The sequence below is a fragment of the Pyrgilauda ruficollis genome, unplaced genomic scaffold (assembly GCF_017590135.1).
Source record: "Pyrgilauda ruficollis isolate IOZ18807 unplaced genomic scaffold, ASM1759013v1 scaffold36, whole genome shotgun sequence".
NCBI lineage: Eukaryota > Metazoa > Chordata > Aves > Passeriformes > Passeridae > Pyrgilauda > Pyrgilauda ruficollis.
In genome coordinates this window covers 2,648,033-2,781,561 of record NW_024525045.1, presented here as the reverse complement: position 1 = coordinate 2,781,561, position 133,529 = coordinate 2,648,033, and the positions used below count along the sequence as shown (strand labels likewise).

At 41.5% G+C, this 133,529-nt stretch overlaps 3 protein-coding genes across 10 annotated transcripts; 2 read left to right on the top strand and 1 right to left on the bottom strand.

Moving 5' to 3' along the window:
* Nucleotides 1-13,597: 13,597 nt before the first annotated feature.
* PAQR9 (progestin and adipoQ receptor family member 9) lies at nucleotides 13,598-28,468 on the bottom strand. Of its 3 annotated transcripts, none has more exons than XR_005955811.1 (2): nucleotides 26,902-28,468; nucleotides 13,598-13,676 (listed from the first exon to the last, which is right to left on the bottom strand). XR_005955811.1 is itself a non-coding variant. In XM_041475769.1 (1 exon), the coding sequence occupies exon 1, from the start codon at nucleotides 28,373-28,375 to the stop codon at nucleotides 27,161-27,163; it is 1,215 nt and encodes a 404-aa protein (XP_041331703.1). In that variant the 5' UTR covers nucleotides 28,376-28,468; the 3' UTR covers nucleotides 20,889-27,160. The 3 variants fall into 3 exon arrangements, 1 of the variants encoding a protein (XP_041331703.1); XR_005955810.1 differs by lacking the exon at nucleotides 13,598-13,676 and adding an exon at nucleotides 20,094-20,185; XM_041475769.1 differs by lacking the exon at nucleotides 13,598-13,676 and having other exon boundaries at nucleotides 20,889-28,468.
* A 5,914-nt stretch (nucleotides 28,469-34,382) lies between these two features.
* Nucleotides 34,383-75,687, top strand: LOC121357908 (U2 snRNP associated SURP domain containing). 6 transcript variants are annotated; one of them, XM_041475616.1, is made up of 27 exons: nucleotides 34,402-35,833; nucleotides 43,559-43,606; nucleotides 46,338-46,436; nucleotides 47,520-47,634; nucleotides 48,028-48,161; nucleotides 50,138-50,205; nucleotides 51,528-51,622; nucleotides 51,706-51,741; nucleotides 51,842-51,924; nucleotides 52,310-52,475; nucleotides 52,894-53,105; nucleotides 54,046-54,089; nucleotides 57,349-57,453; nucleotides 58,657-58,723; nucleotides 58,815-58,978; nucleotides 60,054-60,216; nucleotides 60,708-60,787; nucleotides 61,819-61,906; nucleotides 63,463-63,585; nucleotides 64,495-64,651; nucleotides 64,974-65,069; nucleotides 65,674-65,740; nucleotides 66,687-66,849; nucleotides 70,186-70,296; nucleotides 72,812-72,930; nucleotides 73,728-73,904; nucleotides 75,173-75,687. In XM_041475616.1, exons 3-27 carry the CDS (start codon nucleotides 46,344-46,346, stop codon nucleotides 75,309-75,311), a joined length of 2,865 nt encoding a protein of 954 aa, XP_041331550.1. In that variant the 5' UTR covers nucleotides 34,402-35,833; nucleotides 43,559-43,606; nucleotides 46,338-46,343; the 3' UTR covers nucleotides 75,312-75,687. The 6 variants fall into 6 exon arrangements, with proteins under 6 accessions (XP_041331552.1, XP_041331551.1, XP_041331550.1 ...); XM_041475615.1 differs by lacking the exon at nucleotides 34,402-35,833 and adding an exon at nucleotides 36,313-36,514 and having other exon boundaries at nucleotides 51,706-51,738; XM_041475614.1 differs by lacking the exon at nucleotides 34,402-35,833 and adding an exon at nucleotides 36,313-36,514.
* A 10,342-nt stretch (nucleotides 75,688-86,029) lies between these two features.
* CHST2 (carbohydrate sulfotransferase 2) lies at nucleotides 86,030-90,638 on the top strand. The gene has a single exon (XM_041475633.1). The coding sequence runs from the start codon at nucleotides 86,030-86,032 to the stop codon at nucleotides 87,404-87,406; it is 1,377 nt and encodes a 458-aa protein (XP_041331567.1). The 3' UTR covers nucleotides 87,407-90,638.
* Nucleotides 90,639-133,529: the final 42,891 nt, after the last annotated feature.

Below are 133,529 nucleotides of genomic sequence, written 5' to 3'. Positions count from 1 at the left end.
GGCCCGGGGCGCCCCCGGCCCCGCGCACTTTGCGCCCCCCCGTCCGCCGGCCCGCCCCGAGCCCGCAGCCCCCCGCGACGCCCCGCTGCCGTCCTCAGGTGGCACAGTGCGGGTGTTTGTCCCGGGCGTGAATGAACTCAGTGTTACCGGCTGTGCGATCGTCTGCAGCTCCGCCAAAGCTTGAAAAATAGTAATGCTGCTTTGAAATTTCTTCTTTATTTAAATTCTAAAGTAAACTTGAAATGCTTCGTTTTGTTTACCAATGGGTAATCCTGACCCATTTAGTAGCCTTTTCACTCTGGCTGTGAAGGATACTCTTTAAAAGACTGTGGCAGAGCAGGCAGTGATGAGCTCAATACTTGGGTGTTTTACAGAATTTGGGCCAAAGTTGTTTGACTGAGAAAAAAAACCGAAAAAATAAGTCAGTATTCTTATTTTGAACACAGTATTCTTATTGAACATGACATTTGAAAAACACCACATTGTTAGTGCTATTGAACAATGACATAGAGATTATCACATCGATAAGTGATAATTTATGTTCTGAATCTTGCTTTAAAAAGAACCTGTTCCTCTTACTGTTTTTAAGTACTTCTTCCCATATGTGCCTCTTGCAGGAGGAGTGTTCAGGCACAGCCAATTGAACAAAGACTTGAGGAACTAAACAGAAATTTTCCTGCATATATGGCAGAATATAAACCTATTCTCTTATTTTTAGCTAATTTATTGAGCACCTAACATTCCTATTCCTGCAAAATACAAAGAATTCTCACTACCAAAACTTCAAAGTGCTTTTGATTAGAGAGGATGTTCTGAGGATTAAACAGAAAGTGGATGGTACAATCCAACAGTCATGTACTCTGCTTTCTGCAGTGCTGGGTGAAGGAGGCAGTAGACTAGCCTGGATTCGTGCTTGCTACATTTCCAAGAGGAATTTTGTGGGAGAGAAGGTGCAGCTGCCGTTGGAACATCCCAGATCTTTGGAGGCAGCCTGCAAGATGGCTGGCAAGTAAGAGGTGCCAGCAGTGTTCCTGTGTGCACAGAGGCACTGCCAGACAAGAAACAGCAGAGGCTGGGGCGTGTGTGGCGGTGGTGAGGCCCAGGCTTTCAGGAGTGCAGGTGTGTTGGCAGCCAGGTGTGAGGGCCTGGTCTGCAGCCCTGAGGAGAGGCTGCCACATCCCCCCAGTGGGACTGGAGGAAGGAGCATCTAGGACACATCTAGGCAAGATTTGGCAGAGGGTTGGGGCAGGGAGTCCAGCTCACAAGAAGGGGGCTGTGGAAACAGAGATCATAACATTGTGAGAACAGAAACTAAGTTTGCAGCTGGGTTTTGAACTGATTTTAAGTGGCAGAAATGGGAAGTAAGAAGGCTAAAAAGGAGACATTTACTCACACCATGACCAATGAGATGCTGGTTAGCAGCTAGAAGTTTAACTGCTGCCACTAGGTATATTGGGTGTAGTCATGAAGGTATAATAATAGTATAATATATTATATTATATTAGGTATAATATAATGATAATAAAAATCAGTATATCTGAAGTCAATGTGTATGACAGAAAGTTATGTAATCCTTACAGCACAGACACATGAGTTCCTTGCTGCTCCTTTCTGTCAATGTTTTTTAGTCTAGAGAAGATCCTCTATTTTATAAGAAAAATATTTCAGGCCTAATATCCACTGAAGAGCGGTGCTCTAGGCAAACCACCCACAAAGGCGGTTAGATCCCATGGATTGCATGTTCAAGGACTCCTTTTATATGTGGTTGCTGCAGATTTTGCCTCATCTAAAGGTAGTTTTAAACTTCTGAACAGTTAACACCTTAACAGGTTCTGCATTGCCACCCAAGCATATCTACAGATTTGTGCAGCAACAGTGCAGTTCAGGCCTGTTGAGCAAATTGAGGTGATGAACAGGCTGCTGGGAAAGCTCCCAGCCCATGCACAGCCCGTGCAGCCAAATTCCTGCACCTTTGCCAGTCAGGAAAACAGCAGCATCACTCCCTGGCACTGCCTGTCTGGGAACACACCCTAAATGTGTATTCCCTAAACACCCTCAATCTAGTGTGCTCAAGTACTTGTTTAGTCCCCACTATTAAAGAGATTACGAATACCACAAGTAGTAAATGACAGACTATAAACAAGTCTCTCAAATTAAACTGCATTTACCAAATATAAATGATGTTGCTAGAGAGAATTCACCCACGAACTAACCCAGAGATGTCTGGCTGGTTTCCATCAATGGCTGCAGAAGGAACAGAAAAGTAAAAGGCCACTAAGTAGTTATCCATAAATAAACGTGTTAGCATTGACATTAATCTTCAGCTAAATTATGATCTGTTAGGAACACAGAAACAGGAGTGACCTTTCTTCTTCACCAAGCCCAGTCCTCTACTCTTGCAGGGAACCAAATAAAATAAACCCTTTCATATACTGATGATATTTCATTTTTGAAGTCAGGAAGCTGCTCAATCAGTATCTGTTAGAGTCCCTGTCTTTTTGGGATAAAACCATGGAATGCACAGTTAGGAATTGTTTGTAGGTAGTGGATATAAATTCAGCTAGAAAGGTTTTAAGCTCAAACCCAAAAGATGGCAGATCTACAATCTCATGCAATCTTAATTATGCTGCCTTGTGTATGTATTCTTTACATAAATGATGCATAGGTTATGTGACAAAAATAGTATGGAGTTGCATAAGCAGTGTCTTTCTTACTGTGGACAAAAGGTGTCTAACTTTTGACAGTTGACATTGCAGCAGAAGTTTTCTACAGTAGTTTCTTTTTGAAGGTAGGACAAAAACTATTTTCTGTTATGTGTCCCTGAGGTGACAGATCTTCAGGCTTGGAATGATGAATCTTTAGTGACAGACATTTAACGTATGAACTACAGAGCTAGTGCCATAGTAATTATAAAAAATGCCTGGTGTCACAGGGTATCATTGCCTCCTGCAGCAGTCTGGCAGAAAAGCCAGCCTGAGGGACCCCTCTTCCCCCACCAGCTGCTGCCAGCAATCCTGGGCTCAGCTAGTGATGCTGGTGATCCAGGGGTGAGGGCTTCTCCCTATCACTCACTGAAGAAAGATATTTTGTACACAGACCTGACAAGAGACAAATTTCCTAATGAATGTCTGGCAAGTGGGACCTTGTCTGCCTGAAAATGAGACAGCTACTGAAGTGGAAAGTGGAAACCTCTTCCTGAAATGTAACCCTGTGTGACAGATAGTCCCTGAGAATTTTCTTTGAAAAGACTGTGTAAATGTTGGTGCAAACCTCCTGTGCCTCATGTATCCCATATCTGTATTCCCCCTGACATCTTCCCTGGGACAAAGTTAATCATAATGTTGCTGTGCAGCGACCAAAGTGGGCTGATGACTTGACTGAACACGAAGCTTAGCTTGTGCTGCAGCTTTCAGGTTTCTCACCAAGTCTTCTTTTCTCTCTGGACAGTCACCTGGACAAAATACCTTGGCATTTTGTACCATGGCAAAAGAGCTTTCAGTACTCTCTTGGTGTTTCTGTACAGGTCCTGTTCAGCTGACACTGTGAAATTAATTTAAATTTGCATAAATACTATCAATAAACACTTTTTATTTCATTTGAATCATATAATGGTTTGAGTTAGGAGGGACCTTTAAAGGTCATCTAATCCAACACCCCTGCAATGAGCAGGAACTAGATCAGGTTGTTCAGAGCCACATCCAATCTGGCCTCAAATGTTTCCAGGAATCAGGTATCCACCACTTCTCTTGGTGTTGCCACCCTCATAATAAAAAAAAAAATCTTTCCTCATATCTTATCTAAGTTTACACTCTTTTAGTTTAAAATCATTACTTCTTGTCCTATTGCTACAGGCCCTATTAAAAAGTTTTCCCCCATCTTTCTCGTTAAGTCCCCTTCACTTATTGAAAGGCTGCAATAAGGCTGCTCTTGAGCCTTCTCCAGGCTAAACAACCCCAACTCTTTCAGTGTAGTCTTAAGTGCCAAGATCTTGATACTTTCACTTCCAAAAGAACTTTGGTATTTCCTGCAATTGCAAGCTGTCCCTTTTCGTAATAGCATTGGAAAGCATGTGATAGAGAGGATTTATCCCTATTTTCATGAAAATCCAAGCACCTAAAATGACTCTTGCAAACGGATATGCCCAGCCAGTTCCTAGGATTCCCAAATTTGCTTAGATTTGTAAGACAAAGAGTTATCCATATTGCACTTCATACTTCATACTGCTACTTCATAGAAATAAAAATCCACACATGAATTGTCACTGGAAAACTTGCAGAGCCTCCAGGCTGAAAAATTCACTCTTCTCTCTTTTTGTCTGTCAAGTTTTGCTCTTGGCTCATTTTTCAAATGACAATATGGTTTCTGGCTTTATATAAAAAATGTCTGTTATGAGCCATAGACCTCCCCTCCCCTGGTTCTTCTGACACTGAGATACCAAATGTACATGTAGTATTGACAGTATTCCCACACCTTAGGAATTTAGGAAATTATTAGGAACTAAGCTTACATTCTTTAATTAACTTTTTTTTTTTTTTTTTTTTGTCTCTTTGCTAGTTTTACCTCAAGTAATGTCATATCTAATACAGGTCAAAACTTCATATTTCATTTTAGCATTTAGCAGAGGCCGGACATGCTGCATTAATCATAAAAGCAGTAGAGTTTTTCAGTATGGCTTTTCTAAATTACGTTTCCATTTGTCAGTTTGGGTAAGTCTAATATCAGTTTCTACTGGCCTCTTCTCTTTATAGGAATACAAACTGATATCCAATAATTTTTTTTTTAATATTTTACCTTCTATTGTTCGAAGTCAATTGCTTATTTGCCAGCATAAGAAAATATTAAGGAGAATGGTGCTGATTTATCATTACTTAAACTGTTTTGGATCATAATATAAAAGTTATAAATTAGATAACTACTGCTAAATTGCATACATTCCTGTAACCAAAGAGATCTAATAAATATCAAGCAGGATGCTTGAAATATTGATAATGTGAGCAGATACTCCTTCATAGTACAAGACTCCTAAAAGATGGTTTCAACACTTCCAGTGAAGCATCCCAGGGTCTATTGACCAAGAGCAGGCACTTACAATGACCACACAGCATTCACACAGCAGGTGTAGAAATGGCTAAAGTACCAATCAGAAGAATGGATTCTAAAAAAAACCCATTTTTAAGCAAGTGCTATGTCCCTAATAGTGCATTTTAAACATAACAGTCCGAGTCAAATACTCAACACGTAAAAGCAACAGAAGCATAAAGTATGGAGTAGAGGACCCTAAAATAGAAAAAGGCAGAGGCCCTGAAGTACCAGAAGGTACCTGTGAATCAGGCAGTCCCATGGCCAAATCTTCCAGCAGCAGACAGAGAAGAGAGGAGAGGAGCAAGGTACCTCAATCTCTGCAGGTCAGCTTCTGAGCTCCAGCACGGGGCAGGGCATCAGCAAGGGTCACAGGGTGCTATTCTTATCTAGATAGCTGGAAAAGCTGACAGATCAGCTAGCCAGTCTTGATGTAATCTAAATCAGCAAATCTTCAAGTGGATAATATTATGAAACAAAAATACAAAGCAGATTCCCTTAGCTTTGGTGGACATGAGAAATAAACCTGAGATCATTAATTGTGTTGTCCTTATGAAGGAAATAGGAGAGCAGCTAGAAAATTGTGTCACTGAAATGAGAAAAATAGACTTTCTGTTTCTTGGTGCAAAATATAATTACTTTAATGAGGGATATATATGTATATAAATCATCCTGGAAGCCATTGTTCTTATTTAATGACAAGACTCATATCTGTATGTGAATAAATTTCTGGAGATTTAGATCAGAGTCTGGTTTATAGATTGAGACATGAAAAGAGCTGATATTTTGAACAATCTACTGTACAATAGCATCCTTTCCCTTCCAAAAGCACCACCTCCACTAGACACTTAAACTCAGCTCTGACCTGAATGAAGAAAGTGAGGGTGTGGAGCCAGTGCTGTTACATGACACAACTGATGCTAACAAACTGGTGATGGTCACAGCCACCTTCCCTTTGAGCTGGCTGCAAGTGACACTGGAGGCACAGGGTAAAGGCACATGGGAATGCCCTCAGGAGTGTGTGCAGTGAGAGGCTGTCAGGTACTCTTAGGACCAAAGTAGGGAAAGAAAAGTTGCAAAAGGCATCAAGGGTGCTCCAGAGAAGTCTCTTCCAGGACGGGAGTGTGCTTTCAGCAAGAATGCTGTCAAAAATAAAACTGGAACCTCAAGCAAAGAAGGAAACTGTATTTTGTGTGTGTGCTTTAATTCTCCGGCGTTCAAGAAAGACTTTTACATCATCTATAAATAAGTAGGTTTGTATTAAGGCATTTAGCTTCTAGTTCCCTCCTCCCCATTTTTGTTCTTTCCTGTCTTCTGAATGCTGTAGTTGCAGGATAGAGATATTTCTAAAGAGAATCAGATGTGTAATGGTGTCATACTCTGTTGCACAGGTGATACCTGGGACCTGAGTTTCACAGTGCAGTTTCACAAGCAATTAGTTTGCTGTTACTGGCAACACAGATTTGAAATCAGAACTAAGCCCTGTGAGAAACTGTTTCCTGCCAATGCTCTCATTACTTTTCCTGAATTTCCCTCTACATTATTTATAGAGCTAGACATAAAAAGGAAAACAGTTGGACCTAATTTATTTACTGCAAATGCTCTTAAGAAGAAAAGTGTTGTTCAGCCAACAAAAATCCTGGTTTCTTACTTTTACTGTTAAGAAAACTCACTATCTGCTTCCAAATGATCATAAAGGGGCCAATGAGGAAAAAGCAGTCTACAAAATGTGCAAATGATATGACAGTCTGTGCAACAAGAGATGGGAGAATACAATCAAATTTCCATCAGCTGTAATAATTCTTGCACTTGTTTTCTTGGCTTGAAAAGGAGTCCCTAACTTAAATGAGCAGCTCAACAGCTACATCTGAATGATAAACTGGGGGAGCCTACACCTGAAGGACTTCCTTCCTCAAAGATGAAAATTCAGAACAGGGAGAATGCCCTTTCTTTAACAGGCAGATTAGGCCAAGCCAAGAGAGCTGAAGTAATTGTGAGGGAATATCTTGATATGGTCATTCTCTGCCAGGTACAGCATCATATTGATGGTACAGAAAGACTTCCTGGGTTCCCCCTGCTGTTCATGCTATGTCCTATAAGGACAATAAGTTGTCCTTATTCAGCACAGAGTCCCTGGCAAGAAAGTGGGTGTTGCATCACTGATGTTCCTGTGCAACAATAAATTGTACCAGGGCAGTTCTGACTACAGGAATTACAGTCAGTCCCTATGGCCTACTTCCCATCAGAGTACAGGGGTCATGGAATGCAAAACTGGGGCCAAATTATTTCACTGGTGGCTGGAACTCAGCTATTTGCCATGTGCATTACAATAGTGAGTTTACTTTTTCTAAGTGCTGAATTACTGCCCTGGGAGATGCACACATGCGTTCCAGACCAGAATTCAGAGTTTAGCCTAATATTATGTTTTTTAAACACATCTGTGATCTATTATGTTGCTGGGTAATGATTTTCACAGAATCCTTGTTTTTTAATATGAAAAGAAGTGTCACTGTCAATATCAGTCTCAGCATGGTGCTGCAAAGAACACATCTGAGCGCTAGATAAGTGCTTCTTGCTATGGAAAAAATATTACAGGTCATTAAAATGTTAAAGCATTAGGGGGAAAAGTTATAAAAAAATGGAAGGAACCTACATGGAAATTTTAGGAGCTGAGACCAGAGACTTCTAGATAGTATTAATTTTAGTTACAAAATGTATCAGAAAAGTAAGCGAAACACTGGAAAAGAATTATGGAAACAGCATTATATGCCTAAATTAGATATATACTTGGTATAAAAATGCTTGAAACTTGTATTCAGTTCTAACTCCACAGCAGTCATTTAGTACATTAGGAATCAAAAGTGCAGTGCCAGAATCAAGCAGCAGTTTATCCTTTCTGTATTCCAGGAGTTGCTTGTTTTAATCCTTTCAAGAGCCTCAGACAGTTTTTGTTTTAACAGTCTCTGAGGAAATTTCTCATATCCACCAAACAAAATAAAGGCCAGGCTGAGTAAGTAATATTGTAATTTAATTTCAGTGTTCCTAAACTATACTTCAGTTTGGACATGGACACTTGAGCACAGGCAACTGTTTTGAAAGAGTCTTTATCTTTAAATCCTTCTACTCACTTACTGAAAGGTACTTTGAGATGAGAAAAGTCTTTCCAGAATCTAAGCCTGGTCTTTGGGCTTATTCTTGAAATAACAGCCAAATTTCATTTTAATCCCAGCAGAAAAGGAATGAAGACTGCCTGCCTCTACCACAAAACATTTTCTGGTGGATTTGAAGCATCTTTGAATAGGGAATCAGAGAATTTGCAAGGATTGGTGAGTATTTATTTAAATTTCTGTTGTTACCTGTTCTGCAGTTGGAGACCTGTACTGCTGTAACTCTTCCACTTCAAAGCAATTATGCCTGGTTTTCAGTGTGCATGAAAGGCTGATGCAGCTCTTGTGCTGTTTTATGTAATCCATCCTTCTTTAAGAGGTGCAGTGCTTTGCCTGAGGTATGCTGAGCCAGCATTCCTTCATCTTTCCAGATGTATTGCAGTGCACTGATAATAATTATCCTGTGCAGTGTCTAATAGCAAGGAATTCCTGCTGTAAGTAGGAGCAGATGTAGATATGTGATGCAAGGTATATAGATTCTTGAAAGGGCATGAGAAGAACTCATTCATATGTAGCCTAAGTGCAACCAATAGGTCATGATTGTTGTACTGTCTATCCAGTACATCATCTCTGTATTCAGCTTTCCAGCTAAGTTTTCAAAGCTCTGGGCTCTTAGGAGCTTAGACCCTGCTGACACTTCTCTCTGCCTTGACACCACTCTAAAATGTTTGCTGGCCTGTCTCTTGGTTATCACCCACCTCATGGTTACAGGTTTTACCCAGGTAAAAGTGTGACTCTATGGATTCCTTAATAATTTTCTGTCATTATTAACAGTGGAGTCTCCTCTTAAGTATCCTTATTCAATTATCTCCTATTAATGTAAGTCCTACACCTAATTCAATTAAGTAGTTTCTGAAGTCAGTGTACTGTGACTCTGATCTGCCCTTGATTGTTATTTTCTGAATTTTTACCTCTTGTGTCACTTTTACATTTTCTGTAATGCAGAAGACTCCAGCATCTATTTCCAGTCGAAGTCTAATGCAAGACTTAGACCCAAGAGGTTTTCACTGTAAAAAAGTGATCAGAGGTGTGATCCAAACACAACAGGACTTATGATTTTACTGCATCCTTGTGTTCAAAGATTATTGTGACAATTTTGACTCCATTTCCAAATTCTTCAGCTACTTTGTATTAATATAAGAATCAGGGGTTTTATCTGCCATTTGATTTTGGATAGTTAAGTAGTCTGTTCCACTCCTAATCCCATTTTATCTGTTTTGGTTTAGGTTGGTATTTGAACTACCCTTAAAATATAAGTCTATTTATTAAACTGAAAGTTTTTCAGTTAAGGAAAACAAAATCTTTCCTGGCTGTGGATTCCCAAGTTACCCTTCCTTTCACAGAAACCCTTCACTCTATGACAACAAGGTATGCTTCATAAAATTTGCAGTTTTTAAAGCAGAAAGCAGAAATTATCTATCTGACCTTTGATTAGACTAAGATAACAGGCATATAATTGGTGGAGCCCATACTGGTAAATAAGATATTATTAGAAGACTTTCTAAATTAGGATGAGCTAATAATTGACTGAATACTTGGACAAGAAAGAAAATCTCAGTACACAGGAGTTGAATATGATTTTTCATATTTCTAAATGAAATTAAGTTTCCAAATTGAATTTAATTTGGTGCAAACCATTCCATTTAATGCTAAAGAAGGATTTTTAATGGAAGTCGTTGTCAAAACAATGAACAAATTGATGTGTAAATCTCACAGAGAAAGTTAGGATTGCATTAGTGCTCCTGAAGAAGTCAGTGCATGCCTTACAAAATCTAACTCCTACAGGGGTTTGAGAGGAATTCTCCTCTGCTCTGCAAATTCAGGTTTCTGCTTCACAGCAGTGACCTGACCATCAGCCCCTTTCACTGGAACAGTCCCACTTTGTAAAAAATACTTAAATATTCATGGAGCCAGCTGGTGAGGGAAAAACAATGCTCTAGTCTGATGGTTCAGTAACCCTCCTGGGGAGGGTGGAGGTGTTAGTCCCAGTCCCAGTGAATGTGTAATTATTTATACAAAGTAGAACAGTGTCAACAGGAGAAATGACAAGTCCCATCTCCCAAAAAGTTTCCTTGCAGGAATGGAGAAGTCTAAAGGAACAATAGTGCATTTGCCAGAAATCTGCCAGGTATAGTTAACAACACTTAAATAAACTCTAAAAATAATTTACAGATTACTCCTGAAATAGCTAAGCTTTTGGATGAATAGATGTTCTTCCACATCTCTGAGAAAGACCTTGTTCCTCATATTAAGTGAACAGGCCTTTCATCCCCCAAAGCAAAACAGCTCTTAAAAATAGAAATAATTCAGAACATATTTTAAGAACTTAGCATCTCATAACATCATACCTCCATCCTTGCTCCTATTGACATCAATGGAAGGAAAACCAGTATTTATATGTCCCACAAGCAGATCTGTCTCTTGGAGAATGCTGCTCTATAATGGTTTGTGTCTGACAGAATAAAGAACTCTTGAGACCTGCCTGCCAGTTGAATAGCCAGGGCTATATGGAGCTCCAGCAGTAATGTTTGTGCAGAGTCCTGCTGGAAGCATCATGTGAGGCGAGGCTCTTCAGCACAGATGAGTTTTCATTGCACCAGCTAAAAGACAGAAAATGTTTCAGGCAACAAATTCCCGGTTAGGGCTAAGGCAGAAGGAGCAAGCTTTAAGCTATGTGCAGGCTGAGGAGAACTGCTCTCACTTTATCTCAGTTTGTGAATTAGACAGTGTGTCACAATTTTCTAACATCTTACAGTTTTATGAGTTTCTTTTAGAGAACTCAAAAAAGCATAGATTGTTCTAGTGCATATGCCTGAACTACAGACACCCAGCTTGACAAAAATGGCATCAGGAATTAGAAATTCACCACCTCTGGCTTTAAAAGAATGAATAAAAAACCCTAAGAGGTTTAAGCTGTAGTCATCAAAACCAGAGCTGCCTGAACATTGCTTTTAAAGCTCAGCTGTAAACAGTGTTGTAATAATTCATATTACAGTAAGCATAGAGTCATAGCCCTTTTGTTAGTCATATGTTTTGCCAATAAAATGACTTTCATAAAACAAAAAAAAAATTAATAGTATGAAAGGCCTTTCAGAGGAATGTATAATTAAAGCACAGAAGTTTCTGACATCTGGTAAGAAATTCTGGACTGCAGAGTGATAAATGACCTGTAACCTTTAAAACATACATTTTCAGATGAAAGATTTTCAAAGAAAATTTGAATGTTAGGTGCTGCAAAAGCAGAGAAGACTGTCTTGAAACTCAGAGATGGATGGGAAACAGCAGATTTCTGCATCTACACATCTTATGTAAAACCTGTAAACAGGCAGCTGTCAGCAAGAGGTAAGAATCTACCAAGTGATATTGCGATGAATGCTCAAAAGTTAAGGAGTTAAATATTACATAGGCTCTAGCAGATGAAAAGAGAGTGATCAAGCAGCAAGTATTGCATCAAATCTAGTATATGTAGCTGATGCTTGTAAAGTACAGCATTATGTCCATCCAGATTTTGCGTTAAAGATGAACAAACTTAGATTATTACAACAAATTTAAAAGTTTTGGTACATCTAAAGCCATAGCAAGGAAATGTAGAATTTTTTAATCTGCTGGCATTTTCCCATGTGGTTCAAGTCAGCATTTCAAGCCTTTTTCTTTAGGAAGAAATCAAATTCTGTGAAAGAGAGAGTGAGGCAGTGGCAGTGGTTATAAAGCTGGATGCTAACATCACATTCCTATTGAAATTCAGTGTGAAACTGGTATATAACTCTAATTGGTGTCTTTCAAATATGCTCCAATGCCTCTCCACTCAATTCCTTGAGGCAGGGACACACAATTTTCCCAATGTTACAGGGAAAAAAGGGAGGCACAATTGTGTACATGTATTCTGAATATAGTGCACATTTGGCATGTGGACAAAACTAAGTGCAGACTTTGCAATATGTACAGAAACACTATGAGCAAGTGCCATGGATGTGTGTATTTTTGGAGGAAGCAGCATTTCTCTGTTCCACTCATTGATCTGCTGCATTCACCACAGCACCATCCACAAAAAAAAATCCAGCCCAGCCCAGGAACCAGACTTTGGGTTAGTGGGATGAGTGCCCCTGGCCTTGGGAAATGAGTGCAGTGAGCCACTGCCTAGCTGAGGCTGAGGTGTCCTTCAGACTGGGGTGTCCTGCAGGCTGTCCCTGGCCACGTACTCACAGGAAACAAGCTGTTCTCCTGGCCCAGGATGTGCAGGCAGTGCAGATGCAAAGCTCTCTGCAGGTTTAGTTTATAGCTGCCTGTCCTTGGGTGTCTGATCTGAGTTTTCAGTCATGACTTCATAACTTAGCCCTGCTCCTGCCTGTGGGCTGTGGCTGTGGCATGCTGAGTGTAACCTGTCTCCTTGCCTCAGCTTTCTCTGGTGGTGGCCGAGGGTGTAAGGCTGGGATGGTGGCACTGCACAGCAGGGAGCATGAGCCTGGGATCCCTGGGGAGCTGTGGCTGTGCAGATGCAGGATATGAGTCCATGAAGGTTTCGCATTGCAGCTCAGAGACCCCTGAAGCCTGGCACCTCTGCATCATTTTTGTCCTTCCTGTTAAGTCTGTGGGTGCCACATGAATCCTCTGTAGGCTTAAGATTACTCTTAACTGAGCGTTGTTGAGAACACTGCACTGTAACCAGCTGGACCAGAGAATTACTGCCCCCAGTAGTCAAAGCTGGGAAACAGCTTACAATTATGTTATTTTATTTTGTTGACAGCTAGTCCCAAAGCAACTGATACTTTTACAACTTGATCTCTTCATGGAAGTAATTAAGGGAATGTGAGAATTTTCAAGAAAATTCTTTCAGTTAAGGGATAATGTGGAAAGTTTTATTTCCTCCATTACATTTCTATTTCTTCTGTTATGTTCCCATCATAAAATAAAAATCTTTAAATATACAATTATAAGTGAAGTCTGAAATGAAAGATTTGGCATCTGTATATCCTGTAGATGGTTGTCCTTCACACCTATAAAGAGCCATATGAAACTCCCAGAGTTCTGTTGTAATTTGTGTAAGAGGAATTGTAAACATGTCACTGAAACCCCCCCCTGCTGAAACCTTTGGAAAGAGTGTTGTAGATGAGAAAACTCCCTGTCATGTGAAGCCTTTCTATTTTTACCATGTCACTAGGAAGAGTCACTGTTTACTGTATTAGCTATAACCTAAGGAGATATGTCCCATGGCAAATCCAGGACTGGAATTGCTAGACAGGTTGTGGTGGTTCTTTTATTAGAAACCTGTTACATTTGACATTGAGCATAAAAGATGAGGCTTGTACTGCAGAACATTTCTTTTATTCCTGAGAGTAAATCCCAGCAGTTATTACCAGAAAAGATGCTGAAGCCTCTGAGTTCTCCTTGATTGGACTTCCAAGTCATCAGTCATGTTGAGATACGTAAAATCTGTTGACAAAGAAATGATGACTGATATCCTAAGAATAAAATCTAATGACAAAACCAGTAAATCTTGCTATTACCGGAGCAAACTCCTCAGAGACCAGAATTTCACTCTCAAAGGGTATTTTGCATCTAGACAAGTTGTGTTGACTTAGTTTATATAATGTGTCTGAAACATCCAGAAAAGTTTTACCTATACCTGGGCTGTGTGAGGAAATAAATGCATTCAGTTTTCAATGGCATAATAAAATGCCATGAATAAAATATGTTATTACTGGATTTAATTGAATGTACAAGCATGATTGCATGTTGCCACATTTCAACCATATTTCAAGTGGGAGGTAGAGTTATTTACTCTTTAGTGCTAATACAACCAACTGTATAAGACAGGAAGAGAAGACTACTGAAAGGCCAAAGGCGTAGGGAAGTCACTTGCATGTCCTGCCTGTGTGGCAGCAGCACATGTAGCTACACAGAGCTACACAAGCCTCAGTCAGGGCACCAGTGTGGCACTGACACAGGCAGCAGTGCCCTGTGTGCAGCCTCACTGGCTGCTCCACCTTGGTTCTTCTCAGAGAGTTTCCACCCACATTCAAAGCAGTTGTCAGTGTTCCGCTTGCATAGAAGGAGTCAGATCTGAAGAAATTTGGCTTCAGGCCTGAAATTTGTAAAGGGAAACAGATGAGATAGTGAAGTTGGGTCAGAAAGTGGGAAGAAATAAATGAAAGGAAGAAAGTAGTAAAGAGAGTTGGAAACACTTTGATGAGATGCTACATCTGCATCCATACAGTACGGCTGATGACTTTCACAGCTTATGCCAACACAAGAAGTAGGGATCCCTGGGCAGCTTGCACAGGATGTCATAATACTGTAAAAAATTTTTTCCATATGCTGGTGTTAAATAAGAAAGGAATGGACCAGGCTTGATTATATCCCAACTTTGACAAGGGCAGTGGAGATCATCTGACAGCCTCAGGGCAGCTCTGGATTGTGGCTGTGCCCAGAAGAGACTTATTTGAAAGATGAACAGTGGACAGGAAAGCACAGCTGTCTGGAAGGTGCTGTAGGATCTTTGGCATAGGTTGGGAATGAAGTGTCACTGGCCAAAATGAATGGGAGTTCCCCAGGAGAGGTTGAAGGTCATGGCAAGGCAGGAGCTGGTGTCTGTGTCTGTCACTGAGACTGTGACAGCACTGTTACAATACTCCAGTTAACACTGCAGTGTTAGAGCAGGAAGGGGACTGCAGCATTTTGGAAAGTACATTTTAATGCCTAAGGTGTTGAAAAGTGTAGCATGAAATATATGTGCATTGTTCGACATCAGCTGGGAGTATGGTAGGCAGGTTCTATGAACATGGGTCAGTTTGAAACTTCAGAGTAAAAGACTTTTTCCCATTCAGTAGGCAACATGCTGGCTGTGGCAGGGTGGTCATGGCATTGTGCCAGCCAGGTGTGCCTCATGGCTAACTGGGGCTTTACCAGGGCTCGTCCATCTCACTGGGTCTGGGCCAGGAAGGAGCCATTTCTGAACTGATGACTTTCAACTTCTCAGCTTTGAAAGATGCAATCCTGCAAAGGAAGATACTTTCAGATTTTCTTTTTTACTGCTTGTCTGGTTTTTTTCCTTAGCTTGCTTGTCACACTGGCTTTAAACTGCTGTATAAGTCTAATAGGTATGTTAATATGCATTTGCTGTGATATGCATGTGACAAAGGAAACAGATCAAATGAACTTATTTTAGTCAATATGTTTAAATAAGATGTCAACATGGCAAAATGCATACTCCGACTGACTTATGTTCAGTTTAAGTTCCAGGAATGTCTAAGAGAGTGGCGTCATCCCTTTCAAAACAGGGTTTTTTTTCCTATTGGATTTTTCAGCAAGCAGCTGCCTCTAAGGCACTATTTTTGCCAGACGGCCAGATCTCTGTGCCAGCTTCTCCCTGAGAGTGTTCTATGGATGGGGCATCCCTCCCAAAGCAGCCCAGGGGACAGTAGCGGTGCCCAGCCGAGGTGCCGCAAAGGGCAGCGGCACTTCCACCAGCTGTGCAAGGGCAAGCGGGGCGCTGGGCGGAGGCGCCTGCCGGGGCTCCTGTGCTCCCTCCCGTGCGCTGCAGATGAGAAACGCAGCGCAGCTCCCACGGGGAAAACGTGGCCGTGCCGGAGCCGTCCGGCCGCGCTTTGCGGCTCCTCCCGGCCCCGCTGCACCCCCCGCAGCAGCTTCATCCCCGCACACACCGCTCTGCTCCTGTTCATCCCTGAGCCTGTGCTGGGGCAGATTAAAACAATCTGAATTACCCGATATTTTTTCAATATGTGTGAATAATTTGTTTTGCCTTCTTCATTTCAAGTTGAAATTGAGGATTCGGTCCGGCTCAGACCTCAGAGCACAGAAGATCCTGAAATGGGTTGGAATAAACTTTCTAACACATTTGAAGCATTAGAAAGCAAACATTCTTTATGTGTGCAGGACACAGAGAAGATTTTTTTTTTTTTAATTCTGTGTGTGTTGTGAGGCTTTACAACAAGGTATTTATCCATCGTAATCATACATATTCATTAAAACGTGGTTCTTATTAATACATAAACATTACTTTCCTAGAACTAATTTGTATGTATCCCTCTTTCACTGAGAGAAGATTTTTGGTCCTGGAGAGTCCTGGAGAGTCATAAAAGGGGTCTTTAGTGGTTGTATTCACTGAATGCTTTGATATTAAAGGTGACTTTTCCTTGAACTTTTTCTTTGGGCATGTGCTGTTACTTCTTTGTTACATGACTTGCAAAAAAACACTCTAGTCATTTTTATCTGTTTGTCCACTGGTTCCAGCCGCTTTTATCCTCCCGTGGTCATATTTTTACATCCATTTATCTTTTTTTTTGTCATTTAGTCTTTAAGCGCTATCCAGCAACTTCAGGGAAACTAAAAATTTCTATTCTCTATCATTTATCATTGATGGATGAGTTAGAAAATGAAGGTTTGTTTTCTAAAAACTGAGTAAGACCAAATCTTGTCTAGGAAACTCCTGCTGGTTGACCTCAGTGTCCTCCATGGGTCTGCTGGGCACAGAGTAATGTTGTAAAACTTTCTTCTGAACAGCAGGCCTGAGTCTCTTTATTCTGAGGTTCACTTGGCCCAGCAGGCAGACAGGGCTGTCACTGCCTGATTCTCAGGCTGCTTTGACTCGTGTGTGGGAGCTGCCCTGGTGGGATCATGCGGCTCCGTGCCACGGATGGACTGGTGCAGCACAGAGATGTGCTGTGCCACCCTGCATTCCTGCTGCCTCCTCTGTGCCAGTACTGCACACACGGATGTGACTGGGGAATAGGAGGGGAAAAGGGCTTTTCACAAGTCAGAATTATTCTCCAGCCTGTTTGAGCCTCCCGGGCAAAACGCCAAGGGAAGAGAACTGAGTCTGGTGCTTGTTTGTGAATTTAGCTCAGGAATCACTTGTGAAGGGATCTGCGCTGCTCCTGACCTATTATAGTGAACATGAGAAGTTGTCACCTTAGAGACTTCATTTACCAGCCTGTTTGCTGCAGATTGTTTCTTCATGAGCTAGTGGGGGACTGAAATGGCTTTTGGAACAAAGAGTGTTGAGTAATAAGTTGGAAGCCACTCACGTCTAGGACATACCTGGCAGTGTTGCCCTGACATTGAAATTAGAAATCATGACAGTTCCAGAGCCTGAAAATCATAATTATTTATTAGCTCTGTGTGCATATTTGGCTAATAAATAACATTCCTTGGGGTTATTTAAAAGCAGCAATGAAGTGTGTTGGAAACTGCTAGGTGAACATTTAGTACTTTCCACAGAGGACTTGCACTTCAAGCTACAACTGCTGTAAAGGGAGAGGGCCAGATCAGGTTCACTGTGGGTCTTCAGTAGCTCTGCTTGGAGAAAGTCACTGTGACTTTCAGAAGAGAAAGCAGTCATTACTTCACTTGGTAATATTTGTAAGTCCACCAGTTCATTTGCTTTGTGCAAACCCATGTAAGAATCTGCCAGCAAAGTCAAAATCAATACACCTTTTAAACTCTGTGAGGTTAATTTTACCTTTTTGTTTTTTTTTTTTTTTCCTTAAAAAGGAAGACTTCTAAAATGTCTTTTTGTCTTTTTTGTAACAGCTGGAGACCTCAACCAGAGTATGTAGAGCACCACCAGATTTTTCATGTGTGTAATTCTGCCTTATATCTGAATACAAGAATATACTCATCACAGATTAACTGCAATTGAGGTATCTACTATTTGCCATTCATTATATCAATTCACTATATTCTTTGGAATAATGGTATGTCAGTAGAAGCACATCTGAAGATACACTGTATATTCCCTCTGAGGTGATAGGGCTGCTGTGTGCTAAGCTAGCTGGGACTTCAAATAATATTCATTTAACCTGAATATTTCATTTTGAGCAGGTTTCCCACTCTTGTCTATGTTGTCAATCTATATCAGTTCTCTGTGTTACTGAACACAGTTAAGTCATATTACTTTTTTATTGTCCAAAGAATATCTGAATTTTAGAATAAAAGAGATGGCATGCTTCTGTTACGGCAGAATAGTTTTAGCTTGAAGGAACATGCTCTATTGCTAGGGACAAAGGTGTTCTTCACAGAATATTTGGCTTCTCTATTTGAGTCCATATTCTACAGACATAAATATTCTTTTTATTTATGAATATATTTTTCAGTGAATATATTTTTCAGTGCTCAGTGATTCTGGTTACTTAGTGTTCCAAACTGTTTCTCTTCAAGCTATGATTTTCTACTACACTACAAGAAACAATGTTTTGATATTGTAATTGGTACAAATGGAAACTCTGCAGCTTTATTTCATGACTAAGTTGATGCATTTCTGGCTATATATATACTTTGCTCTTTGTTTTGTATTAAAATTTTTCAGGCGATGTCCTGAGAGTGCTTTAAAGTGCTACAGCTGAGGAGGGAATGTGAGTCTTGGGTGTTGGAGTGTAGGACACTGCCTAGGGCTGGATGGCAGGATCTGCTGTGCCAGACTCTTGCTGGCAGCATTTCCCTGGCACTGTCTGCTCATTAGGGCTCTGCTTCTATAGCACACTTAAACACAAGGAAAAGTTCACCCCGCCAATGAACAAAGATAAACATGTAGTCCTATTAAAGTTAAGCATGTGCTTATGAGCTTGACTAAATTTTGGATAATGAGAGATGATGCCTGTGTGTACAAAGGTATCAGAGAAGCTGCCCCAGGCACCTGTTTACCTTTTGCTTGTTATTTGTATTATTTCTGAGGGCTACAGATACTGGTGCTTGTTATCCACCCCACTGACATTTCCTAGTTGTTCTTCCAAGTGCTGCTAAAAAGAAAAGCTGAGATTTTGGAACACTAGTGAGTGCCAGTGATTGAATTCCATAGTCCCAGGACTGTGGATGTGGAGAGACCAGCATATAAAGAGGGGGAAAAAAAAAACCCAAGGATTTTTTTCTTTTATATGTGGCATTGCCCAGTTTCTCAGGACAGCAAAGGAAAGTGAGAGAGAATAGACATTTTCTAGCAGAGTATAATATTGAAAAGTATGCTTAACACTGAAAATTAAAGAAAACTATATTTTCATGTTTCATCAGTGAGAAGGGACAGGAAAGACCTTGGAGGCAGGAGAATTTTCAAATTAAAAAACTCTATAAAATTGCTTACTCTCCAAAAAGATTGTGTGACATGGTTATTTTGCTTCTGTAAAGCATGCATCATGTACCCAAAGGCTGTGCTCCCTGGCAAGAGAAGTATTTCCAGCTCCCCACTAACAGAAGCGTACTGCCACTCCTGATAAGAAATCTGCCTTGTAGTAGTAGAGGGTTTCTGATGCAGACAGTGCATCTGTAGTGTCTGCCCCAAAGGCTCTTGTCACTGCAGCCAAGATTTAGCTTTAGCATTAATACTGATTTGTTCTACCATCAGTTTTTATTAGCTTTTAATTTTTAATGTGTTTCATCTCCACTCGCAGATCCTGCTAGCCTCACATGATCCTGTGATGAGAGAATAAAATCTGAATGTAATTGTTGTGTGTCAGATGTTTCTTTGTTCCTCCTCAAATACAGTTCTGACTTTTAGGGTCATTTGTCAGAGAAGTGATGTCATGGTAACAAAATATAGATTGCCGTCAGATTTCCAGTAGATTATCAGAGTAACTATGGATCCACCGCAGCTGAAGGCTGAGGCACTGACCTCAATAAATTACCTGTCCTAGCAGCTGTAACTTTTGTTGCTTACCATTCTGCTCACTGTTTTGCCATCTTCACTGGCTTCATCAGTTTTGTGAGGTTTTCCTCCAGCCTGTTCATGTCCAGCAGTCAGATCCAGAGTTTACTGATAACATTATGAAAACCCTTAAGTGTTAACAGGAGGATGCAGTCTTGTGAAGCATTTGTTTATTTGCAGGATGTAGTCTCTTGAAGCATCTGCTTCTGAGAGGGTAATGGAGGTTTTTGCTGGGATCATCAAATCCTTGAAGTCATTGCCACATTTCAAATAGGATGTACAAAGTCTGCAAATAAGAATCTCAAGAATTTTAGAATTTTGCAAGGAATTCTGCAGACCTCAACTGGAAGATCCTACAGTTTTCCATTGTGCTTGTATCAGGGGGAACCTGCAATTATGTTGGGATACATCCTGTCCTGCTGAATTTTGACAGAAAAGGCTTAAGGCAGATACTTTATGTAACTGCAGTTCACTGAGTGCTTTTTGGTGCCTGACTTGGACTGAAAATAGTATTTTGCCATCCTACTCTGCCAAATAGGAAACTTTACTTGATGCCAAATAGACCTCTTCATTTTGCAGTCAGTATTTTGCCGATTCTTTACACTGCTATTGCTACCAATTTCATGATTTTTCAGGGAGCACTATAGGTTGAACACTAATCTTCTAATACATATTAATGCATTAGATCTTAATGTAACAGGGATGTGTATCATTAATTAGTTAGCAGAGAACTAAAATGTTAAAGACTGCTATTTTATTGCTTTAAAATATAAAAGACAATGAAATGGCAATGATACTTTTGCTAGTATAATGTTTTCAGAAATACCAACACCCCTATACCTCATATATAAGAACTGAACGTTCTTGTACTCATGCTAACATCACCTGTTTGAAGAGAACTACATTCAACACATTTATGATCCTACAGGTGTCACAGTAAATTATACAAAGAAATGAGAAAAACCTTCATAAATGCATTTCTGCAAAAATGAACTCAGAATCAACTTTATTTATAGATCACACCCCTTTTTTTTTTTGCTAAAAATGCATAGTCATTACATATACAGTAGTCAGCATCCAAAAGTGTACAAAGAGTAAATTTTCAAACCCTCCCAACAGAACCACACAAAATTCACACTTTTTGTTCATTGCATGCACAGCCCCTTGAACACGATACCTCCTACTAAAGCGTGCTTGAACCTCTAGCAGACAGAATTGACTTGCTATAAACTGTTTCTCTGTACTATTAACCCCCAGCTACAACACAAATCCTATGGCATTCCCATGAAGTAGCGAAGCCCTACTTCAGAATCCTCTGAGTACGGCCCAGGAAGCAATTGCCCTGAAAGCAGAAGTCTGCTGGTGGTGTTTCCTTCCAGGCAATTTTAAGCAAAAGCCTGCTTCCTTTGTCTTGGTCAATAATTTATTACTGAATTTAGTGGAATGAAGCAGCATCTGTCTAAGCAAGATGTGAAAATTATTTAACTTAATTCCACACCCAGCTCCAAGACACTAAGTGTCTTGAATGGAGGTCTGTGTCTTTCAGTGCATGTGACACTACCATCTTGCATCTCATCTGAGGAGAAGAGAGTAAAGTTTCAGCTGTAACTTGGGTGTTGGTTATACAGCTCTGACTCAGAGGTGTCTAACAGAAGCTAGGAATATACTTGGATACTGGGAGAATTTCTAAAGGTACAAGCCTTGACTAACAAACCACTCAAACCCTTTGAGGTGGTCTTTTTTTTTTTTTTTTCCCTCAGCTACTGCTGCCAGTTACAAAAGCTTTTAAAAACATGGTCCTCTTCTCAGTGGTGCTTTTTGTATCACCCCTTTCACCTGATGGGCAGAGTGGGTTAGTAGAATTATTATTCAGGGCTTCTTGACAGAGTACACATATGTGGTCAAAAGATCCCAGTTCAGATTTCAACCATAAGATTAACTCCATGTTGTTGGTTTTGCAGAACAGGAAGGAAAAAGAGAAAGTTGTTTGATCAATATAATTTTATGTTCTCAAATGATTACATATTTTTTTTCTTAAAAGCTTCATTTACTTCAGGTCTTTTTACTCTGGTAAGAAGTTTGACGTAGTTCAAAATTCCCAATGGCAACTGAGACATAATCGTAATCTTACAGACACTGATGGGAAATCCTGCTCCATTGTTTCATAGTAACTGGAACACAATCCATGGCTAAATGAACAAGGAGGCCTCGTGGGTGTTACAGTGCTCCTCAGTACAAGTTACCAGTGAGAATTTCTGAAGAAAAGCATATGTAAGTCATGTATGTTTTCTCTTTACTCCTGACCCTTAAGCATTTAGTCAGCCTGTTTAATACTGTCTGGGTCTTGATTGCCCCTCACTTGAGCCAGTGGAAATTTTGCCATCAGCTCCAAAAGAGACAGGATGTGAACATCCTAGAGTATGGCAATGACAAGGGTTTGTCCCAAGAGTTCACAATCTGGAAACGTTCATGTTCCTCTCTCTGTGAGATGAGGGAAAATATAACATTCTCCCTGCTGGAGTTCAGTAATATTTCTTCTTAGCACCTGGGAGGGTCTTTGCATTTTTAAGTGCTTTACAAACATTTGCTAGTCTTCAGAGCAACCCTGCGAGGTAGGTAAGGTATATTCTCCCCATCTTACAGATGTGGAAACTGAGACACAAAGGGTCAAATTCAACCCTGGTACAATTCCAGTGTTTCACATGAATTAAAATTCATTCAAAATTAACACAGTTTAAACAACTTGCCCCAGATTACAGAACAGATAGTGGCAAAGCAAGGATAAGAACCCAGGAGTGCCTGACTCCTCAGCTTGTTACTGGCCACTTGGTCATTTTTACTCTCATAGGCAATGAAAAAACATTTTAATCTGGGCAATTACTACAGCTATGACTTGCTTCTGTAAGGCATGTGGATGGTAATCAACTGAGTTTAGTGCAATAATGCTCTATGAATGTGCTGCCTCAGAGTTTACTTAAACATGAAGTAAAACTCATACTGTCATTTTCTGCAGGTGCACTGTTGACAAAAACCTGACACAGTAGCTGGATTCAGCAAATAAATAATAAGCATAACACTTGGACAACTAAGCAGAATTATCATTTTAGCAAAAAAAACCCCGAACATACTTCTGCTTTTATGCTACATTTCTGTAAGTGCAGCATGCAGATGAGACCTTTCCCTTTGTTTCCAGACTATATAAATTCCAGTCTTACTAATGAAGCTGCTCAGAGCTTCGCAGATATCCTGGACAGTGGCATTCAAATGAACACACTGCAGAAAAAATACTGTATCACCACAGAAAACAGGGTAGTGATTACAGATGAGGTTTATTGATCTTACAGGAAGATGAGCTTGAAGCTCACAGGCTACTCAGAAGTGCCCAGAAGCCAGGCTCACTGAATATATGCCAGTGTAGACTGCAGTTCTAGGCACGTGCAAGGGGGGTGTCTACGGCACCAACACTCTGGGAAGTGGCCCCAGCAACAGTCACCTCACATCAGCACAGGTGTGTCAGTCTAGAGGTCATTGCTGGCCAAACACAGAAAGACACCCAGGCATTTACAGGCCACCCCCCTGTGCTCCAGTCCCCACCTTGTGCTCCCATCCCCATACAGATTCTACTACAAAAGGCCTGAAAAGCCTTTTTGGTTTTAAACATGAGCTGTGGAATCCACAGTGTAGACCTTATGGCAGGTTATTGAAACATTATGACACGTACTTCTGGAAGCAAGTTAGTTTTCCAGGATTTCCTTATGCATCTAGTCTGCAGGTTAGACCTCTTGCCTGAGCTCTGGACATGCTTACACACGTTCAGTTGTGTGCTTTCACACCAGAAAGTTACCCTGCACCCTTAAAAGTCACACAAATGCTGACTCACTTCTATGTGAGCAAATTCAAGCACTGTAATTATAGATATCTTGTTCCAATTTTAATCTTTTTATCTCAGATTAGTTCTGTCCATCGGACACAGCAAATGGAACTATTATCTGCATGCATGTCCTTCACTGAATAGACACAGGCACTCAGGTAACATTTCCCTAGATATTCTCCACGCTTACTGTACCTTTTTAATTTGTAGTCACATTTTTTAAAACAAAAAAACAAACAAGAATCCATTAATTAGAACTCTTACATTCTAATCACATGTCCCTGTAGCCATTCACTCTGGATTCAGCAGCCTGCTTACAGTGGCTCAGACAGCAGTGCTTGCAACCAGCTTTTACAAATAATGCCATGAGGTGCTCAGGCCCATACACGTGCCTAAACAATTTGCCAACAGAAACTTCTGAATGAAGCAATATTCTTAATATCAGAGCCAGGTACCCAATCTTCAGTGTGACTGGGGCTCACAGGCAACTCTTGTAACAGCAGTAAGATTCCAGTAAAATTGCAGTTGGTTGCAATCCAAACTTTATACTGTTATCTGTCGTTGAGATATATATAGATGACCCTGTGTGGCCTAACTACAAATATCAAATGTATTTTTACAAGTTAGCAACAGCCATTTTCGACATTGCCTCTTGAGATGTCCTCTACATTGTGACTGACAAGCACAAATATAATTCATTATACAGTATGCTTTAAAAGCCTGGTCTTTTTCATTTGGCTTTTACTGTTTGTTTCTGAGCTGCCTTCTACTGCTGAGGTTTGCTGTCCCTAAGATTTATTTCTTAGTTTTTAATTGCTGGTTAGATGTGCTAGTGGCATCTCCCAGGCAAACCCTTTCTACATAATTAGTTTGGATGAGTCATTGGGCTCTAACTACTACGACTCTATTATTTTAACTTGAATACAGCCCATCTCTAAGATTTTTGGCCTCTTTTTGCAGTTGTGGAAATTCATAGCATGACATGGTTGCAGGTCTTGATCCACTGGCTTTCTATTGCGAGTTTTCAGGGTTTTCGCAATATTAAAGCACGTTTCAAGGAATAACAGTGTTGTGAACCAGCCTCCTCTCCCAGTGGTGCAGATCATTTTCTGCTTTGTTGGCAGCTGAAGAAAGCTATGCTACATTTATGACAAAATTTAGTGAAAATAGGTGAAATTTAAAATACTTCATGTAGTTTCCATTTTCTTTTCATGCATCTTGGCAAATGAAAACTGAACACAGCCACTCACACAGGGCTATGTAGTTTTTTATGGCCCAACAGCAATAACTCAAGAGGCTACAGTTTGGGAATTGCTACTTCAGATAATTCTAGCCCACCTCCTTAAAAGACATCTGACCCTTCCAGAAATGACATACCAGCAGAATTGCAGCTGGCAAGGAGTATATATTTTTGTTAGGCCATTTTCATTGTTCGTTAAGAATCTAAAATATTCAAACCATTATCCTTAAAATGAGTTGAGATAAAAGCTAAATTGAGTGAGTGTAATTTTCTTTTAGCTTATGCACTTCAATTGAGAAATTTTCATAAAGCTGTTACATTGGTAGAGGGCATACCAGTTATTGGGTCTGTGATGACTCTGACCCATGTTAACGATTTGACTTCATAATCCTTGGCTACAGTCCTTCCTATATTCCCATTTTAAACAAAGGGGACTTTGTCTTACAGAAGATTAGGACTGGACTCAAAACATTGTCTTGGGATCCAGATGCCATGTCCATGAAAATGGGAAAGACCCAAGCAGAAATACTTCTACAACAGGAGCTGAGTAAAACAGCTATTACACTATTACACAGTCTGACACAAGGGTTTGCTAAGGAAGTACCACCCTTCTTTAGACAATGGGTTACACAAGCAGTTTCTCACCTGAACTTTGATTGGTAAGCCCCTTGTGTAACATTATTGCACTTGTTCTGTCAGACAAAAGCAAATGCATCTGCTTAAAATCTGCACATGGTTTACAAAAATGTATCTAGAGTAAATTCAATCTATACGTAGCTCTTTGTCGTGTGACAAGGATAATACATGGGTTGCTCTGAAAAGATACTGCTTTGGAAAACACCTCCTAATTCTTGTCTTTGAACTCCCCCAAAGCTTCTGAAAGAGGACTTCAACACATCCAGCTGCAGCCACAACTAATCAGAATAGGAAAAAGTGGGAAATGACAAAAAAGTGCCAGTATCCAGTACTTGTAGAGCCAGATTTTAGGTGCTGAACTCAGATGCAGCAGTATCATATTCTGCAACTAATTTTAGGATGGCAAATATGACAGTGCTCTAATTAAAGAGCAGTAGAAACTAGTTCCATGTAGTTTTTTAAAAGATCCAGAATGAGATCTCATGCATCAGTTACTCTCTTTACATCCACAGAACTCCCACCGAGCTTGGCAGGGGTTTACAGCAAGTCTGGCATCTGAATTTGACTCTAGAGGAGTGGTTTGGGGGTGATTTACCCAGGAAGATAAAGGGGCCCCTTAGCAACTCCCTCAGCACAACAGATGTTCCTGACATGCTGAGGGAAGAGCCATTCTATTATGCAGGGTCCTTCTTCCTCTGCCCCCGTTCCAAACCAGTTTGACCCCTTTCTGGTTCGGTTATTTTACACATCCTTCTATTTTATTTTAGTATCCGAGTGGCTACACCAACCACTCATTGTCTGTCTAATTAAAGTCTCTCCATTAACTGGTAATTCTGTAATAATTCACAACTGTTTTTCCTCTCGCTCTTAAATCTATTGTTCCCTGGTTGAAAAGGCTGCAAGACCTTAGAAACTATAGATAGCTATTGATTTGTTTGCATTTAAAATCCAGTATGTGGCTGCAAAGGCCTGTTACAATATCAGAGAGGAAGATAAATGTCAGTGCATAATCTGCTAGGAATTTTCACATAGGAGTTGATTAAAAGTCTATGAGAAATCATTGCACAAATGTCTTCAGGTGTATACATATATATACACATATATGTAGCTAATAAATATATAGCTATATATATGTATATACAGAGCTAGTTTAGACCTAATTGTTATTAAATTAGTAAGTGGCATTCACCATTCATGCATTCTTCCTAGTAGCAGAGCTAAATTATTTCGGCTTATACTCTAAGCAGCAACATACCAGTAAGCATTTGCTTGCTTCCCCTGGTAACCTAGTAGTTTAAAGAGCACGAGCAGTTCTGCCATGGTCATTTTCTCCAGCAAACCTTCATGAAAGGGACCTGGCTCTTCCACAGGTAGGTTTCCCCCAGGTTTCACAGCTTCTTCAGGACATGGTGGGTCTGGTCTGAGGGTCACCAGTCTGAAGGTCATCGGCCCAAGGACCTCCAGGCCAAGGGTCACTGGCATGGTGGTCGCTGTCCCGAGGGTCACCGGCCCGGTCAGTCCTGCTTGCAGAGGTCTGCAACGTTGAGGAACCTCCTGACGACCACAGCAAGGCAGACGGTCAGGAGCAGCATATACCCCACGGTGCCTAGGTAGGTGGGGGCAGCCAGGGGTGCCTTGAGAAACTCAGCCAGCCCGTCCTCCACGTAGTGCACCTGGTCGTAGATACTGAGGAAGGTGAAGATGTGGAAAAGCTGATGGCTATGCCCCACGATGTCGAAGAGCCCCGGCTGGATCCGCTCGGGGATTTTGCTGACATTGAAGAAGGCGGCCACCAGCAGCCAGAAGTAGCGGCGGTAGAAGTAGACGAAGAGCGTGGGGTTGCGTGCGCGGAGGTCGAAGAGGAGGCTCTCCAGCATGATGGGGCAGGCCATGCTGAGCGGCATGGCGAACACGAAGGTGCGCACGGCGAAGGGGTAGGCGCAGCACGCGGCGCGGCTGCGGCAGCAGGCGGCCGTGCAGCCCACGGCCAGCGCCAGCGCCACGGGCAGCACGAGCACGCGGTAGGCCGCGATGGGCAGGCTGCAGTCCAGCTGCCAGCCCAGCCGCTGCTGCACGTAGTGGCTCATGGCGCCGGCGTCCAGCAGGCTCAGCCCTGGCAGCAGGTAGTAGGAGTAGGCCACGGTGCTGGCAAAGCCGTAGTAACTGATGGAGGCGTAGTCCAGGTAGAAGAAGGTGGCGCGGAGGCGCGGGGAGAGGCAGCTGAACAGGTGGGCCGTGCAGCTCATGGCGAAGGTGAGCAGCACCCCCGAGGCGTAGCACCAGAGGGGCAGCAGGGCCGGGTGGTGGAAGGGCACGTCCCCGGCGCCCCGCAGCAGAAGCAGCCGCCCGAAGCGGCTGAGGAAGAGCAGCAGTGGGATGAAGTGGGTCCAGAAGTTGAGGGTCTCGTTGGTGGGCTGCAGCACCGAGGCCAGGCACTCCTGTGCCGAGCAGTGCAGCCGCCGGTAGCCCGAGAGGATGAAGCACTCCACGAAGTCCTCGGGCACCTCGTCCCACCGCAGCAGGGCGGCAGGGCGAGGCGGCGGCGGCGCCGCCTCCTTCTTGTCCCCATCGCCCGCCGGCATGCTTCCGCTGCCCCGGCCGGACCCGGGCCCGCCGCCTCGCCGCCGACCGGCCGAGGCAGAGCCGCTGCGCCCGCAGCCGCCGGCGGAGGATCCGCGGTAGCTCTGCGCCTCTCCGCCCCCGCCGCCGCCCCCGGCAGCATCACTCATTGCAGCAGGGGCAGTGGCAGTACCGCCGCGGCTGCTCCCGCCCCGCCGCCCGGCATCGCGGTAACTGGAAACCGGCGGCGCATCCAGCGCTCCTAAGGAGCGGGAAGAGACGCCCCCGCCACCCCGGGTAGGGTTTCCCGGGGTGGGAGGCGCTGGACACCCGAGCCGCCGTTAATGATTGATGCGGCCGCAGCGGGGGGGCGGGTCCGTGAGAGCCCCCGCAGCGAGGCGTGTGGCCGGACCGGACCCGCGGCGCCCCTTCCCGGGCTCTGGGTCGGCTGGCACCGGCACTGCTCGGTGCGGGGGCCTGCCCGCGGGGCTCTTCTGGTATAAAAAGCACAAAGGGGGCACCGGGGCGCCCGCCCAGCCCCGAGCGCGGCTGCGCCCGCGCGTGCGGCAGGAGCCGGGCGGGAGCCCCGGGAAAAGGGAGATGGACCCGCGGGGCTGGGGGATCCCCGGCGGCGCGACAGAGCGAGGAAGTACCCCCTGACAGGGGACGGGTGGCAGCTGGGTGGCCGTCTGTCCTGTGTGCTTCGGTAAGGCCGCTGAGACCTGATTTCTTTGCTGACATTATCTCATGCAGTGAATGTAAACGTTATTTTAGGCTAAACTTTCCCGGCCGGGCTGCATGGGGTGAGCGTCACTGACACACACGGCACCCACCTTATCTGTGCGCTCCGAGCGGGGCGGCTGGGAGGGACACTCGGGAACGGCTGGCAGGAGCTGCTCCGTGTTGATCCTTAGACAAATCCTACACTTATTGTCGTCGCGGTTATGCAAGCAGTACAGTTACATAATCAGAATATAAAAATACGGGGGAAAGCGCTGTACGGGTGTTGCTGTTCCTTAAGGCATCTGAAGGAAATAGAAGGTCAGTCACTAATGCAGATAAAGGTAGGAGCCAGACTAAGGGATTGCTCTCTGCTGCTTCAACGTGTTTCCTTTATATTTGTTTTCAGATGATTTTAAACATCCAATAGCTCTTGGTTGCCAAAAGTACATTTTACATGGTGATATTCAGGTACATGCCTGGTCACATGGTATAAACTGAGGTCAACTGTAATTAGAATGTTTTGTCCAAAGATTTTCATTAAAATCTTCTATTTAGTAGTGAATCACGACAATGTGAAAAATCTTCTGAACAACGCAGCAATCAGAAATAAGGTTTTTTTTTAAGTTAACAGAAAGCAAGTCTTAAAAGTGTGTTGCTGAAAGTGATTTTCAATGCATTTTTCATTAAAAAGAAGGGCAGACTGGTGACACTGTTTATAATCTTTATAAAAATTACACAGGAGACCTGCTAGGAAAATAAGCATGACTGAACAGTGCTGAGAAGCCAACATGAGGAGCAAAATATTAAACAAAAGACATTTCTCAGATATGCCTAATATGCTCCGATATCTGTGTGTTTTAGAGGGGGTGCGTGCTGGAGTGCAGGACACTGCAAGCGGACACTCCTCGGGGAGTGACTGGCAGGGCCCTGCCTGCAGGGAGCCTCAGGAGTGAGCAGGGCCCTGCTCCTCGTGGGCTCTGCAGCGTGGGGTTTCAGGAGAGGAAGGGCTTTTGGGGATTACTAGAAACTGCTCAGCCTCTGGTAGAGGTGAGGCTTCCCCTGGTGCTCTTCACTAGAGGGGCCACAGTGAAGAAGAGACAGGCCAGATGCTGGCCTGGGTGCTGCATCCCAGCAGGCAGGCAGTGGGGAGGGGGCTGTTGGCTAAAGAACACCTGCCCTGCCCTGCTCCCAGCACACCACACACACAGGCGCTCCCAGGAAGGCTGTGGTGATCCTGTCTCAGTCCCATATGGCAGTGACACTGCCATTTGCGGTGGTCAGTGCCATGGCATGCCCTACAGTAGAGGGCCAAAGTGACCATGATCTTCAGTCTCTCTCATCAAGGTTAGATAAGAAGGGGTGGTTGACTGAGAGCAATCAGGTTTTAGACCTGCGCTAAAGAGGCTGTTGGAAAGCCACCAGCAGCTGTTGCAACAGATGGTGTCTGGAGAACGACAGCATCCACTGCTGATTGGGAACTGCTGGCCTTGCAGCAGCAGCAGGGCTCGTTTGACATGTTCTGACTTTGCTGCAGCCTCCTGACGTTCAGGGATGTGGGAGGCTTTCAGGCCTCGTGCCTCAGGGAGCTCTGGGGTATGGCGTGGCTGCCTGGGAGAGACACCCACTGTGTTTATGGCCCACTGGGGCAGCCCTCCAGGCTGGGAGGAGCAGGTGGGGTTTGCTTGTGATTCAACACTGACAGTTCTGATGGACACTGGGTGTTGGTGGAGGTACACACTAAGGCTTTAGCAGCCACATTTATGGAACTCATTGCTAATGATCTAAGTCTTTTGCTTATTTCCAAGGCAGACTCCTCACAGGGAGAATGATCTCTGAGGACAGCCTGGGCTTTCATAAAGACTACTGCATACATATTATATTGAGTTTTCTCCTCCCAAGCCAGCTGTGGGATAGTGTGCAGGGAACCTTACAATTTGAAGCACTTACAACCTCAAAATAGCCTCTTATTCATAAGTAGTCCATCAAGGTTAGTATTACATGACTATTATGTGGTAAACCAGAGAGAATCAGGACATCTGGAGGTCACAGAGAGGAGTCCACATAATGTAGTGCATGAAGAGTCTCTCCATTTCTCTAACCAGAATTTATATTTAGAAGGGCATAGTCAGCATATACCATGGTTAATCCTACCATGTGTAGAATTTTCTGCAGGCTTTATCTCCAAATAACCTTTTAGAAGACTCTTAAAACACTGATGAAGGTACTGCCTAATGAGGTAAGTAATGGAAGCTAATGTTAATCAGTGCTGGATGAAGACTCAAAGGAAAAGATGTGCTAAAATACCAAATGTGAGTTTGTTTCTACATTATACTTTTGTTTTATTCAATGTTGAAGTAATTTCTGAGGTGTTATTTTGTCTGAAATATCAAAAGCCCTAAAAAATATTCTAAATTACTTCAACCCTATCCAGTGAAATTATGCCTTTTGGTTAGGAAATGAAAAACCAAAAGCTAAATGCATGTTTTGCACTCAAACATAGCACAGCAGGGAAGAGACTGTACTTAGCCCTGTACTAGTTTTAAAAAACCTTAAAAAGAGAGAAAGTCCTAATGTGAATATGCAGTGATGGTGTATGGAAGATTTAAGATTCGTTTGAAGATAAACCTTTAGCCTCACCCAATTCAACTCAGGCTGGCCAATATCAGTCTTAGTAGAATTTGCTTGACTTAATCCTCTACCATACAATTCCACCTGTGTAATACCTTCTTCTTTCTCAATAAGAAGTTTTATCTGAGTAAAAACATTTACTCTCTCTTTGTTTCCTCTGGATTTTTCTCCTGCACTGAAACCTTTTTAGTAACTCTGGCTCTGTTGTGATATCTTCCATGGAACCCCACTAAACCAGAGAGAGGGTAGAATTTGGCTCTATTTAAAAAGAGTAGCTATTAAAGAAAGGGAAGCTTTAGCCTCATCTGACTTTTTTGTTGTACCTCACAGTTGCAGTTTCTCTGGGAGAACATCTGAAGAGATACACAGACATACAAAAATGGTCCTTTGGTTCTGTGTTGTTTTTTTTTTTTATCCTTTCTTGAATGTCTATCAGTCTCTTGCAAATAATTGTTTGATGGGTAACTTTTTACTGCAGTGATTACAATACTTTGTAATAATTGAGTAGACACTGTGCTTTGATCTAATACTGAAGGGATTAACTTGCCTTTAGAGATTCTACTCCACTATCTTTGTCAGACTGGATAAACAGGAAACCTTGCATCACTTTCTCCTTCTTGACTAACTAGGGTCAATTGTACTTTATGAAGCTAATACCTTGATAGATAAAGAAAAGTGGGAGTGATAGTGATACCTATATTTTAAAGCCTCACCTGGAGGAGAGAAAAGGAAGATGTTGTGAAAGGGAATAGCAGTAACCAACACCATCATAGCTGCACAGCAATGTTCATTTTAATGTCTCTGTGATCAGGAGCTTCTAACTTTCTGCCCTCTTTACCTTGAAGTGAATATCTTCAGGTTTGTATCTTTATGCTTTAAAAACCAGCAATGAAACCCATCTGAAAAAACACCAAACACAGCAAACTGGGTAAAATACTTCACATTTTAAGAAAATTTCTCTGAAAATTTGGTTGTCTTTTTAGAGTTCCTGGTTTTGAAAGATTTGAGGTAATAAAACTTGCCTTTTTCTTGACAGCAGCAAATCTGAGCATAAGTATTGCTGTGAAATTAGTTTCACTGTGATGAAGAATAACGTATTGGGTAGGTGTATATTTCATGTTTTCCATGGTCAAAATCCACCACTGTCCCAGATTCCAGGGGCTCGTGGTAAGAGCAAAGTACAGCTTGTCCTTTGCAAGGGTTGCAGAACTGAACCCTCACTTACAAAGTGCATAGCTAAGAAATTGTTTTGTTTGTATGTGCAGAGTGGGAGTGTTTTGCAGAGCACAAATTGCTACTCACTGTTAGTAACCTGACAGGAGGGGCTCTCAGTATGGCGAAGGAATGACTGGCATTGCACTCATCTTGAACTTCCATGCTTTCAAAACAGCTGATAGATGTGCACATCTGGATTCTAGCCACATAGGCTAATTCTCTCTGACAAGAAGCTGCAGGAGAACTTTTGAAATTAAGCCTTCATTTGATACTTGCACTAATGCCTGCAAACTACACTGCAAATGACTGACCCTCCTCAGCCAGACGGCGCAAGTCAGATGCTGCCCCTGTGACTGGTTTGCGTAATGTTCCTCATTGCTTGAGGAATCCCAGGGGGAGAAAGAACCCAGGTTCCCTGATAAGACGTGTCCCAGGAGAGAGCAGTGGGGTCCTGGAAGGGAAAGCAGCTGCTGAACGGCAGGAGTAGAGCAGGAGTCACAGCTTAGGGAAGGTAAAGCACCAGCACTGAGAGATGGAGTAACACAGAGGTGGCTCCTGCGGGGGGACAGAGAGCAGACAGAGCAGTGGCAGCAAGTCCAGACTTGCTGAGAGGCAAACTGCCTTCTCCAGACAGCCTCTCTAGCTCCTTTTCCTTATTCCAGTGGTCCCTGCTAAGCATCTCAGTTGAGGCCAGGCTCCCTGTGCTCGGCTGAGCGCTGCCCGCCTCTGCTCTCGGCTCGGCGCTGCGCACCCAGCGCTCCCTAGCAACCCGCAGTGCACGGGGGAGCCGCAGCTGCCTGTCGTGAGAACCCTCGCTGGCGCTTTTCAGTCTCTGGCGTGGGAGGAGGCGGAGGGCGGAATAAGGGAAGAAGGCTGCCTAAGCACTGGGGAACACACAGCCGGTGGCGTTAGTGATCCGTGAGCCAGTCTGTGAAACTACACAGGAAAGTGGGAAACTACAGAGTTACAAACCAGCAGCTACACTCCTGTCCTACTCGCTATCTGCCTGCCTCATGTCCTCGAACGTGCTTCCTTTGCCACAGGGTAGGGAACTTCCACAACACCCTAAATCCTTCCCCTCCTGTTCCCTCACACCCACATTTGCTAAAAAATTACAGCAGTTCTGTGCCCTGGTCTGGAATGAGAGCAGTGGAGAGCTTTCATCTGAAAGTTGGGAAAAAAGCAGCCAAAAAGGCAAGTGCAGCATGTGGTTTACTTAATGTAGCTTAGTGTTAATTATTTATGATAATTCATTATTTTCCCAATATATTGCCTAGTGATACTTGTCATTGTAACAACAGTTAATAAACAATTCCCAGGTCTGCAGGCAACCAGACCTTATGCATTATAGTGAAAAATGCCTACAATTTGCTTTTAAATATTGTTGTTATTATTATTAGCCTACCCTTTCCAGCATTAATTCTCCATGGATTTTTGCATCTCACTGTTTCCTTTCCTTCTTGCTCTCCCTCTCCCATTAAGCCCAAAACAGTGACATGTGTTCTCGTTCACTAACTGTACACAAGTGCTACTGTACTATTGCAATGTGTTATAAATAGCACAGATTGAGGAGTACAGTTCATTCTGAAAAATTATCTTTAGAGATGACCTTTGAAACTCTTAACTATTTATTTCCTGTTTTTCTCAGCACGCTCTGAATTGTGATGCTCTTAATTTGGTGCAGTTTATTAATTACAAAAGAGTGTAGAGGCTAAGCAGTAAGCAGAGGATTTGAACAATGAGGTGCATAATTAAAATGGATTAATGAGGTGGATAAAATAAAGGGATTGAGGCCAAATGGAGCACAAATTTTCTAAACATTATTGGCTCTGAAACTCTTATCATCCAAAGGCACATTCCTCTTTCCAGCTAGATGTCTGTTTTTTATCCAGAAGTGTCAGTCATCTTTCATGCCAGGTTTATTAATATGGTCCCAGGAGAGTTGAGCATCATCTAGTGTTTTCTCCTGTAGCCCTAAGTTCCCCAGCTGGTTTGCTTCCAACTCATTGCTGCACCTGTTTGCACTAATATGTTAAAAACCACCCCAAAAGCAGGTCAGAGATTATACTAATCCCGTGTCTCTGCAAGGCAGTAAAATGGTTTTCAAGTAAACAGGGAGAAAGATGGGGGAAGAGAAGGGCTTGCCTTGGATTCTGAAGCAGTAAATCCTGCTTAATCCATCCACAATGCTCCTTGACCAGCGCCATCCCTTCATGTGGAAGGACTCCTCTATGGGAACGTTTGGGGCTCAAAATATCCTAAAAAGACTGGTGGAGTTGTGCCTGTCAATGATTGGGTTTTATTTCCCCCTCCTTCCTTCCAAGCCTCAGTGATTCCTCCTCAAATTTATCCAAGAGAGCCCTGCAGGCTCCTCCAGGGTGGAGCTGCGACCCACAGCGTGCCAGCCGTGGGAGCAGCACGCGCTTCCCGCTGCAGCTCCCGGTGCCTTGGATCACCGGCACATTCCCCCTTGTGTCGCGGAGGGCGGCAGGACGCTCCAGCAGCCGGAGAAACGCCTGGCCTTTCTCCCTGCCTCGCCTTTGCCGCAGCAGCACCGCCTGGCCCGCTGCGGACTGAACTGCGGAGCAAAGCGGCTCACACCTAAGGAATGATGGACGTCGTTATTTTTTACTTTGCCATTTTTTGCGTGACTTCGGGCGGAGTCACGTTACGTGGCACGGGCCGCCCCGGCGGGCGCTGGGCACGGGCCGCGCCTGCCCCCTGGCGGCGCCTGCGCGTCCCGCCGGGCCCGTGCCCCGCACAGCTGCGCGGGTCGGAAGCGCGGGGCGCTCTTCCTGCTGCCCGCCCCGCTCTCCCTGCACATTGACCCGCGTCCTCCGCCGTCAGGGAGACTTCCCCGCCGTTCTCCAGCCTGCCGTGAGCCTCGCTGCCGCGCCGCTGTGCCGTGTCCGCCCTGACCAGCCTGCTCGGTGCTGGTGACACGCGGTGACAGCTGCCATGGACGTGCTCGCAGCTGAGCCGTCACCCTGACACAGCCGCGGGCAGAGCAGCAGCCCTCACCAGACCATGTCCCTGCGCGCTTGGACGCACATCTGCAGCCGGTGAGGTTTCCTGAGAGTTTTGCCCTCCTCTATAAACTTCCGGCCCTGCAGTTGCCTCTGCCCTCTTCAAGCTCTCCTTTTGCCATTTTCCCCTCCCTTCTGGAACGTTCATTCTCCGCTGCCCCAGGTGGTTGTTAGCACAGGCCCTGCTCCCTCCTGCCGCTCACAGGGCAGTGGGTGTCGGCAGGTGGTGGATTAAAGCGCTCATTAATTTCTGTGTATCTTCTTGTCTTTTCCTTAAGTAGTATCTCAGCCCCTGCATATTCCACTCTGAAAATCCATGAAAACAGGGGGATTCGAGATTCATGATAAATGCGACGGCTGGTTATAATCCCCAGTTAAACAGCCTTCAATACAGTTGCAATTGTAGTGCGATATCAAGCCCAATAACGAAGGATATGCTGTGTTAGCCCTTTCACTGCTCAAGGGCTTTTCTCCCGGAGATGCCGCATCTCGGGCTCTTCCAGGCGGTACCCGCTCCATTTCCCGTCGCTGCCTGCGGTCGGGGCGGCCCTGCCGCGCGCTGGGGGGGAACCATCGGCGGCTCGGCCATCGGCTTCGCGCCCTCCGCTCGCGGGCTCGGTGGGATCGGCGCTCGCTCGGCCGCCGCCAGGGCTGAGCGAGGGGAGAGGCAAGATGGCGGACAAGGCGCCCGGCGGCTCGCAGAAACCCGCCGGGAAGGTGAGGCCGCTCCGCCCCGGGCCGCGGCCCGCGCCCGCTCACTTCGGCTCGGGAGGCACGGCCCGTGGCCCGCTCCGTTGCGCTCCGGGAATGCGGCCCGCTGCCGCGGGGCCCGGTAGCGGCAGGGTGGCGAGGCGCGGGCGGCGCGGCCTGCTCTCTCCTGCTCTGAGCCCGGGGTGACCGCGGGCCCGGGGATGGGTGGAAGGCGGGAAGGGGGCTGAGGGTCCCGGGCCTCTGGCGGGGCACGCCCGCTCCTCGAGACCGCCCCGGGCACGTGTCTGTCCCCGTGGCGTCCCCGTGCCCCGGCCGAGGAGGACGCGGGGCTCGGCGGAGGCGCTGTGCCGGCCCGCGCTCCCCGGCTTGGGGTGCGGGCTGTTCTCGAGTGCCCGAGCCCAGCCGTGCCACCGACGGCTTTCATTTCATTGCCCGAGCTCCCACGTGGGCTGAAGCCCGCGCAGGGTTAGTTTCCAACTCGGGAGCGTGAAGGAAAACGACGAATTAAGATGGAACGTGTTTTTTGAAGTGCGATGAAATTACAAGTTTCGTAGAATTGCTGTGGCGTTCCCCGCGCTTTTCGCTGAACCCTCTGTACTTCCTGTAGTTCCTGCTGGGTGCATTTCCAGCCCAGGAGCACAGGTAGCGCAGCAGTGCTGGAAAACTTGGCCCAGAGCTGTGCTCTGAAACCAGCGGTCACAGCGCAGAGCTGCCTGCGCTCGCAGCATCGCTCCTGCTGGGAGGGTGGAGGGAGAGATATTTTGGGGGATGCACTGGCGGCTGATGGTTGAGGATTACTCCCTTTCATTCACTTTCGTTTCAGGTTTTAGGTCAGAAGTGTGTAAATCCCACGTTTTGGTGTGTGAGCGTGTAAATCATTCAAAGAGGAAGCCGTGTTACGGCTCAGGAATTTCCAGTGCTATACATGAATAATTTTTGCCCATCTTTTTATTAAGCAAAACCAAGATTATTTAAATTTTTTTTTGCTAAGAAATTTTAGTAATTAATGCAGTTGGTAATGAAGTGTAGTTACTTAAAGTCTTTTCCGTGTTTACTCAGTTGTTATTAGAGTAGTAGAGTTTTATTTTTGTTTCCCTTTTATGATCTGTTCCAAATATTGCCAAGAAACCTTTTTTTTGTTTTTTTTTTTTCTTTTTAAATCTTGCTTTTGGCTTGGAATGGCAAATAAGAGCTGGACAGAAAACTTCAGCAGTAAAATGGGTCTTAATTTATGGGCAGTGGCTTTCAGGGAATAGGACATTTTGGGATTTCAAGTATAATTAAAAATAGAGTCCTTAATTATTGATTAATGCAGCTGATATCATGGTACAGAAAACCAACCCAGATGTGATTCCTTTCTTTTCGCAGTTACGTTGTAGACTATTTTTGTTTTGTCATTTGCTATTTCTGTACTGATGAAACTCTTCTTGCTCAATATACAGTAATAATTAATTTATAGGAATTGTTTTCTGTCCTAGATGTCAGTTCTGCAGAGCTGTGTTCTGGCAGTTAACTCTTCCATCCTGTGGAAGTCAGTAGGACAGCTAGGGAATATAAGGTCAGACTGTGTCCATCTGTCAGGGCCTGCTGAGGACATCCAGTACCTGCACTGCCACCTCTGTGCACTTCCCCCTCACCCCTCAGTTCCCCATTCCTGCAGACATCCAGGCCATGTTTCACTTTATATTTTAGATCTGACTTGATCCTTGTCAGTATTATTTTATGTGCCACAGGAAATAGGGATAGTACCTACTTGGATGCATGAGAATGTTTTTGTTGAAAAGTAAAGTAAAATAAGACATGGGATTTATTTCTCAAAAAGGAGATCTTGGGGGGCTGAAGAGCATGTGTTCCCTTCGGTACCCTTGTTTTATTATTCCATAAGTGCTTGTGATATGCACTGAGATACTTTTCAGATGTCTGTAGAAAGAGATGGTATTGAAATTAGTACTATTGTGTTATTTTAATTAGTTTGTTCACACAGGGATTAAAATGTGTATTTTTAGTTGAGCCTATATGAAAATGCTTATGGTTTAACAGTTGAGCAAATAACCATTTTGCTAGATTTTATGAAGTAATTATTTATCAGACATAGTGATTATTTTAAATAATTTTAGGATTCATTTACTTACATAATTAAAAGTGAAGCTGTAGGCTTCTTTTGCAAGTTACATTTGTTTTGCAAATACAATAATTTATGTATCTCACAGACTCATAAGATATGTTTCAGTGGCAATTCCAATTCAGTGCCTTTGCTGACTTCTAGATACCTGCTGGAAAGACACAGTGACCTTTTATTTTCTGTGCTCTGTGAGGAGCTGTGACCTAGTGCCTGAAATAAAATAATTTCTCCCCTTCAGAATGGTTGGTGTTTTTTCTTCAGTCTTGTTGTCCAAGTACTGAATTTGACCCAGTTATTTTGAATGTATATATTTGTATATATTTATAGTGCAAAATCACATTTTTTCATCCAGGCATTGTTTGATTCACTGACTGGGAAGCGTTGCTGGAGGTGGTACAGGAGCCCCCAGTGCCTGCATGGCTGTGGTGGCAGCTGCTTTGTGTGATACTGGCAGCTGCTAAATAACTTTGAGAGTCTCCCATGTGAAATGTGTTGCAAAAGCATTAACTATTCCTTTGGCACTTTGAGATTAGAATAGCAAGATTCATGCTTGGGATTTCCAGAAATCCAAGTAGGAAAGAAGGACAATTAAAGAATAGAAAATAGATGTTGCCAGAGCCTGCACAGGACACCGGTGTAGGACATGATTCTGAAATGACAGATTCAGTTCAGTTATTTATGTAATGAAATTTTAGCTGCTCAGCAACTTTTTGATTTTGTTATTGTATCTTCTGAAAATAGTGACTGTCTGGCATGGTCACTGCTCTTACATAGACTACTGTTCAAATTGGGTGCCATATGCAGAAGAAATGCTCCACTTGGACCAAGCTGTACTTTTCCCTTTTTCATCCCAAAAGCTGTACCTGTTATCTGAGTTCAAGGTTCTAGCGGAATGCCATTCTGTATTATGTACAAATACTTCTGGAGAAAGCCGCTGTCCATTCGCTCTTGTGTCTGCAAGTTATGATTACTCAGATAGGGACTAATTCTGATCTGCATTATTCCAGTAACTGTAAAGACCAAATACATTAGCTGTAAAATAATTTGCAGGTGTTTTCAAGCACTTACTTTCTAGAGAGAAACGAAGAATAAAAAATATAAGGCAACCTGGAAACCTCCTTTAGCTGAATTTTCACATCTTAATTTATGATGTGTTCCCATTTATTTTTCCTTGCTGTCGGTGCTGACACAAGGAGTCCCAGCCTTAGCTACTTCTTCCCTACCAAACACTGTCCTCTTTGGTTGATTTGGCATGATTTGGGCAGCAGGCTGCTGCTATGAGCTGGGAAATGGTTTGGCTGAACCTCCCCATCTGTCCCTTTGGTGAGTGATCAGCTAGACCAGGAACAGTGCTGTGGTTCAGTGTGACCAGTATGGGGGCAGGATCAATGGAAGGTGTTGAAACAGGGCAGGAGTGGCTTTCATCAGTTTCTTTTAAACATTTCACCCTGAACCTATTGGTTCTTTCAAGGACAGGGCTTTCATTTATGTTTTAAGTTATGGCAATTACAGTTGTAAAAATATCATTCAGCATTTAGAGGACCACAGATTGTCTCCTGGGTTGTTGGCAGCTTTTGTTGCTCTTTGTTTCACTAAATGGCATTAGTATTAATTTAAAAAAAAAAATACTGTATACAGTGTATTTTAAATACTTGTGAAATAACACAATCATGCCAGTTTTACCAAGAGATTTTTAAGTCTGGGGAAACGGCGAAGAGCTGGATTTGTGGCCATGTGAACTATGGGCAGGAAGGAAGATTTCAAAGAGCTGTTCTTTTCTCTGTTTTCCTTGGAAGCTTCCATGAAGGTGGAAGAAAATGTAAAGATCAGGATCTCAAAGATGACTCTGCTTTGGCATTTTCATGGAAGTTTGTAAGAAATCTCATTTGTACAGTCCTTTGAAGTTTTTCGGTTTTCTCTTGGAGGTTAAGTGAAGTTGGCTGGACTCAGCAGTGAAGCTTTGGGTGCCCTGACCTCCAGGACTGGGCTTTGACAGGGCTCTATTTTACTGCAGGAGCAATGCAGGCTGCTGAAATGACTCTTCAGCTGTGCTGGCACATGCTTTGAGAAATGTGCAGCGTGCAAGTGATGGGAAAAGTGATCCAGCTGTAAAATAGTCTGGTTGAGGAGAAAAAGTAAATAAAGACAGTTTTCATGCAGAGATGCAATGAACTGGGGGTAGGAAGGCATTTGTCAGTTGTCTATGGTGGCAGTGACTGAAAGTTGGATTCACTGCATTTTTTCTGTTGGCATTTTGAACATGAGGAAGCTGTCCTCACATCCTATCATGTGTAGGGCAGAGCTTCCTGTGTCTTTCTTTCAGCAGTTAAGTTCAGTTGAGCTACTTGACATGATGAGAACAGAAAAAATAATCCTGCTCTAGATTTCAGCACAGGTGGGCAACATCTTCTAAAATGTTTCCCTCTGTTAGAAAGACACCGATTCCGCTGAGTCAGTGCAGCTGGTCTGACTCTTAAGGAAACAAAATGGCCCTTTTTGTCAAGGCAGTGCAGATGGATACAAAGTGCAGTGCTGTGAGGGTTTGTGATTTTTTTAAATAACTGCTGTTTAGAAACTGGCAGGTAGCAATGTGTAATTTTGTCAAGAACCTTTTCATGTTGTGCTTTGTCAGAACAGTTGTTTGGTTGGTGAGGAGCAGTATCAAAGGTAGAACTAAATTTATACATAGGAAAGAGAAGACCTTAAAAATAAGAATTGGTGAAGGAGGAAGATAACGTGGCTCTCCAAAGCTGCTAGCTATTTTTGGTTACAGTTGGTCTGAAAGCTAAAATTGCTTTTAGAAGTTTTCTGAATGCACCTTAATAGAAATTTTGCTGCTCAGCTAATGTTCAGAGTGGCTCCACAGTGCCATGGTCTCTGTTGGTGGGTTGGGGAGTGCCAGTGGACTCCCACAGAATCTCTGCGTGCTACCACGCACTGCAGCCTTTCTGAGCAGTATCATCTGCTTGCTGCTGGAGAAACAGATTTAGTGTCTTGCTTTTTTTATGTTCTTCCTCAGGATAATCTGTCACTGTACTGAGCATTCCCACTGTTACTCTGTGTAATGCTTTGTTTCTGTCCTCCTTATAAGCAGCTTCAGCACCACCCCTGTTGGGAGGTGTTGCTATCTAAAACTTCCATAAATGAAACAGATGTGGAGAATCAGGACGTGGCCATTCCCTTCTGCTGTTGCCAGACAGGCTCCTTTTCTGGAGCAGTGCTCGATCTGTGTCAGTACACCAAGGCAGACAGCGCTGTATCACTCCACCTTTGAGACTGATTTTTTTAACTGCAGGTCTCAGATTGTTTGTTGGAAGGCTGGAATTGCAGCTGCTGTGTTGGTTGCCACAGGGTGGCAGCTGCCAGCAGGAAGAATGCTGTTCCCATGCTCTGGAATTCTTTTGCACAGTGTATGTCTTTTATCTGTGTGATGTTAGGCTACACATTCATAAAGTTTTGAGGGGAATACAACTTTCCTTAGGCTACATTTGTGCAGTATGGAGACCTGTGCATAACAGATTATGATCTGAGTGCCACAGGCAGTTTGGGATCACAAAAAAATCCAAGCACACAGGAGGAGAAGTTTGCAGGAAGTGGCATTAGTAAAAAATGCTTGAGATATTTGCTTCCGTGTGTATTCTAATGAACTGCTACTGCTGCATGTGAACTCAGCTTGTTATTAGCTTCTGTGCAAAGATGTGCTTGTGAGTCATGTACAGTGCTGCAAGGAAGGGGTTTGGGAGGTCCTTGAGAGTAAGACATGATTTTTTTCCTCCATTTTTTTCTTGCCCCATTTATCTTTATTAAAAAAACCTCCACACACATTCCTAGAAGCCTTTTGCTTCTCCCTTGGAAGAGCTATATCTGTGTTGCACTCTACATTTGTGCACTTAATTCTGGTTTCTGTTGAAGACCATTTTTTCTAAATTGATTTTACTGTATGACATAGGAATACACTTGTTGAGAGAAAATGTCTCTGTCTTAGCTGATGAAAAAGCAGGATGCACAACAAAAACAAAGCCTAGTAAATGATCTTCTAGAGTAGTATTTGGTGCTTGTTGGTTTTGAAAGACTGGAAATGAGCATCATATATTACTATTCCTGGTGTAAACTCCTGGTAATAAGGAGAAATGCTAATGTTCTGTAACTAATGAACAGATTTCAGCTAATGGAAATGTGTTACCTTGATTTAAATTTCAGTTAAAGTATGAATTGTGCATCAGGCAATAATATCTTAAAAGTAGATGTTATGTCAGGTTTTCTGGAATTTGGGCATTACGTGATTTAAAAGTGTGTTCTCCATCACTTAGGCTCATTTAAAACCTGATTTTGTATATATTCTGGTTTAGGTGTTAAAGTTTAGGTGTTAAACCCCTAAAGTTAGGGTTTAAAGTAATAACACAAATTAGTACCTGGTCACAAATTGTGGTTTTTGGGGTGGCCAGGTTCCATCTATGCACAGTACAGTAAAAGCAGTTTTGGAAATTATTTTATAGGAAGCCATATGTAATCTTTAATAGCCTTTGTTGACAACTCTTGAACATGCAGTGTAACTAACCTACTTTTTTTTTTTCCCAGTGGTGCCATTGCTGATGTATTGAACATGCAGTGTAACTAACCTACTTTTTTTTCCCCAGTGGTGCCATTGCTGAAGTTGTTTTAAAATCCAGCTGTGGAAATTCAGATTTTTTTAATGGTCTGTCTTTAGGTCTCTCCCTTATTTGCCTTATATTGACATTGTTCCTAGGTCAGATAGGTGACCTAGGTCAGATATATCATTAAAATACATTATAGGTATCTTTGTTCTTGTGTCTTTGGATGTTGAAATTGAAATGAAAATTCACATTCCAAGAACTGGAAAAAACCCCCCAGAGGCTGTTTGTCTGTTTCTTGTTGTGTGCCTCACCTCCTCCTCATTCTCTCCTCAGGTCAGAGGGCCAGATGCAGTACATACCACTGGATCTGCTGATTCACATGTAAGTCCAAAACACTTAAAAAAACAAAAAAATTCCAACCAAACTCACAAACTCAAAATAGGCCTGTTTTTAAAGAAAACTGCTTGCTACAGGCAGAGTTTGGTGCACTGGGTGTGTAACCTGTAGGTGTTTGCAAATGAACCGTTGATTTCATGTTTAAAAATACTCCTTGAAACTTTGAAAACAAGCAGCAACGTAGGAAGCTGTGCTGCATGGTACTGCATCCATTATTGGTACTGGAACAGAAAGAAGCTGCAAGGACTCTCTGTGGCCTTGTCTCTTGTACTGAGGAGTGCTTGGGGATGCAAGGTGATCAGTCCTAGGAATCATGGGATATTCAAGTGCCTTTTCACATACAGTTGGCTTCTCAAGGCTGAGACTGTGGCCCTAATTCCATCCTTTATTTTTCTTTCTAATAGAATATTATGATAAAGGAAAAGGTAAGAGGAATAACCGGGTCCTGGTGTCCCCCCGCCCCTTATCCCCTCAGTGACAAGACCTTTGCCTGGTTGTGTGCTTGGTATGTTGCATGAAGACTTACCTGTTTCTGAGCTAAAATGAAAACAGGCAGCAAGAGCCAAACTGGGAGTTAATACCAGACAATTCATTCTGTGGTTTGGATTTCCTTCAAGATTTCAATTTGATTTTGTACATGCAGAAGTCAATTACCTTGCTTGTACGAGCATTAGTTGAGTTGTGGTAGTAGAAACTTTTCATACAGAAGTAGCTTGTTTTATTGATTTCTTTTACTTGATACAATTTGGACAATTACTCTTAAATGTCTTCTGAGTATTTTGTACTGATGGAACTGGAACTTTAGTGCTTTGTGCCACCTTACAGTCTTTGCAGTGTTCTAGTTAAACAGAAGCTTTCATACAGAGATTTGATCATTCAGCTGCAAGTTTTTCTTTGCTTCTATCATTTGCTTTACCCTTTTCACAGTATTTTGCATTTTTTGAAGGAGGAAGACCTTCAAGTTTTATATAGTTCCGTTGTTAGGAATTCTGTGAAACTGTGTATGGTTAATGATAATGTTGTAATTGCTCACTGGAATCTAACTAGTAGGCATAAATTAATTCAATCTTTACTTTCTATTGTTCCTGCCTGTTGGCAGGTGGTTTTTTTTCCCTGAGATCCTTTCTAAACTGAGCAGCTCTTAGTGCCAGAACTCTTTATCTTGCAGCTGCTTCCTTTATGTCACTGGAACAAATATTCATGTGGCTGATCTGCAGGTATCCTGTGACATTACTGTGAGAGATTATTTTCTGATGACAGGATGAGCCTTGGGTAGGAGTGTGGTATTTGTTCAGCCTGCATTGCTGTGCCATTGCTGTGTGCCCATGTTTTGCCAAGGTTGTATATTGTCATACTGAAATAGAAGCTGTTTTTCATACAACTGGGAGATGGGATTTTATTAAATTTAAAAACACACCGATGAATTAAAAGCTCCTGATGAGCCTGTCACAGCAGCTCACATTGACAAACATGGTGTCATAAACCAGCTGACTTCACAGACAACACTGCATAAATTTGTCACTGGTAGCTTTACTTTCAGTGATGAAGAGCGAGCACTTTCAAGGAAGTGTGAACTACTTGGTCCTGTGCTTGGCACAGATCTAAGAGTGATGCTAAGCAAGGATTATAAATTGAAGATATTTCAAACAGTTTGTTTTTCATGGTGCTTTTTATGAAAATTTTTTTTATTACAAAGCTGATACTAGAAATAAAACTAGTTACAAAGAAAATTATTCCTAGAGGAAACCCTTGCCAGTTGGTATCAGAATATTTCTCGTAATATGACATTTAAGTTGTTCACCTTATTTGTCTTGATGTTGTATTGAGCTGATTTTTTTTTTTAAGAACTGTCATTGCAAAAATCATAGTTTTAAGCATCATGAATATTTTGAAAACAAGACTCATAGCTTCTGGGGTTTTGTTGTTGTGCTGATTCTTCATGAATTACTGTGTGAAGGCAGGAGTTTCCAGAGAAGTATTTTTTCTCTCAGTTAACTTCCCACTGCCCGTGTCTTTGGAACATGCTCTCCATCCTGTTGTCTTTCTTCTCTTGATGCTTTGCTGCCTGTTAACTACCACAATAGAGCCTGAAGAATTCCATTTCCATACTCAAGAAATTACTGTTGTGTGGAGTATTTCCTTCATCAGGGTTTTGGAAAGAAATTAGAAACAGTCTAGGAGCTGAATGTGAAGTTTTTATGTGAGGTTTTTTTATAGGTGAAGACGTCTGGAATGCGTTGTTCCAGCAAAGCTATTAATTTTTACCTTGAAGTACAGTGGAAATTTAGCATCCATATGGTTGTTCCATTACCTGTCCAACCTTGCACAAACATTATTCTTGCCAAAATAGAAAAGCTTTTCTGAGGGAAGGGTGAAGAACTGTAATGCAAAAGCATGTATTTTTGAAGGTTTAGAAATTGCAGCACTGCATAGTGATAAATGTCCAGGCTCTTACAGCAAGTGTCCTTCAGGTTTCAGCTCTGTTTGAATGGTGTATTAAAAGCTTTCTCATTAAACCAAGGATGATTTGTTTAAAAAAAGCCACACATTTAAGGGTTTTTTTTTGGTTGTATTAGATAATGAAAACTTCACAGATAAGTACAGGACATCTTTTCTTTGTTTTATTTGAGTTACTCGTCTAGACCAAGGTCAAAAGCAGTATTATTGTAATTGTTTTGTAAACAATTTGATATCTGTTTTCTTACTCCTTTTGCAGCCTCTAATGGAAAGTAAACTTAAAGCATTCAGTATTGGCAAAATGAGCGCTGCCAAACGGACACTGAGTAAGAAGGAGCAAGAAGAATTGAAAAAGAAGGTAATGGTATATAATGAAAATTTTACTTTGTATGCAGAGCTCAAATAATTTTGCTTTTAGATTGCAACCAGATATCTTAATTTTGGTAATTGTAGCTCTCTAAGAGTGAAAGTGAATTGTATTTTACATGTATAATGTATTTTCGGCATCCATGGCATTATGATACAGAGAGGCTTATTCTGTCCTTGTCTGTGAGAAATCAAGTTCTCTGGCTTCCTGAAATAGGGAGTTAGAATAATTCATTGCTGTATTGCTCAGAATGGAGACAGCCATCACCTTAGGTAATTTTCTGTTTTTCCTTTGCTCTCCATCATTGGATTTCAGTTACTGCAAAGAGTACCTACCATTTTTGAACTTGTTTCAGCACACATCCTTGTTAGTTCTGTAAAACATTTTTTTTGTCTAATAACTGTGTTGGGAACCAATACAAACCTTAAATTTTAGTACTGCATTTTAGATTGCTGAGGAATGACCAGATTTTAGGAAATACATATCTGGTAGTTGGTAAGGTGGAAGTTTTGAAAATTTAGGGGTTTGAGATTTGTACACACAACCTGTACTGTGTTGCAGTGGCTTACCTCCTGCTGGGTTGTTGGAAATACTGGCCTAAAAATCATGACAGTGCTAAGCCATAGTGCTCAGCTTAACCCATTTATTCAACTTGTTCTCTGGGAAATACAGAAAGGTGATCCTCTTGTTGATGTCCTTCAGCCACGTGGGTTGATTGTAAAGGCTGAGATGGAATGGGCACTGTTCTCTCATGCTGAGGCCAATAAAGCTCATGGCTCATAAGCCTTTGATTTGAGCTTTTCTGTTTGGCATCTTTTGAATGTTAAATTGCCATGTAAAGTCCTGAAAAGGAACATACTGGAGCACACAGCCTCACTGGCTTTGTGTGTTGTGTGCTGTGTTCTACCCACATTTCTCAGAAATTTGAATTATCTAAAATTGAAACTCCTTTGATGCTGTTTGTAGCTTGAACTCTAGAAAATAAAAATGAATGTCACATAGTTAATTTAAGAGTAACTGTCTAGTGAAAGTTGTTCTGTGATGATAGTAAATAGATGAACATTTGCTCTGTAGGAGGATGAGAAGGCTGCTGCAGAAATTTATGAAGAATTCCTTGCTGCCTTTGAAGGAGGTGATGGTAATAAAGTGAAAACATTTGTAAGAGGAGGAATCGTTAATGCATCCAAAGGTATAACTAATCTTTTTTTGGAGGTGAGGGGTCATTTGGCTTTTAGTAAAGATGAAGATTGGCTTTGAATTGCATTTTAAAATTAGTATGTTACATTAGAAGCAGAAAAGAAAACTTGATGCTAAAATCTACTTTGTGCTTTGATTGAGGTGGGCAATGGTGTGATTTGTGCTTTAACCATAAGAAGAAAAAATGCTTTGGTTTAGATTACCTAATCCATGTTCTTCATATTAAAAGATGTTAAATTATGTAAAATTCGTAATGTCAGCTTTTTAAAAATGAAGTAATATATTGAATTGAATGACCAGGACTAAAGAACAACTTTCCTTCTAATGAACAGTGTTGTGCAAGATGAATTAATAAAATTTGCTTTCAACTTGTCTTTAATTTCAGAGGAGCATGAAACAGATGAAAAACGTGGTAAAATCTATAAACCGTCGTCACGATTCTCAGATCAAAAAAATCAACCAAGTCAGCCATCTAATGAGAAACCTCCGTCCCTCCTCATGATAGAAACCAAAAAGCCTGTAAGTTTCTTGCTTGAATCTTAACTCCATCCTGATGTATTTAGAAGTGCTTAGAAGAAGGGCCATGAGTTCTTGCAGAGTAGTTTTGTCTGCACGTGTCACATCGGAGAGAAGGTGGGCATTTGGAGTTGGCTGAAGCAGTAGCAGATACGAAGGTGATGAAATGCAGAGGCCCAGGAGCCCTGTATGTGGGACAGTACACCTGGTGCTGCACTGCCCTTTTATTGTGTTCCTGCTAAGGTGGACAGACTTCTCATGGATATGGATTTAGTGACTGTTGCAAAGTAATAGCTTCTTCAGTCCTGAGAATTTGTGGTTTTAGAAGCAATTCTCAATTTCTATTGCTACTGTCTGGTTTTGATTCATTTTTAACTTTAAACAAAAAAATAAATTGACCTTTGTGTTGATCCAGGTTTTTCTTGGTAGGGTTTTTTGAGTTTGTTTGTTTGTTTTGGTTTGGTTTTTTTTGGGGGGGGATGAAGTTTGAGAAGTTCCTTTAGAAATCCCTCTTTGAGTTCCAGAACTTGCACAGTTCAGAAGCTGAACACCTTGTTTTATTTATTTTGTCTTCTGCATGATTTAATTGAGGGTTTTTTTTGTTTTGTTTTTGTTTTCTTGTTTGTTTTTTTTTTAACCAAGGTTTGTCATAAAAAGTAATAAACATGAACCAGCAGTCTTCAAGTCAAGTGATAATTGCATATGATTACTGTTACTACTCTGTATGTGTAATGAATGTCTTGGATGTCTTAAAAGTCTTTTAATAGAGCTTACTACAATTTTAAAGCCTAAGTGAAGCATGTAAGATGCTGCCTGTTAGGGTGGGAAATGAATGTAATGTGATAATTGTGGGCAGTTCCATCATAACCTCCTTCCAGCTTTAAACAAATGCCAGTGTTAGACCAATGGGGTACTACTGGATGGCAGTTTTGATTTTCATTGTATGTAAAGCTCTACATATACAGAAATGAATTGTAGCATTTTTTTATTTTTCTGAGCTCTGTTCTGTCATATGCAAGTGTTTGTACTGTAAGACTATTGCTGCTTTTCAAATTTTTCATAAATACTTGTGAAGTAATGCAATCAGTTTACTCACTTGCCATGTCCAATGGTGATTGAAGATAATGAGGTAAAAATGATTTTATTTATTTGGCAGACCCTCCCCAAAAACAAAAACAAACAAACAACTTTGCCTGGGGTGAGTAGGAAGTCCAGTTTTTCCAAAGCTGTAGTGTGTAACACAAGTATTTTGTATGTCTGCCTATTGGAAACGTTTTCATTTAAATTTGATTATATAAAAACAATGTTGTTGAAGATAATATTTCACATGAGTTAGTTAAGGAACATATATTACTGTTAAACAAAAAAAGTAGTATTGCAGTATCCATATTCTTCGTCGTTCAAGAGTTTTTCCTGAGGATCTTGAACTATTTAAAGTAACTGTTTTTTCAGACTGTATTTACATCCAAAGGGAAGCAAGAGAAGGAAATTCTTTTCAAGTAGAATGTTTGTGGATAAAATAATTGAAAATATATATGTAAAATAATTTACATATATATGCACACACATCTGTCAAATTCATTAGAGCATGATGGTTTGCTAGGGGTGTAGTTAGCATCCTAGTTTCCAAATGGAACAAAGTGACAAAATACCTCACAGTTATTTTAAATGTGTATGTGGTAGAGAGAGTGTTTGATCACATGTGCTCCATTGTGAGAATGAGAAGTAACAATTTTTTTTTTTAACTATTCTGAATTTTTTATTTTCTAGCTTTGTGTTTGATAGCGCTCAGTCTGAATGTGTCAAGTCCATTTGGTTGTTGTTTTGGTTTTTTTTTCATTGTTTTTTCCTCCTGTAGTTACTTGGTTTGAAAGCTGTGGGTAAAATATGCATGGAAATTATATAAAATTTTGTTACGTGATTTTCAATTCTGTTCATTTTGTCTTCTAAAATGTTGTTTTGTATATCTTTAATTTTAGCCTTTGAAGAAAGGAGAGAAGGAAAAGAAAAAGAGTAATTTGGAACTTTTTAAAGAAGAATTAAAGCAGTAAGTTTGCTAGTTTTTACTGTAAACAAATAAAATCCAAGGTTTTTGCCTTGTTTTACAGACAGTATTTAAGATCATTCTCACTAAGTTGTTTCCCAAGGAAGGTTTTTATTTATTTTCTCCCTCAAATGCTTGTGAAATGGTATAACTAATTTGTTTAAAATAACTTAGTTAGGCTTAATTACTGCCATTGCTGATGGGCTTGGCCATTGTTGGGTCCGTCTTGGAGCTGGCTAGTGTTGGCTTCATCAGCTGTGGGGGAAGCTTCTGGCAGCTTCTCACAGAGGCCACCCTGTAGCCCCCCACTACTAAAACCTGCCCAGGTACACAAACCCAGTACAGGGGTGTGGCACAGAGATTGGTGACAGTATGAAATGTCTGTCACTCTTGAAAAGAGTGAGCTTTGTCAGTGTTTCTAAACTATATCCAGAGGAATTTGTAGGAAGAGGTTGAGCTTTAATGCAAAATAATGCAGAAACAGGAGTTGTAATTCAAGTCTAGAGACTTCAACTTGCATGGTATTGAAAGCAAGCTGGATAATGCTTGAAAAAGCAGATTGTTTCACTTCCATATGTGTTGGAATACAGCAAAGAGCAGCCCATGTATTGAGTGCAGCCTCAGCTGCCATATATTTATCCTGATGCTAGTGATGGAAAACAAAGGAATCTCTGTGCATTAGAAAGCAGTAGGTACAACATTCTAAACCTATATGTGCTTCTGTTGAGGAGTGCCTGAGCCTCACTGCTGCGTGTTCCTTAGTTGGTGTAAATGAGTTGAACGGACAGCCTTGTATTCCTGGGATTCAGTATCTTCATATCAGGATTTAAGGCCAGACTTCAGGGAACCAAATAGTTACTTGTGAGTACTGTCCTCAGAGGTAAAAACTGAGATGAAATCCAGTTTATTCTGGAAATAGTAATGTGGGTGTACCTCTGAGTAAGGCTTAGAAAAGCTGGAAGGATAAATCGATACTAAGGAGCTGTGTGCATCTTGGAAAGTCACCTGAGTGGTCCGTGGATCTCTGGCAGTTAGATGTGGAATTGGAGTCACTTTTTCAGAGCACATTCTTATTTCCAATTTTGTTTGAGAATGAAATACCAATACAATATGAATGAGGAAGCATGCAGCTGGAATAATTCTGGTAGATATACTCCAGTTGATACTCTAGAAACACAAGTTCAGACATAGTGGCAACTTGGAAGTTCTAACAAACTCATTGTTTCATATTAAAAATTCTCATAATTGTTAAGTCAATTCAAAATGTTAGAATAAAAACTTCAGAATGGTTTTAAGTTGTTGCTCACTTTAAACTTGCTTCTTAGAATCCAAGAGGAGCGTGATGAAAGGCACAAAACAAAAGGTAGATTGAGTCGTTTTGAACCACCCCAGTCTGATTCAGATGGGCAGCGGCGTTCAAGTAAGTAGTTGTTATTTTTTATGTTAGTCTGAGCTGCAAGATTTGTAGACTAAATTGTACATATTTTTCTTCTCTATATTCAGTGGATGCTCCTTCAAGAAGAAACAGATCATCTGGTGGTAATACTGATTCTTTTCTTATTCAGTTTAATGTTGTCATTTAAATGCATAGCAGGGATTATGACTTCTTTTTGTTGTTTGGTTTTTTCGTTTATTTTAGTACTGGATGATTATGCACCAGGGTCACATGATGTTGGAGATCCAAGCACAACAAATTTGTATCTGGGAAACATCAATCCTCAGGTAAGTTTGGAGCCAAGGAGTGCAGTGTTGGCATGTTTGGCCCAGACAATTTTTTTTGCAATATTCATTGGAATAAGTGCTCTGAACATAGTGCTGAAAAGTTAAGGTTTAGACTGCCAGTCTCTAGCTCAGTTAAATTTCTTTTTCCATTGATACACTAAGCAAGGTGGATCATATCTCAGTCATTTGATTGTGTTCACTTAAAAGTGCAGTTTTTTAGATTCTTGTTGCTGCAGTAGATTGCATTGGGGGGCTGTCAATGAAGTGGTGTTATGTCAAGAAACTAAACTAAAAAAATTAAAATTTTGACATTTGGACAATAATACAAACAGCTGTCACAGAAATACAGTGGGAAAATGTTAATTTTTACCTCTTTTTCCTGTAGATGAATGAAGAGATGTTATGTCAAGAATTTGGCCGCTTTGGACCATTAGCGAGTGTTAAAATTATGTGGCCAAGAACTGATGAAGAAAGAGCAAGAGAAAGAAATTGTGGCTTTGTTGCCTTTATGAACAGGAGAGATGCTGAAAGAGCATTGAAGAATTTAAATGGTAAACAGATTTCTCAGTTCAGGGCTGTAATTATCTTTGCAGACTGTAAGCACATTTTCAGGTTGTTTTATCAGACAAGTGAGATGTATTCTGTAACTCCAGTAGGTACCAGGCTGGCAGTGAGTTTACATTTGACTGTTCTACTGGCAACTGAATGTCGTCAACCAATAGCAATTGTGTACTGTAGTGTCCTGAAGACAGATATTTGGGGAAGACTAATGAAACATTTTGTGTAATAGGCCTTCATTTGCCTGTGTTGTAGTCTGATAGATGTAATAACAGTAATCAACAATGTAAGCAAAAGGTCAACGGTGGCAGGCAAACCTAAATGTTGCACTTAGCAAGGAGAAATCTCAAGTGATGCAGAACCAGTTCATAACATCATGGTAATGGAGGTTTTTTCCTTTCACTTTTTCAGGCAAGATGATTATGTCGTTTGAAATGAAGCTGGGCTGGGGCAAAGCTGTACCTATACCACCACATCCAATCTACATTCCACCCTCCATGATGGAGCACACCCTGCCGCCGCCCCCGTCAGGACTGCCTTTCAATGCCCAGCCTAGGGAGAGGTTGAAGAATCCTAATGCTCCAATGTTACCACCACCAAAAAACAAGGAAGATTTTGAGAAGGTAACTTACAGTACCCTGGGCCGTATCTCATTGTTAAATACTACATCTGTGACAGTATTTCAATGGCTTCGTAGATTTGCATTGTTCAGGCTGACTTGGCAGCCCTTAGTCTGCAAATTCTCTGGCTCCCTGCTGTAGCCCAAGGGAGCCTACTTAATTCCTGAAGCTCTTTTTCATGTCTGTGTTAGGGTACAATATATTGGCTCTTGGTTAATTTAGTGCTGCTTAAAATCTGGCTATCATTTTCCCCCTCCAGGCTCCCTGGATTTTTTTCTCCTACGTCCCCCCCTTTTCTTGGCTGCCAAATTGCAGTATCTAAATTGTTTTCCTTATAGAAAATCCTACATATTAATTTGGGTAGCATTATTTTTACCCTAGAAGAGTTGATGTATTTTGTGTAGAAGGTAATTAATCTGGACATTGAGTAAGTATTTTATGCTACTTATGGAGTCAGTTTTCAAACTTTTCTTTTTGTGGAATATTAGCTGATAAAAGGGTAAGTATCTTGAAATCACAAACCAACTTGATTTACATTTGTAAGAATTTATTGATTCTTTGAATGACACTTAAATGCCAGGGCTGTTTTTTGTAAGACTTGGGAATAAAGTAATACCAACGTGATCCAAGTCAAATAGTTTAGAATCTTTTCATAAACGTAAGAACTCCTTTCTTATATATTCAGCATAGTTCCTATTCAGTGCCTCAATGTACATTCTGACAGGAATGTTCTGATACTTTGCAATTAGTGAACCTTTATGGTTCACTGACACAACCATTTGAATTTTGTGTAATTGCTTAGTTATAACTTCACAGCAGTGATTGCCTGCAAAGTTTGTGATAGATGTGTAGTATTTTCATTGCATATGTATATTTTTGCTTGTTACTTGTTAACAATACTCACATATTCTATGTTTATTATCTGATGTGACTTCATATACAGACTCTGTCGCAAGCCATAGTCAAAGTGGTTATCCCAACAGAAAGGTACATGTTTTTCTTTATTATTACTGATCTAAATATAGAAAATTTCCCCTTCGGAATTTTAAAGAAAAATGGTGATGTTGTGGAAAAGGTAATGGCTTGACTGAGCAATGGTTATTTTATAACACTTAAAAGAAATGTGTGTGGTATACTATTCTAGTTACTAGTCTAACTATTCTTGTCTTATTAACTCTTTTTAAGTGAGGGTAGACTTAAGTAATTATCTTTTGCATTTAATTTGATCACTAGAGAGAGATGCAGGGTAATTTTGTGAGTGAACACTAGGGTGAAACACTGACTTACAGATGGAGCCTAAGTTCTGACATAAACCTCTGCATATGGGGATGCAGCTGTGGGCTTTTTTTATTTTTTTCTTGGTTTTTTTTTCTTTTTTTTCCTTCATTTTTTTCTTTTCCTTTTTTGTTTTTTTGACTTGTACTTTTTATAACCAGTTCAGTTGAAACCAGTTCAATTTTGATTTTTGCTAATTTTTAAAATGTAGCAGTTAATAATTTTTGTCACTGACAAAGATACTTTTGTATTATGCAAGGATATTTTTCCATTTTGGTCCCCATCACTGTTCCTGCCTTCAAGCTAGTCTAGGTATACTCTTGCTCAGTTAAGCTAAAGCCTTTTCCCAAACATAGGAACACAACACTGTTTTAAAAGTAAAGAAGCACAAAAGATTACCAAATTCTCTTTGACATTGGCCTTGGTGAGCAACACCAGCTGAACTGTCTGCGGCAGCGGGGGACCAGGAAAACATCATGGGATGGATTGGGAAAGTATACAGTTTTTGACCAGACATTGGTACGATCGGCTCCAATAAATGTGGTTTTATTATAACTGAAAAACCTTTTTTTTGTTGGCCAACTTAAGCTAAATGACCTTTTAAAATAATGCACTATTGGTTTTTTACTACACTGTCTTAATTGTCACAAAGTCCCTTTTTTCTTTTTTTCGCGTGGGGGGAGGGGGCAGCAGGAGATTTGTGAAGCTGGTTATAGTGCATTAACAAATTTGTCAGTACATGCTCCAATGTACTGTATTTTTGATGGAATTTTAGGACGGTACAATTTTTGTTGGGTAGAAACTTGAATAATTGGGGCGACCAACCTGGAGGAGTCTTGATTTGAGAAACATATTGAGTAGTAGAACAAGTACTTGTAAAATTGTACAATGCTCACAGAGTAGGTGTCAGAGAAAAAAAATTATTTTTCCATGTCCATTTTATTTACTGTAGCATTTTAAAAGCCTGTATGATAAGAACTCATGTTAAATGAATTGTATTTGAAAACACTTCTAATAATTCCTTTCTTGATGATTTTGGAAGTTGCCAATGACAATTGCTAAGACCATTCCTTACTCAGTGCATCCCATCGTGCAAAAATTTTGACTGAATTTAGTGGGATAATACAGTTAATTATTCTCCTTTAACTAAAAATTTTCAATAAGATCTCTTTCTTCTTAGTAAACAGCAAACCTTGAGTATGTATAATCAATTAGTTTTTCTGAGAAATTCACTTCCGAGTAGTCACATCTTACATACCAAAATGCCTGTAACAACCTCTTTCAGATATGGGATGAGCTGAATCTATTTTCATACATCAGAGGTCTTATGAAGCAGATGTTCTTGTTCAAGCATAAGCTGCTCTTACACAACTTGATTCTACTTGATGAAAGAAAAATTAGACGAAAACCAGTGATGATTTGCAGGAAGCCAGAAGTGATCACACTGGATTTGCCTTAAAATAAATGAATGCTGTGATAGCTCAGAGACTTGAAAGCTATTGTAGATCTCTTTCTTGCTGATGTTTTCAAATACAGTTCATATAACAAGAAGAGTCTGGCTGTTCAGACTTTCAGAACACTGCTGTAAATAAAATGGCTACAGAATTGTTGAAACTATGTCCTCTTTGCAGTGTTTCTGGGATTATAAAAAGCAGACAGGAAAATTGAGCTGGTAGCAGTTTGATTTTATTTGTGTAATATTTGAGGCAAATGCAGATTCAGTGCTAGATGGCTTAAAAGAGCACTTGCAGATGGCTGGGGTAGGATTCTATTACTATTCTATTATTACTAATTTTTAAGTTGATTTTTTTTAAATCTAGTTCATTATATCCGTGGCCGAACTTTGAATACTCATAGTAGAAAATAGTCACCTCATTGCTAAGAAGTAATAGAAAATTCTGCAACTTTACAATGTAACATTTATGGAGTTTTAGTCATTAAAAAAGTGCTCTATGGAAATCTATTGCATTACATGTAAAAACCCAATATTCATTTGTTGCATCTAAGAAAATAAATATAAATATGCAAAAATCTGTATTTTTTTTGGCTTGCATCACATTCAAAGGGCATGTGCTGTGAAGCTTTTGCTGTATGTAGGTAATCTATTTTAAAAACTCAGGACACTGTTTCCATAAAACCCCAAAGGGGTGGAAACTGGCTATCACTATTTTTGATAAAGCTTTTCTGACTGTCTCCTGTTAGCATGCTTAGAAGTGACTCTGCATTGAAAAATGTGCACTTCACATCCACTTCTTGCCTGTCTCAGGATGTAGTGCTGAATGAAGGGAAACAGATTTTTGTTTTTTTTTAATTGTGATTTAGTTCTGTTGTGTGTCTGAGGGAGGGAACATGGGATGGTATTACACAAAAGAATGGACAGTTTTCTTCTATGCCAGTAGTCGAGACTTGACCAAAAAGAGATGATCTAAATTTAGTAAATATATTGCCCTGTTTTGCATCAAGAAGGCTATTTACTTTTCCTTTCATACTTGAGTAGCTTGAAAGCTGAATTCAAATTCTGTTGAACATTCAGAAGCATGTTTTTATTTTGAACAAAATATTCAGCCACTTGTTCCCCTGTGGAACTTCAGCTAAGACTTCAGTCTTACTTCTAGACAATGTAGATGAGGGCTTAGTTTTTGATAGCTAATTGTACTTTGGTGTTCAGGTGCCCATATTTGTATATCAGGTTTCTGCTAAGCAAGACATGATTGTAGGCTAAGACATGGAAATTTAGGAAGGAGGTCTCTTAAATTCTTACTCCACCACTGCTAGGCATGGTTTGATTTTTAGAATGCCCGTGTCTGTGATGCAAAGCTATAATATGTTCCATGTTGCCTTACCTTTTATGCAGATTTCTTAACAATACAGCAAAATAATCTCCTGCACAGTTGTAGTATCTTAGGTGGAGTGTAGTTTTATATAGTGTTAGGTCTGAATCAATTTTTCTTTAACTGTGTTGTTGTTGTAGGAATTTGCTCGCTTTGATACATCGAATGATAGAGTTTGTGGTTCGGGAAGGGCCCATGTTCGAAGCCATGATCATGAACCGAGAAATCAACAACCCAATGTTCAGGTGCTTATTACATTGCTTCATTGCAAATAACACCAGCTGTTTTCACTGTTGTTAATGTTCTGCATTCTTAAAATACTAACAAGACTGACTTCTACTGTGACTATCTTCACGTGCAGATTCAGACTTTACAAAGTGCACCTTTGGCTGTACTGTCCTTTTATAAGGAAGAACACGTTTTTATTCCAATTGTTACTAATGTGTACATATAAATAAGTAAAATAGTACACACACACACACAATGTAATAAATTTCTATATATTTAAATAAATACCATTTAACACATACTCTTTTGAGGGATTCACAGTCAGTGGAAGCAGTAGCATACATTCAAAAAAAGGAAAAATCCCCCTCTTCCCCCAAACAGACAAACTCAATGTGAGGTCCACTCTTCCTGGGTACTATTTTTTAACCTTTAGCAAGAGGTGGGAATAATTTTTCTTCTATGTCAGTTAAAATAGAATTAAACTTCAGCTGACATAGGGAAGTTTTGAGAATTTTGAGCACTTGTCCTTAATGGAATAAAAAAGGGCCAGTTTCTAAATTTCTTGTGAAATGCAGTCTCTCAAAAAAGATTTTGAGGGAAGTGCTAAATGACTTTTTAGTCATAGTCGTGTTTTGTTTGCAGTAAGTTTGAAGTGCTTCATTATGATTTTCATATGCAAAGTGAGAAGATATGCAGGTGAAAATATCCTGGCCATTAAAAATGGCCTGCTTGTCTCCCCCATACTCCATCAGATGTTGCCAGTGTTCTGCCAGACAATTTACTGGTGGAAAACTTCAGATCCTTTAGTATTTGATGACCTCACTATGCATCTGGAAGCTCCTGCATCACTTGTGCTGAGGTTGCAGTTGCTCCTGTAGTGACTCTTTGCACTGATGATTCTTCTGCTTTGCTGTGAGGTTGCACAGTTGTTCTTTCTGACCCTGTTTGTTTTGCTCTTGAGTTCTGAGCAGTGCTGTGCCTTTGGGGAGCTCTGCTCTGTGCAAATTGCATGTGTGTGTGTATGAGTGTGTGGAGCAGTTGCACATGTTCTGCCTGACTGTGCTGTGGGTGTACATGATTTTAGCTCCTTGTGTTCTCTCTGCAGCTGAGGTAGGATTCTGAACAGGGCTTGGTTGGGGTATTTTTATTACTTCCTTTAAATTTGTGTCAGTTCAAGATTTGTAATATGCTCTGTGTCTTTTCTTTGCTCTTTGGTTTAGGTTTTTATTTGAAAATCAGACTCCAGCCCATGTGTATTATAGATGGAAGCTTTATTCAATTCTTCAGGCAAGTAGAATTTTCATGATAGTTCATAGCTTCAAGCATAGTGAAGTAAAATAACAACAAAGTAAAAATACTTCTGGTTTTTTTTTCATAGGGGGATGCTCCAACCAAGTGGAGGACAGAAGATTTCCGTATGTTCAAAAATGGATCCTTCTGGAGGCCACCACCATTGAATCCATACCTGCATGGGATGTCAGAAGAGCAAGAAACGGAAGCGTTTGTGGAGGAACCGAACAAGAAGGGTGCACTTAAGGAAGAGTATGTACCACCACTGATGGATGGTGCTGCCTTGGTAGCTGGTCTGCCTGGGTTTGCCCCTTGTGCTTTTGGAGCTCTAATGTGTCATCCCCTAAGTTTTCATACTTGTCATGGTATCATGTATGTGTCTGAGTGTCTCTTCACCTCAGTGCTTCTGATCATACTTGTAGCTAAATACATTCTTGACTTGATTAGATTTGTCATCACTGAACCTTTCATTCCCATGTTATGAACCCTTAATTTGAAAGGGATTAGGAAGATGAGAGTTTTTTCCCATTTTTTGCTGCTGTCTGTAGCTGAGGATATGTAGCATCTTTCTCAACATAGTTATGACTCACAAACTAAACTGTTGCTGTAATCTTAAACTTACTGATGCTGCTCATCAGAAATTAAAATGGGGAGAAGTTGTTAATAAACAGGACGAGAGAGATCATCAGATTTCTTTGCTGTGAAGTGTCAGTGTACTGGGAGTGGCTGTTGTACTGGAAATAGAGACCTGCTTTTCTTAATTTTGCTGCTGTTGTTACAAATGTATTACTAACATGTGGAATTTGGTTTTTTTTTATTCTTCTCATCATAATTACCACAACAGTCATGCCTCTGTAGCTTTTAATACACAGTTTGTTTCTTATAACTTATTTTGGAAAGGCTCAAAAAGAGATTCTTTTAAAAAAGTTCTCTGCATATGGAGGTCAGGAAAAATGCGAAGTAATTATTTACTAGCTTTGTGAATCTAGTGTTTCTTATTCTGTACCAGTAATGACTTGCATGCTTTAGATTTATCCATTTGGTTTAGGCCTAAACTAAATCCAGAAAGATAATGACTTTATTAGAGATACTAATATGCTTAATTAAGTATTTATCAGGTATTTTTCCTTGATTTCTGTATGTAATCAGGACTTGAGTGAGAATTTTTTGCACTTTATGAACCACTTGAAGAACTCAGGCAGAAGAATATAAAAATACTGAAAATTGCTTTTCTCCTAAAGATGGAAAACAAAACCATTGTTAAATGGAAATTCGCGGAAGTACTTTCCATTTCATATTGAAAGTATTAAAATTCCTGGTATTTCAGACAGAGGGACAAACTAGAGGAAATTCTGCGTGGCTTAACACCTCGGAAGAACGACATTGGTGATGCAATGGTTTTCTGTCTCAATAATGCGGAAGCTGCTGAAGAAATTGTGGACTGCATTACAGAGTCATTGTCCATCCTCAAGACTCCTCTTCCTAAGAAGGTGTGGAGATTTTCTGCAGTCTTGTATTTTGGGGAAAGAGCTCCTTTAGCAGCATGTGCATGTAATTTACAAGCATTATTTCATAAGTTTTAGGTAGTACTGAAGTGTGGACTTGAATTTAAGTATCATCTCTTCCTGTGGAATTTTGTTACATATTTTTTATTCTTTCTTTCTGAAGTTGCTTGTAAGTAATATTGTGCCTTACTGTGAAATTAAGAACAGTGAAATGATCTGTTCAAATGAGACAATTAAAATAGGAATGCCATGATTCTCCTTTGTAATGCTCTGGTGATATGTTACAGTAGTTAGTACCCTAGAGTGTAACAGGGGGCTAGTTGCCTCTTAAAATGTTTATTAATAATATAGCTGTGCTACACTTAATTCTAATTAGGTACTTCCAGATAGTTTAAACTGTCTCGTATTCTTTCTGAAAATGCCTTTATTTTCAGAAGAATTTAAATTGGACTTAATTTGACCGTTTTTTATTGTAGATCGCAAGATTGTATCTAGTGTCGGATGTGTTATACAACTCTTCAGCTAAAGTTGCCAATGCTTCCTACTATAGAAAATTGTAAGTATATTTTAGGGGATTGGCAGTTAAAAAAAACCCTCTTATATTCATCTCTGTATCTATATCTCCGGATAAACATGGTTGTAGGAAATTCAGACTTTTCTGTGCTACTGTTATTACAGACTGATGGTATTTATATCTGTTTGCATGAACATGTGTAAGATGTAGCATGTTGGTAATGCAGAAAATGCATGTGCCCTATGCAAGGGACCACTTGCTGCATGGAACTCCATAAAGGTGAGAATACCTCATCTGCCTCTTGACAGAAAGAGCCTGTAGATAATATTCAAGATATGGTATAGCAGATAGTTCAAGCAAAGAAGTACCTTTTAGAACAGATTTATTTTTATTAAAATGAGGGTGGTGTAACTTTCCATAAACCTTGGATAAGGTATAAGGGGATATTATATATTTTATTTCTAAGGTGCTGAGAAGAATTGAGGAAAAATGTCCATGGGACAGTATCTTTGTCATATTTGTGTCTAGTTCCTGGAGTCTCTTTAGTGTTAGGGCAGCATGGTGGGAAATACTCAGCATGTTCTAAAACTAGTGATTGCAATTGATGTTTCTTGTTGCAGTGTGTCTGTGTTGTGCTGGTTTATTTCTTGCACATTGTGAGAAGCTCAAAGGAAGCTGGGCAGCTGTTGCTCACTGTGCTTTCATTGAGGGCCTCACTGAATAAATTAGAATACAAGTATAACTAAGAATTTTTTTAAAATACAGATTGAATTTTGAGACAATTCTTTCATTCTGTTTAAGGTTGTAAAACTCCTTTTATCGTCCTCCAATCTTTCCAGGGTGTATAAAGAGACTGCAGCAGATGTGAAGATCTCCCTTCACAGTTCTGTTGTTGTCCAAGGTGATTTAATATATAGTAATCATATTTGCTTTATAGTTCAGTTTATGGCTACTATAAGGATCAGAACCTTGTGCTTTTGAGTCCTGTGTCCCAGGTATTTTCATGAATTGTGTATGTCCAGAAAACATATATGACAAAGTTTAACTAAAGAAATGTATATGTTTAATTCTAGTTTTGAAACAAAATTATGTCAGATATTCTCTGATCTCAATGCTACTTACCGTACAATACAAGGCCATTTACAGTCTGAAAATTTCAAGGTATGTATTTCATTGTTATTTACATGACATAGAAGTCACATAAATGTTCCTGCACAAGAGATTGCATACTATGATAGGTGGCTTAGACATCGATGTCTCTATTTAGGCTTTAAAAAGAATAATTTTTAAAAAGTTTTCTGTTTTGCAACGGTAGCCTTCAATTAAAGAAGGAAATGAGCATCTGCCAGCTGAAGTGTACCAGTAGATGTACAGTTGAGGAGTTGAGAGGATATCTATCTATCTGTCTGTCACTTGAATTGCAAAAAAGGCTTTCTAGCTTTCTTACTGTTCAGGGCCACCTGTATTTCAGTATCAGATGTGAACTTTGGTGGAAGTGCTCAGTGTGGGAAAGAAGCTCCTGAGCAGAACAACAAAGTTACTTCTAAATGGGTTTTTTTGTGTCAAGCTTTATTTTAGAGTTCTGATAAGCAGTCTGACCATGGGTACTTGAAAGTGGTTTTTGAGGTGAAATACTCTCTGCTTCTTGTGCTCGACCCTTTTCCTTCTGTTTTCATGATGCCTCTGCACTCTTTATTTTTCAGTCAGAAGCTTTAAATACATAGCTTATAGAATAGTTAATTTGTGTGTATTAAGATCTTCATCCTGGTTGTCCTCCTTCTGCTCTCAATTGCTCTAGATTGAGAATCAGTTTTAGTTATCTGCTATTTTAAAACTTCCTTAAATTATTTGATAAAGAGAGGCAGATTTTTTTAATGTATCTACATCTTCAGTTACATTTAGTGTGTCAAACTTGAACTGAAACACATGTTTTCAAATATGCTTTTTAAAAAGGAATATGTTATTTGCTTTGGAAGGGACTTTAAAGATCACCTGTTCCAACCCCCTGCCATGGCCAGAGACACCTTTCACTGAACCAGGTTGCTCAGAGCTCCATCCAGCCTGGCCTTGAACACTTCCAGGGGTGGGGCAGCCACAGGTTCTCTGGGCATCCTGTGCCATTGCCTCAGCACCTTCACACTGAAGAATATCTTGATAATAGTTAATCTAAATCAACCCTCCTTTCATTCTCCCCTTCTCCTGTCTGAAAGAAATCTTTCTCCAGCTTTCTATTAGCCCTTTGGGGTGCTAGAAGGGGCTCTTAAGGTCTCCCCAGAGCCTTCTCTTCTCCAGGCTGAACAAAATGGCAGTAGGAACACAATTTCAGTTCAATAAAATGTGTAACCCAATGTTAATTTTAGTTATTTTATTTTACAAACAGATATCTTCTCTTAGATTTGGTAGAGGCACCTCCTTCGAACATTGGGGCAGAATGAAATTTACTGTCAGGGTAGAACTGGCAACAGCCAAAATGGATAATGTAACAGGAATTTAAAGGGAAAATGAAACCCAAGTGAGATTTCTTGAAATGTAGTTCCTATATATGTATTTTTGTAAAATTACTAGTCTTCCCCAGCATGGTATCATTGTAATATACTTCAGTATGGAACTGCTTAAGAATAGTTGTCTACAGTAGTAGTTCTCTGTGGTCTTTTTCCCATCACATAAAATTTCTCAATACAAATGTTTTAGCATTTATTTTTTCCTCTTGCTTCTAGCAACGGGTGATGACATGCTTCCGAGCATGGGAAGACTGGGCAATCTATCCAGAACCATTTCTGATCAAACTACAGAATATTTTCTTGGGACTTGTAAATATCATGGAAGATAAAGAAACAGAGGTAAGTGACCTCAGGAGTGATACTTGCAGACAGCAGGGAAAAAATGTGTTAATATAAAATAGAGCTGGCAAGGATTATTTTGCTCTCTTTTAGGGTGAATAAACCTTTCTTTCTTCCAAGTCCTTGCTCCAAAAGAGAGGTGTAACATATTGTCAGAAGAAAATACTGTTTATTCTGTTGCTATGTTTCTTGCTTGTAGATTAGGTGATGCGATGGAGTTACAGTGTGAAAGTGTTTCAGAGCAAAGACTAGTACAGAATAAAAGGTATTTCCTTTGTGCTGGAAATATTCTGTAATACCTGTCTTTGAATTCTGAATGGAGTTTCAGGCATTGTAACTGTGTGGAAAGATGCCTTTCAGAGCAGTGGGAGGGAGGTCTGTAGTATAATTTAACTAAAGCTGATTTATTGGAGTGGAAAAGCAGGGTGAATACACACATATGAAGGACAGTGCCTGTACATAACAAGTTAGAATACACAGCTGTATTTCTAATTTGTGTGTTCCTTAAATTGGTGTTCCTGCTAAATAGTCTGTGTCTGTTGTTCATTTTACTGGTCTTGGGGAAACTTTCATATCAAGGAGTTATGATTTATCTGACTCTAATTGACTGATTTTGAGCTAAACTTCAACTTAATAGCTCTTCTTTTGAGTATAGGTATTGGAAAGCTTCCAGTACATTGTGGACAAATTCAAGTTCTTGCCTGTAATTTTTTATAGGGAGATATTGTTATGTTATTTCCCTTACAATAACCAACTATACTGCTTAGCAAAAATTGTTGAAGTAGATATTTTGGGGGTTTTGGTGTTTATAAAAGTGCTTCTTTAAAAAGAAATTATTTGATAATTGGAGAAGTAAAGAAAAGCAATATAGATTTGTGCTTGAAATAATGGCATATTATTTGCTTTCAGGAAGTACCAGATGATCTTGATGGTGCTCCCATTGAGGAAGAGCTCGATGGTGCTCCACTAGAAGATGTGGATGGAATTCCTATTGATGCTGCTCCTATTGATGATCTGGATGGAGTCCCAATTAAATCGCTGGATGATGATCTTGACGGAGTTCCTTGTACGGAATGTTTCAACTTTCAGATTGATTCTTCAGTCTTGGATCTTTTCTTCATGCGTAGTTTTTAGAAATACAGCCTAGAATTGATCTGGCGTGTAGCTTTGTAAAATGTTGATTAATTTCAATATGCTGTACTGTCTTTAGACACAGGAGGTGTTTTCTGATGCTACACAGCAGGACCTAAACCTGGTTTCTTACTTTGCAAATGCTAAGATTGTATAATCTGTTTCATTGTTTAATTCTGACTGTTATCTTAGTACTTTTTGGTTTCAGCTTCTGAGAAGCTTTCTAAGTTATTTTTCTGTGTCTCTTTCTTCACCAGTGGATACAACTGAAGACTCAAAGAAGAATGAGCCTATATTTAAAGTTGCCCCTTCAAAGTGGGAAGCAGTGGATGAATCGGAACTGGAAGCTCAAGGTTAGTTCTGAAAGTATCTCTTCTGAAGTGAACTGAAAGCATAATGTCCCTTATGTAATGATTGTTTTCAGGTGATTTGTGCTAAAATGCTAATAGGATTCACGTTGTAACGTACTAGGATTTTCTGTTGTAACTTGTTCACTGAATTTTTAGCCAAAAAGGAAAACAGTGTGTTCTGTTATGGTTATTCTCCTTCAATAACCTATCAACCTTTGAAAGTAACTTTCAGTTTATTAAGAATAAATACTGAAAGCAAACAACAAAAATCTGGGCATGTGGCTGGCAGTCTTTTTAAACCTTGGTTTGAAAGATAATGTTTTACAAACGGACAAATACTTGTGTGGTTTTGAAGGATTTACTGCAATGTGATGTGCAGTGTGAGTGAATAGCTCTGTGAGTAGTAAATATTCTGATAATGGGCTGGTTGAATATTTCTGTGAAATAAAAGTCTGTATTAAGTGCTAGGTGCTGGTAAATTTTACCACACTGTAATTCTTATTCTATGTTATATACTGTATATATCTTACTATAATTATATTACAAATACTGATTTTCAGATTAAGTGGTAGCTTTTTTGTTAAAATTATCCTGCTGTCTCTTCTAGCTGTTACTACTTCTAAGTGGGAGCTTTTTGACCAACATGAAGAATCTGAGGAGGAGGAAATTCAAAAGTAAATACTTTTTCATTCTAAGGAAAACATATTTATTTTATGTATCTAACGTGGAGTTTTTGGAACGCCTTATTAGATATATATGTTATTTATGACATCAGTAGAACAAAAATGAAATCTTGAAAGTAGGAAAATAAGAAAATGGAGAAAACTCAGGATTTTAGTGCAGCATGCTTTCAACCCCCATGATTTTTTTCTACCATGATAAATTACATCTTTTGGTAGAGTTTTTAACTATAGTCTTTGAATTTGTGCTGATTTGAGAATTCAGCATCAAATAGTAAGAGCTAAGGTAGTAGTATGGAAATCTTGCTGTCAGGTATCTATGAATGAATTTAAACCTCTTCCTTCTGCTGCTGAGACAAGCGCAGTGAGTCACGTTCTGAGGTGTTTCATTGGATGCTGATAGGCTCCATGCCAGCAGAAGTTGTTTTTGAGTTGTCTTTTACTTTGCTCTTCAGGCAGCTGAGAGGGTCTGTTAGTTAATGCTGTAAATACTTCCTGCATTGCAGGGAGTCCTGCAGCACTCTAGTGGCCAGCCTGGAAATACAATTTTGGGTATCTGCCATCTCTCAGGTTTATCTCCCAAAAGCAAAAGTAGTAAATATTGTTCTTCTATTAATATACCTGAGAAGCACCATTACAGCACTTAGAGTTTCTGCTGAGGGAGTGGGTTTCCTTTTGTAGCTGAGATAGATATGTATTTGATGACTGTAAATTTCATTAATTCTTCTGCACTCTGTTTCTATGAAAAGTGTAAATTGTGTGAGTAATAAAAACTAACAGTTTAATTAAATAAAAATGAAAGATGGATACTAATTTGTAGCTGCAGACCTACAGATTTAACAGATTTCCAAACTAGTAACTAATCCTAGAAACTAAGAGAAGTAGTACATTTCATATATACTTAAGAGATCTTAGTTAATTCTATATGTTTTCTTTAAAGTCAAGAAGAAGAAAGTGAAGATGAAGAAGACACCCAGAGTTCTAAGTCAGAAGAACAACACATGTATTCCAATCCTATTAAAGAGGAAATGCCTGACTCCAAATCATCAGTCAAATACTCAGAAATGAGCGAAGAAAAGCGTGCCAAACTCCGAGAGATAGAGGTGAGCATGGGGTGTTTCGTGCCATCCTTCTGTACCTTTCCAGTCCTCAGCCCTTCCTGAGTTCTCTACATACAGCTGGGAGTTGTTTTTACTGAAATAATTGTAGTCCTGTTATATAGCGGATTTTGTTGTAGTCCGGTGTGTTTTTGTAAAGGTTAGTTTGTTCACACCCTTACCTTGCCTGGTTTTGATGTTTAAAATAAAATAAAAATAATAATATTTTGACTGTAAAAATGAAGAATAGAGTCAGGGCATATTGCCTGTTGAGAAGGACTGTTTTTTTTCACTGTTCTGTTTCAGTACCACTGTAGCTTTAGATCACTTCGATGCCCTTACACTTTCCTCTCCTTGGAAAATTAACTTTTGGGATTAACTTTTGGATATGGCCTTAGTCCTCTACCTTTCTTGTTTTTTCTGTTTCTTGCCTTGAAGTATCTGTATTTTATTGCATTTTAATGTGTCTCTTTTCACTGTCTCAGCCATCAAACAAAGAAGTAGATACAGCTAACCCATGTAGTCATGAGTTGGAGGTATTTTAATTGAAGCCCTACAGGGCTCCCTGGTTCTTCTTTCCTTTCTCCAAGTACACGTGTTAGTGTAGCTGTTCAGCTTAATCAACAGAGGTTGTTATGGCTTTGTTCTGGCTTCTGAGCTTGTGCTTGACTGAGAAGGTAGCTAGAACTGGAATTTAGCACGAGCTTTGTGTATCAGTGAAGCCTTTCTGACATACACTGCCATGTAAAATCAGGTGTAAGGTTGTATGTGACTTCCTGGCTTGTATTCAGACCTGGGTTACATTGAATACCAGAATTTTTGTAGCTTCAGTTCAGTGCCTTAAAATGATATTAAGAAGTTGCTAAATGCTTATTGCAGTTGCAGCATCTCCAAACGACAGGTTATAACCTGGGTAGTGTTTGGAAGGTGGAATTGTGGCTGCCTACCTGTTCATGCTGTACGGTGCATGTTAGCTACAATCAGACATTGGCAAAGTGTCATAATATTCTTTTAAGATGTTTAGCCAATAATATTTTAGAATGTCACAAATGTTGTTTCTCTTAAATATGCCTCCTTTTAACTATTCAGATTTTATTGAAATTAATAGACTCTCACTAAGCACTTAGAAATCTCTTGCTTTGCACAGCAGTTTGATAGTTCCTATATACAGCCATATTAAGTGAATAAATTCTGAATGTGAGAAGCTGAATAGGATTTATGTCTGACCTGACTCACGGTGGCAGTATCTTTGTAGAAAATACATGATGTTAGACTAATGAAAGTACAAGTGAAACTAATTTTCATGTTGCTGTAATATTGATTGTAGCTGTTATGGAAAGAGCTCCTTTCAGCCTGAGTATCTGTTTTACAGACATTATCTTGGCAGTGTGGAGGCAGATTAGTTAGTGATTTGCTTTATCATTGTCAGTTTTACACTGCACAAGTGTTTTAAGTTCTTTCAGCATTTTATAATGTCAGTAAAAGTTTTAGGTGGCAAATATTTGAGTTTTTCAAGTGCATGCTTGCATTTTATTCTTTTTGGTAAGTAAATTACCATTTTGATTTCAGACTTTCGGAATTGCCTGAAGAGGAGAAAAATTTTTTTGCTTTTGAGAACATTTCAGACACTATGTAGGAGTACTTAAAATTTTGCTCAAGTTTGTCATTGACAGGAAAGTACTCCCTGTACTACTTCAAAGCATTCACACTCATGGTTCTTCTTAGTATGTACCCAATCCCTGCCAAAACCCACATCCATTGTTAAATTTGAGGAAAGGAGCTGAGGAAAAAAACAACCAATTACCAGCTTTAAATTATGCCATCTAATAGGCACTGTAAAAAGTGTTGTGTAAAATATTTGGCAAAAAAATTGGTGAAATTTAATTCTCCAGCTGCACGGTCTATACAGTGACTGCCAGGGAAGCTAAAAAATATTTTTTCATGCGTTTTTTGGAAATTCATTAATAAAACAACAATTCTTTCTCTTGGCACAGTTAGTAAATTAAGTTTGTTAGCTGGAAGGAGAAAGTGAAGAAACAAACTTTGGCCTCAGCCCTTAGACTGGTGCCATCAGAGGAGGCAAGTTAGTAACCTTTTGTTTGCTTCCTTCATGCCCCTGTTGATCCTTCTGAAGTGTGAATTCTTTCCTGAACTTAGCAGGAGCAGAACCTTTCCTATAATGCTGAAGAACAGTGATTTCTTAATGTTTTTTTAAGTGTGGAAAGACTGGCACTTTGCTTTATATTATAACTCAGATTTCAGAGTGATCTTTCTGGTGGTTTGTGTGTCTTTCTTCCCCCCTGAGACATCTAAAAAAAGGTGTTTTCCTCTCTGTAAAGAGACCTTAGTGCTATGAAGTGGTAAAAAAAGGGGAATTTTATTATTTAAATTGTTCATTAAGCATGTTCCCTTAGAGTGTAGATAAACTCACAGACAAAATGAAGCAACATAGTCCTCTTTGGACCTTTATCTAGGGTATCTTACTTCTGCCTCCACCTTGCTGCACAAATTTTGATAATCCTACTCCAAACAGAAATGCACAGCACAGGTTTCATCTGCAGCAGGAGGCAGGCTCATCACAAACTTGCAGAAGGTTTTAGTTCATCTAGACCAAAAAAAAACCAACAAACCCCAGACAAAACAAAACCAAAACAGCCCCCCAAAAAGAAAAAAAAAAAACATGGAGAAATTCTGACATTTGCTTAAGTTTGTGACTCTGTCAGGGATACTGCAGCAAATTTAGTGTTACATTTAGCAGCACTTGGGAACTGAATTTGGTTGCTAAGCTTGTTAGCACATGAAAAAGTATTATGTTAGTAAAAATCAGTTCTTTCAAATCAGCCACTCTGTGCAAACAACCCTGAAGAGGAGGTGCATTGTTTTATGTCCTAATTATGTCAGTCATTTGATTTTAACATTCAGGGTTAAATGGAAAAAAAAGCAGTTTCCAAAGGAAACTTTGAAGTAGACAAGAGAAGTTGAAAGAATATATTGACACCTGCAGTAAATTATTTCATTTTGAAAGGAAAAAAACAGACAATGACCCAAGAAATACAAGGGTGCAGTGTACTAATGATGGGAACAGAATTTAGTAGAGTAACAGAAAAAAATTCCCTCTATTTTTAGTTCTCACCATGTCTGTAAACAACTGCAGGTGCTGCAGATGAGTGTGTGGTTTTGTTACTTGGATCCATTTTAAATAAATTTAGTATCTCTGTGCACAAGCTTGTATAGAAGGAATGAAGAATACAGATTACATGTAATGGAAATTTCATTTTCAGCCACCTGCCTAACTGGATAATAATAAGTCACATAATCTAATGGTCAGTATTATTTTCACAGCTTAAGGTGATGAAGTTTCAGGATGAGTTAGAGTCTGGGAAAAGACCCAAGAAGCCAGGCCAGAGTTTTCAGGAACAGGTTGAACACTATAGAGACAAGCTGCTCCAGAGGGTAAGAACTGTTCTTTATGTTTGCCTCTGATTCTGTGATAGGCTTCTATTGAGCTTATTGAATGTAAGGTGGCTTTAAACACAACAACACATGGTTCTTGTTAAAATACTGCTGTAATATCAAACTGCATGTCTAAGTCCCAGTGCTTTCTGCAGAATACATACAATCTCCTTTTTTAATCCAAGTCCTGTGGTGTTTGCCACTGCACAGCTGGGTATCATAGCCTGTGTAGAAACCTTAGGGACCACTCCTGCACCTAACAGCAAACTGTTAGGTGTGGGAAAGCAGAGGGGCTGCCTCAGTTGAAGATGTTCATCACACTTCTCATTCTGCTTTTAGTAATTGATCTGTTGTGCTCAAGGCTTCCCAAGGAAGTGAGAAATAGTTTTAGGCAGCATATCTGATTCTCCAGTGTCTAAGCTTCCTGAATAATTCCAGCTCATCCATTCACCCAAATGTGACTAATTCTGTACCATGACCATTTTTAGAAGACCTCTCTGGACTACGAAGTCAGAGTGATTTTAAAAGTTAACCTCTTATATGTGATGCGATGTGATCTCAAACCTTTGAAACATAATGAACAAACAGCCTCTTTGGACATTGCATATAGTGAGGAAGGATAAATGACAGTTGCTTTTCCCATCTGGTTTTACAGCCTGACAGATCACTGATGGAATTCAGTACCCATGCACTTCCTTGGAAGCTAAATACAAATAAGCAGTTTTCCACCAGGCGTTTTTCTGTCACTTGTAATTTGCATTATTTGGTGCTCAGTGTCTGACTAATTCACAATACCTTGAAGAAAAAGACTTTTAAAAATTAGGTAAACTGTTCCCTGAAGGAGATGCACACGTTGGAGGATGATGTTTGCAGTTAAGACTTTATAAGGCTTTTATAATTTTCTTTCTAAATGTAGTTGTATTGTAAAACTTTCCACTTTCTTGGCGTTTTCTGTAAAATAAATGATTTGTAGTAAGCACAGAATGCTTAGTGAGACAGTAGATTAAACAAACAGAAATAGATAATAACAGTCCTGATAAAATTTTAGATGCCTTGTGTTGAATTAGTTCAACCAGCTCACAATATTTTGGATTTTTAATGATTGTCTCTTTCACTTTCAAGAAAGAAATATTTATAACCATTACTATTTATTATTTAAATTTATTATTTAAATTATTTAAAACAATTATTATTTATTTATTGAAATAATATTATTAAAATATTATTTAAAACAATTTTTTAAATTAATAGTAAATTATTTAAAACAATAGTAACTCTGTTGTTAAGGGAATAAATTCGTCTTTTGCTTTAATGCCATAATAAAGTTAGTTTTTGTAACAATAATGTCATACTGATCCTGATTACATTTCCCATGAACTTGGTGACTGGTTGTTCTTTTTTATCAAACTTACAATAAGCTTTCCAAGAGTAATTTCCCAGCAGCATTGTATATTGTTTAGAGACTTAGAGCTATTGCAAACACTATTTATTCTTGTTTATCAAGATAAAATACATAGTTATGCTGTCAAATAAACCTGGCACATCTTGAGAGTGCAGTGATTTTAGAGATACCTAACAGCAGTTTGTATGAATAGGTGTAAGGATAAGGACACTTGCAGATTTTACTGCTAAGCCTTCCCAGTAAAAAGAATGTGAAACTAGATGGGGATAAATGTCCTGGTATTTCCTGCACTTAGGTTACCTCCCCTTCCTCTACTGTTTTTTCTTTTCTTTTTTTATTTTTTCTTCACCATCCCCCCGTTTTTTCCATTTAGCTAAGTCACCCGTTCTTTATCTTCTTTATGGGCTATGCAAGGAATATCTGTTTATTTTTTGCCATGGAATTGATTTTTTAAAATGAATGATCAGTACTAAAAACCACAGCATCTGATCTCTGTGTTCAGACTTGCTGATGAGGTTTATTTTTGTGTAGTTAATTTTCTGTTTGACAGACAGACTCGGTGTGCTCAGGGTTTGTATTTTCTCTCAAAATGATCCTGTTGATACCTAGAAATGGACTATAGTTGTTTGTTTTTGACAGAGTAGATGTTATTGCAGAATCTTGTTTGTATTTTTGTTTTGTCTTTAGATAACTTCTAGTTATGAGTGTATATCAATTTTCAGTATGGATTAATATGGATGACTGTACATGTTTAAAGTAAAAAGAGGTTCCTGGTATTCTTCCATGTTTAATTTAGTATAGAAAATGTATTACAGCTGTAATATTTCCCTGAAATTTGTAACATTAAAGACTGTTCATTTCCAGTTAGACACTCTGATTTTCTCACACAGGCTGATATCCCTCATGTTTTTGTCAGTTGGTGTTACAGTAAATGTTTGTGCTGTGTCTCAAGCAGGAGGAAAGGCCTGAAGAACTGGGAGGGTGTGACCATTAGTTCAGATATGTGCTGTGTTCCATCAGTGCTCACTGCTTTTATGCTGTTTGTCATTAGCTTGATTGCCTCTAATAATTACTCACACCTTATCTGAAATCATGATGTTTCTAATAATCTAGGAAAAAGAAAAAGAGATGGAAAGAGAACGGGACAGAGACAAAAAGGACAAGGAAAAGTCTGAGACCAGGTCCAAAGATAAGAAGGAAAAAGAGGAATGTACACCAACACGAAAAGAGAGGTATGGCTCTCCTTGGACTGAAGTAGATGGGAGGAAAACCCTCACAGTATCTTTGCAGGCAATGGAAGCCTTGAAATCGCACATCTTGTGTCACACATCTGATTTTAAAAGAAAAATGCAGAACCAGCCAACAGAACAAAAAACCAAACCCCATGCTTTGGCTATTAAAACATTCTCCAAAATGTTAGAGGAATTGTCATTTTTACCCTGCCCCAAGTGAGGTCCCTTTGAACAGAGCTGCCCTTTGGCTCATTTATGCCCTGGGGAAGCATGGTCAAATGACTACCGGTTGCAGACGGGGTTAACTGTCTTGTGGCAGTGGATTGCCTGCAGTGCCTCAGTCAGAGAACTGTCCAGAGGAGTGGCCACAAGTGAGACACAGTGGTTTCAGTGTTACTGCTCTCACAGTGCAGATGCTGAGCAGCTGGGTTTGGGGTAGCTGACTGGACACTGATCGTCTGATGCTTGCATAGCCAAACTCTGCCGTGATTCTAAGTAGAGCTATGGTAAAAGGCCTTGCTTTTCAGGGAGCTGTGACAGAATGTGTTTACTATTCTACCATCATTATTACCAAATTACTCACAGGCCTTAATTTCTTTTCAAGCAGAGAAAATCTGTTAAACTTGTTAACACATTAAACTTGGGGGTTTTTTTGTTTTAATAACAAAAAGCCTACAATACCTTAATTACTGACAAGTAACTGACATGACATTGGCTAAAGCCAAAGCCCGCAGCGGGGAGCAGGTGTTCTGACCGTGTGTTTTCCCTCCCCGCGTGCGTGCTGCCTGCCGCGGCAGGAAGAGGCGGCACAGCGGCTCCCCCAGCCCGTCCCGCAGCAGCGGCAGCCGCCGCGCCAAGTCGCCCTCGCCCAAGTCGGAACGCTCGGAACGCTCCGAGCGCTCCCACAAGGAGAGCTCCCGCTCCCGCTCCTCACACAAAGATTCTCCCAGGGATGTCAGTAAAAAAGGCAAAAGGTGAGCTGGTATCTTCTCTGGTTCAGGGAGCTGGTGGGTGTGTTTGGCTGGGGTTTGGGGAGCAGGGGGGTGTTTCAGCAGAGCACATCTGATACTGGGTAGCAGGCTCTCGCAGTACTCTGCAGTGCACGTTCCTCATTAATGCCTTCGAGCACTGAGGCTGGAAGTCCACGCAGCCTCCTGCCCTGATAATCAGCTCCAGACTCTGCTCTGCTATGGTTTTCTTTTCCTGTTTACTGATGATTTTAAGAAATGCTGCATTTAACCGGAGCACCTTACTGCTTTCTTAGCTTTTTATTTTCAAAAGATGTCTTCTGTAGTCCTAAAATTCCTATAGCCCTTCTAAAGAACCTCTCAAATTGGAGTGACCATGCAGCTTTTCACTGATGATCAGCTTACATGAAGCTTCTCACTCCCACAGTTCGTTTTTTAAGGGGAAAAAAATCAGATACTGCTTATGGGGTTTTGTTTCCGAGATAGGTATTTCCTAACCTCCACCCTGACACAAATATTTGTCTTTAGTTAATGTTAAACTTGAGGTGAAATTTTATTATTCTGCTGAAGCTGCTGTATCTTGGAAGTTCACCTTCCATTCTTTTAGAGGTGTAGAATATCTCACTGATACAAAATTCCTCAGTCAGGCTGAGGAATACTCCTTTGATGGTGTTGAAAAAATCATTGCACTTAACTACAGTATTCTTGTGCTTATATAAATAAGGATTTCAAATAAAAGTAGAAAAGTAGTTGAGATTTTATTTTTAGAGTTAATATGATGCTCATTGAGGTATCATTATATTAGATCAATATGTTAGGGGTGGGTTAGATGACAGTAAATTTATTCAGTGTTCCTTCTTTTTCTGTGGGGCTGGATCACAATCTGAATATGCTTGATGAAAATCAAAAGTATTTCACTGTAACACAATTGAACATAGTTTTTCATTTCTGTGTGGACATAGGCTGCAATTCATACAAGAGCCAAGCTAGCTGAGACTCATATGAAAGGCTGTGAGTTCCTGGTGTGGGTTTAAGGATATGAGTGTGTGTTATTTTTCATGTGGGTTCTAAGCACTGAAGTTAAGCCCAAAATACTCTCAAAACCTTATAATGTAAAAATGGCCTTTTTTTCCAAAAGCAACATGTCACCCTGTTACTTTCATTATTAGGGAAAAATGTTTTCTGCCTCGTTTGGCTCAATAAATGAATACAAATAACTTCAGGAAAAGATGCTTTTCTCTATTAATATTTGACTTTTTTTTTTTTTTTGGCAGGTCGCCATCTGGCTCCAGGACACCCAAAAGATCAAGAAGATCACGATCCAGATCCCCTAAAAAGTCAGGGAAAAAATCCAGGTCTCAGTCCCGTTCTCCTCACAGATCTCACAAGAAGTCAAAGAAAAGCAAACACTGACATTGTTAATATTTTTTATGATGCTGTCACTTACTGGAAATGCGGTTTTGTTTTTGTGCCTGAACAGTCTGTTTAAAAACAAAAAAGCATTCCTGATTTTTTTTTTGTGAATGCACGTGTATACTCATGAGTATCTGCATCTGTAGACCTGTCATTGTTTTATATTGTACAAAATATCTTCATTGTGACTATTTCCCAAAAGAAACATTTTTGTGTTTAGAAGTTTCATCAGAAATGTGTGTAACTGATCTGCTGGCAGTAGTGATATTTTGTTTTTAGAATGTTGTGACATAGCAGAAATAACCCAAATGTTCCCCCTTTTTGTAGCTTTGACAATTTGAATTAGATTTCAAATAAAATCTGAACAGAAAATGAAGGTGTTGTTTTCTTGCCCCAGTGGTGATGCAGATCCCAGAGGGAGTGCAGAGTTTGTTTGGGAGTTCTGTGTATTTCAGACAGACTGGGGTGCTGGATGGTTCAGTGCAGCGTGGCTCTGTTCTGTTCTCACTGGTTTGACTGTCCAGATACAGGCACCTGAATGCAGTGGATGGGGTTTCTTTCCTGCTGTGAGATTTTACTGTAAGAAGAGTCCAGCAGTCTGGTACCTACCCCGATAAGCTTTACAGGTAAATCTTTGCTTCCTGTGTCTGCATTTTAACCACAGGGAACATTTATAACACCACTGTAATGTTTTTGTTCGTTTTTACAAAAGGGCCTCTGCAAAGACACATCCTCTGGGGGTGTGTGTGTAGCATATGTGTGATGTCTCAGTAACAAGCCACCTTTGTGGCACACATGGGGAGCACTAAAGCACAGCATGCCTGAGGCTCTGTGATTTCTTACATATAGATAGAATAATTGCAGCCTTCAGTACACTCTTGTTTTCTAAAGCTGATTTTTCCTGCAAAAGGACACCTTTTGTATTATTTTACTGAATTTATTCCTCTGTTGTGAAAATTCTTGAAGATGGGAAAAATTAAATTTTACTACATATTTATTAATATTTTTTATTTGAGAGGCTGTTTAACTTCTTTTTTTCATGTTAGGCTTTCCCTTCTCCAAACCTGTTCTGTGTCTTAGGCATTGATGTGGCTTTAAATTGCATCACCTCACCATGCAACCTTTCTGTGGGTGGGAGAGGGGGAGGTTTCAGTGTTCATACGTGGAGGTGTGGGGAGATGGAAATAAAATTCTAAAATCAAAAGGGATCTGGCCTCTTGTGAGCTGTCCGTGAAAGCCAAAGGTGTGCTTAGCTGCAGGCACAGAGTGCTGGCTGGTGGCCTGCTGTACATTGTACTGCTGGTACATTGGTGTGCCCACAGGCTTCTCACAGGTAGAGATTTGTAAATGCATTGGGGAAAACCTCTTGGACATGTAAATAACCTCACTGGCTGCCCTTCCAGAAGCAGGATCTAAAAGGTCTTACAAAAAAGAAAACAAAATTTCTCTTTTTTTTTCCTGATGAGAGACATTGTTATAAGATTATGTAAATGGTTGCATGTGTGATGCAAACACCTCACATATGTGATGTGTTTGCCAATGAGAACGCTGCAGTGATCTGGAACACTGAAAATATGAAGAGTGCATGCATACTGTAAAGACTTAGAATGAGTATTGAATAGATGCATTGATAATGAGAAAATAATACACCTTTTATCTGTTTGTAATACATTATAAAGAATCTGTTTTGGAAACGTGCAGAGTTTATTTTTTGTATTTTTTTTCTACCTGTAACATAAGGTGATTCAGGATAGGATTCAGCAGAGATTTTGGTTGCTAAACTATTATAAACAAATTAATTTTTTTCCTTAAATGCTGTGTATTTATACTTGGCACAGACCAGATGAGGCTTTCTAGAAAGAAAAGTAGGTACTAAAATCAGTTGGGGATAGGGAGAATCCTAACTGTGCAGTGGGAAGATGATCACTTCAGATCCAATTAACTTCTTCATTACTTTTATCTTGTAGCTGTTTATAAATGGAGGAGTGATAAATGTCAGTGTTCTGGGTCAAGTGGGACTAAAGATGCTTTGCCACAGGAGTATTTTATCTGCAGAATCAATTGTATATTTCATTTAATAGCTAAAAACCCTCAGGGTAGAAAAACACTTAGCATTTCAGGTACTTTTCAATAATTAATTTTCATTTCAGCTTTTACAAAATTCTCATCAGTGATTATAGAAAGCTTAAGCCAAGTAGCAAGAGAGCACACCCATTAGGGTTTATTTTGTAACTGCTCTATTATGCAATGCCTTTTTCAGTATCTGTTCTCTAAATACCATAGCCATACCTCTTGTTCTTTGCTTTGTGTCCTGGGCTCTAAAACAGCTGATCTTACCCAATGGTCTCTTAAGAGCACTTAAGAATCTGTATCTTTTACTGAATTGCCTGGACTTTTTTGCCCTGTAGAAAAGAGTATCTTTTGATCCTGCTTAATCTTAATTTCCTCCTGCTTTTGTACTTTTGTTTATAGCTTGGCTTTTCTACAAAGAGAAGCGGGAAGGAGGCGACATCTGCTAACAAATATTTTGTAAAAGATGCAAAGTATTACGAAGACTTAAAATCAGGCTTATGAAATTCATTTTTCTTTGGGTCACGTTGTGGTGACAAGGTGCAGTTGCCGTATGCCATTACTATGTGACGTGTGTTTCTGCAGCATTTTGGGTGAAGTGCTGAGTGGGTAATGTGGAGAACTGATCTGGGATTCAGGAAGTAGCATTCAGATGAAGCCTTGTGAAATAAAGTTCTGTCCTGAGGAGGTGCGGTCCTGCGTCTCCCCATGGTTTCTGTGGTGGTAGAGGAAGAAGGAGCCCATTATCCTCTGAGAGCCCTCAGTGTGCGAGTCCAGCTCTTCACTTTGGGAGGCGTGGAGACACGAGTGGGTAACAGGCTCCTCTCCTGCCCTACCTTAGGGAAACCAGAGGGAAATGTTCATTCTTCAGTGTTTAGGCTTGTCCAAAGCAGAGAAAGTGAGTGTAGCTTGTACAGCCTGGTTCTAGCCTGCCTGGGAGCAGCCTGGAACAGAGTGGGGTGACCTTGGGAAGGGAATGTCCCTGGTATGTTCCCAGATCTGTGCTGGATGCTGCTGTCCTGATGGGCTTTGGTGAAGCCTGCCCTGCACTCCTGGCCACCCCCATGCTTATGGGAAGGGCTCCAAGGGCCACAGCTGCAGGTGCATTGCTCTGAGCCAGTCCTGGCCCCAGGCGTGTCTCCGCAAGGCTTGCTCAGACTCAGTGCTGACCTGTGGGCCCCGTGCTGCTGCAGAAGGCCACATAGTGCGTAGAGCCTCCTTGCAACAATTAAAATCTTCCCAGTGTTACAGAAGTGTTTGTCTCTGAACTGCCTTTTTTAAACTCTGACTTCCTTTGGCTTCCCTGCACAACAGCCGCGTGTATTTTTTTTTTTATACTGTTTGAGGAAGAGTTGGTTTCTGAATGTAAGTGCCAGGGTATTATTCAGACACTGTACATGTGCATGTGGTCTCCCCCACCTCCCCTTTGCAGGTATTGAAGTGTAAGAATCAACAACCACTTAGGAACAAGGGTAACAAATCAATGTTTCCCAAAGCATGTATTTAGAATTGCAGCTATCGCTGATGTGGGTTCATCTGTGCTGGTGACATGAGAGCAAAGAGCTCACGTAACACCTTAAAAACCAGAATCTTGGGATGAGAAAAGCAAGGTCAGCCACAAATGGCAAATCTGCTCTGACTAATCACTTGAGGCAGCTTGCTTGTGGGGTTTTCCTCCACAGGCATTGATAGTGCTTCAGTGGAATTAATACTTTGAATAAATAAAAATGCAAAGCATTGCTGTATTTCAGCAGATGGACTGAGGTCTGAACTTGGTAGTTTTTAGATAGGTAGCTTGCTGCATGCACTTTTGTACAGCTGTGTGAAGACTTTGGGGTGGGATAGTTTTCATCTATTCTTGGTCTGCCCTGAATACTTAAGGTGAATATTCTACAGGAGAAGACAGCAACAGTGGCATAACCTAGAGGAGAATTTTAGTTATCTTCTCTTAAAATCAAGCACTGTTCAGGATCAATTAAGCTACTCAGTAAACTGAGATTTATCAAATTACAAACATGATATTGCCAGTCTGAAAATTGTATCAGTTTTCTGAATATGGCTGCTGAGGTAATTTTATTAAAATAACTCATAGTAGTATTTTAAGATTTCTTTTTTCTCAGTGGTGCATGTGCTGTTTCAATACTTCCAATACTTTGGTAGTTCTTACTGCTGCTGGAGCTGCTGCTCCTCAATTTGTAAGCCACGCTTGTAAGAATAACAACTAAAATGCTAATTTAATTTTGTCCAAATCTCTTGCCCTGTAGGATACAGAAGTCTCAGACAATTGCATACTGTTTTTCCTCCACCTGCTTCTGTCTGTACAGTGTTGGTTTTCATGGGTGAGCCTGTGCCATTTGCCACTTCTGATGTCTGGTCTTGTGCTGGGATGTTCTACAGTGTAACTCTGTCATAAGCTAGAAAGTTTTCTGTTTGTGGTTATTTAAAGAGGAAATGGTAGTTTCACGTGCACTTTTTTGTCTTACTTGCTTTTGGGTTTGTATTTTATACAGAAAATTTTCCAACTGACATGGCAACAATAAAATTGTCAGTTTTCTGATTGCCAGAAATGGTTTTATTTTTAACCTGGAAGAGAGCAATGTTCGTGCCTGCTACGCATGAACAGTTCCTTGGCCTCTGCTGCTCGATGCTGTTCTGCCTGTGTTGTCCAAGCCTAATGGCTGCTGCTGTTCTGTCAACAGTGACCTCTGTGCTGCTCTAACTCGTTAATGAGGCATGGGCTGCTCACTCTAGTCTGTATGAATCTCCCTTGAACAAAGGATACTCCACTTGGGGCTGCCGCTGGGACAGGGAGATGATGAGCAGCTCGTTAGCGCTGGCAGCGGTTGGCAGGAGGCCAGGGAGGGCGTGGGGCCGGGGGGCGCTCTGGCGGGAGCTTGAGTGCTGTGGCAGGGCCAGTGTCACACCTTGGTGCTGCTTTGGGGCCAGGTCCTGTTCCAGCCCTCCCTGTGCCTCTTGTTCTCTCCTTCTGTCCTTTCTGCTGCCTTGTTTGACAGCTTGCCTTGTGGAAGGGGTGAGTGGGCACAGGGTGGGCAGGCTCACAGGATGAGGTGCAGGGCAGGAAGGATGTGCAGAACGGGAGCCGTCCCTTAGCAGCCTTGAGCTGCTACAGGCTGTGCCTCTGTCCTTCTCCCCTTTGCTCCAGGGACACTTGAACACAGCACTCAAACCTGAGAGGAGCAAATGCCTCCAAGATAATTTAGGTTCTGCAAGATCTGTGAAAGATGAAAGAGAGGAAAGAGACCTCAGATGCCCCCACAAGATGGGAAAGGCTGGGATATGAACTCTTGATGTTAGAGGCCAGAGTATTCCTTTGGGATAGATTACAATTCCCAGTTACTGAGATCTCTGCTTAGAGCTCAGAGTTCTTAAACACGGGTTTTGATATCCCTGGACCTCACTCTATTTTTACTCTTGTGTGAACTGGGGAACTTGCTGTAGCTGTTGGCCTTAAATACAAACCATCAGTTTGACTCTTCAAGACCTTGTTAAGAGGCTGCCTGCAAGCGAGTGTGGAATGTGTTTCCTGAATCTTTCTTGGCCTCCTGAGGCTGGACCTAGGTCTGAGATTAGAGCTTGTGTGTGGTAACTATGCCTGTAGAGAGGTGAGCAAGGAGAAACAGTAAGTATAAGGTCTTTGAAAAGCTCTCAGAAATCTTTCACAGAAAGATTTAACCTGGCAGAATTTCTTAATTCTGTATGACAAATTGTTCTTGTTTTAAAATTTAGCTGGCGTGGGAAGAGGAGGGTGGAATTGATGCATACAATTTGGATTTGTGGAAGATGGAGCAGCCTGTGCCCAGGACTGAACTTCCAGGATCATTACCAGCAATCAGAACCATCACCAAAGCCATCACTGGGAGTAGAAACCAGTTTTCGTATTTTTTGAGCCATGCTAAAGAGGTACAGCTCTGGTGTTTCAGGAATGATTTAGCCAAATGTTTTTACCTGCTGGATTCTGCTAGAGCAAACACTGACCACATTGCTGCAAATGGAAACTAGGAGGATAGAGGTGAATCTTCGGAACTTGTTATAGTGTAGAAGTTTGCACTGCAGCTGACACTGGGCGTTTTCACCATGAAATCTACATCTCTTGCATTGATGATGATTTTTTTTTCCTTGGCTTTTCAGGTTATCTTCCCTTTAGAACTTGAACCAGTTACACAACAGCAGAAAAAAGATTTCTAATTTTAATAAAAGTCAAGTAGAGACTAATCTACACTGCAGTGTCCCCAGGACATTTGCAAAGTTCTGGAATTCCTTCAGTGCACAAACAGAAATTTATAAATATTTATTGAAGTGTAGTTTATTGAAAACATCACCTGTGCAATTGGAAGTGAACATGAAAGAGAAACTGGGGTGGCAGGGAACAGCTTGTTACAGACAAGTTGTCCGCTTGGTTTTGTATTTCTGGTTTATGAGTGGCTGCTTTAATTTTGGTCCCTGCCAGCTGCTTCTGCACTCATGGTTCAGAAGGAACATCCGAGGGAAAATGGATACTTTAGGAGGCAGATTGTGGCAGCCATCACTTAATGGAATGGTTGTTGAAGGATTCACCATTACTGGAAAAAAGTGTGTTTTGGGGGAAATGAGCTGCCACTGCTGCATGACATGTTGAATATGCTGTTAAGACATCATGCACATACTAGAAGGAAGGGTGCAAAATATAAACACCTGCAATTCTAAATGCTGCTGTAGAGATTCTTCTCACCCATCTCCAGTGGTGAGACTAAAATACAGTCTTAACAAAAATTCATAGGTTTCCCAAGTTTTGAGACCTACTCAATTTTTATATAAATTTTGTTCACAATACAGTCTTAAACAAATTCATAGGTTTCCCAAGTTTTGAGACCTACTCAATTTTATATAAATTTTGTTTTGTGGTCTATAATTTGTGCTTTAGTTTTAAGAATCTCACTTTTGGGCAATGTTTGAGGAATTCAGGATCTCTGTTTATCCTGATTAGGCTAGATACAGGACTATTTAATCAGCACCCAGAACTTACCTCACACTAGGTTTACAACAGCATAAATCTCCGTCTTTCAATTTCTTTCAAAAGATAAAATCTTGCTCAAGTCTGACTTCAGGAAAAACTTCTCCTTGTGCCCATCGCATGCTTGTGAACGTGAGAAAGGCAAATCTTAAAGCATGACAAAATAGAAAGCTGGAAAGTGTTCCAATAAGGATGAAACCTTTTTCAGCCCCATTGCCTAAATGAAGGGGTGTCGTGGAGGGGATCTTGGAGAATTCTGACTGGGGCAGTATCAGTTGGAGGGAGGAAGAAATTCAGCTAGTCAGGATTTGGGTTGCCTATATATTACATGTAAGATTCATAAACATAGTTACTAAATATAAAATACTAAACTGTAACATAAAATATCTAAGCATTGAATGAAAAAAATATTTTCCTCTCATATTTTAAATTGGGGCATTTTAATTGCAGGTACTTATCCCTCACTTTACACATTGCTGGCTGCAGTGTTTGAGGGAAATACAGCCACCCGACTTCTATCTGAGTTTTGTAGTGTGTAACAATCTGCACTGGAAAAGGAGAATTCTCTTCTGCTCCTCAAAGCAAATTACATGTAATTGTCAAAAAGTAAAGCTGGCCTAGAAAGAAGTGTTGGGGCTTTGATTTTTAGTTTTTGAATGATGAATTTTGCTTTTTGAAGAAAGGAAACTTTTTATTATTTGACATGGGGGATCTAGTATACTGAAATTAGTGATCATAAAATAGATTGACATGAAATAAAATAGAGGGTGGAAAATGTACACTGAAATACCTGAATATATTTGTGAAGAGCTGTGTTTGTTCAGCTGCAGAATGTTCCTCTTTCACACACTTTCTGTGCCTCTTAAAATTTTTTTATACTTTTGTGTTTCTTTGCCATATATGTTTCTAATGCTTTGCAACAGATGTATAAATGATTTTAAAAAACCAACCAACCAAATGTCCAAACTTGTGAATTGAAAGTTGGCTGTATAAATCTCTTCCATATAAGCTTATTCAATATTCATTGATATTGAGTTCTTCAAAGTGCTACTTGACTGCCAGGTCTGAAACTTCTGGGAAGATCAGATAAAGCAGCTGCACTGAGCACGACTGATTGCAGTTGTGTTGTGCGTGGGTACTTGGATGCACCTGCACAGCATAAACACCTACATTGCTCCAGTTTTGAAAAGTAAGATTCTGTTTAGCCACATGTAGGTTGGATTAAAGAGCTGCTGGCCTCGTGTTTTCCTCGTTGAGTTGGAGCAGTTTGATGAAGGCAGTGTTGCTTTCACTCGCTGATTCAGAGAGATGTAACCACTGTGTAGCAGCGGGGAAGGTGCAGGATCCAATTACAGCTTTTCATGTTTGGGTTTACTGATTAGTTTTACCATTTCAGATGTTATACCTGCAGTTCATGTTTGCTTATCTTTGTTACTTGCTAAATTTTAAATGCTGTAAGAACTGGAGCTGGCATTGTGGTTTTTTTCAGAAAATTTCATATCTCTCTTCAACCAAGTGAAATGGAAAGAAGGGATTAATTTAACTTCATGGTATTGTAATGATTTTTCACTGCTATGAATTGGTTTTGCTCCCTGTAGTCTCTGTCCTTTATTGCATTAGTGCTGCAGAACAATAGTGGTGGGAGATATTGCTTTATGAACTCCAGCGTCTCAGTACTGCCGTTGTCATTCATCATCTAATATAGGCTAATTGATACTACTACAGACCATTCCAGAATGAAAAAATATATAAAAAAGCAAAAGTTTTGTTTTATGTGAAGAACACATGGATTAAACCTAAAGAATATAATAACTGCAAGAATTTTATGCTACACGATACTCCAGAGGTTTATTTTCCGTTATGTACTATGTTACAAGTCAATTGTTTTAAGCTCATTTAAACCGCACATTTTGTTTGCAACTAGATACAAATAGATACAAATAATTTGTTTACAATGTGGTTTTAAAGACTTCCTCTGGAGTAACGTAGGGTAAAAAAATGGCTTCCCCTTCCCCCTCACTTTGATGAAATAGAGACTTCTTGAATATTTAATGGTCATTTAAAGTCTGCTATTAACAAATCACTTCTGTATGAAAAGTCACAGTGACATTTGCACGCTGCCGCCAGAATCACTGGCAGCTTGCGGGCGGGTCCTGAGTTGGCCTGTGTGCTCTGATGGCCGTGTCGCACACCAGGGGCGCTCCCTGCTCCCAACCCGCTGCCACCCTGCCCTGGCAAGGCTCGGAGAGAGGAGCCCTCCTGCTACAGATCTTACCCTTGGCTTTGAGGCTGGAAGGGGCTTAGAAGTTTTTCCAGAAAGGGACCTTGGCTGATAACATCCCTGCAGAAAGTGTGGGAGGAGTATTGAAATGTTTTGATAAGCGATATGAAGATTGCTTACACATTTAGCTCCTTCACCCTCTTACGCTGTTTTCTTGCATTTATTAAATAGCGTGCTACCAGGCAAGGCACACAGCGAGTGAATTTGTGCTTTATCTGCTCTCTGAGTGTAAAACCTTTTGCTGTAGTGTCAGATCCGTGCTGTTAATAAACCTTCCAGCAAAATCTCCCCAGTGTCATCTGTTGTGGATGGTCTGAGCCAGGGGCAGCCCCCAGCGCTCCAGGCTCCCAGCTGCCCGGGGCGATGGGCCGTGTGTGTCTGTGCGTGCTGGGAAACGCTGCACCAGTGCGAGAGCTGCTGGGTACAGAAAGCAAAGCACAGGAGAGAGCCGCGAAATGCTTCTGTAACTCGTGAGCAGCCCCGGAGCGCTCCGAGCTCGGTCGGGGGCGGAGGAAACCGCTGAGAAAATTCTGTAAGAGTCACTGAGCTTTGCCAGAAGCCCATGGGGAAGCCTGTGCCCCACAAGTGCGCTGTCTCTGCGGGACCCGCCACTCCGCGCACTTTGCAGGCGCCTTTTGGGGATGTGGTCGTCTTTAAAGCATCGCTGCTGCCTGGAGCCGCACCACTGCCCTTCGCACAGCGCTGTGTCGCCAGGACACAGGAGAAAGCGCTGCTCGTTTCCGCTCCCACCTGGGGCAGGGAGTCTCGGGGCCCATCGCCGGCCAGCTGCCGGCTCGGTGCTCGCGGGGCCGGGGCAGGAGCGGGGCTGCGCTGGGCTCTCCCCGGCACTCGCGGGCCAGCACCGCGCTCCGGCCACTCCAGCACCGAAGGGGCCGCCCGGTGACCGGACACCGGCTATAAAAACACTGTGAAGAACTGCGGGCGGATGGATTTGTGCTGAGCTCTGCCAGGAAGATCCAGTGTGAGGGGTTTTTTTAAACGTTTTGGAGAACCTTTGAGAACTCCGAGTTTCTGCACAAACCAAGATAAGGGCGGCGGGGCTGGCCCCGGAATCCTCTCAGGCCTTTCAGGGATCTTGCCCCCCTCTTCTGGTTTTCCCGTTACCGGCGCAGCTCCGCTGTGCGAGGGGTATCCGGCGAGGAGCCTCCCGCCGGGCTGGGCTGACGGCAGCGCCCCGGCAGAGCGGAGAGGGGCTCCCAGCAGCGCCCACCGCCTCCGGCGGTGCGGGGCCCGGCCGGGGTCGGGATCGGTGCCGATCAGCCCGGGCTCTCCCCGGGGGCGGTCGGCCGGAGCGGGCGGGGCGCCGCATCCCGAGGTCGGGCGGCGGAGCCGCCAATGGCGAGCGCGGGGCGGGCGCCGCCAATCGGGGCCGCCCCTCGGTGGCGGCGGCGGCACCGGAGCTCTCCCGGCGCGGCGGGGGCGGGGCGGGAGCGATGCGCTCTGTCGGGGCGGCGCAGCCCCCGCCCGCCCCTCGCTGCCTCCCCGCACTGTGGGGCGGAGCGGAGCGCGGTTCCGCCTCGCCCCGGCGGCCGCCGTGAGCTGCGCTGCGGCGGCGCCCCCCGCCACCACCCCCCGCCGCCGCCGCCACCGGCCGGGAGCCGCGGCCCGGCGGGCGCCCGGCGGCAGCTGGTCTATGTCTTCACCACCTGGCGCTCTGGCTCGTCCTTCTTCGGGGAGCTCTTCAACCAGAACCCCGAGGTCTTTTTCCTCTACGAGCCGGTGTGGCACGTCTGGCAGAAGCTGTACCCCGGTGACGCCGTCTCGCTGCAAGGGGCGGCCCGCGACATGCTGAGCTCCCTGTACCGATGCGACCTCTCCGTCTTCCAGCTCTACAGCACGGCGGGCGCCGGCAAGAACCTCACCACGCTCGGCATCTTTGGGGCGGCCACCAACAAGGTCATCTGCTCCTCGCCCCTCTGCCCGGCCTATCGCAAGGAGGTGGTGGGGATGGTGGACGACCGGGTGTGCAAAAAGTGTCCCCCGCAGCGCCTCAGCCGCTTCCAGGAGGAATGCCACAAGTACCACACGCTGGTCATCAAGGGCGTGCGTGTCTTTGACCTGGCCGTCCTGGCCCCGCTCATGCGGGACCCGACCCTGGACCTCAAAGTCATCCATCTGGTGCGGGACCCCCGGGCCGTCGCCAGCTCCCGCATCAAGTCCCGGCACGGCCTCATCCGGGAGAGCCTGCAGGTGGTGAGGAGCCGAGACCCCCACATCCACCGCATGCCCTTCCTTGATGCTGGCCACAAGCTGGGCGGGAAGAAGGAGGCGGGCGGCTCGGACTACCATGCCCTGGGTGCCATGGAGGTCATCTGCAGCAGCATGGCCAAGACCCTGCAGACTGCTCTGCACCCCCCTGACTGGCTCCAGGGCAATTACATGGCCGTGCGCTACGAGGACCTGGTGGTGGAGCCCATCAAGACCCTGCGGCAGGTGTACGGCTTTGTGAACCTGGCAGTCAGCCCGGAGATGGAGAAGTTCGCCCTCAACATGACCAGTGGCCCCGGCTACTCCTCCAAGCCGTTCGTGGTGTCGGCCAGGAACGCCACCCAGGCGCTGAGTGCCTGGAGGACTGCGCTCAGCTACCAGCAGATCAAGCAGGTCGAGGAGTACTGCCACCAGCCCATGGCCCTGCTGGGCTACGAGCGGGTCGGCAGCCCCGAGGAGGTGAAGGACCTCAGCAGAACGTTGCTCAGGAAGCCGCGGCTGTGACGGGGCAGCGGCGTCCGCCGGGCGCCCGGGCAGAGGAGCCGCTCCGGCTGCCTGGAGGGAGGGAGGGAGCCGGGAAAAGCAGCCTGGTCTCCGATTTCCTCCAAAGACTGCTGAAGGGTAACTTACAGTAATGTGATGATTTCGTGGTGTTTTGGTTTTTTTTGTTGGTTTTTTTTTTTTTCTTTTTGTTTTTTTTTTTTTTTTTTTTTTTTTTTACCCGCCCCCGTTGCATTGAGTTAGATGCGGTTTAAAAAAAAATCAAGTGGAACTGAAAATCTGTATGAAGCCCCTTCCACCTTCTCTAAAACGCCAGGCAGTTATTCTGCACCAATATCGTGTTCATGAAGTTCTTGTGGGTTTGAAGATGGTAACAAAAACTCTTGCACAGTTCCTAACACATCTTTATCTCCCTTGGTGCGGAGGGGATGCCCTTGGAAAACATAATGCTGATAATCAGACTTTTGTATGAAAGCAAATGTTCAGACATGATAGTAATAAAAGAAAATAATAAATGATATTCATTTTTATAATTACCTCAATTGTTTGGGAAATACAGTGTTGCTTATGTACAGCTTGAGGGGATGCTTGCTTAAAATAACAACGTGGACTTCTTAAAGGGTATGGGCGGAGGGCTGGAGTGCAACATTTGATGTGTTCAAAGATCAGGAGCTGCTCCTGCAGAAACAAATACAGATCTTGCAAGTGTAGTGCAGGTTTCATGGCTGTGTCAAAGCAGGTTTCTATTTAACTATTGTCTTTTCTGTTGTATTTTAAAAGTCTTTCAAGTGCCACTGTATTAGTGTCCTAAGAGTTTTAAAACGTTTGCCATCGCAGCAGTATTTATTTTTGTCTTGACATGTATGTCCAGGAGTCACTGTCAAATAGAAGTGGATCTACAGCGTGACAAGAAATGCAGGATTTAAAAAGACATTTATCATACTGGAAACATTAGCATGTGTGACAACAAAAATAAAATTATATATATTCTATATATTCTATAGTGCTAACAAAACATAAGATGTAAGATATTTCTTGACATTGATTGGTAACAGGCAGAGCAGGGAAGCATAGAAAAAATGCATAAAATGATTTATTTTTTCCCTTTGTCTGTGTCTGAGGGTATATTTATGTATGAAGAGGGAGGAAATGTACAGCTGTGTGTTCATGGCTGTAACAGAGCTTTTATGGAGCCAGCCCAGCGTTTGATTTCAGAGCGCTGGTTGGAGACTCATTGCCTGTGAATTGTCATTGCTCTGTGGTGGAGCCAGATGGTGGTCTGGCTCTTTCTGGGAGCTCTGCCTAGAGTCTGTCCCATCGTTAAAACTTAATGATTAAACAAAAAAAAAGAAAAAAAAAGAGATTTTACTACTTCTGCTTTTGTAATTTCTGGGGAAAAGTCCTGATTTATTAAAGGTTAAGTGGTGTGTTGCATAAGAATAGTGCAGACACCCTAAGTAGTTTTTAATCTTGGTGTTCTCTGCTGCTCTTTGAAGGCTCATTTTGGAACTTGAGTTTTTAAACAAACGTAGTTTTGCCAAACTGTTCTCTTAGGAGACTACAGACTTTTCTACAGGAAGTACATTTTACATTGCCTATTTGGGTGTTGTGCCTTCAGAAAATGTGAAGAGTATGAGTAGGAAAAAGGAGATTGATATGTGAAAATAATATAAACAGGATGCTGATACGTGTGTGTGTATGTGTGGGTGTATGTGTGAAAATTTTAGTGATGTGTAATATGTCTATTTCTTGTAACTCAAACAGCTGATAACTGGCTACTAAGATTTTTGAGTTCTTGATGAAATTTTGGCATTAGATGTTGAATTTATTCTGAAAAGGAAAAACATTTAATAAACTAGTTAAAAGATTATTGCATAAGGTTGCCTATACACTTGCTGAATGACTGCATTACATGTTGTTTCCCTTAGCTCATTTTCACCATCAGTGAAATAACAAAATCTAGCAATGGGAGATCTTTTAATTGGCCTGCTAGGATGTAGTCCCAGATTCCAGAGAGCAGTGCTAGAAACATGAGGCATAGTTAGTTTGGTATTTCAAACACAGATTAAGGTACTCGTGTTGTTGTGGAATGATGTGTTTTGTGTTACCACTGTGCATGTTCAGTGCAGTGCTGAGAGGATTTTGGGTGTTTGGCTTTGGACTGTACCCAGCAGGGTTTTTTATTTTCTTCAGTGTCCGGGAACAGTGATTGAAAATCTGACCTGCTTGTAGAGCACGGTGCTTGCTTTTTCTCCGTGCCTGCTTTCTGAGGCTGCCTGCTCCCCCTGGCCTGGCCTGGCCTGGTCTGTCTGTGCTCCAGCAGCGCTGCTGTGGGCAGGGCGGGCGGCTGGAGCCGGGAGCTGCCCATGGAACGCCAGCCCTGTCCGGGACATGCCAGCGCCTCGGCTCCCGTGCCGCCAGCGGGGAGCTGTGCTTGGGTCTCCTGATGGGACCTTTCCATGGCAGCATGTTACAGCAACAGCTCCTTTGATTTGGGAGCTGATGCATGGTCATTTCTGCGCGCAAAATTCCTTGGTCTTTTTTGGGGAAGGTTTTCAGGATGAGTAAAGTGAACAGGAATTGATTGCCTCTGGGAGTGTGAAACAGATGAGCCCAATTGACTTAGCTTCCAAAAATGTCCTTTGGCTCCTAATTATGTTAAAGAGCTCATCCTGTCATTCTGAGAGAGCACTTGCTGCTTTTCTAATAGTGGTGCATGACAAGCACCTGCTTCACTTTCCCGATACAAACACTGCCAGTAGAGTTACAGCGTCTGAATCTGGTCCATAGTTTGAGCGCCACCTACGACAGTGCAGCAAGGAATCACCCGACATACTGTGCCCTGTACAACTGTGCCCTGGTGTGCTGTGGTGAACAGAAGAAATAATGCAATGTTCATTTTGTGAAAATAAAGGACTGCATGTTTGTTCAGGTAAAGCTTCAGGAGAACTGAATGGGATCCTGCTTGTGTAAAACGCTGGTGGGCTAAACCCTATGTTTAGTGCTGCTCTATTAAATATGTATGTGAACAACTGACAATTAAAAGATGATTTTTACCCCTTTTTTGTATTCAGGAAATAGAAGTAGAGGAACTTTAACAAGCCAAACAGATTGAAAAAAAGTTTTAAAAAATAGGGTATCAGAAAGATGACATGGTTACAAAAGAAGTTTTCCTTTTGTGAGGAGGGACAGCTAGCTGTGGTCAGAATAAACTTGACTTTTAAGCTTGAATATAGTCCTGGGTTTGCTTTCTGTCTGATTTAATAATTACAGTGTGCTTTTTCAGCTGAAGCTAATGCTTGTATTGGTGAAGAATCAATAGCATAAACAAGGTACAGGGTGCACTCAGCTGCATGGGAGGGAGATGCTTCTGAAGACTTGGCACGTTGGTTTGATGGAAGAGAAGGGCCAATGGGCAGCTACTACGTGTTGCTTTCTGCTGTGAACAAAGCCAGAACATCAAACAGGTGTGGTAAATTGCAGTGATCACTCAGTGCATGAAAACAGGAAAACTCTCTGTCTTCCACTGAATCAACGAAACCACAACATTGTGAAAGTGTGCAAGTTGCTGCTGCTAACCTCGGAGCTGACAATGAAAAAAATGTTAGATCAAGTATCTTTCATTCTTTCTTAACAAAAGGAGGAAGTCCCTTATTTTTCCAATCACTTTGTAATTTGTCAGACATGAAACATCATGCCATGATTGGGAAGAGGAACATAATTTAAACCCACAAACCTTGTATTTCCATTATGATTAGAACTTGGATCTTCAGAGGTGAAATACTGATGGTTATAAGCAATCCTGAAACAAGTGTTTCTCATCCTGTAGGCCATGAGAAGACTAGTGAGATTATTTCCCCCTTCATTTGTATTTGCCAGTGGTGTGCTGAAAATGAAAGGTGTTTAATGTTTATGTGAGCCCTTGCACACCTCACAGGTGGTCTAAGAGTTGGTGTTCCAGCTTTGCTCCTGTGCATCCCATAAATGCAGGTATGGGTGCCTTTGGAGAGGTGAATGCCAGCTGTGCCCAGCTGTGGGGCTGCTTTACATGAACAGACATGGGGCAAATGCTGCCTCTGTTGTTACTTCATTGAATGGATCAAAAATGTTATTCTACTGCCATTTCAGTTAAGGGTGTTGTATAAATATTGCTCTGCTGGAATTATGCATATGAATAAGGTAAGCAGATTTAATTTGGAGGCTCTAAGAGAATGTGAGACTGCTTGCCATTGATGTATCTGACTTAAACTGTCTGTGCTTTCTGCTAAGTTATCCTGGCAGTCAGGACATAGGGTTTGCATTCTGTATCAGAGATCCTGAGCAAGATCTTACAAAAATGTGCACGTTTTATAATTAAAGAATACATAGGATAACATTTCAGCAATACTCATTATATTGCACACATTTACAGTAAAAAATAAGGTTTATCTGGTTTATTTGGGTTCCCTGGCAACAAATGAGTTCTGTTAATGAGTCTAAATAACAGCTCTTCTCTGTCATGACATCCATGGTCCTGCATGTAAGTTATCATTTTTGCAAAGAAAATGCATAGAATTGGTACAACACAGACTGTTTTGTATTTGCAAATTGGAAAATTTCTTTGTATTTACTTTAACTTGCAGCTTGGGGCTCCCTGCATCATGAGATTATGAAAGGAACACAAGAACGACCCTGCATTATTGACTGTGCAGAGTGTGGGTCATTGCAAATTCAGTGAGAATCAGTGCAAAATGTAAGTGTCCTGTCTTCCCTCGATCCATGAAGAGCTGGAATTCCTCACACAGATCAACACCATGAAAGCTATGAAAAAATAATCATAATATAATGGCCTTGAAAATGAGAGAACTGGGATTAAAGAATAATCTGCTTCTGCACTAAAACACAAAGGTTTAAAATATGTGTATTATTTCTTCACAGAAGAAAATCTTGTATGTGAGAGACACATTTACACCAACTGATGTGGGTGAGCTCTCCGATGTCCAGTGCAGTTCTGAGACAGGAATATGCTTGTTATAAACAGGGTGATGGAAAGGGATTTGAGGTTGAGTGGTGGGTTAGCATCTCTTCCTCTCAGAAAAATTGGTGAGTAGCCAGCACAGCCTGCAGGGCTTTTAGTATGAGGTACTGCAAACTTCTGTCTGGATATAATTTCATTATTCTGATGGGATTTGAGTGGAATAGGACTTTCATGCTGAAAAACAATATGAAAATGTGGTTGCAGGAACTCCCCAAATTAAATATTATTAGTGAAGCAGCCTGAGTGACAAAGGATCTGCTGAGCCACCTTTGTCCCAGCATCAGTTGAAGTGAAAGTTAATAACTGGAAGGAGCTCCACAGATACAATATTAAGAAATCTGAAGATTCTAGTAAGCTTTAAGTGTGATTTTGAAGAATATCTGCATGTGCCATTTTCACTGGCCTTGGAATATTATGCAGGAGTCAGTGAGAGTTATATTTCAGGGTGCCTCTGGAAGTCATGGTCTCATAAATTTGTATTGGAGGGGGCCTTTGGGGGTTTCTGGTCCAAACTATTGCTTGAAGCAGGGTCAGCTTATGAGATCAAACTAGGTTGCTGCAGGTTTTATCTTGGTGGGTCTTGTAAAGCTGCAAGGACAGAGACTGCACAATTTCCCTGGACAAACTCAGTGCTCCGTGGTCCTTGTGGTGATCCATGATGCTTCAGCAAAACCAGCCCCAAAATCACTAAATATGTTACATAAATTTATTAACATTGTGTTTTGCCTGTGACTACTGATGTGGGTCATGTCCTCACTTCCCTTTAGCTGTAAGAGATGTTGGCTGCAGCTCAGCTGTTGCAAAGGGTCAGCAGCAAAGTGGCTAATGAGCAGTGATCTCAGTGGAAAAATGTGGATTCACAATTAGAATGCTGCATCCAGCAATATCCCTTGTTCTACCCAGGAGGGATAAAGAGGAGAGCAAAGGCAAAAGAAATTCACTTAGAAGAAAGGAAGGGAATACAAAGCGAGGCTTATCAGACATTGCTCTTTCTCTGCTATAAGAAGAAAGAAATACTGTTAAGGAAAATTGAAAGAAACAAATGATACCATGCTGCAAGGTCAGGAGAGGATGAATAAAGGCATTTGCATGTTAAAGGCAGTGAGGATAGAAACCTGAAGGACAGAAGAAGAAATGTGATGCTATGTGCTGTACCCATTTGTGATTAATCATGATATGCAGAAAGAATTCCTCACTTCTAAGTTCACAGATTTAGATTCACTGATTTTCCTCACAGTTTGAAGATGAATTTCAAACAGGAATAATTTTCATAATTATTCAGATAGTTTTGATGTTCCAATTTGTTTTGTGTATAGATAGAAACAGAGTTGCTGAACTTTTGTCTAAATATTCCTCTCTGCAGACCTCTATGCATAAATTCGCAGGCCCCCTAGTCTGCTAAATTCTTGGCACCTTCTTGTTTTCCATCTGCCAGATGGCTCCTTCTCCCACCAGTCAGGGTTATCAACAATTATCTGTTTCAAGCCATGTGCATGTCTCATAACAGTTTATCATGGGAGACATAAAATGGAAAAGTGACATATTTGGTGTTTATGTAACTTTGAGGATCACTGTTGGCAGCTTTCATCGCTTGCTTATTTGCCACTGGTGGTTCCTATGTACGTTTGCTGTAGCGATCTGGGATCAGCCCTTCAGATCTCAATTATTCAGTCAATTTACTAAAATCAGACACCTTGCACACTCAGTCAGCTGGTGTCTTTAGGTGTACTAACTTACTTGATTGAGTGGTGACCTGTTTTGTTCTTCAGAACACCCTTATATCTGCTTGACCTCTCTTTTCCCAAGCAGCAAGTGATAGGAAATGAGGAAATGGACTCAAGTTGCATCAATGGATTGGATATTTGGAAACATTTCATCACCTTGAAAGGCTTGCCAAGCAATGGCATAGGCTGTTCAGGGAAGTGGTGCAGTCCCTAACTCTGGAGGTATTGAAAATTCAAATGTGGATGTGGTGCTTAGGGATACGGCTTAGAGCTGGGTTAATGGTTGGACTTGATATCATAAAGGTCTTTAGAACCTAAAGGGTTCTCTGATGTGATGGTGACATCTGACCCTGCCAGTGCCATATGGGGGTGGTTGGAGGCACTGGGGGTCCTGCAGCTCATGAAGCAGTGCGAAAGCTCTGACTGCCAGAGCAGAGTTTGGGGCTGAGCTCTGCTGACCTCCCTGGGCTTGTGCTTTTCACCTGCTTCACCGGCTGTAACTCCACCACAAACTGCCAGAGCTGTCAATGGTGAAGGACACCCCGTTCAAAGAGGTACAGTGGTAACGAGTAAGTGATGGAAAACAGTTCTTTGTGCTTTTCTGCTCCTCTCCAGGAATGAGCACACAGCAGCCCATGCTGACCATAACACTTCGGTTTTGTAAGAGTTTAATATTTGGTCCCTAATTCCATGTTCTTTCATGCTGAGTGGAGGTAAAAATACACAGTATAAAAGTGTTGTGGCTGCTGCCCAGAGAATACCTGTGTTTTTTTAACCAAGAACCCTCATCCCAGGACACAACTTACACACACATGAGCCCCCTTCCTTTTATTTTACTTTAAATAGGAAAATGTTGTATCTGATGCCACACCTGAGAGGCAACTGCTGACAGGTGGTGCCCCACAGGTGTTAATGAGGAATGTTAATGAACCTGATCTAGAAAAGGGACACCTGGAAGTTGTTAGGGGGTTGTGCTGCTCAGCCTTTTCCCCTCACAATCAGGTGACTCTTGGCAAAACGAGATGGAAGCCGAGGTGTGCTCTGTGCCTTGTTATTTCTGGCTGTGCCCTGCTGGGCCGGGGGGCTGCTGTGTGTCCTCAGCCTTACAGGGGCAGCTGCTGGGGCAGGAGCTCTCCTGGGAGGATAAATACAGGACAGGAGCTGCTCCTGGGGATGGTGGGCTTTGCCAGAAGGTCTTTGATGGGAAGGGCTGCTGCAGGCTCCGGGTGCCTGTGGTCCCCGTGGAGCCTGCTGGAAGGTGCCCGAGCCCAGGCCCCTTCCAGCGCTGAAGCCTTGCTGTGCCCTGGGCTGCGGGGATGTCGCCGAAGCTGCAGGAAAATCCGTATATTTTCCAACAGGAAGAGGTGGTGGGGCTGCTGTGCTCAGGGACGTTTCAGTGTAAAGGGTTGGTAAAACACATGGAAGAGCACCAGCTGGGACTGAGGAGGCTCCCAAGAGCGCTGGAGCGAGGAACGCGGCTGAGGAGCGGCATGGGCGGCCCAGCACCGTGCGGGACCCGCGGCCTGGGGGCCGATGGAGGTGATGGAGCCGATGAAGGTGATGGAGCCGATGAAGGTGAGCCATAGCGGGGTGGCTGCACTGCGAGGGCGGGGATGGTGCTGGGACCCCCCTTCAGCCGGGCTTGGCTGTCAGGGTGGAGCCGCTTGGGGAGCACTGACTGCTGAGCTGTGCTGGAGAGGAGCAGCAGCCTCCCATTGCTGGTTGGCAGCAGGGCTGGGAATGAGCGAGGCTCAAGCGTGCTGGAAACTCGTCTGGGGAGGTGTTCTAAGTGAAAGTGTTGTTTGGGCTGGTGGCTGTGGGGTTCAGGCTCTGGGGTGCCCTGCTGCTGTGAGGACATTTGGCTCCTGTCTGTGCTATGAGGGGTGGCACATCACCGTGGGCTGTGTGGTACTGCTGTATCCACACGGGCACCGTCTGCTGTGCTCTGGGCACCCCTGCCTGTGTCCACCTCTGCAGGGACATGCAATGCTCAGGCAGATCTCCTACATGTGAGGAGAGGCTTCAGAATCAGTGGTTTCTTGCACACGTATTCTGACAGAAAAATTTTATGCATTTCCTTGCCATTTACATGTCTTGTTGGGTTTCAGTGTGGAGTCCTTTAGTGTATTTATTGGTCCTGTCCCATGCCTGCAATCGCAGATGATTTACAGAATGTGTCTGTTTCTCTTTGTCTTTCTGAAATGGACATGGCTCTCCTGACCTCTCATCCCTCCTGCACAGGTGAGCTTTTGTCTCGCACCCATCTCATTCAGAACAGTGATCAGGCTCCCTGTTGCTTAATTGGTCCTTTCATAATGAATAATTTGGGTAAGTGCTTTGCTCTGAGTAGTAGCCAGCCATTTGTCTTTGTCATGTCTATTTGAACAAATAATTATTTGGAATTTTAACATTTCACCATTGCTGACTTTGACGGTGGCACAAGCTGTAAACTATACTTAGATTGCTGAAACCATATCAAGAAATAAATGGACTTTTGCTCACTGCAGGCTTCAGGTCTTGGCACAGCAACTCATAATGGCTCCTCATTTACACTTATCAGCCTCTGTGTAGGAGATGCTGAGAAAATACTTGTGTTTGGGCTTACAGCTGGAGTCCTTTTGACTACTCTGAGCACCATGATTGTGAGTCCCTATGTGCCATAACCCCTGGTTAAAACAATAGGCATAAATTATTGTCATGTGTAAGCCTTGGATTTTCTTGCCTTAGGTATACAGGCATCATTTAGCAGCCTTTTGGGTAGCTGCTGAGTTTATCCCTGTTGGTGCTAAAAACACACAAAGGCAAAATGGAAGAAATGAAAAATCTAAACATAATTTTAGAGAAAAGGTAGCTGAATGCACAGGCAGATGATGCATTTAAAATGGTTTGTGTTTAAAAAACAATCCCTCCTAACTATTTAGTTAGTACTTCTGTAATTAAGACAGTTATTTCAAGTGCTCCCAGCAGTAGTTCTGCGTCAGGTTACTGAAGCTAAATCAACATCCCGCTCTTCTTCTCTGACTTGTGTTAAGGGGTCACTTTGCAGTCTGCTGGTGATGGGCATTCTGCTTCCATGTTAAATGGGTGGCCTTGGAGGGAGAAGGGGGGGCTATGCCAAGATCTCCAGATGGTGAATAAACTTCCTGCAGCCACACTGGCTATTAGAGAAGGTACTAGCACCCTTTGGTACCAGGCTGTGCTGGATACTCTGGGGATTGATGAACAAGCGTGGCAGTGAGGAGATGATAACATGTTTGGCACATTAGATTGTTATTGTCTAAAAAGTTTGTTTGACACGTGGTTATTCTAACCCAAATAGTAAATACCTCATTATGCAAAGCTATTACTGTTTCTAATTTGGCTTTCTGGTACTTCAGTGAAAGCAATGTAGCTCTTGCATTTACTGGACTGTAGTAGTGACAAAAACGCAAGACACTGGGGTCATTATGTATGTACAGAACTCTACTTTTTGGGTCACTGGGTACATCACAGATGCAGATCTATCCCCCTTCGTTGTTCATGTACTTAGCCTTAAAATCTGAGCTCTTGTAGTAGCAGTGTGGCTGGGAGAGGCAGCCCAGAGCTTGTGTGAGGCATTTCTTTAAGTGAAGCTTCTCTGCAGAGGGAGGTTGTGGTGAGGATGGGTAGAATAGGTCATTTTGCTCCTGGACAGTTCTAGGGGTTTCTGACAACCCCAGATTGTGATAATTAGGACTTAAAACAGCCATGAGCAGCCCACAGGGCTCTGCACCTGATAGGGAGCCTGTGTCCAAGAGCTCTTGGTTTTTCTCCTGATCCCCTGAGAATAACCAAGATTTTTGAGCCGATGGCTGTGAGGAAAAAAAAAAAGCCATAAAATTACAGTGACTCACTTAAGAATGTGCTTTCAGAAGGTTTTTAAAATGGTCCAGCAATGCTGCTAATTGTGCATACATTTGCATTCCAGCTATTCAGGCTTGGTCTATGTGATGAGTACATTCAGGGGCAGGGCCAGTGGTACAAGAGGTTGCTCAGTGGCTGGTTATCAGGATCAGGCCACGGTTAGACACAGGGGTAAATTTAGTTCATTGATGTAACATATTCTTAATTTAAAAACCTATCCTCAGTAAAAAGTATTATTGCATTTGGATTAGAATATGGTCTTAACTCATAGACATTTAATTTTCACATAAACCCCTCTTAAGTAAAAAAAGGAAGAAAGGTAATTTAGAGAAAGCATTTCTATGCTAATGTGAAGCACTTAGGGAACAAGTGGTGCATGAGCAGGCCACTGAAGTCATGGTATCTGAAGAATGAGAATGGAGAGAAGTTTGATTTTTACACCTAATGGCAAGAGCTCATCAGGCAGCAGACTTAAAATGAATGTCTGAAAACTAGGACTGGGAGCTGAGGTATGGCATGGCAGAGTATGGATTTACAGGAGAGGCTAGGTAAAGAGGTGCAAATATACTTTTTGTATAGATGTATCATCTTGTTTTAATAAAGCATGTTGCCTTGTAACAATGCTTCTTCCCTTCTGTTAGGCTGAGCAGCGTTTGAAGTGTATCTTCCCCCACCCTAAAATGGAACTGAAATTCCTAATAATTGCTTCCAGGTGTGCTGAATTTGGCTTTAGCCTTGCCTTGTTCCTGGGGTTTGGCTTGCTGCAGCCCCTGACACTTCATCTCGCCCTGGATGCCCCTGTAAAGCTGCAGGTTTTGCTCTGCAGCCAACACAGAGCTGTAGGTGCCCCAGAACTTGCTGGAACCAGGCTGGAGCTGTGCCACATCCTAGCAACATCTCTGGCAGGCAATTGTTTCACAGTTGTTCTCACATACAGTTTTACAGCGATCTGTGCCCTGGCAGCAAGGATAGTGTTTACAAATTTCCTAATATGGAGCTTTTAGGGTCACAGGAACACTTCTGGTCCTAGCAGGAATTTAGTATAACCTCATACAATGAAACTACAGTCCTTCACATAAAAGGAAAGCAGGATTTTGCCCTATATTTCCAAAAATATTTCATTTATTTATTTTTATAAGAGCAGTTGGCTTCCTGAACAGTCCTATTATTTCTAAGGTGTTGTGGGAATTGGTGTTGCTGATCTGGCACTCTTGCTTTCTTATCTGCTGTTTCATCATGATTCCACTGTAGAGACATTTGTTGTCAGAAAATCAATACACTGAGTTTGGGAAGAGCTGCAGCTGCTTGGGAAGTGGAAGCAACAAGCTAAACAGCTGATCTATCAAGTTCACTTGCAGCATTTGTTTCAGTAATGGATCACAGCCTTATCCAGTTAAGTGATGGCCTTGGCAGTCACCTCATATTGGCCCAGGCTGGCTCTGGTGATAGAAAAATCTGTTCATACAACAGAGGCAATACTCCTTCTGGAGTCCCTGGAGGAAAACCAGGAGGTCAACCTCAGACAGGGCAGATGCAGCCCAGCCTCATTCCCTCCATACCCGTTTTTTCTCTGCACATAGCTGATTTTTGGCATGTGAACAGAGAGGCTTGGGTTTTGGTATTGGAATATGCTTTCTGAAATGCTTCCCTGAGGGGCCATGACTCTTCACCCTGGGTTTTTTCACTGTTAGAGTCTTGAAAAGATTCTTTAATATGCAGATTGATTGAACGAAATTACTAAAAAGGATGCTCTCATTATTGCCCTGAATCAGGATTGAGATTTGATTGTGTATTATATTCTTAAATAGATTCAGCACAAAATGCCTTGCATTTCAGTGTGTGAAATGGTAGGCAGGGCATCAGCTGAAATGGGCCATGCACGGACTCATTAGACAATGTGTCTGATTTTTACTGAGTACCTCTATTTCAATGGCAAGTTTAGCTCTTCTGATGGGAAGCAGAAATGTACAGTAGGTAATATAACAAAATCAGGCTGGTTATTTGATGGGGCTGAAAAATGAATGGCCTTTTCAGTTCAGTGAAGGATGAATATTTCTGAATGAAGTTCATCAGATTCATAACCATGCCAAATCCAAGACTAGCTGGCTGGAAATCTTTCTTTGAAAAGCATTGCCCTTATTTTCTAGAAAACTCCCAATGTGCTGGCTGTGAGCCTAAGATGTGGTACCTTGTTTTAGTATGAAAGGGAGCATCAAATATGTTACTGGAGTGCACTTTAAAAATACGTGAATTAAATAGCCAATTTAAAAAGCTCTTGGGATTAGCCAATTTCCATAGAAAAAGCTCTGATCTCTGCAATCTATTTCAGAGAAGTTTCTTGATACAGGGTTCTTGAAGTTACAGCTTAGAATAGTGAATGCTTAAGAGTACAGACACCTATCAATAGGCTATATTAATGTGTCTTAATTGATTTTCTCTCCTTTTAGAAGTCATGTAACTGGATTCTGCTCACATACAAATACTTAAATCAAGAATTTTCCTGTGGATAATTAAGCTGAAATATTGCCTAATCACTTCCTTTCTTAGAGGAGAGCTAAGTTATGGATTCTGTGGATAATTTTCAGATTCTTATAATTACCAGTCTTATGGATTCTTCTGTATTTCTGGCATGAATACTTCCCAAAAAGGACAGTACTTTTTCTAAATTGATTTGAGTCTGAATGATTCAAAGTAGCCATGTGCTAGCTCTGTGCTCCCCAATATATGGGTAAGGTTGGATTGAAAGTGAGTTTATGGAACGCAGCTGTGGAATAAAGCTGTTCCTAGCTAACTGAGAGGCACTAAACATCTATGGCAGCCTGACGAACAATGCAAGGCCACATTTCTGTGAAAGGAGTGATCTTTAATGCACAGTGAGTGCCAGCTCCAGGAACACATAATTTTCCAGGAGCTGGTGGCTGCCTGCTGGGGTCCGGCACGCTGTTGGTGAGGCACTGCAGGCACAGAGACGGGGCCAAACCAGGGGCACAGTCAGATGGGCAGAGGGAGGCCCGTGTGCTCTTGTGCCAGTGCTGTGCAAACAACTGTCTGCACATAATGTACCCTCATCATATGCTGTGGGGCTGGGTGCTGAGCCAGCAGTGCAGTTATGTGTTCATCTCTTTAAATCCTCCATGATTATAACTCTCATTGTAGTCACTCATTGGTGTAACTGAGAAGAAGGGTGTAACAAACTTGTGTAATTTGTTTTCTACTTATTGTCAAGCTCTCCCACTTGTAAATAACACAAATTAAACCACATCAGTAATCCAGTCAATGTGCACTATAGCAAATCTCACGTGTTTCTGAACTGGGCTGCAGATCAAATTGGAAAGCATTTTTTAGATAGTTTATAGCACACATACTGAATATCATGATTATTTTGCATAGTGAAAAACATGAGAAACAATGTTAAGTTCATGATATAATTATCATAGAATGGTTTGTGTTGTAAGAGACCTTAGAGATCATTTAGTTCCAATTGCCCTGCCATGGGCGGGGACACTTTAAATTTTGTATGCTTTTATTTTTTAAATCTAGTATTTAGTATAGGAGTATTTCAAGTAGTCATATTTTAAGTTTTTGTCCCTAGATTTAATATTTTTTCTACGTATCTGCCTTGAGATTGAGTCTGCTGCTTTTTTGTACCACAGTGATTTTGTGTGAAGTCACGTGAACTTAATTTTAAAATCCAGTGAAATAAGACTTCTTTGTACTCCTCTTGGGATTGTTGAATAAGAGTCTGTACATATTTTGTGAATATTGTTACTCTTACTAATGATATATATTTGTAGAAAAAAAGCAATATGAATAACTATAATTGAAATATCTTTTATTCCAAGGACATCTGAAACTACCAAGGTAGTAACACCAGAGTTATTTTTGCAGAACTTATCAATAATTGCCTTAACTAGGAAATTGTTTTTTTCAACACTAATATCTGGATAAACATGTGATGTACGAATTGTGAAACTTAATCTTCAGGGAAAGGTTTCATTGATATTTGGCTTACAATGGCCTAGGTACTCTGTCAACTGCGGTCTCAATCTGACTTCTTTCAAATGGAGCCCAGAAAATGCTTGATCTCTGTTCAAAACAATTATGTAGTGAATTATTTTATGCTGAAATACTCTTAAATCTACAGAAGGAAAAGAATTTCTGGGCTGAACTCACATCTATCTCAAGAAGTTCCAAATATTTTTGGTGATTGAAATCACGTAGTCGTCTGTATTTTGATTGGGACAAAACAATATATACATAGGACTTGTGCTGCTGAATTCTGCTCTAGAAGCTAGAGTACCGACTACATAGCTGGCTTGACTACTTTTGGCAATGCCTTTTGCAACAGTTAATCCCACAAAAGTACTGTGCAATGTATGAGTTTATGCATTATATAGCAGTAACTTATTAAGTACTGTTTAATTTGTGTGTACCTTGCCAAGTCTCTCCTTTGGCTACAGTTTCAAAAAAGAGGTCTAAAGTCAGCAAATATGAACTTTCTGACTTTAGGCACTTGAAAATCTGAAAGTTAGAAGAATTTACGTTTTTAGGAGGAAAATGCAGATGAATGTGTTGAGTAGAGCTGGAGCAGAAAGCTTTCACAGTGCCTGACACTGGTGCATTGGAGAGGTGGTTCTCACTGCCCTCTTATAGGGAATGCCTCATCTGCAATATCGCCCAGAACACTCCTGTGGCACTTTTGTGATGGACCTTATGCAGAGTTTATTTTCTCATTGCACAGAGCCACTTGGAAGGAGGGGAGGAGGAAGGGCCTGAGTTTCTGGTGCCATCACTGTAATGAGAAATAAATTAGATGCAAGGAGCACTTGTGTTGGCCTTATGATTTGGTGCTGTCATGCTGTGTTGTGACTAATGCTTTTTCCCACTTTATTGTTGCTGAAATCAATGGCAAAACTCCATTTATGTTAAAAGCACATGACAAGATCCAGAATAAGTGAAAGAAGCAGATGACTAACAGTAATGGATATAATTGGGAAAAAACAGTCCTATCCAAGGGTATATTCAGGGCTGATTTAGAGTGCTAAGGAAAGATCATTTGTGTCAGACTCAAAACAAGATAAAGGCAACAGCTATTAAAGGCACATCCACAGAGGGAAAGGGTCTCTTCATTCATTCATTTTAATTGGGGGGCAGTGACTGCAGATGGTAGTTATGTAAATGATCTTTTAATTGATAAACAGGAGTATTTCTCTTTGCTCATATTTATTTTTTGAGATTAAACTTTTTCTTGTGCAAACAGTGTCCTCAGGCTGGTACACAGCAATGGGCATCTGTGCTTTTTCAAATCATTAGCACTAGATTAGAAATTTTGGCTGAAATTCTGAGTATTAAGTACCAGCTTGCAGCACCTGGTTTCAGATGATCCACATTAGGGTTGGGTACTATCCCTTCTCTGGCCTGTTATCTACCATTTTTGAGCCTTCTTTCATTGAAGCAGCATTTCTTTCCTGGGAAAGCTCTGCCACACGTGCTGCATTCTGGCTTCTCTAGTCCTTGGCAAGGGGCTGCCTGACAGCTGCAGAACAGCAGAGCTACCTGTGCTGCTGGCTCGTGTGCTGTGCAGAGGGATTGCCTTCTAGGTTAGGGATGAGCTATTTAAGAAGTTGATCTGAACTTAGCCTCACTTAATGTGACCTCAAACACTGCTCTGACAATACGAAGTGGCTATAGTATTTTTTCCTTCTCAAATGTGTGCACAGATAAGTGCTTGGTGTAGCCATGAACCTGCACTGCAAGTATGGAGGAGAATGAAGCTGGGATGTGAGCAGGTTAGCTATTTGCCATCAGCTTTTGTTGTGGCTCATTCGGGATCTAAGTCACATAGTTCAAGCCACTGTATTCCTTGGTGTGGTGCTACTGTGTTCAAGGAGTTTAGGAAGATGCTGTGAAGTGTGGGACTGTTGGATAACCTGATTAATGTCTCTAACTAGCAGGGAGATTCATGTCTGCTGCTTGGTTTAGAGCGATGAATGGCCAGAATCCAAACTGCACTTCTGTGACAATGTTGTGCAGGGGAGCTGAAATTCTCTGAATCCTTGCTTTTAGCTTGGTTGGTCAAATGTATCAAATGGCTAAATTACAGGTGACATAAGGAGCCCTGATGTGATCCCCAGTATTTATGTCCATCCAGTTTGTGAGCTGCATGGACACTGTGCTCTGCAGCCTGAATCAGCAAGAAAGTTAGGTTAAGAGTTGTGTGAAGAAAATGAAACTGTACTGTGTACAGAAAAAAGGAAAACTACTTAAACATTTAAGCAGTAGAGAGACTGACATTAGAAAGCTAGAGATGTCAGCAGATAAGGGAAATCTGCAATCCAGTTTATTGCTAGCACAGATCTTGGGTATTTTTCCTTCAAAACAGTGGGTTTGAACCCTGTCTGCTTGTAGATGCCAAACCATATTTCAGTGGAGATAGAGAACTGTGACCAGTACATTTATTTTTCTTGATTAAACCTAAAAAGGCATGACCTTAGTGTCTTCCTTTAGAGTTCTTAGAAGCCGTTTTTGGACCTTGAGGATTCATGGCTTAAAGTGAATGGATTACTTTAACTCAGGAGTATTGCTGACTTGCAAAGGAACTCAGTAGATATAGGCAGATGTATGTAAATTTAATTTCCAGTTGATGGTTAATTAGAAGAAAATGTCCTGTATCTTGGGGAGAAAAAGGACAGGATGTGGCACGTGGCCACCACTTGAAGCCACAGTTCTTGGCCTCTGCAGTAACCTTATTTCCTGCAACTCCAGCTGCTCTTCTCTGCTTGTGCCTGGCTGTGTCTCCCTGCCCCAAGAACAGTGTTGATACAACTGTTGTAATATTCTGCTGTAAATTAGATCAGTGAGTGGGGGGCTGAGTTAAAAATAATCTGCTTTGAACCTAGATTATGTCACCAATCTTGTGATTAGCGGTCACATGGCCAGCAGGCAGGGGTGGCCTCAGAGGTGTGGGTGGAGGGGAAAGGGGCTGAGTGCCTGGGACACAGAGGCAGGGCTGGCAACCTGTCAAACAAGCTTGACATTGAAAGTGTGAACTGTGAAATGGCATGCTCGGGTGCTGCACCTTCACACGTGGGCTGCTGCAGTGCTGTGTTTGGGACCCTGGCAACAGAAGTGTGCTGTAGGTGGTGTGGAGCTGGAGATGAGGGTGCCTGGCCCTGAAATGCAGGTTGTGTGTGACAGTATCTAATCTTTGTGACAGCATCTAACTGCTCCACCACGGGCATGAAGGGCAGGACACATGGTGCTCCAGCAGACTGACCAGGGAGCTGCCACTGCTAACCTCTGGAAATGGTAGGGCAGGGCTGTGCCTTACACACCTGCCTTTCCTGGGAGCCACATCAGGGGCACACATCATGCAGATGCCATTTCTACTGGCAGGGATGCTGAGCAATGCTCCCAGGCCATACTTGGTAAGATGGACAAGCTGTTGGCGTGCCCATGGAGGAGATGCAGGATGATTCTTTTCTTGGCTGTAGATATTCCTTGCTGCGAGTGCTAGTGGCCTTCGGAGGGGTAAAGTCATGGCCTATCTCCAGTCTAGCCCTTAGTGCTGGGATGAGGCTCAGAAAAGGGTGGGCAAGAAAGACCTTGGCTTTATAGCCCCCTAATTAGAGCATTCAGGTTGAAGTGGTCATTAGCTCCTGCTTCGATGACTGTGTTAGGCACTCACAAAAATGTAATCATCCCCCCAGGAGTGAAGCAGCCACATCTTCCAGGCTGCGCTTCCTGGAGGCATTCTTGTCAGAGCACCTGTAACATCTCTCTGAGTTTGTCAGGGCTCTGCCACTTGTTAGTGGTTAGGGGGTCATGGGAGAATGACAAGGCAGAATAAAAAAACATTTTGTCTGTGTTAATGGTTGAAATTTGGAAGTCAACCTCAACAGGGCTTCAGATTGAGTCAAAGGTGAGAACCAATAAGGTGCCAATCCTTTATTTGGAGCATTTAGTCCTGAGATTTGTGAGCACAATCAAAATAGTGGACAAAGATGCAGCTGGTACTGATGACTTGTACAGGTCTGCAGTGTCATAGGATGAAGCAGTTATAAAAAATTTCAGTAAGAACCACATTTAAAAGACAGAATAATTAATATTTGGCAAATAATTTGTGGAGGTAGTAATCTTTACTGTGTAACAGCAGTATATACATTATTGAAAACTGCTGAGAAACAATCTGCTGTGTATGGAAATTTCTTAAATTGTGCTTTAATAGTGGAGAAATTAGTAGGTTTTCAGTCTTCCTGCCATTTGACTTCTTGTGAGTTATTTGGCTGCTTTTCTACATTCCCATTTGAAAAATATGATAAGATGAAATGCAAAAGTTCAGCTCTGTTCAGAGAGGTGGAAGAGCAGTAATGGCTGTTGTCCAGAAGCCTTTAGCATGTGCCCAGCCAGGTGGGTCCCAGGGACAGCAGCTCTGCCTCTGCAAGCCTGCCCTCCTGCTTGGCAGAGCTCATTAGCTAAAGAGAAGGCTGCAGTCAGGTGTTTATACTCTTTCCATGACTGGAAGGGTCTGATTTATCTTTAAAATTTATTTTACCATCTGTAGTGTCTCATGCTTTCTTTTACTGGTATCTTCCTCTCTTTCTCAAGTTTTAACACCAGCTGAAGAGGATGTTTGTGGGTAATATTAGTAGGAACAATGCTGGTTTCGAAAGTCTTTCTATAATGCTTGAGCTACTGGCATAAATTACTGCATCGTTGTGTATCAATGCCTTTTTTTTTTTTTTCTTCTTAAGAGTACTTTCTATATGTGATTACTCAGCCTTGTTTCTCTACCTCAAGCATTTCTGTACTTAAAATAGCCATACTTGAGCTTAGTTTTGCATAGTTGATCTGTGGTAAGGTTTCAAGTTGCTGCAGCTGATATTTTGGGGCTTTTTAATGCTTCTGAGGACACTGGCATGATATCATATCTCAGTCTTACCATAGCTGGTTTCTTGTAGAGAAGAAAACCAAACAAATGCTTTAGAAGAGGATGAGGCATTTCCTTATTGTTAAATAGTTTGCTAGATTCTGTAGACTAATTAATGAATATTATTTATACATTTATTTATATTATAAATAATAAAGATATATTGTACATAATATAAATGCACAGTTCATTTTTATAAGCAATGTATATTATCACCCATATTGTTTGTGACTCTACTTGTTTTTCTTGTGCTGTCTGTAACTAGATTGCTCACCTGGAAAATAATTTGTCTTTACCATGCAAAATATTGCCACTTACCCAGGTTTTGTATTTTAAGGAAGTGATTAATGCTCCCTGTCAAGACTGGTCTGTTGCTGTTGGCTTTTTATGGAAGCTTGTTTCATTCATGCATCTATTTCTGTATATTGTCTTCACTGGCTTATTTCTCTTCAGAAGCAGATCCTCTAACACAGCTCAGTTGCAGTTGTCACACCTGTGCTCAGAAAAAGACAGTGTTGAAGGAAGGGTTTTGCTTGGGGTTGTACTGTGAACAGCATGATCCTTTCTTGCTAAATCTACCAAAAGACACAAAACTGAGGGGCTGCTGTGGGACTCCACTGACACATTGTGTGCCAGAGCAGTTTGTGGAGTGACATCTTGAGTCTGTTGCCAAGTTGGAGGTGTGATATTGTGAAGATTTTGGTTCATTTTAGGCTTGTGTTTATTGAAATTAAGTACAGGCAGAGGCTACTTGCTGGCCTCTTTTAGGAGATGTGCTGATGACTGCAGATACTGACTCTAGCAAGAATCCATCCTTAGAATTGATGTCCTTGTTTCCAGTGTCAAAAAGAAATCATACAGCAGTGTCTGTAAAAGTTGTCCCACTTTAATATTCCCTGTTTCATATTTTTGAAACACTTAAGTATTTGGGGCTGTGAACCTTTCACTTCTGGAGTCCTAAATTAACTATAAAAGGATATATATCTCCGTTGTTGAAATTTAGCAGAGGCCATTCGTAGTGGGGACTGATCTAACTGTCCATGTTCCATTGTCCCTGCTTTCCCATTTTAGCCTTTTTACTGAAAACATAGCAGTGATGTTTCTTGGTAATCTTTAGGTGCCTAGTCTGGTTTCATGCACGTTGACTAGATTTTTAAAAATTTCTTTTTATTTCCTATTCCTGCCTCAGAAGAGGTAACTCGCATTACTACTTCTGTTGCCATTGGATTTCGGACAACACCTGACTAAATTGATCTATACCTGTATTAATCTGCCTGGCTTTTGGCAGTCCCTCTAATCTGCAGACCTGCCTGACGAATTGCTTCCTGATAAGACAGAGTTGTTCATGATGGCCAGCTGCTAGTAGAGGTTGCTGGCTGTTTTCCACTGACAACAATTTCCTTCCTTGCTTCCAAAACTCATTACCATATTTTACTTTGAATGTTCTTGTGAGGCTAATATTTATTTGTTTTATTCTTTGAATTTACACAGAACTGCTAGCTTTAATTAACAGGCATCCATCTGTGCTCTCAGAGCCCTGATGGTAATTAAAATTAAGCATCCCTACGTTGTCCAGAGCAATATATAGAACAAAATTTTTCAAAACATTTCTAGAAATGTCCATGTGTAGGGGTTTCTCCTGCTGGCTTCCCTTAGTTTGTGGTGTTGTAGTGCAGTCACTGCTGTGAATTAAGCATGTATTGTAACAGCTTTGCCTGCTGCTTCTCTTCAAAGCTTAGCAGGTTTTTTTAATGCACGCTTCTTACACGCCGAGGAGTGGCATTTCCAAGGCACCCAGTGCCTGCAGCACAAATTGACTCTGGTGGGGCAGGAATAGGCATGCCAGAATGATCCCAGCAGGGCCCCAACATTGCTGGTCCTACAGCTTTCCTGATCTGCACCAGCCATGGGTTTGGGTTTGGGCTAGTCTTATGGTGAGGGTCAGGCTTAGGGCTAGGATTGAGAGAGTCAAATATCCTACAGCTCCAAGAACACTGGGGCAGGAAAGGGCATGCCAAGGTCATTCTGGCAGGGCATCAACATTGCTGCTCCTGCATCTTCCTGATCTGAACCAGCTGTGGGGTTGGGGTTGGGCAGGGTTAGTGTTATGGTTAGGGTTAAGATATTCAGAGAGCCTACAAGTCCAAGAACACTGGTGCTGGAATGGGCATGCCAAGGTGATTCTCCCAAGGTCATTTTTGTGTGGGTTTTTACCATCTTGAATAAAGCTTAACAGGTTTTTTTACAATAGTAATATTTCACATTATGTGCTGGAGTTCACAACCTCTTCCCAAGGGGAAGAAGCACAAAAACTCCTGTGAAATGGCAAGGTGTTGGGAAAGCAAAATAAAGTGGTAACATAAATGCAAAAGTTTTATAATCCCATGAGCTGTGCTGTTAAAGATTGTGCTGATAGCTTGCAGGAGGCCTATCAAAGGAGGCTGCTTCTGGAGCGTGTGAGTTCCAAGCTGCAGCACCAGGTTCCTGCCCCAGTGCTCCCAGACCTGTAGGATACTGAACTCTCTAAACCCTAACCCTAATCTCAACCTTCACCCTGAACCTAGCCCAAACCCAATACCATGGCTGGTCCAGATCAGAAATCTGTAGGAGCAGCAATGTTGATGCTCTGCTGGGATTGTTTTGGCATGCCTTTTCTAGTCCTGACATTCTTGGAGGTACATTATATTTGACTCTAACCCTAGCAGTAATCCTAACCCTCACCTTAAACCTAGTAAAGTGCAAAACAATTGTTTTCTCCATTCAGTGTCTCAGGTTCTAATGGCCTTCTTCTAGTCATGAAAAGGAGTTGCTTTTCATTAGTTTATTCTCTCTCTTCATTCTCATCCCAAAAGCTACAGAGTGCTTTTTGGACACTATCATTAGGTATCAGGGATTATAATCTCTTTCTGTGTTGCCAACTTGTTCTATGAGTATTAGTTCGTTTGCATCTTCTTATCTTGGTACTGAGAGGCCTCATGGCAGTGAAGGAGTGGGAAGCTGATGGGTTTATTGCACCATACGCTGTACTAACAACCTCACGTGAGGTGCCTGCTGGCTGTGTCTTGAGACATGTATTTAGGTAAGGGCAGTCTCCAGTGAAAGTTTAGTCCTCTTTAATCTGGCAGAGCAGAGGTTGCAGGACAGAAGGCTGGAGGGATAATTTCAGGACACTGGTAACCTGTAGGTAAAACAGTTGCCTCAGCCTTGAGGCCACCTCAGTTCACAGGGGAACTGTATAACCAACTTGTGACATTGCAGATACCACAAAATAAGCAATGTGTTTAATATTGTTTCATGGGGAATTTTTATCTTTAGGGTCCCTGTACTGGTGAATTACTGATAAGGGTAATGGGAGTTATGATGACACGCAGATCCCAAGGACTGGGCTTTTTTGTACTGTGAGCTGTTCAGATCTGTTTTGAGATTTGCAGCTATTAGCTTTTCCCTGTCTTTAACACGTTAGCAGACAGAGTATGTTATAACCCACGTGCCCTCAACATTATTCACACCAAAGTTTTCTTCTAACACTTGAAACAGTGTGCCTGTGATGTCTTGCATCCATTTGCATTTCTGATTTTGGAGGAACAGATTAGGGGAGCAACAAAAGAGGAGATTGAAGGTAGGAAAAAACCATACTAAATATTAGATATTTAGGAGCACAGGTTTTTGACAAATTGTACCTCATAGTTTAAGGGCAAATATTTTCAAGTTGCTGCTTTGATAGAAATGGGTCAAAAGGCTGGTAGCACAATCTTGGAAACTATTTTTTTCCCACTTACTGTTTAAAATCATTATGCTTCTGACTTGCAGATCTGGCATCCTTAGCGTATTGATTTTCATATTTAAAAATATAAATGGGGTAATCCTTACACTGGTAGGTCTGGCATCCTGCCCTTTTTAGGCATAAAAGACAAAATTTATAGGTTGAAATGATGTATTTTATTGGAACATCTGATCCAGCTGGAAGAAAGTTGGAAATCGTTTGGGCACAAGGTCTCCACATTAGGCTTCACAAAATTAGTGTAGACTTCAAGCTAAGGATATTAGCTGAAGAGCTGTCGTGCTTGCTGTAACCTCTGTGTATTAATCAGCTGAATAATTTCAAGGAAATGTATAGGCAATTCTAAGTGTGTAAAAGTGCTGTTTTCTGGAAGACATTTCATGTGACTCTTCTGGAGGGCTGAATTTATTTTAGAAGCAGGCATAATAGCTGGAAAAACCCCTTCAGAGAAAAGGATTTCCAGCTTGTGTTTTAGGACCATAGACTGCTTCTAGAATAAGACTTTGGGTTAATTCAACAAAAATAATTTGTTAGCCAAAAGTAGGTTTGACTGAAATAGTCTATGTTTCATTTGTCATGGTTCAAAGGACTCTTCAAGAGACCTCTTATGTGTGGACCTTCTGGGAAAATTGCTTTTCAGACAAATCTGAGCCTGTGAATAACAGCAGAATAAGCACTGCAAGTCGTAATCCCACATTAAATTGTCAGTCATAGTCAGTGTTACTTTCTATTTTTTTCCCCCAATTAACTACACTGTGGAGTTGTTGGAACATGAGGATGATTCCAAAGGGGGAAGCATTTAGTTGTGAAACAGGATGTATGGTGCATATAAGACTTGGGGTCTGAGCTGTTAATCCCACTCACAAGGGGAGAATTTAGAGGTAGAAGCCACTTGTTTCAGCATGTGCTTGGAGGACCTACTCATTACTGGGGATTTTGCCTTTGTAGTTATTTCCCCACCACTGAAGGGAGAAATGTTTAATGTAAGTAAATGCAGTCTAACATGGAGGCTGGTAGCACTAGAGCTAGGAGTAAATTTAAAAAAAATCTCACTTTTGTGTGTGTATTTATGCAAGACAAATACTGAAGTCAGAACCTAGTTCTGTTTACTTTGTGAGTACATGTAAAAGCATGAGAAGAAATATGTTTAAGTATTTAAACAATGTCATCTATACATTATTTCCAAACTTTGGAGTACTGTTTCTAGATTAAAAACTAACATCAATAAGACTCAGCAGCCTGACACCAGTTAGAGTGATAATTATTAATGCAAACAACTGATGGATGCTAGATGTGATAGATAGGACACTTTCAGAAGAATACTCTTTGGTCCAAACCTAACCCTATGGATGTGCATGGAACTGATTTTGTCCTTACATGTTTTCTACCCTGTTTTACATTGTATAAATTGCTCAGCTGACTGAAGGCAGTTCTGTGCTCATCAGGAACCACAGCAGAGAAACTTCATGAGGCTGATGCAGCCCCTGCAGCAACTGTGTGGGACAATTCCCTTTGGCAGCTGTGTCAGATGTTGCAGATTATCCTGTGTAGGATTGCCTGTTCCAGCAACCCTGTGACTGGAAACTCCTGGGATCTTGAACCTGACAGACAATACGTCTGGTCTGGGATCTAGACTCAGTCACTTAGGACTGTAAAATTATCAAGAAGCTACTCATCCAGTGTGAAGTGTCTTGGGGGAATCTCTGTATTTGTACTGTTGAGCATCTGTGTGTTTTACTTTGTGGAAATATGTAAAAGAAGAGAAAGGCAGCCTGGAAGAACAGGTGGAGAAAAGATGAGTAAGGAAAATGAAGCTGGAAGCAAAGGGAAGAGGCTGAGGGCTGCAGTATTGCTGGAAGGGAATTTGTTGATTGACCATGAAGTCTTGTGAACAAATACACACTGCATGGACACTCTTGTAGTTTGCAGTGAATCCCTATCCCCTCTTTCTCAGTTCTCTCCAATGATTGCTGCTCATGGCCTTGCTGAGGTTTGATTGTTTGCTTTGCGGCTCATTCTGGATCTCTTCAAGGTCCTGTATAAAAGCACATATTGTGCTGCTAGGTTGAGAAGATGAAATTGCATTATTCTGGAAGAAGTTGTATGTCTAACTTTACTATTTTTGAGACTGTAAGTCTACAGTGTTCCCTTTCAGCAGGATAAAGATGTTCAGGTAAGGGTAGTGTGATTTACTATGCCAATAAATTATTGATGAGAGGCAGCTGAAGAAATAATGTGGGTTTTTCTCTGCCAGCTGGGGCCTGAAGGACAAAGTTGCAAATACTATTTCTTTATGATACCAAAAGACATAGTTCTTCCAGGTTTGTTAGAACAAAGACTATGGATGTGAAATATTCCTGTCCCTCTGGGTTGCTAGCAGGCTCTTGGTGTTGCTCCCAGTGTGGGACCTGTATCAGTCCCTGCTACCTCCCTGCAGAACCTCCTGTGGCCTCAGAGCAGACCTGACCTCATGGTCTCTCCTGAAAGCACTGGGATTAAGGCAGTAGGGGAAGGGGGTAGAGCTTTCCACAAGGCATGTCTAAGCACTTAATACCATAACTCAGCATCACGTGTTTCTCACCTTCATTCTTCATTCAAGTATTTTTGAACTTGATCAAGGGTATGTTTCTTTGTTTTGTGTAATTGAATTAGGTTGTTAGATTGAAATTAGCATACAGTAAATTGGCAAAGCAGCAATTGTCTACAATTACAGAGCCTGGGCACTAAGCACAGCTCAACATCTTTTCCTAAAAAGAAAAGCCACCCTTAAAGCAGAGAAAGTGAGCTGAATTTGCAAAAATGTTACCTTTTATTCCTTTCGGGATCCTCTGAGATTGCTCCCAAATCAAGGCTCTGCAGAACAATAGAGCCATTGTCTGTGGGCTGGCAGCAGCATTTGCACAGCTTGCCTCAATGAATATTTTGTCAGAACGGTTTCTGCATTGCCAAACTATGCTAACCTCCACCTCCCAAGTTGGAGCTAATTAGTAATGCATAACAGAGGAAGTGGCTTTGTTTCTTGTCCTCTCTGAAAGAATAATTTGACCTGCTAATGGGTAACTTTTGGGACTATGGGAAGAACAGGCCACAGAAATGTTTTTCTTATAGTAAAGATGCAGCAGGAGAAATTCTGTGTTTTAGAGGCTGTCTTGGGATGTTTGCTTGCCAAACATCAAATATACTGTGGAAAACTGACTTTGTTTCTCAGAATTTGCCTTTTTGTCTCCTCTGTTTTTTACGAAACTGGATTTACTTATTATAGTTCTCCTGTAAAACAAATAGTTCACAAGCCCATGCCCTGTCACACCCACCATTTGTTAGTTTATCATCAAAAGTTCTTCTGATTTGTTTTCTTGCTTTCTCCACCCACACCACAGCATCCCTGTGAATTCTTTTCCGGAGGCCGCAGCTTTCTGAGCCCTTTAGATGAGCTCTGAGAAAAGCATTATGAGCAATATGCAGTGGCCTCCTCCAGGCTGTGTCTCTTCTGAAGATGGCAAAATGTAAATTAGCTGTTGGTAAAATCCCAGATTCATTCCTGTTTTATAACTAAGAAAGGCTCAAGTAAAAATCTAATTTACAACATAGTCTGAGGGAAATGCTTAATTATGCACCAGGGAGGAGAAAATGGTTAAGGGGGAAATGACAACAAGCCCAAAAAACATCAAAACTAATGTATGCTCTGAAAATCCACAAGAACTGAAGCAGACAACATAATTTATAAAAAAACTATATAGGTTTTCTCATTCCTTGAAGGAAGAGAGATACTCTGCATTAATGTTGCCCTGAACAAAGTCCTTTTATCTTCTATGGCTGATTTTGTATTCAGTGATATTAAAATAATTCTAATTCAAATTAAAATTACTTCTTGTCATGAAATCACTTAAAGATAAGTTTGTCCCTAATTTCTGATAACTTATTCTTCACATACTGCTTTTCATCACTGAGCATTGTGCTCTGTTGTAAGTTGCATCCATTTATTCATGGGAAGTCTTGACCACCATCTCAGGCCAGAATAACTTAGTAAGGTTGCTATTGGGTTTGCCAACAAAAGTGAGAAGTCTCATTTTCTTCCTTTATTAGAAGTTCCAGCTTTTGGTGTTACTGGGGGTAATGAAATGGTTTATAGCAGTAAATATCAGGAGAAACTCCTGCAGTTGTTGAACTTCTCATAACTGGTCCTTGGCTGTGTTTGTGGATCTTTGGAATTTCATTATTTGTGAAATATGTTGTTTAAATAGAAAAATGAATTCTGAATCCTACAGACTATATCATCAAATTGGGTGAAACTGAACATGTTGAGTTACAAGTGTTTTCTTTGTTGTGTTTTTAATTAGACCGTTGATGGACAAGACTTCTGTTGCTGTCCAGGTCTTAGTATAGTTAAAGTTGTCACATGCACAATTCTCATTTTCTCTTTCCATGAGTTCAAGGCTTCTATTAACTTAGCTATAATTTCAATTTAGCATTATTTACTGAGAGTTTTTTAAGACACTAATGAAACAAAATTTTACTGAAATAGTTGTTTGAACACAACAAAAGATGATGACGAAGCTACTCTGTAAAATACTTCTCTGAAAGCAGTTTTGGATTTGTTTTTGCAAATAAATCTTTGTTCAGCACAGCTCAAAGGCAGTGTCAAAATGTGCTTGGCTGTCTCGAGTTTTTGATCTTGATAAGAGAATTATTGAAAACAGGAGGTCAAATAATCATGGAATTAAGAGAATGGGTGAACAGTGAGAGTGACTGAGAGCATGACACTTCTATCACTGGTAGAAACTAATATTGAAATGAGAGATTTTCTTCTAAAGAATAATATAAGGTGTATGTTGCTTTGATGGCATTCCTTAAAATCATAACCTTTTCTATATGAAGCTTGCTGTATGATGTCTGAGAAGGTTGAATGTAAGTGGGTGCATCCTCTGAAAAGCTGGAATGCTTTAGGGATCATGTTTAAGCAATTAGAGTTGAAATCTTAGTCCTGGTGTCAGGACCTGGGAAGCAGGAGCAGTGTCATCCCTGGTCAGTGCAGTGATGCTGCTGGCTCAGACAGCAAGGCAGTGTGTAGGATCCTGGAATTGTGATCTGATGAAAAGGCTGCTAATCATACACCAAATATCTTGTCCATCCTGCAGATGGTCTCCCTCCTGTATAATAAGGCATAGAAGTTATTTTCCATTTATTATATTGATTCCCTTGGATAAAATCTGTGTCACAATTGTTCTGTATGTTAATTCTTCTGTCTGCTTGTAAATGTATTTTGTGATAAGTTCACAGAGATGGAAATTGCTTAAGGTTGTCTCAGAAAAAGTAGTTAGACACAAATCAATTCTCCTGTTTTCTTTTCAGTTGCAAACCTGGCTTTCTATTATGCATACTATTCAAGAATTTCTCCTCAGTGAGTAGCCAGTCTTATGAGGCAGTGTGCTTTCAGGGGATGTTCTTCACTAGCTTTATCCCTAATACAAGCACATATGGGAGCTTTTTGAGCAGTTCTGCAGGAATGTACATCATCTTGCTACACCATATGTTCACAAGGAACAGGAATGTAGAAGTCTTCCGGTATTTTTCAGGCACAATTATTAAAATATTTCCTGTTTCTTTCAGTCCAAGTGATCAACTGTGGCATTAGCATCATGTTGTAATGTGAGAACATGTGCAGAGTCAGTCTCTCTGAGGAAAAGCAAGATGCAGACTTTAAAGGATTAGTAGGAGCATACCTTTATTCAGTCCAGGGTAGAACTGAACCTTGTGGTTCAGGGTAGAACAAGAGCTGCGGTAAAGCTCCCCTCTGAAAGCAGCCATGCTTTTGAAGCGTGGTCTGGGCTATTGAGAGCAAACTTGGGATCCTGAATGGGCTTGTGCAGGCCCTGGTGGATCCCAGGGATCTGCAGTCTTACTGATAAGAGCTGTCTAGCCCAAAGCTAGTTTGAGTGTTATGTACTGCAGATATGTTCTTGACTGCATTGCAGATAAACTGTATATATAACTTGATTTATGTATGTACATATTTATTCACCCTGAAACAGAGAAACACAAAGACTGTGTGCAGCATTATCCTTGCTGTGCAGGGTCTTCCAATGGCAATAAGCTGATTTCCAGGGAAAAGCTGTGCCTTACTTGCCTTAAACCAATAACGTTTTCTAGCTGCTTCATAGGATATCTTACAGTTTGACATCAGCTTGCATCACCTTAAAGATGGGTACACGCTGATGCACAGCAAAAATAGTTGAGGAAGCTGTCTGTGAGCTGCCCCTCTGTGTGTCTTGTGATACCAGTGTAGTGTGTGTGATGCTCACAGTGGTTAACATTTGGTGAACTGCTGTCACCTCAGGTAACACGGGAAAATTGGAGAGCATGGTGTATGCCCAAAGTGTCACTGAGGCTAAGACTTCTAAAAAGGATTCCTTTATTATGGCCTTCTTTAACTCTTTGAGCGTATGACTGCAATTTCTATTTATTTTCAATGGAATATTCAAGCATGTGAAAGTAGTGATATATGCAGTGTCACCAAAAATACGGTAATCTGTAGCAGAAATAACTGAGTACACCCCCAGCAACCATGGTGCGGGGGGAAGGAGGGAATAGCAATTTAGCCAAAGGTTCAGATAGAATAATTTTTTGCCTTTACTTGCCTTTTTGAAGTTTGTGAGCATAAGGCAGAGCCAGACTTAGAGTTCAATGTGGCTCTAACTGGTGACCAAGGAAAGAAGGTGTATTTGTGTGTTAGCTGGAAAAAATGTACCTTCAAGGATTTGGCTTTGTTGGTTTTGGATCTTATTTCAAATTGGCTGTCTTGCAAAACACCCCATTAAGCTTAGACAATGCTTCAGAATGACTGTCAAAACAGTAGAAAAACCAAAAAAGTCCCATATCTCTAACCCTGTAGTGTATGGGAAAAGCAGCTCTAGGAGCTGCCTGGTTGACTGTTATGAGTGATGTGCCGTAGGCATCCAGCTGTGTAGATGTAAGGCTTCTTCCTCTGGAAACATGTGTGCTTCACTTTGTGTTTGCTGAGGCATTATCCAAACTCAAATATACCATATTTTCTTGGGAATGGAACTGCATTTTTAAATGCTCTCGGCGCCTCATCAAACAGTCTGGAAGAAATACTGTTGACTGCTGTATACATTTGAAGATGGAGGAACAATCACACCTTTTCCAAACAGGGTTACATGGAACAGAGATTGGGGAGGTAATGCTTGTCCACAGGAAGTGGTGAGATTTTATGTAGCCTCCCAAGCTGTCCTGTGCAACTTTGTCTCACTGTTCCAAGCACAAAAAGGTTTAATCTGCTGCTGTGTTTGGCTCAGGTTTTGCAGAAATATATTTGCTTGCCTAGGAGTTCTCTGGTTATTGAAGAGTTTGTAGGATTCAAAGAGAGCAGAGTAGCTTTTAGACTGATCCTAGAAAGAGCTGATTGAAAGCTGGTGTTTGTTTAAACAGTTTTGGGTTTGCCTTTCAATTCAGTTTTTACATTCAAACTTTGTGTATGTGCTTGTCAATAAAAATGGGGGAAAAAGTATGTACTTATTTTGGTGTCAATTGATTATTTTTTTTCCCTAGAAATAAAGTAGGGTTTTGAATTATTTCACCACCATAACCCCCGTTCTCTGAAAAAATTCTTAGAAATAAAATTTCCATCTAGTTGAACACTCATTTTCAGCATATCTTGGTATTTTTCAAGAGAACGTAATCCAAAAATGTAAAAAAATTAGGTATTTAAACATCGTCAAGAATCCTCATCTACGCTTTTAAAAAACATGTGTGCTGAATTTGACATGGAGCTGTGAATGTTTTTGTTCCATTGGAACTGCATTTCTTTGAGTTTAGAAATGGATGGAGTGAAAATGCTCTGTTGTGACTTGCTGTTTGATGGAAGGCAAATGGTGCTCTCCGTGTGCCCAGAGGGGGCATTGCACACATTGTGCATTCTGTTATTTCATGTTACAAGCTCAGCTCTTGGACAAACCAGACCTTGTTGGTGAGGTCTGGGGGCTTCCTGGAGCTGCACGTGGTGTTTGGAGGCACCTGAGCTGGAGAAGCAGCCTGGCTGATGCTGCAGGCAGAGCTGTTATTCAGAGCACCTCTGCATCTTTAAAGGTTATAAGCTGCAAGCTGCTGTTGCCAAGCCTGGTCTTCTCCAAGGTATACATGTGTGTCAACAAATTAGAGCAGGAGAACAAGTGGCCTGGCACTCCTAGCTTGGCTTACTCCCAAAAAAGATCCACCTTCACAGTCTAAATTTCTCTTGACTGCAGGGAAGCAGGACATGAGTTTAATACTCTGGTTAATAAACAGGATACTGGATTTAAAGCAAGGATAATGCACCAGACAGGGGATTGTTTGTGTTGCTCTGCTTGTCTCTCCAGGCTTTTTGCCTAGCTGGCCAACACCCAGGGAGCACAAACTGCTGTGGTTTGCTCCAGGAGAGCAGCAACTGAGGGAAACTGGTTGGGAATTAAGTCCTGCTTCGCATTCCTGATAATGAGACTCACTTAGTGAGTGCAGCAAGGGATTTGATGATTTTTCTAAGGAAAGCAGCTTGCCAGTACTCCAGAGGGAATGGCAGCTGCTCGGGGAAAAGGAGCAAAGCATTGGGTGCAGTGGTGTATAAGACCAAGCCTACAGCTGTAACAGAAAATGTTATTTTAGAAATTCTGAGCTGATTCAAATAACAGTCTGGCTGAACTACCTCAGCATGTAACACTGCCACGATGAAGGCACTGTGAGAGACCTGCCTGAAGCACCAGGGCAGCTGGAGGTCAGCAACTAAGGAAGAAAAATGGAGCAGCCTGGGGAGAGGTTTCAGGCTTGGTCATAGTCCGAGTGGGACTGTGGCTGCATTGGGAGCCCACCTGGATGCAGACAGAAACTGTGTGGGCAACAGGCAGAGGAGCAGAGGAGCTGCCCTGGGGGCTTGTGCAGACAGGGCAGCAGGGTCAGTGCCGCACTTGAGCTTGTCACAGGCATGCTGGATGTGTGGCATGGGAAAGTGCCCACAAGAAAAGTCAGGAAGGCTGCTAATGTCCACTGTGATGAATATTGAAAGGGGAGGAATGGAGCATGGAGAGGGGAATAGGGAAACTGGAATATTGAAACAAAGTGGGCAAGAGGGATTTGGAGGCTGAAAATGTCATGGGACCAAAAAGTACATTTCTGGGAGCTGCTTCTGCTACAAATGATCCTGTTTCTCTGTGCCATAAGTTTCTCCACCTTGTAAAACAGAGACACTAACAACTGGCAGTCTAATGTTGTGGGTATGTGCCCATCATGTTTGTGTGGGAAGGCCCAGAGACCCCAGTCAGAGGCTGAATCTTGTTATACCAAGTGTGGTGAACACCAGAAATGCCCAGACAGCTTTTAAAATAATTCAAATACAATTTAAGTGTATTTATGTACCACTGTAAGGAAGCTGTTAGGAGAGTCCCAGCAATATGCTACAGCTTAAAAAAAAGAGGACATAGGTGGGAAGTGAAGAATAACTGTGAAATGGCAAAAATAAAATAAGTGAAGCTCACGGAGTTTTAGTTCTTAGTTACAGGCAGGAAATAAAGGCATATAGGCAGAACTGAGAATAGTCTTTCCTGACCTTTCAGTGCAGATGAAGATTAAAACCAAATAAGACTTGGGATACTTAGGAGAAAGGGGCACAGAATTAGAATGCATTATGCTGCTCCTGCTGTGAGAATAAAGGTGATCATAAGTTCTTAGTCTGTAACTTCTGTGGCTTAATAAAGTACATATTGTTAAGTGTATGATTTGGAATTATAAAAGGATTATTTGGTGTCTTATATGTGTTAACTGGCTCAAATGTGGTGCCTGTTTCTGTGATGTGTTTGTTTTGGTGTTTTGTTTTGTTTCTTTTTCCAAATGAATAGTGCAGGCAGAGTGCATTCAATCCCAATCTGGTTAGAGGGAGGGCTGTTAAATGGGAAGTGGTTTATTGATTACTGTTTTTGCAAACTGTGATAGCCTACCTTTATCATTTTAAGAAATTCTTGTTTTGCCCTTTCACTTAGTGCAAGGTCATAGAACAATTGATTTGGCATTTGGTACAATTTGCAGTTAAAGGGCTGGGTGAGGAACTAAAATGGTTGCAGTGTTTGCTTTACTTCTTCCTCCTGCTCTTCTCCCCTCCCCCAAATGATTACTTGCTGCATTTTCAGGGAAGATTAATAATAAGATTGTCAGTCCGTCTACAGATTTCCGTTTGATCAAATGCTCAGCTGGATCCCGCAGTTTTCTCCAGCAGGTGTTGAAGACAGAATAGGATTCTTCTCTCTTATCCACACCCTCCCTCCATTTCCCTTCACTAAGAGAGTAGCAAATCCATATTACATGCTGTTATAAAAAAGTGTAATTCAACATTTGGGGTGTGTGCATGGTTATTATTTATTATTTTTTATTTTAAATCCTTTATAAGGCTCTTGTCTAGCATTACAGCTTTTAAATTGTAAAAAAAGTGTGATTTGATTGTTGTCTGAAGATACAATTTTACATTTATTTAAAAAAAACTGGAGCACACCAATCACTAACACTCAACAAACTATGACAAAGGTGCTCCATTGTGATGTTAGATATTGATTTGACATAATCTCCCTCATAATGCAGCATCTCGTTCTCTGTAGGGGATAGAGAGATCCTACTGTAGTTTGAGGGTTGTCAAAACTGGTGGGGATTTTTTGCAGGGTGGATGGGCAGTGGTTTGGCTTTTGGGTTGGAACAAAAGCAAGAGCAGCTGTGTTTGGCACTCCTGCCGTGACAGAATTCCCCAGCAGCACAGCTGGGGTGGGTGTGCCGCCGGGCTGGCCCCTCCACACTGCCGGGGCTGGGCAGCAAGGGCTCCTCCAGCCTGCCCTGGGCACCTGGACCAGGCACAGCACTGCCCTGCCAGCGGCAGGCACTGCACAGCTGCTGCTGTGTGCCCGGGACTCGCTGCAGCCTAGCAGGAAATACGCTGTGACACTTGCTAGCTGGAGTTTACACGGCTTATGTCCAGAATAAATCATATGGGCTATGGGCTCCTATAGGAGACTCTATTCTTGGTACTGAGGACAAAAATGAAATACCGACTGCGGAGATGTCTTTCCTTTTTCTTTATGAAGGGGAGTTTGTGATTAGAATAATCTGTCATAGAGCAGATGCAAAAAGACAAACCAGCTTCTGCGATCTGGTACCTAAGACCAGTTTAAAGAAAACTGTTAAGGAGCATATTGTCCCTAACCCCATTTTCACAATGAAAACAGATAAATCTAACTAAGAGAAATCTAATAAGCCTTTTGTCATTAGTGATGATCAGACACTTAAGGCTGTCAGTAGCCCAATTCTTTCTGTGGAACCTCTCCTCTCTAGGTAATAGATTGCTCCTTGTGCTTTCTTAAGGAACATTTTCTGTTAACAAGCTCTATTTAGAATGGGCAGAGTTAATTATATCCAGTGCTTAATGAGTTCTTAGCTTCTGAGAATTTCTCTGGCTGAGGCTGAGAACTGTTGACATATTTCATAGGCAAACAATTTGCTGTTATCTCTGCTGTGGTGAATGGCTGCAATTGCTTTACCTTTCTAGGTGCTGGTAGTAGAGCAGAGAGGTGGATAATAGGAATGGGAATTCCCTGAGAAAACTGCTATTAACAAAGTGCTGTGTAAATTCCATGAGAAATTTCTTAATTATTGTAGCCTTGCTCTTTCAAGCCACCCAACTTCAGGAAAAGTAGTTGTGTATAATGAGCTACCTGTGCTATGGAGCCATTTACAGAGGAAATGTGGGGATGAGGTGGCAATTCCCCTAGACCTGGAAATAACATGAAGATGCATGATTATTTGTTCCCTTCGTAATGGAACTGGGCTTTGTGTTTATAATATTAGATAAGCTTGTTAATATTGCAGTTACTTCATCTTATAAGCTGCACTTGAAGAGGTGGGGAAGGCTTAAGCTGTCTGTTGTGCCTACCTAATTTTATTTCTAACAAAACTCTGTGTTTGACAGCTATTGGTTTTCATGCCTTAGAGCTGGGGATGCCCAGCGCTGGACAGGAGGGAACCTTTTTGATTATTTTTTTCTGATGTGAAGTCAGGACTAAAAATCCATGGATGTGCTGACATGGTCGTGGTGAAAGAGAGAAGAATGGACCCCTAAGTTGTTGTGGTTTTTTTTTTTTTTTTTTTTTTTTTTTTTTTTTTTTTTTAAATAGAGATGCTGGCTACTGCAGTGGAAGTCTGCATGTGTGAATGATAATGACAAATGAATCAGGAAATGAATGGAGGACAGCATGTCAGGAAATGGCAGTTAATATCAACTGAAAATAAAATGAGCTGTGTGCAGCACTTAACAAAGCCAGGAATGAAAAGGACACGAGCAATACAGTTAATATGGCTTCATTCATAATATTTAATTTTTTTCATGGGCCTGAAAGCCTGAAAATGAGCGGGAGGCAGCAGACTTTGTCTAATCCCCAAGCACCTCCCCCTTTTCCAATGTAACTAGGGGAACCTGGCATTAGTCATCATTGCAGGTGATTGGGGAGCAGGAAGGATTTATGGCTGAGAAGTGAAGGGTTTAGAAGTCAGCCACAATTCATCTAATCACAGCCACTGAACCGACTTTAATTAGAGAGCATTTGGTGTGTTGTTGGCAAGCTTTCCATCTATCATGAACAAAGACACCAAACTAACAAAAATACTTGCCAGCCCCCTTACCTCCTACACGAAAAAATTAAAAAGGCAAGTGGCAAAGACATATCTGATAAAGAATTATTACTGGCAGGGATGGGAGAGCACCTATTGATCTGCTTCATGTAGGGATGTCTATAACTCAGATGGCTGTGTTAAGATGAAATAGCAGGTAGAGATATGAAGTTTAGTATCAGGAAAGAAGGAATCTGCCTGCAATAATTATATGCATGGGCAAAGAAGCTTTTAAAGCAAATCAAAGTGAAGCTTGGTCCAAATTCAACTCTACTATACTCTACTGAGGGCAGTAGTGTTACACCAAGGATGGATTTGTCTTTTAGGCCTTCACAAAGGGGACGTTATTGAGGCTGGTTAAAAGAATTGCCAATACAGTGGGTCTCAGGAGGGGGCATTCAGAGCAGTAAAAGCCCTGGCCTTTTTGTGCCAGGCAAGTACTGCAGCCAGTGCAAATAGCTCTGTGTTCCCCTCAGTGCCACAGGGAGGGATTTTTTTTTTTTTTTGTGAAAGGGAAAGGTAGTGATGAGAGAGAGAGATGGCAGCCTACCTGCCTATAGGAGTAGTCATTAGCATGAGAGGAAATAATCAGCCCTTTGTCTGGAGACGTGGAAACAGCCAGCAGCCTTGCCGAACAAATGAATATGTTCAGTCAGATTATGCACATTTCTGCTGGGGCAGGAAAAGGAAGCAGTTGTAAAGCAGGTGCAAAGCTCATGTGGTAGTGTTATTTTGATTTATTTATGGTTCATAGTGCTTTCAACTCTGGCTTCTTTGTCCACAGCTAAAGAAAAGCAGTGCTGGACATCCCCAGACAAACAGCCTTCCAAACAATGACTGTAAAGTGATTCTGTTGTTTGAGTGAGTGGTAATGTTTTTTCCTGACTCAGTCCAATAGCACTAGGAGGCCAGAGGGTTCTGGTATCTGTCATTTATCTCAACACTAATAATGAACTCTTGGTAACTTCTGACAGAGAAGGTGCCTGCTCATCTTTCTGAGAAAATGTGAGAGATGTATTCATGTGGAGAGTCAGCTTCTTCAGAAAGAACAACCTAATTTTTCTAAATGAAATTTTTGTCCATTACTTTACACATGCCTGTAAAGGTGTAAGGGCTGAAAGCACCACTTCTCTGCTTAAATTTTTCACTGTAAAAAATGGAAGTGAAGAGAAAGGCTTCCCTTGGCTCATGCTCCAGTCTCTTCCCCAGCTGAGGTGAACTTGGCTTGGGCTGTTTAAAAAAGCAGAAAAAGTAAACTCATTTTCTGGGAGAACATTAAAATCTTCAAGTTTCTGAAGGGTGTAAATGCCAAGAAGAAGGAGGCTTCATTTTCATAATGATGAGCAACATGCTGGGAGCAACAGATTGAAATTAACAGAAGAAAAATTTAGGCTTTATAGAATGAAATATTGTCTTTCAATGGAGCCTATGCGCCACTGGCACATTCTGAGGAAGAGGCAGACCATGCCAGCAACGGGCTCTTTTAAAAGTGGGAAAGCTGAAGCACTGATCCCCTGGTCCTGGCAGTAGCTGGTGATGGTATGATGGTCTGAGACCAGCATGTTCAGTGAGACTGAGGTTATCATTTTATTTGTGCCTCATGCTGAGTGCTGGCAGGTGTGGCAGAGATTTGGGTCACTGCCATTCCCCCAGCAGGAGGGATACAGTGCTTTCCAAGCTTTGGGCATGTGTAGGCATCTATGGCTTTAGATCTAAGAAACATACTGAAAAGCTAATGGTGAAATTATTTTCAATATATTAAATATATAAATATGTATTAAATATATTTTATGTTCCCCTTTGGCACTGGAAAACTGGAGTACCTAGAGGAGAGCAGGAGACTGGCACTGGTGACCACGTGCACAGGCTTGTGGCAGAGATAAGGTGTCAGATGAAGGAAGAAGCAAAACCAGAGTTGCAAAAGGAGACTCAAACTGTAATTCCCAACCTTTCCAATCTTGAGGTGTAGATCTTTTAGGCCTTGGCTTCTGGCTAGGGTCTGTCCACTCCCAGAACTGGTAGCACAAAGCTTGTTCCTCTCCAAGTGTGACTGTTGTCTAATGTGTAGAGTTTTTGCAAGAGAAACAAGAAGCAGCCTCTGATGCAATCTACTCCCACCAGATGGGTCAGTTTTTGTGCTCAGCCTCAGCTCTCTGCTGCTCTGAATGTAAACCCACCATAATTCTATCCATCTGAACACACATTCCCCAGCCCATCTGCAGCTTGTCATACAACAGGGGCAAAGCAACAGATTTTTGTTGGAGTAAATGAGACCCCTCAGTAACCTAATGGTTGCTGATTTGCACAGAATTGCTTCCAGCAAACACAATTTGTTGCTTTGTTGATTAAGGCTAGGTGAATTCAAGTTGTCAATTTCTTCATTAATATTTTGGGTGGGATGGGGATAGGAGGAAATTAAAGCCCCACAAAACCACCACTCCCTTCTCTGAAGACCAGGCAACAGAGCAGGAATGCATTACATGGCACGTCCTCTGTAATAATGGTTCAGCCAGCAAGAAAAAATCAGTGGATAAACCTACTCTCAGAAATGTTCTCCTTTAACTGCTCCTTCTAACATCCCAGCTGTGTAACAGCAGTGCTGAAGTCCCCTGTCCTCCTACTCCTTGGAGCATTGACCTTGAGTTCATCTTGTGCTCCAGCAGAAAAGATGATTCCAAAGGCTCTCACAGCTTCGCCTCCCCGCGCCGCAGCGTGTGAGTTCAGCTGAGGGCAGGCACTGCTTCCCGTGCCTGGGTTGCTTGGCAGCACTGGCAAAGGAGGCCAGACACATGCACAGTGACATGTGGCTGGCATGCCTGCCCTGGTGAACTTTCTAAGCTACAGTTCCCAAAATACGGTGAAGAGGAGGCTCTGTTTATGCATCTGATCCCCAGGTGCAAAGGAAGGCGGTGCTTTAGGGTGAAAGGCAGACAGGATATTTTTGGTGTTATCCCCTTTATGTTCAAAGATCAGTGAAATTATTTTGATGTTCGCCTTTTGAATTTTTAAATTTCTGAAGTCAAGCTGGTCCCCTTCCTTCAAAAAAACCCTGTAAAATATAAAAATGCAAACCAGGTTCCTAGTCAGAAGGGTATATTCTCTCAGAAAAACCAACTGGCAGTGCATTAGAGAAATTGGCTGCACTGTTCAGATGTATGCATCGTTGCATTCTTCAGATTGCTGTAAAACCTACTTTAGGTACTTGAATTCAAGCCACTGATGCAAGACAGGAAAAAACAGCATTTCAGAAAAGGAAACATTTACAGTGCAATGGCCACTGTGCATGGCAGACCCCTTTCTTAACACAAGAATGCTGCCTGCTGGAACTAAATACTCAGGATGAAGTTTTTTACACATAATGACAATCCTGGGCTAATTAGCTGGGCTAATGCACAGATTAAGATTTCTGCAGGCAGATCTGGAGTTAAGATCACACTGGGTCCCCATAACCTTCTCTCCTTAGGTGAACCACACCTGTTTTGCTGACATCTGAGAGTCAGGATGGTTGGAATGTGGGTATTGCACGGCTGTTGTGAGGGATGCCAGCAGCATCTGTGTCATCAGCACTGCAAATACAGGTGGGAGGCATGTGGGAGCTGCCTGGTGGGTCCCAGCTCTGGTGCCTGGGGAGGTTTCCCAGGGCTGCAGTCTGTCAGTGCTGCTGCTCCTTGTCCAGCCCCAGCGCTGGTGGCAGCCCTGTGCCTGCTCTCCTCTGAGCACTGGCATTGTCACTGTGACCTCCTCTGGCCTCCCTCAAACTGAATAACACTTGAGTTTTTAGTGTCCTAATTGCACTAAATCATTTAAAAAGATGGGGTAAAAAAAGCAAGGCAAAAAAAAAAAAAGCAAAGTGACTCTTCTCAGTTATTTTCGTGCACGCAACTTTCTTTTGAGCAATAACAAATTAGATTTTGTGGAGAAAAAAAGGACACTTGTCTGTTGCTTGGTTTGAAAAAGGTATTTTTAGTTTGTCCAAGAGAAACTTTGAAGAAAATTAAAATGTTTTCTTCTAAACGTAGAAGTCCTGATTTTTTTACTCACAGAAGTGATTTTACCGGGGAAAGGATTCCTATACTTTGTCTCTCCAGAAAAGTTTGGGTTTTTTTGTAAACTTTGTTAGATATATTCTTTTTTTCCCCAGAACTTTTCTTAAAAAACACCAGACCAAAATAATTCTTAAACCCCAACTTTGCAAACCCAGAGAATGTGCCAAGTTCTCCCAAATATATGATTCCTATTGTATAGGTTTCCTTTTGATATAAAGATATATGACACTTGAAAATATCTTTTTGCCTTGTAAGAGGATAAAATGAATGTTTGCCAAACGGACAGCTTATATAAATGACTTATCATTTTATTTTTTAATAGAAATCTGTCAGCTATGTGCAGCTGGGTGTTTAATTCATAGTGAATAATTTATGCGAGAAATTTCTCTTTTATGTATTCATAAACTGGAGTTAAGCCTGAAATTAAGATTATGTTAAAAAAAGAATTTGACAGATGCTTTTGCTCGTGATCATATTAATAGGCAGTTGTCCTTCCTCTAACTAGTGTGAGTTTCCTGGCTTTGTCGTCATGTTCCCATTTAAACCTCTGGGGGTTTTGAGGGCTTGTCATGGAAAAAGATGATTGCTGTGGGATGCAGCTTATTTGGGTGAAGCCGACGGGGAGCCAGGAAAGACAGGAAGTGAGCTGGTTTGAGAGTGCTGGAGTTCATGTGGTAAATGACATTCTTTGCTACCCTGTCACGGGCTGGAGCAGACAGATACTTCTCCTTTCTTATCTGGGAGGCCCTGTGCATGTCCTGGACCCCCAGAGGGGCTGTGGGCTGTAGTAGATGGGCTTGAAGCAGCCTAAAACCACTGTTGGCTAAGGTTCAAAGAAATATGTTGGTGTTTTTATGATGGTTAATCCTAGGGTGGACAGAAATTTCTTCTATCTGAAATATTTCTTCCACTTCTGTACTAGAATAAAAGCCTGAAATTTCTTATGAGGACGTTAACCATTATTGTTTCGTACCTGAATTATTTTAAGATTTGCTTGTGAATTTGGGTAAGTATATGGGCAAATAACATCACTTTAATTTTTAATTTTTATTGCATAAAATTAATAATAAATGGGCAAAATTTTAACTAAAATAATCAAAATTATTTATATTAGACTTCTGTTCCATGGAACTATTAATGAAATCAGAACAATACTGTACAGTCTTTGATTTTGACGCAAAGGTGCTTTTTTGTTGCAAAACATCTGAGTGGTTTTTTGGTCAGTTCTACAGAAAGTGCCCTGCAAAAACAAGAGATAATTTAACTAAGCCTGGGTCACTCTGAATTTCATAATCTATGGACAGCACTGCAGTTGAACAGCAAAGGTATGATTGTCCAAGAAGGAATAAATGTAGAAAATGAACCATCAGTGAATGCCAAGGCTTCTATAACTTTGTCCTATCAGCTCTTGCACTGACTTTGCCAGTTTTCTGCACTGCTGAGACAAGAAAGAATATTTTATCTATAGAGGGGGACAAAAAAGTACATGGCTGATTCTGAGGGCAGGAGGGTTTATGGCTGCCTTCAAAGGGATGTTTCTTGCTGACCCTTCCCTTCGTACACACACTGTACTTTTCATGGCTCTTGGGGCAGGGCTGGCCCTTCTAAAGATGACAGCAGGAGAAGCAGGGCTGTGAAGGAGGACAGTTTGCCATCTTCAGGGAAGCATCAGCATAACACTGTGACAGCAGACACTGAGGATAAGCGCTGGGAATGAGGGATTTGTTTCTCCAGCCTTCAGGGGGTGGTGGCTTCTTGTCAAACCAGTTTACCTGGGAGTAAAGTGTGGAAATATCAGTCCTTGCAGGAGGAGAGTGGGAAGGGTGCATTTCTTGTCTGCCTGGAATGGCTGCTGTCCATGCAGGTGGGGACAGGCTCCTGCTTCCTTGGGAGCTCGTGGAGCATCCTTTGAGGGTCCTTCACAGAAGTCTGCTTGGGGAAGCTCCAGTGCCTCCTCCCCAGCAGTTAGGCAACTGATACCTATAATGTCTGGAAAATTGGGGCAGAGTTTGTGGAGGCATCATTTGTCAAGTAGGTGGAAATAGGTTAAAAAGTCAGGGATAAGGGCTGGAAGCTGTTGGCTTGAAGGAAAGTAGAGATTCATGGATTGCCTTCATTGGACTGTGATTTGAAGGCATTTTAAAAATGTTGTAGCTGTAACTTAGCTTGCTAATTATCCAGAGATTTTAATTTCTAGGTAATGAAAAATCTCTAAGAACTGTGTGATGACATGTGATGTATTAGTGAAGTTGGCCAGTTTAATTAAAAAATCTTTTAAGTCATCTTAATTTCAAAGAGTTTGGGTCTCTACTTCATAGTATGAAGATGTATGAATGTGAATTCATGTAAACCAGAGAATTCTTTCACTGTGGCAAAAAGTGAAAGCATTAAAGCTTCAATCCTCAATTTATGCCTGAAGGAGAAACCTCAGAGATGTTATGAATTATTTTCCCTGTATGCTGTATATTCGAGTATAAACTGCTGAGCTCATCTGTGTTTGTAGCTGCTTGTGAAGTGTATTTTCTTCATGTTTTCAGGATTTGGAAGAACAGATGGTGAAAGCTCTTCTAAATAAACTGAGTCCCAACCAGGGCTCTCTACATGCATAAATCCTGGATGCTAAAACCACAAAGAATGCAGGAACTTCAGGCACTGGTTCATGCTAACAACCTCTTCTTTAGCCTTGCACTATCGTGTCCTGAAGTTATACGTTTTTGTATAGAAGTTTGAGAAAAAATCCCCATCAACTGAGGCTGTTCTGAGCACGAGGCCAAATCATACAGAAGGCATATGCTGGAGCAGCCAAGGGAAAATAAGCTGCAACACACTGGGCTTTCACACAAATTGTGGCTCTGCTGAGAATTCATGCAGACTGTTCCACACCACCTTGGCTGGGAGGCTGAACAAAAGATGAGGTCATCATTCCTCAGGCTTAGCCTGGTCCACCCCAGGTAGCCTTCAAAAAAGAAAAAGGAAATAAAAATAACTCAAACCAAATGCAGGACCAATGGCCTGAAGGGGGTCAGTCCTGTTTCAGTTGCTAATTTATTCCTTACACAGAAGCTGAGTTCACCCTGTGATAAAATCAGTTTCATTGCCGGAATAGGGAGCTTATTGTGCCAATCAAAATAAGGTGTGTTTTATGCTGTATTTTTGTCTTGGAGGCTCTGCTGGGAGCAGTGTGTGTTTTGGCACTTCTATGGGCTAATTTCAGTGTGACTTTAGGGCTGTAATAGGTTTCAGTGCGAGTTCTTGAGTATTCATCACTTGCAAAATTTTATTAGCACACACTGTGTCATTACTTGTTCATTGAGGGTATTGCATGAACAGAAAGGAATATTACAAATTACTTTTATAGTTGTATGTACAGAAGGTGGAGATTTCTGTGAAATAGCCATAAGAGTTCTATTCCTTGTGAAGTTCAGTTGGAACACCTGCCTTTGGTTACAAACGTGCCAATAGTGCTCCTTAGCTGTATGTGGGTTTTTTAGGTGAAAGGTAATTTTTTGCAACTGTGGTTTACAATTATCCTCCCAGAGCACCTGAACTACACTAAGAACTGGGGAATCTGCATCCATGTACCTTTTTACTGAACTTCTCTTCCAGTGCTTGTAAGTCTCAGTTCAGGGATAGACCACTGCAGTTTTCCTGTGAACTAGGTCAGCGTGAAACCCTGTCAGAAGATGGCATATAGGGGAGCTCATGCAGAGGAGGAGGATGCTTGTTCTGAGCCAAATACAGGGAGTTTGAAACCTCCTAACAGATCTCCATTACTGGAGTTTAGGCCTTCAGATATCAGGGACTTAGTGGTTGTAGACCGATTCTTGCTGTAAACAAAACAGTTAAGAAATAGAACAGCGTTTTCTTATTTTTTTTTGCATGGGCCTGATGGTTCATTCAGCAGAAACTGGAGTACTTGTCTCAAGTGTCCACTTCACATTAGCTTTCATCAGAAAAGGTGCTCCAGTCACTTCTCTAATCAGCAGTGGCAGCAGTACTCTCTGAGTACCAGCAGGAAAACGTGCCTGGACCACGAAAGAGCAAGAGAGCAGCACCACATTCCCTGCTCTGCCAGCTGGAAACGTCTGCTTGGTTTGCTGCAGTTAAACGTGAGCTCTCCCATGGGTGAGGGAGTTGTCCCTCCTGGAGCTGCCCAGGCTGTGGGAATTTGTGTAAGGGGTGAAGGAGAGGGTTTGGATTTAGGCTGTGTTGGTGCCCTTGCCTGTGTGCCAGCCCCTCCCAAGCGGTGCATCCTGTGTGCCCAAGCTTGGGAAGGCTCATCCTCACTGTGGGATAAAACCATGCAGAGTGCTCTTAGGATGTTTCTGCCTGGCACTGGAAATCTCCTGTCAGCCTCACTGAGAGTGGTTCTGCAGCTTTTCTTAAGGGTTTTCCCTCCTCTTTGTTCCTGTAATTAAAAATGCATGAGCTCTTGCTTTTAACATCTGCAGTGATAGAGAAGTGCCTAAAGGATATTGCAATGTGCTTGGGCCTCTGATTTTGAGCATGATCACCACTGGGGGTAGAAGTTATGTAGTTCCTGCAATCCTGCATCCATATTAGTTTCTTTTTGAAGAACTATTTAAAATTGTGCTGGTTGTGGATATCATGCAGAGGGAGAATAGGACTTCATAATTTTGTTAGCTCAAGGGATGGGACAAGTAAAGTTTTCATCTCTTAAAGATAAACCAGAGAAGGTGTAAGAGACAAATGGGTGAAGAAAATGAATAGCTGATGAAGGAGGGAGAGATGAAATAAGAGGACTGAAGAACTTGCATCTTCAGTCACTTTTCCACCCTTTTGCAAATACAAGGCTTGTGTTGTTTTTATTGCTTCCCAACAGTGCTGTTGGAGGATTAGCCTTTCAGCTTTGGTCCTTTTTTTCTAATTTTTTTTAAATTTGGGCAGTTTTCAGCTGGTGGGTGTTCCTGCCTTTAAGTCTGTGGAATACCTAAGGTTTGCAATACAGTAGTGTCAGGGCTATCTATGGCTCAGTAAAGTTTTTCGGAGTGTTCTTTGAGATAATCCTTAGTTTCTCACACTGCTTGATTTGGGTTTTAGCCTGCAGTTGCTATGAATATCTTTCTGATCTTTTTCAATTTGAATCTCCTTGGCACTCATTCTTTCCACCCTTGCTCCCCCTTTCCTTCCTTCATCATTCATTTATTCATGTCATTTTCTCTTTTATATTTTCATTTCCAGTCAGGCATACATTCTAAAGTAACTTTACCTCTGGAATAAGAAATCTCATTATGCTTGTGGGATATTATCCTATTTCAATTCACTTATTTATATCTTGTCCTAGACTTGCATGATATCTAATATCATGGCATAAGATTATTTCTATCAGTGTTCAGCTCGTTGGGTGCAAGGCTCCATCTAGTCTCATGTTCTTATTCAATAAAGTACCCATACTTTTTTAATGTCCATCTGCTTTTGCTGTAGCACACCAGAAGCAGACAGCTTTGTGGTAAATAATGATGTAGAACAGTAGCTGGAAAATGCTCCTGGATATTCTCTACTGCTTCCTGCACCAGAATTTCAAGCTCTGCTGGGTCCTCAGAAGGATGATGTTAATTTGATGTGCTCAGATTTGGGAGCCTCTGAGGCCTGAAACAATATTGGTTCTTCCATACCTCAGATATGATTTCTTGTAGGGTAATAATGTTGACCAGTAACACTGAATTAGTTGGGGAAAATGTACCTTCTACTCTGAGGAAAAAAAAGGTTTATTTGTAAGCAGAATCATTCCTGTTGCAGGTCGTGCAGCTGAGCTTGTGCTGCCCTTGCTGCCTCCCCTGGTGTGAGGGAAGCCTGCCCAGCGCCAGGTGGGCTGGTGTGGGAGGAAGCCAGTGTGCTTGTTTACCATGGGAAAGCTGGAAGGATTGGAATTCCAGTCTCCTAACTGGAGACACGAAGCCTGTGGATTTTTCCTGTGCAATTCCATGGAAGTTTGAGATGGTCTTGGCTGGTGACTTTTCTAGCAATGCTGGGCCCATGCAGAACCAAAGGTGGAGATGGACACCTGACAAATCTTGGGGTAACTACAGGAAAGTCCCT

Coding starts and splice junctions, on each gene's coding strand:
- CHST2 (XM_041475633.1), top strand. CDS start 86,030: ATGGCGAGCGCGGGGCGGGCGCCGCCAATCGGGGCCGCCCCTCGGTGG.
- PAQR9 (XM_041475769.1), bottom strand. CDS start 28,375: ATGAGTGATGCTGCCGGGGGCGGCGGCGGGGGCGGAGAGGCGCAGAGC.
- LOC121357908 (XM_041475614.1), top strand. CDS start 36,470: ATGGCGGACAAGGCGCCCGGCGGCTCGCAGAAACCCGCCGGGAAG. Junction 54,090..57,348: donor GTGGTTATCCCAACAGAAAG/GTACATGTTTTT, acceptor TTGTTGTTGTAG/GAATTTGCTCGCTTTGATAC. Junction 58,724..58,814: donor AGCTTTATTCAATTCTTCAG/GCAAGTAGAATT, acceptor TTTTTTTCATAG/GGGGATGCTCCAACCAAGTG.